The sequence below is a fragment of the Pinus tabuliformis genome, chromosome 6 (assembly GCF_031772625.1).
Source record: "Pinus tabuliformis cultivar Carrire ecotype Pingquan chromosome 6, CPIR1, whole genome shotgun sequence".
Classification (NCBI taxonomy): Eukaryota; Viridiplantae; Streptophyta; class Pinopsida; order Pinales; family Pinaceae; genus Pinus; species Pinus tabuliformis.
The window spans coordinates 1,832,693,610-1,832,837,788 of NC_142292.1; the positions used below are offsets into that span (position 1 = coordinate 1,832,693,610).

General features: G+C 37.5%; 1 protein-coding gene across 1 annotated transcript; it reads left to right on the forward strand.

Annotated features, from left to right (window-relative positions):
- The first annotated feature begins 19,902 nt into the window (after positions 1-19,902).
- Positions 19,903-100,543, forward strand: LOC149266318 (Phospholipid/glycerol acyltransferase family protein). Its single transcript, XM_089430292.1, has 7 exons — positions 19,903-20,637; positions 31,749-31,864; positions 32,413-32,478; positions 53,933-54,130; positions 65,395-65,513; positions 99,159-99,264; positions 99,438-100,543. Exons 1-7 carry the CDS (start codon positions 20,211-20,213, stop codon positions 100,026-100,028), a joined length of 1,623 nt encoding a protein of 540 aa, XP_089286418.1. The 5' UTR covers positions 19,903-20,210; the 3' UTR covers positions 100,029-100,543.
- The last annotated feature ends 43,636 nt before the right edge of the window (positions 100,544-144,179 follow it).

Below are 144,179 nucleotides of genomic sequence, written 5' to 3' on the forward strand. Positions count from 1 at the left end.
CCAAAACTGGCACTTGGAAGCCCAACTTGAGAGAATAAATCACCTCCTGGCACATTTTGTTTATGCATCTATTGGGCATGTACTTCACGCGGGTAATAAAGTTGCAAATTGGCTTGACAATCGTGGCTCAATGAACCCCCACAAAGAATTCACCACTGCATGATGAGAAGTGAAGAGTAAGGCAAACTTGGACATAGGAGAATTCCAAGAAATCCAAGACCTCTTGGCTACAAACTCCTCTGTCCCTGATGGGGGTGTACATCCAGATCACCACTTGGCAAGTGGGCCAAATACGGAGCCTATCCGACCTCCACACGCTCCATTAATCTTCCATGAAGAGTCGGGCCTGCTCTAATTGCTCGTAGGCAGACTCCTTGCTCGCACGTGTTGTGGATAAATACCCAAGGCACAGAGGGAAATTCTCCAGTTGTATGTTTCAGGTGATGAATTGGGAGGATGCAGAGGGTAGTGGTACTTAATATTTGAATGCCCTGCAGGTCAAGGCAATGGGTGCGCATAGTGACAATAGTATGGGATAGCACAGGGTGGCGCAACATCGAGGCCAGGGATTGTCCATGGGATCCTAGCACGAATGATAATGTTGAGTCTCTTTGTCTTCCTGCTTGGAACCTTTGCTCAAGGGATGGAGAGTTAGTGTCGGTGACAGAGGAGGCGCTTAGTCCTTGAGGTAAGCAAATTTTTACCCACTGTAATTTGTGTTTCAAGTGTTGGAGTGCCCAACTATGAAATTAGGCTCGTCTCACGCTACATGCTTGTTGGGGTGTTACTCCTTTCCGTACTCAAAGAGAAGAGGCAGTCCATAATTGCACTATGTCCCTCTGTAATCATAAAGGCGAGTCTAAGAGCATGGTGTCAGACCAGTGGTGGGAATTCTTTGTGTCTAGGGGTTGGGGTGTTTTTATCAACCAAATTTGGGTGTGGAGGAAATCCCCACGCTTAGGCGCGCCTTGGGACTACAATCTCGTGTCATCCACCAAGATTCTTGTGTTTGGTTGTATTGCATGGTGTTATATATCTCGGCGGTGGTTTTTCTGCAGGTTTGATTATTGGGTCATACACGGTTCTTGTGGTTCATGTTTTCCAGCCTCTCCCTTCATCTGGCAGCCTCGATTCGACATCATGGTGCATCAAAGGGGACACCCTCGCCAGGGGGGAGGCAATCACCTCCATGCTGAGTGGCCAAACCTGCGCATTCAGTCGCCCACGAACACATCTGACAACCGAGAAATGGAGGAGGCAACTGCTATCTCTTCAGTCTGTTTCCCGGGTCATGTGATTTCTCCAGCTACCCTCAAGTCCATTGCGGCCCAACTACGCAACGTCCATGTGAACATGGACAATTGAGGGAGCATAAATATGAGGATCATAACGAGGTGGTAGCCTACATCAACAACATCCTGTATAGTCAGAACGAAATTATGGAATAACTGGACAGTCTTCAACGCAACATTGACACACCAATGGCTACCTCCGCACCTGGAAGCGAGGGTGGAGCATATTGATTTTCACATGCATGAACACGTGGGCTACTTTGCTTCTCCTCTTGTCTTTTCTCCTAACCCATCTCCTTAATATGTTGCCTCCTATTATGGATTCTCTTATGTTTTGTCTATGTATGCTAAGGCTAATAGGCCTATCGGAAATAAAGAATGTCATCGTTTGTCTATGTTTTCCTCCAGGTCTCAATCTCAACAAGTCTGGTCGAAATGAGGGAAAGAGGCCTGTTGAGATGAATTTTGTACTCAACATCTTTTTGATAATCTAATGAAAGCATCTTGTTTGACAAAAGGAAAACAATAGTTTTATGCATAGGATCAATATAAAAGTTGATTTTCTTCTTATTCCATTTAACATAGCATGTGCAAAAGTAACTTTGCTACTCAACATAGTAATCTACCCAGAAAAGTGTGTTAAAAATCGTTATGAATATAGAATTTGTTTACATAGTAGTAGTGTTTTTTTAATCCTAGTTACAAGAAGTTTTACTATTACTTTTTGTATAAGAGATAGGTATTAAGAAACAACGCTACATATTACATTTGTTTGTGTGATATGCATATTTTTTTAAATAAAAAAAGTGTTTGTAATTTTATTGCGTCAATAGGCACTCTTTAGCCCAATGTGGTAGAGATGTTGTAATGTCCTGCTTAACATTTTGACTCGATCAAAATAAAATATAAATAAAAGAAAATAAAAGATACAAATTTAATCATTATAATTATAATTAATAATTAAATCAGCCTAGATCCAGCTTCACACCAAATCTACCAAGTATCGAGAGGCATCAAATTTCTTGAGATGCAAATCTCTTTTAGAATGAAAATAAATTTAATCCCTCTAGGCGCTTGATAGATCCAAATTAAGATGGATCTAGGCTGGTTAATAAAAACAAGATTATAATATAACAAATTAAATTGAATGGATTTATTATTTCTATTACTTTTTACTTTTTAAATTGTGTCGACATTTAAGTGTTCAAAATTTACAACTACAATAATACGAAGTTGTCTTTAAGTGCGACTTTTTAGAGTTTTCGGTGGATTTCTAGCCAGAATCCACCATAAAAATTTGTGGCCAAATCTTGATTTGTGTTGTTTAAATTAGTTTTTTGATTTGCATATATGGATTCAACACCCTTAAAACCTTTGGGGCACTTCAATTGTGAAGAGTTCACTTGTCAAACTTGTAATTTCAATGAATCCCTATCAGATTCTAGACAAATTAAATCGGAAAATAAACCGAAAAACTTTCCAAAAAGTCACACTTAAAAACTATTCACAATAACATCTCCCTCATATTACACTGTAGAGTAATTCTCAACCCAAATTAAATAACAAATAAATAAAATAAAATTTCATAAATAAAAAATATTCTAATACTGTCAATAATAAAATTCAGTCAAATAATAAATAAATAACAATACAAATTTATTTAGTTAAATAATAAATAATATTTAGTCAAATAATTAACTAATTATTAAATATTACTCCTTAAACTAAACAACAAAGTCCTTTTTCATCACATAACTTCAAAACTCCACCCATTTAAATACCAAGATAAGTCAAGTTCTTAAAATTTAAAGTACAATGACAAATAAATAATAATAAAATTTAATAAATAAAACAATATTGATGATGATGATGATGGTGGTTAACGTCCACTGAGACCAAAATTTGGTCTATCAGACCTAAAGAAATGAATTATTTAGTTTGATTTAAGATTTTATTCCTATGCTCAAAAAGCTTGGAGAGAAACCTCCCGAGCTCATTGTAATTTTGACATCGTAAATGGCTAGGAAGGTCAGTATTGCAACAAATATTTTGAAACTGAGATCTAATGTGGTTGTACGCAAGGCACTTTAAGAGGAAGTGATTTTCATCCTCGACGTTCGTATTCTCATAGAGATGGCAGAACCTTTCCATCCATGGTGTTTTAGGAACTTCCCAACAACCCGTTTCACTATGGAGCTCATGAGAGTTCATTCTAATCTTGGCTATATTAATTTTCTTCTTCGAGTTAGTTAAAACAGAGAGATACTTTTGATCTTCTAGGGTGGGGTTGATGACCTCCTTATAATATCTTAATTTTCTTTTAGCTGCTAAATCTTTCTCACACCACATTTTTTCTTTGAACTTAGAAGTAACAATATTTTTAATGTTATTAATGTTTTGCAATGCAACATTCTCATCGATCTCCCAATTGTTTAACTAGGCCCTGGTGTCTTTCTACCAACCTCGTTTGAGCCTTAGGCGGTTTTGGCTAGAATTTAAAGCTAGCTTAGGAAGTCCATGGTCTCCTATGTTGTTGAGTTTGTGCTTGTACAATAGAAGCCTAGTCATAGCTAGGCTCTCGATAGGGGAAAGATCCACTTCTATAAGGAGAATAGGATAGGGTGTGTTGCTTTTAATTTTGAGGTTATACCTTATAAAACGCTTCTGGATTTGCTCAATCTTTCTCCAGGATTCTCTAGAGATGCTACAACCCCAAACCTCACATCCATATAAGATAACCGAAGTGACTAAAATTTCAAAGAGGAACTTCTTCCTATCCCACATTATGAGGTTTGTCGTTTTACAATTATTTTCAAGACCAAAATAAGCTTTCCATCCTCCATTAATCCTTTTCTCAATGTTATAGTTCCAGTTGAGCTTGTGATGAATATCAATTCTTAGGTACTTGTAGGAAGACACTTCCTCCAAGTTACTATTGTCATACATAAAATTAGCGTAAGTGTCCTTCTTGGATTTGATAATCGTAAATTTTGTTTTGTCAGTGTTAATAATCATACCCATGGTAGAGCAGAAATCCTTACGAAGTCTAAGTTGCTTATCAAGATCAGATGGGCACCTTGCAAGAAAAACAATATTGTCAGTGTAGAGAAGAAGGATGATGACTATCCCAGCTAAGATCGTGCCAACACATCCTACTTCCTCTAAACAACCTTCTAGCTTGTTGATGTAAATGCCAAATAGGGTAGGGGAGAGGGGGCAACCTTGTTTAACTCCGATATTACACTTAATATCTTTCGACCACCCCTCATTGCTCTTTAACTTGGCAATTACATTCTCGTATAACCTTATAGCGGCAGCTCTCAACTCAAAAGGAACCTTTAGCTCTTCTAATATGTTCCAAAGGTTGTTTCTAGGAACCGTATCGAAAGCCTTTCTAAAGTCCACAAAGCAACAAAAGAGATTGGATTTATCATTGCAACATTCCTCCACAATGATCCTAAGCGTAACAAGGTAGTCTGTTGTTGAGCGCTTCTTTTTAAAACCTGCTTGGCCTTTAGCCCGCTTACCTTCACTTTCAAGCCATATGCTCAACTTCCTTTCCAAAATAATACCATATAACTTGGCTAGGAGAGGGCTGATCATAATTGTCCGATAATTAGAGGGGTTATTTGTATCCCCACTTTTAAAAATAGGGATAATGAGGCTTTGAGTCCATGGTTTAGGGAACCCTTGCTTGACCGCTTGATTGAAAAGATTGTGAATGTGGGGGATGAGGACAGGACCTCCAATTTTTAATATTTCCACCTGGTAACCTTCAATGTCCTTAGCTTTCCCATTAGCCAAGCGATTAACCCCAAAATCAATGTCTTCTAATGAGAAAACTTCTTTCATTGCGAGTAGGGTTTCAAAGTTATCCATGACATTTGAAGATTCATAAAGCTTTTTAAGATAGGAATTCCAGTCGTGTAAAGCAATTTTATTATTATCTTTAGTTTTCCTAGTTAGAATCTGCCTCCAAAATTTCTTAGGAGCTACCTTAGAGAGGTGTAAGAGATTCTCTTGTCTTTTACGAATATATTGCCTTTTTTTCTCTTTTAGTTAGGGCTTTGTATATTTTTATCTTTCCAATTTTAAGAGATTCATCAACAACTTCCTTAATTGTTCTCCTCGCACTTTTACAATCTTTGTCATACCATGGGTTGGTTTTGCTATTTCTTTTATTACTCGAAACTTCAATTGAGAACTTGTTAATAGAATATGAGAGGGTTGTAGTAAAATTATGATAGAGATCTTCTATGTTGTTTATACTAGATAAATGAAGCAAATTAGTTTTTAATTCATTTAGAAAGAGATTTTTTTTATTTCTATCAAAGATTAAATTCTTTTGGTTATAGGGATTATCTTCTATGGGATCTCTATGCATGACAAAATTAAGAGTTATAAGTAAAGGCCTATGATCAGAGTCATGATCGCGGTTGTTGAAGATGTCAAAATTTGTTATTTCGTTGTATAGAGGAAGATCGGAGATAACATAGTCTACCACGCTGCTACCAAGCCCATGGATGCAGGTCATCTGGCTAGACTTGGGCCACTTCTTTAGACCATTGCAAATTATGAGATCCCGAGCACTATAGAACTTGACTAGCTCCGACCCAAACAAATTCTCCCCGAGGTCTTCAGAGCTTATTTTGTACCGGCTAGTCAGAGGAAGGTCTTCGTCTAACCAAAGAGGATTAGGGTTGGAATGATTGCTTAGAAGAATAGCTTGGTTGCTTGAAGTTCGAGCATGAAATTCACCCATTAAAAGGATATTGCCTTCATTCCTTAGGCTAGAAATATCATTCTCTAAACCATTGTAAGGACTATTTTTATCTAGATTCTTTTTCTTCTAGAAGTTAGGATTGATGGGGGGGAAATAACAGATTGCTATGTAGTTTTTTTATCATAAATGTCAGTAATTTCTATCTAACTATATTGGTTGTAAGGGTCGTTTTTATAAATCCTAGCATGGGGAGAGATGTTCTTCTTAATGTAACAAGCTATACCCCCAATGCCTCTACGGGGGGATCACTTATTCCAGGTAGACCATAATGTAAAGCCATCTATGTTAGGGACCTTAGATTCTTTGTGCTCCCAAGTTTCAACAAGCAAAATGATATCAACATCATTCAAGATCCAACTTAGCTTGGGGCCTTTACTCCATGGAAAGCCCCAACAGTTTCAAGAAAGAATCTGGAGCATGTTGAATTGCTATTTATTATTATCTTTTTGGTTTCTATCTCGAATAACGACTTTTCTATTTCTAATTAATGCCCATTTTCCTTCCTTCCTAGCTTCCTTTACCTTTTGAACCTCCTTTCTCAATTCTGCTTGATATTCTGGAATGAGATCTTTATTTATAAATATTCTTGTTCCTTTCAGACTTGAGGTTTTACTAAGTATGCCATACTTATGGTCAGTAGAGCTCACCTTTATTCGGATCAGCCTTCCTTTATTCTCAGTTAGTTTGCCCAACCTTGTTGCTTCTGTGAAACACGTTGTTTCAATTTATAATCTGTTATGTAATTATGTCTGGGCTATGGCTAAAGTATCCTCGGCTACCTTCTCTTTTAAACCAAAGATTATAAGGTTCAAGGCCCTTTTGTTACGCTCATGGTCTAATTCTATCAATTTGTTCATTTCCTCTTTAATTGGTTTGATATCTAATTTACTTGCCACACTATTTAGGGTGAGGCGGCTATTAACTTTTTCTTCTAGCTCTTTAATCATGTCCTTCATTTTAAGACTCTCTAAAGTATCATCATCTACTTGCTGGGACGTTTGGTTCATATCTTGGTTTTGTTTTTCTATGACCTGCAACCTAGTCTCCATTGCCTCCATTTTATTCTCCAATAGTTATATTTTTTTTGGATCTTGTCTTCAAGAGATGTGAATTTATTTTCCAGCATGGCTGCTAACTTTGTTTGTAGCTTGACTTCTCTTTCTTCTCTACGTTTCTCTAAAGACTCTATATACTCATAGAGGCTTTGTAGAGTAACTATGTTAGGTCTACCTTTGGTAATTGTGGTGAATTATTCATACTTGAAAATATATGAGCATATATGTATTATAAAAATATAAGGAATGTGTGCACATGATATTAGCAAGTTGGATCACAGACGCACATGCCCTGGATTGTTTTTCTATTACCGCAAAGAGATCGTAAATTATGACTATAGAAATCGTAAATTATTACCGCAGAGAGATCATAAATTATAATACCATCAATAATAAAATTTAGTCAAATAATAAAAAAATAACAATATAAATTTATTTAGTTAAATAATAAATAAAATTTAGTCAAATAATAAATAATATTTAGTCAAATAATTAATTAATAAATAAATATGGTTCCTTAAACTAAATAACAAAGTCCTTTTCCATCACATAACTTCAAAACTAGTCAAATAATAAATAAATAATAATATAAATTTGTTTAGTGAAATAATAAATAATATTTAGTCAAATAATTAACTAATAAATAAACATTGCTCCTTAATCTAAACAACAAAGTCATTTTACATCACATAACTTCAAAAATCCAACAATATTGCTCCTTAAACTAAACAACAAAGTCCTTTTCCATCACATAACTTCAAAACTAGTCAAATAATGAATAAATAATACTAGCAATTGTCCCAAAAGGTACAAAGAGAGGCCGATAGGATTATTAAATTGGAATTATTGAATTTTTTTTAGAAGAGATATTGGTTCAATCAGCCTGGTCGCCTACACTACCACAACTCTTCCCGGTAAACCCTGATAGTGATTCTGCTTTTGTGAAAAATTAAAATTTGCACCAGTAAACGTCACACATATACCTATACAGCTGGGTTGTTGATTGATATCTTTGGACGTTGAATAATTTAAGGTAAATCCATTCGCTATTACGCATTTTTAGCCTCTTCAATGGAGATGTGATGATTGGTTTTTTCTGCATGCTCTACCAAAGCGGAGGAGCGAGACCTTCCATGCCTGATGTTGGCAGCATGTTCACAAATCCTTTGGTTAATGGATCGACCGGTCTCACCAATATAAGGAGCTCGACAAGAACAAGGAATGATATAAACACCCTTCTAATCCTTGGGGTTAATCGGGTCCTTAACAAAACGAAGAGAACTTCATATAGTGTTAAGAGGTCTAAAAGAAGAATGAATCTTATGCTTCCTCAAGATCCTAGCGATTTTATTCGTGGTCCCTTGAATAAAGGGAAGATGAACACCGGAAGACCAATCCTTGGGGTCAATCTTACTCTTAGGACACTTTTCAGCATTTTGAAAAGCCTTAAGACCTTGAGACCTACTATAACCATTCTTATTAAAAACTTCCAGGAGGTCAGTTTTCTCATCTAACTTGCAACGCTCGCCGAAGTAGCTAAGGTATTGAGAACGCCTATCTTTTGAGCAGGAAAATGATGGGAGCTAGCATGGACTTAAATTGAATTTAATTATTTTAGAGAGATGTTACAATGTTTAACATTTTGACTTAGTCAAATTAAAATTAAAATATAAAATATAAAATTTTCCAACCCATGGTTTTTCCTTATTATATTTTTAATCTATGGTTTTTTTCCCATGGTATTTTTCTTTAATGTGAGTTATTTAAAGGCTAATATTTAAACTAATCTAAATTCATTTTAACTCTACATCTACCAAATGCCAAAAAAAATCAAATCTCTTTTCACTCTTAAAAAATCAATACCTCAATAACAAATTACCAGCAACTAACTGGAAACGCGCGCGCGATAGGGAATGCGTTCTGCTAGGTTTACGACCAGCTGCCGCCGCCATGGCTGCTCCAGGGGGTGCGGAGCCCTCTCCCACCCCTCCGATTTCGCCTGCAGAAGCCTTCAAGAAGATCCTTACGCAGAGAGGGAAAAAACGAATGCAGCCTGAAGCTCCGAAGTTTATCAAAAAATTAGAAGAAATCCCAGAAATTGCTCTGCCAGAAGACCAAACAATCAAAATCGCCCTTGCCCTGGCTGACAGAGGTTTAGTAGGGCAGTTTATGGGACGATGGCCAACAACCAAATCGACTGATGAATGGGTGCAAAGAAACTGGAGACCCCTGCTCCCAAACAATGTAATCAGCTACCCGATTGGAAGGGGCTACTTCATCTTTGAATTCACTACCAAGGAAGACCGAGATTTGGTGTTCAGAAATGGCCCATATTTCATGGGAAACCAAGGTCTCTTTCTGAATAAATGGACACCCGACTTTGACCCCTCAGTCGATGTCCCAAAGGAGGTCCCTGTTTGGGTTCGGCTCCCCAATCTTCCAATACACTGTTGGAGCTACCAAGCACTGCAAAAGATAGGAAATGGACTGGGAAGATTCATCGACAAAGCTGATAACAAGGGCCAATACACCTGCGCCAGAATATGCGTGGAAGTGGATCTCGAAGCTGGGCTACCGGAAGCTATCAAGTTGACAGTGGGAGATTGGCACCACTACCAGAAGCTAGACTACGAGCAACTCCCATTTAAATGCAGGATCTGCCATGAACATGGCCATTTTCAACGAAACTGCCCTAAAGCACCATCAGGGGATAAAGAGGAAGAAGAAGGATGGAAGGAAATAAAAAAAGGAAAGGTAGTCTCAAAGCCAAACGAGAAGAAGCAGACAGAATCAAAGGGAAATCCCCAGCCCAACGACAAAACCAAACCAGTCTCAAATGAAGGCCCATCCACAGCTGAAAAGGGGGAGGCCTCAGAGAAACATGAAGAAACTGAAGGTCAGCCGAAGGAAAGGAAAGAATCCGAAGAAGAATAAAATCCCCAACTAACCAAGGCAGATCAAGGGGGAAAAGCAGGCGATGACGAGCACATTAGTCTTGCCTCCGAATCAGGAGAAGAATCAGAAGAAAGAGAATCTGAATCAGACAGTTCTCAAATCTCTCCTATCAAAACATCCAGGGGCCGAAAATCCAAGAAGAAACAAAGAGAGGAGAAAACCTACATGGATGTTCTCCAAGGTTCCCAGAAAACCCTCAAGGGAATGATGAATACCAGATCCGGGCGCAAGAATAACAAGGCTCCAAAAGGAGCCACTCCCCCCCTCTCCAGTAAATAATGAAATACGTCTCCTGGAATTGCAGAGGATTAGGTAGCAGGCTGAAAGAAGAGGCCCTGAAAGACATTGTAAGGTTGCATATGCCTGAAATCCTTCTCATCCAGGAGACAAAGATGGAGGACTCTCTTCTCCTCCAATCCAGCAAAACATTCTGGCGCAAAGGCCCTGGAAGAGCTGTCAGTGCTAGAGGTGCCTCTGGTGGGATCGCCTCCTTCTGGGACAGCTCCAAATACGACTTGATTCAAGAAGAAAGTGGCCAGCACTGGATTTTCACTCAACTCCTTCACAAAGATTCTGGTCAACAAGTAAGTTTATTTAACCTTTATGCTCCAGTCTTGCCATCGGAGAAAAAATTTGCTGGGACTCGCTCCAGTCCTTTCTTGTTTTGCACAATCCAGGAAATATCATTATTGCAGGGGATCTGAACGTTACTCTAGCTGCTGAAGAGAAAAAAGGTGGTTCACCTGTAAGGGACCCTGCCAGAGAATGGGTAGAAGACATCATGAACGATTGGGATTTGGAGGACATCAAACCTTCAGCCGGGAAATATACTTGGTCTAATAAAAGACTAGGTCCCAGCCATATAGCAGCTCGCTTGGACAGATTCCTTGTCCAAACCTCCTTCCTCACTAGTGGCCTAATGACCTCATCCAAAATTCTGCCCAACTGCACCTCTGACCACAAACCCATAAGTCTGGAGCTCTCCGTGGATAGATTTCTTGGACCCATTCCATTTAGATTTAGCCCATTATGGATTCAGCAAGAGGGGTTCAATGAGGTGGTTGCTGAAGTCTGGAACCGGAAAATTCAGGGTTCCCCTTTCTTCGTGTGGGAAGAAAAATTGCGGGCTCTTAAGAGAAAGCTCAAGGAATGGGCAAAAGCTTTGAAAACTCCTGCTGCCAATCGAAAAGAGTCTATAGAAAATCTTGCTGCCCTCCAATCCTCAATGGAGAATTCAGATATTACCCAAAGTCTGCTCCAAAAAGAAGTTGAGTTACAAAAAGCCTTTCATAAAGCCAGTAGGGACGAAGAGGAGTATTGGAGACAGAAATCTAGAAACTTATGGTTACAAGCCGACGACAAAAATACTAGTTTCTTCCACAAACATGCCGAAGCCCGAAAGCAATACAAAAATGTTTCAGAAATCCGATTCCAAGATACAGTGGTTAATGATTTTGAGGGCATAAAGAGAGCAGCATTCTCCTTTTTTAAAGATCTCTATTCAGCTCCTGATTACCAGCCTATAGATCCCCAAGCATATCCGTACAATCTGATCCCCTTCTGTGTGCAAGACCCCGTCAATAATATGCTGACTGCCCCGATCAGCATGGATGAGCTCAAGAAAGCTTTGGATTGCATGGACCCGGATAAAGCGCCAGGGCCTGATGGGTTCACTGCCAGGTTCTTTCAGTCTTGCTGGTCAATTATCAACAAAGACCTTCTGAGAATGGTAAGGAAATCCCAATTTTGTACTAAGATAGGAGGCAGCACCAATTCAGCCTTCCTGGCTTTGCTTCCGAAAGAAAAAGGAGCTTCTGAGTTCAGTAGATTCCGCCCCATTTCGTTGTGTAATACTAGCTATAAACTTATTACCAAAATAATATCCATGCGCCTCAAGAATATATTGCCGGACATCATACCGGAGAACCAAGGAGGTTTCATCAAAGGGAGAAAGATACTGGATAATATTGTACTGGTTCAAGAGGCAGTACATTCAAGTGTCCAGAGAAAAGAGAAAGGAATGGTAATAAAACTAGATCTGGCTAATGCCTTTGACAGGGTGAGGCATGACTTCCTGTTTGCAGTTATGACAAAAATGGGCTTTTCAACAAAATTCACAAATTGGGTGAAAGCCTGCATCGCCTCTCCTTGGATTGCTCCGCTGGTAAATGGAAGATCAACTGAATTTTTTACAGCTTTAAGGGGATTAAGGCAAGGCTGTCCGCTGTCCCCGCTTCTCTATGCCATTCAAGCCTCAGTGTTGAGTTTCCAGCTCGACTACTGTCAGCAAATCCAAATTCTGCCAGGTCTCAGAATGGTGCAAAATGTCAAAGAAATAAACCATGCTCAATTTGTCGACGATACTCTGCTACTAGGTGGAGCGAGTATTATTTCGGCCAATTCTTTCAAAAAGGAACTGGACATCTATAAGGAAGCATCCGGCAGCAAGATTAACTACTCAAAAAGTACAATCTATGGCTGGAATTGCTCAGCTAAAAACCTTGCTGATATAGCTAGGCTTCTTGAAATGAAAATCTGTCAAGACTGGGATTCTTTCAAATATCTTGGGATCCCAATTTTCAGATCCATCCCCAAAGTTTCCCATTGGATGCCCCTTTTGGACAAGCTCAAACTCAGAATTAATGCCTGGGGAGCCTCCTGGCTGAACACTGCTGGGAAAATTATCCTTATAAAATCTGTCTTAACAAGCATGCCTCTGTTTCAGCATTCCATTCTCCTCGCCCCCAAAACCTTTCTCAGTAAAATGGATGGTATGCTGAGAAGATTTCTGTGGGAAGGGGGAAAAAACAACGAAAGAAGGCTTCATTTAGTAAATTGGGATACCATTAAGAAACCTTTCATAGAAGGAGGTCTGCAAATTAGAGACTCGGCTGCCCAAAATCTCGCTCTTGGCTCAAAAATATTGTGGAATATTGTGGCAGGAAAAATAAGCTGGAGCAAGAAAGTGCTGTGGAAGAAATACTTTCAAGGTCAACGATTGAGATGTCTTGATCTTCCTCCAAAAAATTCCAAAGGCTCCCCAATATCCAAACTTTGTATCGCTGCTCTGGACAACTTCAGCCCCAACCTCTATTGGATCCCAGGTAATGGGAAAAAAATAAGAATTTGGAATGATCAGATTCTTGGAGACCAGCCTCTTCATCATATAAAAGGCCTGGCAAATATTAAGCTATGGTTGCATTCCAACAACAAGGAAACTCTATGGGACATAACCAACTGGACGGAGGATGCTGAAAGAAGATGGGACAGCTGGAATCTCGGGGAGGTACCACACCATTTGCAATCTGAAGCTTCTTTACTGTTAGACAATCTGCAAGGGAAATCACCATTATCAGCAACAGCCAAGGATAAAAGAGGGTGGGGCTCCCATACTGGCTCCTACTCGGTAGCTGAAGGATACAAAAGTTTAATTGCTGTCCCGAATGTCCCTCCAGACCCAACGCAATGGAAATTCATATGGAACTTTCCTTCTCTCCCTAAAATAGACTTTTTCTGCTGGACACTTGCTCATAATAGTATTCTCACAGGAGACAATCTGAGAAAACGGGGAATGGAAGGGCCCTCCAGATGTCCATTATGTATATCAGAGGAAGAAACAGCTGATCACCTGTTGCTGTTGTGCCCCTTTGCCAAGGCAGTCTGGAAAGGGGTCCTGAGTTCAAGGGCGGACAAGATTGAGCTACCAAGAAGTGTGCCATCCCTGTTCTACGAGTGGGCCAAGCTACCTCCAATCTGCACCAACAATAAAAACCTCCTTAGGACTGCTTGGATTTGGACCCCTAAATACATATGTTGGAAATTATGGCTGGAAAGGAACAACAGAATCTTCAGAGGAGAAATCTGCACTGTAAACAATGTTATATCCAAAATTAAAGCTTTATTGGGAGAGACTTTGGAAGCTAAGCCAACCCTAAGGAATGAAGTAAAGCTGGACAATGAGGAGGAGCTGTGGCTAAAAGAAATCGTTCCAAATAATCAACCCATCCCTACTATTCCAACCACTTGCCATGCTAAGTGGGAAATCCGTATGGAAGAACAGGAATTTCTAAAGTGGAGATCGGCACTAGATGACCATTGTCTTTTCTTCGACGGGGCCTCTAAAGGCAATCCAGGAGCTGCGGGTGGAGGTGGAGTGCTGCTGAAACCCGATGGGTCTACTTTACTCAAGTACCATTGGGGTCTGGGAATCGAATCAAATAATAGAGCTGAGGCTCTAGCTTTGTGGCAGGGGCTGACTCTGGCTCTAAAACGGAACATTCAAACATTGACGGTCTTCGGAGACTCTCGGCTCATCATTCAAGCAATGAATTCTCCTTCGAATCAGTGGCAGATCCATTTAGGCCGAATTCTAAAGAAAATAAGACCCATGCTGGCTAAGTTTCAGAAAATCTCCTTCTTCCACATTATGAGGCAGCTTAATACTCAAGCTGATTTTGAAGCCAACCTTGGAGCTGCCAGAAGCCAAAGAACCCTATCAGTCAATTTGGAAGATTCTCTCTGCATCATCCCATAATCGGATTAACCAGTAATTCTGTTTTAACACAGAAAACTCAGAAATTTGCTTGCTGGAAATGGTGTTTCAGCAACACAGTTATTTTATCAGTTGTTGAAACTGGTGTTTCAGCAACGCCGCTCGTGGTGTTTCAGCAACGCAAAATTTTGACGTCAGGCTCTGTACATTCAATCGGACAGCTGCCCATTTCGCACGGCTCTTTCTGCTCCAGGGGAAATTGCTTTGACAAAAATCAAGGCGTTGGAAGGTTAGAATGAAGACTAGAGATGGAAAACGATTTTCATACTCCCAAGTGGAATAGCTCATATCCGATTCGCTCCTCTGGCAACAGAGTTAGAGGAAGGCTCCAGAAAGGCATACTCAGGTTGTCAGAATCAGCTGGTAACATCAAGGTAAAGAACCATCCGGCAGAGATACAGCGTTGCTTCTCCAAAAGACGACCCTGAATCAAAGATTGATCATGGAATCGTGGACTTCATGAACTCAGAGAGAAATGAAATTGAGAAACTCAATCCAATGTAAATGCAAGCGGCAGCTGTTTTGCCGCCTTTTAAATAAAAATCTAACCGTTAAAGTCAAAAAAAAAAAAAAATCAATACCTCAAAAAAAAAATCCCCCTTAACACATAATAAACTTACAACTAAAAATAAATCTAAACTAATTTTTAAATTTAAAATTTAAAATTTATATTTCAATTAAATTATAAAAATAAATTAATAATACATTGCATTTAAAAAATAAAAATAAAAATAAAAATCCTCAAAAATCTTTGCTTTGAGCTTTTTTTTTTTATCTTTGATTTTTATGATCTTTTTCGTGCTTTCTTGATTTTTTTTGCATAGAATCTTTTTTGAGCTTTTGTGCTTTCTTGACTTTCCGTGCTTTCTTGATTTTCCATTGTTTTGTTTTCTGGTTCAGATCAACGGTTGAAAGTGTTTCATCTGATCTAACGGATCAGAGTAAAAGTGTTGACGAAAAGTTGATGCATAGGAAAGACCTATCGGCCTAAATATAATGAATAAATATTAATATAAATTTATTTAGTTAAATAATAAATAATATTTAGTCAAATAATTAACTAATAAATAAATATTGCTCCTTAAACGAAACTTTTACATCACATAACTTCAAAACTCCACCCATTTAAATGCCCAGATAAATCAAGTTATTAGATTTTTAAATTTAATTTTTTATTCAAAATTAAAATAGAATTTTAAATATTAAAATCAAGTTATTAAATTTTTAAATTTATTTATTTTATTCTAAATTAAAATAAAATTTAAAATTAACATTTAGTTTTTTTAAGATACACCAAATAAATAATAATAAAATTTAATAAATAAAACAATATTATAATACCATAATAATAAAATTTAGTCAAATAATAAATAAATAACCATACAAATTTATTTAGTTAAATAATAAATAATATTTAGTCAAATAATTAATTAATAAATAAATATTGCTCCTTAATCTAAACAACAAATTTCTACACAACTTCAAGACTCCACTTATTTAAATGTCAAGATAAATCAAGTTATTAAAATTTTAAATTTAATTTTTTATTCAAAATTATAATAGAATTTGTTGTTGTAAGTTTGGTAGGACTTCATCTTCATCATGTCCAACTTCTCATCCCAATCAAAGGGAGATAGCACAAGATTTGAACCCAAGACTTTCGATTCAATGAGACTTCATTTCCAAGGCCATTGCCAATTGAGCTATCCTAAGCAAACAAAATAGAATTTTAAATTTTAAATTAAAGTAAATATATATCTTTTTTTAAAGGTATAATGTTATATATTTTAGATGTAAAATATATAGTAAGCATGTCTTTTAGATTAATCACATAAGTGTTATTTGGTAAGTTTCAAAACAATTAATGTGGTTCATCCTAAAGACAAAGGTGAAAAAATCCATAGATCATAATGAATAAATAGCGAAGATACATTAGAGTCCAGAATTAACCGTCAGAAACTAGTTTCTTTAATTAATATATTTTTAATTTCAATTAAAAACTCGCTGTTATAAACTAACCATTAATTGTTTCTATAAATATTTAATTATTTATTAATAATATTAAAGTTATTATACATTTATTAATTATAATAAATAAGAAATTATTCAATAATAATATTAAATTATTATATATAACCCATTTTTATTTATAGTAAAATAAAAAAAAATATTAATAATCTTATTTCTATTTCGTAAATAAATAAATAAAAATAAAATTATTTATTATAATCACCATATAAAAAATTATTTATTAATAATATTAAATTATTTATTAATAATTATATATGAATTATGGATTCTAATAACTATTTTTATTTATAAATTGACGAAAATCAATTAATAAACAAATTAATTCTAAGTGGAGAGAATTCCATTTCAACTACTCAAAATAATTTTTTTTTAAACAAAAAGTTTAAATCAATATTTACATATATTTTTAAATATATTTTATTACCCTTATATCTTTATTATTATTTTATTATTATGTCTCTTAATACTATAATAATAAATATGGTATACACATTTAAGAATAGAGTTGTTTTTAGTACGATTTTTTGGACTTTCGGGTGCCGGAATTTGGCAGAAATATTTGAGGTGAAATCTTGATATGTGTTATTTAAACTGGTTTTTAACTACATATTTAGATTTAACACTCTGAAAAACCCTAAAACACTTTGATTGAAGGATTACCCATCAAACTTGTGATTTCAATAATTACTACTAAATTTCAGAAAAAAAAAATAAAAAAAAATTGATAATAAAAATTTTAAAAAAATCACACTAAAAACTAATTTACACTCTCAGATACATCTTTACAAAAGATGACTCAAGAATGTCCCAAGTCATGGGGAGCACTATGACCAAAACAATAAGCGACATAATTTGTGATAGTCCTCCTGACATTACGAGCACTATGACCAAAACAATAAGTGACATAATTTGTGATAGTCCTCCGGACATTACGGAGCCATGACATAGAAACAATTGGTTGTTTAGCTTATTGGAATATATTTTTGAAAGGCGATATTGTCCAACATGAAATATTACAATGCAACACACCTATTACAAGTTAATAAAAAATATATATATTATTCTGTTATTTTGTTAAGTTGGAGTACAAATTATAAAAAATATTATTTTATTAAATTTTTATTAAATTATTTTTTTGGTGTTATTAATGTTAGGTGTTTTTTATTGAGAGGTTTTATGAGGTAACATTATAAAGATTTGGAGGTTGACGTTGTAGAGATCTTCCATGTGGTGTTTTAAAAAGTTAACCTTCCGTTTAATGCAGTTACGTCCTCTTCCGTTTAATACTGTGGCGTTTCGTTTAACTCCATTTAACACGACCAATATTCTTTTGCACCGAAATGTCCAATTACTAGATGTATTAAATGATGAACTTGTTAAGTGAATCGAACATGAGCGTGTGGGAATTTATATCTCACTCGAAATAACACCCTCAACTAATGGAGCCTTGTTAAGAAATTGCTTAAAAAAGGGAGTAATTTCAATGAAATTCCATCCCATTGTATGAGTACTAAATTGTAGTGAATATTTAGGGTTTGGGATGATTTTGACTAGAGTTATATATATAAACTCAAACTTGGAAGTTGACTTGGATTAATTTATGATTTTGTTTTATTTTTTAACTACGGTGATTTGATATCTTGTTGGATTAACTTCACCAAGGCTTAGGATTCAATTTTTCAGTTGCTACTACAAAACCAAGAGTATATCCAACAACTCACAAGCTAGATATATTGATAATTTATGACTTAGCAAAAACTGAGATGCCATATGAGTGTGGGCACCTACTCTACAAGTCAAACACGTCCCTTCGAATTGAACTCGTGTAGATGAGAGAACAACCATGCTCCTAACCACTTGAATTACCAATCGAGAATCATGATTTATTATCAATAAAATTTTAAATTTATTTTAGATTTCATTTCCTAGACAATTTTGACACTTGGAGGCGATAATGAGTTCAACCAAAGATAAGGGTTAAACTTTTGATACTAAGAGGTCATGATTTCAATGTTATTACAAAGCCAAACATAACTTGATGTTCCCCTTAAAACATGCGTTTAGATGCTAAGTGTTTGGGACTAACCACATGGATTCAAGAGTCTCACACGCTTGGTTAAAGCTTAAATTTAATAGATTTTTATTCTTACAAACCATTTTAACTTCTAGAAGTATCTATAACATTAAAATATTGATTATATATATATATATATATATATATATATATACACACTTCATGTTTTTTTTAAGCATTTCGAATAAGGTTTCCAAAATTTTAATTTAATTATTAATAACTATTAAGTGGACTGTAAGAAAATATTCTAAATATTCTTAATAATATCCACGATCAAAAGTTAAGATTTATCTCAAATGTAATTGTGCCATTTCTATACTTTTAATAAGTCATGATATTGATCCATGGTATTATTTAGAGATTAAAAATTTCTATGACAAAGTAAAGATGAATCTATGATTAAATATATTGTTAAATGTAAATATACTTAACTCATATATTAATTCTTTTTATAAATAATAATAACAATAATTTAAAATAAAATTATAGTTTAATTAATTTTTATGATTTTTTAAAAAATTTTGCATTGCAAAATATATTGTAAATAAATGTTTTGATGCCTATTGATTATTTATTAACTATTTAACCTATATAATTATATTAATATAGTTATACAACTTTTAACTTTATTAAAACAAAAAAACATACATCACAATAAAAATGAATTATTATTATTATTACTATTTTAATTTAAAAATTCATATATATATAATATTATATATGATAAGTTTTGTAATAGTTTAAAATAAAATAAAATAATATAATTTAATATATTCTTGATTTATTTATTTATTTTTATTTTTTCAAATTAGGGTAATATAAGTAGAGGGTATCCTAAAATTGGATAAAAAAAATGATGTGCCTAGAGTGATGTGATATTACTTCAACTGAATAAGTGTAAAGCTTGGTCGCCCTTGATAGAATTTAATTCCCCAAACCTTACTTCTATCCTCAATTCCTCGCCATACTCCCCATAAAATTTAGAGAACCTCTTACAAACAAATTAATCTAAATTTCTAAAATTTCCATTATTAATTAAAATTAAAAAGGTTAAACTAAACCCTGGATAAGAACACATTGACCAAAGATACTTGGCACCCACGGAAGTGAATACACCGTTATAGCTGGAGAGCATCTTCATATTAATTTCAATTCACAACAATCCCATTATAAGGGACAAACAAATTTCACCAAGCGCCATCTGTTTCCTAAAACCTTACAGGTTCCTGGGAAGAATTTCTATCTATTTAAACCTTGACATAAACCGCCTTTGCGGAAAGTTCCCATGATAAGCTGGAGGAACCGAGTTGCTCACTGTCTCCTGATCAATAAATATTAAGAGAAATTCTCAGTGGTTTCAAGTTTTGAATATCAAGGTCTTGAACTTTGATTAAGCCCATTAATCCACTCTCTGCCATATTTCTAAATAATTTCAATTTAAGATTTGAATGCTGTGCGTTGAAGGCAAATGGGTCTGTGGCAGAAGCAACAGAGGTCCACTGAAGGGACAGCTTTTATTAGTAAATGGAAGACCAATCTGAGAACCATGAGAAACCGCATCAAGGATCGAGTCCGCGTAGCGGCCTTTTCGTCCTATGGTTCCCTTAGGCAGGGGGGTCACATCCCTTCGCTGAACAGCTCTACTGCCCTTAAAGCCACTGCCACTGGGCTGGTGGTCGCCCGTGTCTTTAAAGGCAATGTCGTCTTCTCCCGCCTCATACACAGCAAGGCCAAGCAGGAATGTGCAGACAAGATGGCTAAGTTCTCTAGTTATTTTCCCAACTTTCGGGCTCTGGTTTCTGCTGCGCCCGTTTCCGAGAATGGTGCCAGTACTGCTGCTTATGCCGAGCCAAATGTTACCTCCAGCTTAGCCTTGACTACAAAATCGAATCAAGGTGTGTTCTGGTCATATGTTTTATTAAAGGTTTCGTTGGCTTTGAACATCCAAAGTTAGTTGTTCGATCTCCTAATTGAGCATGCATGCTTTGATAATTACCCGAAACCATATTGTGTTTGGACAATAATGCAATGTATTTAATCATGTGTGTATGATCTGAGATCTGATCTTATGACATTTCCATTCGATTAGATGGACTTTTGTTCTCTCTCTTTTTCCTTCTTCTTTAGGGAAATTCTCCTCTCCTGTGAAAATCCAGTTATGTTTCTCGACATTGATGAACATCTGCAGTAGGGGAATGCCATCTCTAGTAAGCAGGTGTAAACTGCTCCTCACTCTAGGAATTCTAACTAGATGTCTTCTGGCACGTAAGTAGCCAAATGCCCAACAACATTGGGCAACTCTGAGATCTCCTGAAACTAATCAGTCTGTCGGCCTGGTGGTGTCTGTCCTAAGGAGAATGTGATGCCTCCTTTTTTAATGTAAACAAAGTGATTAAATTAAGGCAAAATTGACAAATTCAAGAAGCAGCCCACCTTTTATTCACATATGCTGTTTACTGAGCAAAGTTATGAGAACTGGAACTGGAACCAGAACCAGAATCAGACTGGTACGGAACTGGAACTGGCCTGTGAGCTGGTTTGTGAACCAGTCTACTGAAAAATACAAAATATGTAAAGTATAATACCAAAATATATATTCTTGTTCATCAATGCAAATTTAAACCCTTAGACACCAAATATATAAAGTTTGCACATTTTAGGTTTGGGAGGGATTGGAGATGTGTTTTCTAGTCTTTTTTTTTCCCTTATTTTTTACTCCCCCATCCCCTGGAACAACTGCTGCTCTTTCCATTGTGAACTGGTTGTGAACTGGCTGCTTAAGTGCAACAGTCTGGTTTTGGTTCAGCCACTGGTTCAGGTGCTGAAGGGTCTGGACTGGCTGGCCTGATAATATAGCAGAGGACTTAGTCTTGTAATTGTCAAATAGACTCTTATTGCCCGAGTGACCAAACCTGTACTAACCCTGACTTCCTACTTGGAAACAACACAATAGACTTGATGCCAAAAATGCTACAAAAAGAAAGTGGCTACAAAAAGAAAGTGGTCAATTACAATAGCATTTGCTTCATCCTTGATTTTGTTTGTTTGTGATTTTAGATTTGCTTTTCGGTGATGAAGAACTGCACAAGGAGTATTTATCATGGGAAGTTCTTTAACATCCTTCTGTCGCATAAACTCAACCAGGATGAACTATTCTCTTACTGGTTTTTTCTTTGCGACGATATTTCATGGCTGAGGATTCTTTGGAGGTTCTTCCTTTGATGGATTTGGTCTTTGATTGCCAGATTCTTGCCCCTGAGATAATTTTCAATCCACTGTGTCCTTTTCTTTTTCCTTTTAATCTTGTGGAAGTCATCCTGAATATCTTCTTGGATATTTGATGGAGCCTTTGAATCAGATTCTTGGCTTGAGCCTATTTTAGGGAGGCCTGCATTGCATGGTTCAGAGCCCAGACTCCAAATCCTGGTGGTGTACACATTTATGCTGTATTTTTATAGTCGAATTTCTGTATCAAATGGAGTAATTCTTGTCAGGAAACCCCTTACTCAATTCCAAGTCTGCACATATTATGCCACAGCTACGAGAATGTGACATCTATATACTGCTGCCTTTCTGTTATATAAACTGCTCATATTTTTTCTCCAATGGTTATCTGTGTAGTGTAGATCATTAGTTAAACCTACAAGAAAGATATTGCAAATTAGTTCTTAGGTTCCAGAGGTTCATCGTTCTTATGAAACTGAGAAAAAGTGATTAAGGTCTAGTCCCTGATGTTTTCATTATATTCCAACTGATAACACTGCGCTGAAGCTAGGACATAGGGTCATGGAGATGTTCCTATATAGCATTTAATTAAGTTCTCAGCACAGACATAAATCCCAGATCATGGTTTTGATTTGCAATATAAAAATGATAATCTTCTAAACCCTGTTCATCTTTTTCGTTTTTTGAAATATAATAGACTGTAATTTGAAATTTCGTTTTAGTTCATGAAACAGGGTGGTAGAAAGGCTTATCCTAGACCATGTGCAAAAGTTTTTAAGTTCCATGATGTGTTTTCTGTCGGAACAATTGGATCCTTTCCAGATCAGAAATCCTTTTTCCTAATTTTTTTTTTTTTTTTTTTTTCCACCAGGCAAGGGGATTATTTTTAACGCAAATGTGATGGCATACAAATATAAATGATAAAGCATTTTCCATTGCTTATTTAAGCTGAATACGGTTGTTTATTGTTTTTTTTTTCCATGGAAAAAGCGTAATTTTCATTAATAAGATAAGAAAATTACATGTTGTATAAAACTGCATGTATGAGATGCTATCTCTAAGGAGCAGATCAAAGTAGTATATATAAACTTTACAAAAAACCATCATGATGTAGCTGATAATAAACTTCAGAGAAGTCCAGATAACATCAGAAAAAGGATAATAACTGAGTTCTGTCCCAAAAAACAACAATGAAAAATATGTACATAGAGCCAAAAAAAAGAGAAAAAACTGGATGATCTAGAGATCATTCAGTAATGAGCCCATTCATGTCCATGAATGGTTGGTGGTAATAACTGTAGAAAGTGCCTTCCCTGAATTCCTGAATCTGCCATTGACCTCTGTTCAGCTGCGCTGCCGCTTTGGAAAGATTATCAGTGATCTCATTCCTTTCCCTCTATATATGTAAACATGCAAAGGAATCAAATTGAGACTTTAGAGTAATGATATCAGTCAGAATCAATGTTTTAAAACTCCGACTTTGACTTCAACTCCGACTCCGACTCCGACTTAGTATCGACTCGGTCGATTCGATTTCAATGATTCGGTCGTTGTAAAAAATACATTAAATATTTATTTTTTTATTAAAAAAACATAATTTTAAAGGTTTTCATTCATGTTTCCAAACACACAACATTAGAATATAGATAGAAGACAACATATGATCAAAGTAGGCTCATGAATATATCCATTATATCAAAATGGCACCCAGTGCACTGTCCAATACATACATGATGATGATATAGAGATCAAAACAAAAACACATAACCAAGGAGGCTAGAAATGGCGTTATCCTCCAAAATAGATTGTAAGTCATCAAGGAACTAATACAAGGGTCCAAGAGTGTTCCTCACTCCAAGAAAGTCCCACAGTGCATGTGTACATCTTCAAAAGGTGCATCCTCCACCATGATGTCATCTAGGAGAGACCCTGTGTCACCCTTTTCAAGCATGTGAATGACATGGCACCCCTAAGGGTAAACATTGGCATCAAAGAAGGATGTGCTAGCCCTCCTAAGTCATCTCAATGATAACCATCCTCATCTGTGCTTTGGAAGAAGGCACCATCCACCAAAATAGGGTCAAGGCCAGCAAGGGGGCATCTTCAGTCCATTTGGACATATCATCAAATAGTCCAATGTCCAAGCTTTTAAGTTTAGTGTTTTAGCATTTGGAGGCTCATCAAGGGGTGTAGCATCAAGTGGAATCAACTCGAGGCTTGATGCTCATCTTTGGAGGGCCAAGGTTGGGGCCACAAAGTTAGGTTTGCTTTAAGAAAGGGGCAGAGAACCTATTGGAAGGTTTTGAAGAAGAATGAAGCTATCCCTTAAGGAATCTCTACTACATATGCAATATCAACTAAACAAACCTCTCAAGATCAAGCGAGATAAACTTATTTAGGGACAAAAAACCATTAAGGTGTCATCGTGAAAACCTTGGAGTCTCCCAAAAGCAAAAAAATTAAAAAAAAATCATTGTTTTTTAATTCACGAGCTGCTGTCATCCAACCCGGCCGAGTAGGCCCGGACTCGGCCGAGCCGGCCGGGTTATTAGTAATAACTCGACCAGCCGAACTGGTTCATTGGCCAAGTCGACCGGGTGAGGCCTTGACTCGGACCAACTCGGCCGAATCGATTCCGAGCCAGCCGAATCTTAAAACACTGGTCAGAGTATCTCTGAGTGCGTGCAAGTGACAGTGAAATACTTCATTTGTCCAGTTTATAGAGAGCTGTGAGTCCCCGAAAATCTGAATCTTTTGGCAATTTAGTTCTCTTGCAAATAGGAGAAGATATTTAAGACTGTTCAATTTAGCATAATTGTTGGTGCCCCTGCCTAGGCCGACTTGGATTCTATAGGACACATCATTGTCAATATGGAAAATTCCCCGCCCCCCCACATAGCCTTCGGCCTGAGCCGAACCATCAAAATATCCCCAGGGGGAATTTGTATTAATAGTTTCCAGGGTAATGACTCGAGGGGGTTTGCTGACAGGGTCCTCCGGGATCAAATTAAAAATGGCCATCATCGAAGTACATGAGGATTCCCAATCTATCTTGGCGTCCATAAAAATAGATTTGTTCCTATTCAACCATATTCCCCAACAAATAAGCAATGGCAGGCTTCTAAATTTTTGAGATTGCGCTTCCGTCCACCATTTGAGCCAAGCCGCCTCAATGTTTTGCCCCGACTAGACAATGTGTAAATTTAGGGAGGTCATGATCCTTGACCAAAAGAAATTCGACACTGGACAGGTAAGGAATAAATGGTTTGAATCTTCCTCTTGCTGCTTACACAGACTACATCTGGAGGGGCCATTGAATGCACATCGCATTAGCATAAGTTTTGTGGGAGCTTTGTCCATTAGGATGCACCACATGAAAAGCCTGGTTTTAGGAGGGGCTTTTAATTTCCAAAGGTGGTGTCACCACCAAGAAATATCTCCTATATGTCTAATTGCCATTGAGGACGCATAACCTGCTTTGGGGGAGTATCTGCCAAGGGGGTCAAGGGCCTAAATAATGACATCTTGATTATCGTTGATCCGCACATTGGCCTCCTCGAGAGAACCGATGAACCTCTGCCAGTCCTCTTCCCAACATGTTGGAATGTTGAGCATTCTGTGATCCATCCAGTTCTGATTCTGCCAACGGTCCTAGTTTGCGTTTGCTATTTGCGCTAAGTGGGTGATGCCAGTGGCCTGCAGAAAATTGCAGAGTGGCCATGGAAGAATGTGAGCATTTCCGCAGCCACTCCAAGCATCCAGACCAATCCTCACTTGGTCCCCATTACCAATTTTCCAAGCCAGTCCACTCTTGATGAGGGGGAGGGACTGAATTATTGCTTTCCATATTATAGAGGAACCAGTTGTAGAATTTGAGGGGCTGCGGATCCAATCCAAGACTGAGAGCGAATAGATGTATTCGTAGAAGGTAACCTCCTGCCAAAGGCTTCTGGAATTTATGAGCTGCCATCCCAATTTTGCAGCAAGTGTTTCTGCAAACAACTGCAAGTTTTTGCCCTAGCCTCCCAGTTTTGGGTTTGTCAATGTGATCCTAGCGAACCCATGCAAATGTTCTGCCAGTGCTTTGGCCTCTCCAGAGGAAACGACAACAGATTTGTTGAATTCTTTTTAAGATGCCTTTGGGGATCCAGGCCAACGACATCCAATAAACTGGTATTGCTTCCAAAACCGATTTGAGCAGAGTGAGCCTACCTGCTCTAGAAAGCCATCGTTGTTGCCATATGTTGATTCTGCTTTCAATATTTGCAATGAGCCATGCCCAGTCCGCTATTCGATAACCATTTGGTTTCAATCTGAAACCCAAATATTTTAGGCTAACATCCAGGTCTTGCCGCACATAGTCAAATTGTTGGCAAGCAAATCTTGTTTCATTCGGCTAGTAGGTTACAGTGATAATTGTAGATTTCTCAAAATTTGGCTCCATACCTGTAGCTTTGCAAAAAAGGGATAGTATGGACTTGAAAGCATATGAGTCTTGAAAGGATCCATTTAAAAAAATCAGAACATCATCTACAAATAAAAGATGGGTTAGAGATGACATATCAGAGATCGAACACTAGCCAAAGAGCCATCCTCTCTTCCTTTTTTAATCAACCTGCTAAACCCCTCCATAATGAGAAGAAAGAGCAGCGGAGAAAGAGGGCAGCCTTGTCTAAGTCCTCGTTCCGCATGAAAGAACCCCGAGGTAGCACCATTGATGAGGATACTGTAGGTGACAGAAGTAAGACAACCCATGATCTAGTTGATGAAAGCATAGGGAAAGCCAATGTGGGTGAGGGTAATCCGGAGATAAGACCAACATGCACGATCAAAGGCTTTGGACAGATCAATTTTAAGGATGATAGATTTTTTATGGAGCTTTTTGATCGAGTGGATGGCTTCCTGGGCAGTTCCTATAACTTCATGGATCTAGCACTGGTTGAGAAAAGCAAATTGTTCCTTGGAGATCATTCGGGAGATGGGTTTGATACGAAGGGCGATTGTTTTGGAGATGATTTTGTATATACTATTGCAGAGGGAAATGGGCCGGTAATCATCAAATGAGGAAGGGTTGTCTGTTTTAGGAATAAGGGCCAGGAAGGTCGAATTGAAAACCTCCAACATTCTACCTGTTCTTCAACATTTCTCTATGGTCTGGAGGAGATTGTCTTCGATTAACTCAAAGAAAGAGTTGTAGAATTCAGTCGGCCAACCATCCGGCCCCGGGCTCTTATCCTTTTTAAAGCACTTCAACACCGCTTCTAATTCTTCTCTAGATACCTGGGAGTTTAAATCTTCTATTTCATCCGGATCGACAAATCTGGGCAAGGCTTCAGTTGTGCGGATGATGCTTGGCAGAGTTATCCCAATGGGGTCTTTGTAGATATCAGAGAAGTGTCTAATCCCCATGTCTGCCAACTGCTCGAAGGAGCCCGCTTTTCTTCCATCATGGTCTTGTAGTTCCCAGATTGTGTTGATTGATTTTCGGCCCCTTGCATATTGTTGAATTTTTTTTGAATTTTCATCTCTAGCTTGAAGCCAGATTGCTCTGCTCTTCAGCCTCCAAATTTCTTCTTTTGATCGAAGAAGTTTGATTCTTTCGTTTTCACACTGAACCAATTGAGCCTTTAGGTCAGCCGAGGATGTTTCTTTGGGAGCAGAGTCTTCGAAAGCTTTGAGAGCCAATTCAATCCTTTGAAGGTCTTCGTCATCTTTCCTTTGTTTCTCCCTGGCCCAAATTATTGTTTTGGCTTTTAAGGTTGCTAAGTTCTTCGCAAAAACCTTCCCTAGAGAGGAGAGCTCATCTTGAGATTAGTGGATCTAGGTGTCCGTTACCAATTTCCGAAAGCTCGTCTCCAATAGCCAAGAAGAGTTGAATTTGAAAGGTGATGGTGGTTTAAAGTAATTATCCTTGAGCTCCAAAAAGATGGGAGAATGATCAGAGATTCCTCCAGAACCCACCCATTGACGAAACAGATTCAAACTTGCCAGGAGAGGGGCTTTGATAAAAAAGCGGTCCAGCCTTCTAGCAAGAGCTTCTGCCCCCAATCTTCGGTTCCTCCAAGTCGGCTTGATCTTTGCAGGGTCAATATTCAGTAAGTCATGGGAATCCAACATATTTTCAAAAAAGGCCGTGAGATGATCGCTTTGAACCTGGGAACCCCATGATTCAGCTAAACCAAGAGAGAAATTTAGGTCTCCACCAATGATTATATTCTCTTGGTTCATGAACTCAGCCCCCATAATCCTATTCCAGTAAACTTCTCTGTTTTGGCAAGGCCCATAAATATTGATAATCCTAAGAGGCCTGTTGAGCTCCATCGAAATTATATCAGCCCCAAGAAAACCTTCTCCCCCCCAGACATTGAGGATTTTAGTGGAGCATTTATTAAATCCCAGGGCACAACCGCCTGAGCGACCCCTCACATCCAGAAAGTGAAAATCCCAATCTGGAAGAAAACTTGATAATAGCTTATTGACCTGTAATCCTTCGCCCAGTGTTTCTTGTAAAAGGATTGCATCCAGTTTTTCAGACAGGCAGAGTCTCTTAAGAGCCAACTTTTTGTCTGGGTTGGCTAGACCCCTATAATTAAAGGAGAGACAAATCATGGGGGGGCAATAAGAGGGTTGCCCTTTGCTCTAAGAACCCAGTCAATTGGGGATTGGACCCCAGAAGCCACTTCGGCACTAGCCCTTTTGATTGCCTTGGAGATATTTGATTGATGGCCGTGGGTTTTGGGGGAATGGTAGGGGGAGGGTTGATGTCCAGACCTAGGGCCGACGAGGGCGCAGCGGGGAGGGAACGAAGGAAGTAGCGGTGCAACCCACTTGATTGTGGACTGCCTCCTGGCGGGCGAATAGACCGATCAACAGAGGTATGGGGGATGGAGGCTGGTAGAGAAGGAGGGGCAGAGGGAACCGGACAAACTGGGGAGCACAACATACTAACCTCCGATAGTGATCCAACAAAACACATAGATGAAGTAAAATTAACAAAACCCATTACTGCTTAAGATAAATGAGGGAGAGAGGAAGGAGGAATACCCGCAAAGGCCGTGTCCCTGGATCGAGAGCTGATTGGAGAAGGATCTGAGGCCTTGGCGATCTAATGGGATGCAGGCTGCTGCGGCTCCTGATTAGAAGGCAGAGTAGTCTCGTGAATGACCACAGGAGGAGGGAACTCTGATTCCATTGTTTGTGTGGAAGATGAGACCAACGTTTTGGCCAGAGTCTGGCTCAGCCCCAACACTCTTGGACAGTCTTTATAAAGATGCCCCACTTCATGACATTTCCGACATCGAAAAGGAATGCCTTCATAGTCCAAGATTTGCCGACGTGTAATGTCACCCATTTGGAGCAAGTAACTCTCTACCAAGCCTTCTCTGGTATCTAGATGCACTAGAATACGAGCCATCGCCAGACATCCTGTGTCTTGATAGGTTCTATCATGATCCAAATAGACTCCTAAATCATCACCTATCACCTTGAAGATCTCCTCCGCCCAAAACTGAAGCGGGAGTGTAGGCAGATGAACCCATATTGGACCAACTCCATGATTTTCCTTTTTTGGGTCGAACATCGACGACCATCTTTTCAGCAGCACTGGGGTCATCTTGATGTGCCAATACCGAGTAAGAACCTAGTCTACTTGATCCGGGTGGGAAAAGATCAACGCAAACCAGCCACGGGAAAGAGAGAGAATACTAGGAAGTTGTAGGAGGAGGTTTCCCCAAATCTCCGTAGTCCACTTCCGTAGTCGCATCGGGGTGTAGTTTCTGCCTCTGACCCTTCCAACTAGCACTATGCTCTCAGTTAGAGTTGCTTGTGCCATAGTAATGCCTTCGCCAAAAACCAAACGCCTGTCCCTTTCTCTTATTTTCGAATTTTTGGATTTTTTAGTTTGCTTCGGCGGTGATTTGGCAACCTGTTCACCCTCCACATGTCCAATGTCTTTTGAATCAAAGAGTGGATGTCCTCCATTTCTTGCTCTTGCCCGGCTATGCCATTGAAGCAGCCTGAGGGAGGGGCAGTGCCAACCGGTTGGAAGGCCGAATAGAAAGGGGCAGACCCAAGGAGGCCTAACTGTTCTGGCGTTAGCCCTTGTGTAGGAGGCCGTAGTCCACTCGCCCCTTCTCCGGAAGAGCCCGCTCCTCCTTGAGTATTGGTACCTATCGGAAAGGCCTGAGACCAATTATTCAGTTTTGAAGGTGAAGGGATAGGAAGAAAGGGAGGCTTCGAGCCTTCTCCCGGGTTAAATATACCCTCCGTCACTGCCGATAACGGTTGCGATTCTAGGTTCTGTGTTGTAACCTCCATATCTTCCATTTGCATAGTAACAACATCAACCCTTGTGACTGGTAAACTGGCTGCCACCGCCTCAGTCATTGCAGGATCCGGACGGGAGAAGTTGACCCAGATGTCTTCAGTGGTCAGGGAGTCAGTAGAATAGTCTATTAGCTGCTCGTCCATCTGAATGCCAGCTGCCAGGGTTTTCGGAGCACCGTTCCAAGAAACCAGAGAAATGAGGACCACTGTTGACCAATGAAGAAAATCACCCGGTAAATCACAGAGATATTAACTCCGTTCCGTAACTTGACCTTCAGCAACCGTAACCCCCAACATCTTCTTTGTAATTGCAACGTAGACCCAAAACCTTCGGGGTCTTTGGTCGTTTCCCCTCCTTTGCAAACTACTATGAAACCCTTGAATGGCTGCGGGTTTAGAAAAAGAAAAAGGGTTATTTTTTAATTGGAATTGCTAGACCTAACCCACTGTCCCGTAACCTCCCGGCTTGATTCTCGTGACCACTGATGGTCTTCACCCTTTGCTTTTATCGTTAGAGCTTGGAGCCTGTCTTGAAAGGCGAGGTATCATAAACAAAGGGTTTGATGTTCTTGCACTCATCAAGCCTCGGCCACATCCACGGGAGTGCTTGAAAGGTAGTAATACACCCATTGAGGGCTTCCGAGGAAGGCAAAGCGCGGCCACCTGTAGTGTACACCGAACCCCAATTGCTAAACCTTACCGCTATGGTGTTCGAGACCCACCATCAAAACCTACGAACGTTTTGCTTGACTCTGTCGCCATCACTCCAACGACCTCGGGAGCAACCAACAACCTATCGTCGCTCTCACAGACTTTCCTGTCAGCGACCAGGGACCAAAATTCAACCACATTAGTTGGTTCCTACGGTTGTTTATTGTTAAACGGTTGTTGCATTTGAATTATATCCTGATATTTCACTCCTTTGTATCAAACTTTTTGTTTAACTTAAAACATTATCAATATGTGAGATTTGCTGATCAAAATACTCAAAGCATCATAGGAAGAAATTGATTGAAATTAACTAGCATTGATCTTCAATCTTTTTCTATTAAATGTAGAGAAGCCAGGTCAGTGGTATACTAGGTGCTAGATTGAGTTCTGCCCATGTTTTTGACGAGTGATATGTATAATGTAGTGGTTAACTTGCTTTGGTTATTTAATACTTCCTTTATTCATACGGATCAAACTTTTTGTCTAACTTTAAATATTATCAATATGTTTGAGATTTGGTGAATAAAATAGAAAAAAGTTGATTGAGATTAAATAGCATTGGTCTTCAATCATTTTCTATTGAATGTGGAGAAGCCGGGTCAGTGGGATACTAGGTGCTAGATTGAGTTCTACCCATGTTCTTGACGAGTGATATGTATAATGTAGTGGTTAACTTGCTTGGTTATTTAATACTTCCTTTATTATATTCTTCTAATCCCGGTCTCAAATTGAATTGTTGCATCAGATCAGGAGATAGTTGATGCTGGAGACTCTAGTATGGTCCGCATGCTCCAAGCAGTTGCTGTTCCTTTGATAGGAAATGTTTGCCATGCCTTTATGCATGGTCTTAACTATACTGAGGTATTGAGAATCTAGATATGTATCATTCCTGTGTATATTTAATTTTGATGGCCAAGAAGTTGGTTTTGTTTGTTGGTTAATCAGCCGTAACCACCTAAATGCCCACACTTCAAAGCACGCTTCGAAGTCCACTATAAATTATTTTTAATGTCATAGGTACATTTAGTGGACATCATTTTCAGAGGCATTATAAATATTCTGCAAAATCTGTTCTTGTTCTATTCAATTGGGTCATTGTGAAAGTCTTCTGATATTTGTGTCAATAGTGATTGAAGTGGAGAAATCTATCCGTTCCCCAGCTTACAAAGATGTAGCAATTAATAAAAATGGTTATTGATTGATATTTGTTATAACTTATTTCCTTATACAGAACACACGTTTTCGATTTAGAAATTATTGTTAAAAAATTATGATTGAATCATGAGGCTATATCTGAGGTGACACTTTTTCCTGAGGATAGTTAATAATTAAGAATTAAGATGGAATAGATATGTTGTTTACTCTTTATTGATAATGTGCATTGCTGACATAATTTCAGTGATGTTCAGGTTTATGGTGCTGAAAAGCTTCAAGAGGCAATTAAAAATAGACCTAAAGGGCAGCCACTTATTACGGTAAGCAATATAGAGACTATGTAATGGGAACTTGTTATTAGTTTGATTATTGTGTCTCTGTCAAACAGCCAAAACATCAGATAAGATGATATAAGTTATTTTTATTTGATGTACAACAGGTGACCACAAAGTTGGTCAATGGGGCTTGAAAGTACAATTAATGTGAATAAACAGAGGAGTGCAAAAGCAATTCCTATCACTACTCTACTAAAAGCAGAGAAAGAGCTAACTAACTAGTCAATAGAAACACAAGAAGCAGTGGCGCAGACACAAAACCAAGAACAAAACCATGTCAAGCATACAAAGCTACTGTCAAGGTGTGCTGTGACAAGAAGATTGGGAAGAGAGAGAGGACGTCTCCTTACCTGAGTCATTAGAGTGATTTGAGCACATACATTCTGGCCTTTGAAATAATTAATAAATTTTTCTGAGGAAATCTTTGTGGGGAAGCCTAATGAATGCTTTCCCACATTTGTGGATGGCATTCCTAGTAAACATGTCAGCATAGAAATCACCTCACCTAAGGAAATTCAAGCTTGGCACTTGTTGGCATGGAACTAGCTAGAGGCCCAACAACATTGGTGACAACTAGTTGAGTTAACCCTTTGGCTTAAATGTTTGGAAACATCTCATCCCACCATTGAGCACTTTAGTGATAGTGAGATTGTTGGTACCTTGATAGTCCTAGTTGGCCCACAAGGAACAAATATGTCACTAGAGGGACTTGAAGGTGGGTGGGGAGGATAATGACTTTTCCTCTTAACTACCCAAGTTAGATCTAATTGATATTTTTGACGTAATCAAAACACACACACATGTATATTCCAAGATAAACCTTGCGAGGAAACCAATGTTCCACCAAGACTCCAAGACGGAGGGGCGTAGGTGTGGGGAGACGCACAAGGGGGACGTGTGGGAGTACCCTCAAATTTTAAGGAAATTTAGGGGGATAGGGGGATATATATATATATATATATATCAAATTCATATTCAATAATGCAAGCATAAATACATTGATCCATACATAATTGAACTAAATAATTAAATTCATCATTCATTATTCTAGATTCCAAATTGATCTAAAATTTAAATTCATCATTCATCATTCATCATTCTAGAATCTAATTAGTACTAAGCAAAATAGACTATAGTACATATTGAAGTCTAAATACTGGAATAGTAAATTGAAATAACTCAAACTCAAAAATAGTAAAGAGTGACGATTCAAAGAATCAGTTTAAGGTCATTGATATCAAGAGTCAACATTTGAAAGTTAAAACTGAAAATTAAAAATGGACAATGAGCATTGGTGGAACATCGTGGGGTAGGAGAGGCAATAGTTAATTGGTAAGTTAGATAGCGCCACAGGGTAAGCCACGTAGAGGTAAGCTTTGTAAGTCAAATGAGTGAGTTAGGTATTTCAAATTAGTTTCGGTTTTGATATTTGTTATGTATTTTCTTTTTAGTTTATTTTTTATTTTTCAATTTCAAGGGTTATTAGACAAAATTGAGGGGGATGTGTACGCCCTCAAAAGGGGTGCTTCTGGGCTTGGTGCTCTTGATTAAATGCTAGTACCAGACCCTCATACCTAATAGAATCCAATGGAAACATTGCAATCTCCCCAATCCTGAAATCTTGAAAACTATTAAGTCTTATAGATTTTGAGTGGGATATAAAATTCTTTCTCCTTATGAAATCCAATGTTGTTAGAACCACTCTCAAACATTTTGAGTCAATTAATGGTAATGTTAAAAATTTAAGTGAAAGGATGAAAATGAAAGATAAAGGAGAATGTCACTTTTACTTTAAGAATTTAACATTACCATTAATTACATAGCATTAGTAGGGCCCTAGGGTTGAATATTAAGCTTCCCCACTAATAAATTATTGTTTTCAAGCAAAATTAAGGGGGGATTCCTAGCCCTTTCTGAGGGGGGATGCCCACAAGCACCCCTTTTGGCGAAACGCGCCCCCCACATCAGGAAAATGTTTCCCTTCCGTCTCCTTGCATCTCCCCAAAAGGGGGACGTGGGGAAACATTTCCTTAGGCATCTGTTGTCCCAGGTGTGTGGGAAATGTGAGGTGCATGCACCCCACCGTGGGGGACACGTCCTCGTGGAACGTTGGAGGAAACCCAAGGGTGTTGATTGTTGTAGCGATGGATAGGTACTTCTACATAGGTTAAGTGTCAAGCATGTAGTAGTCAAAAACCTTCCTAGGAGTTTGTTCATGTTGAGTGAGTGTCTATTATGATCCTTTTTGTAAGTCTAACTTAGGAAAATCACATTAATTAATTAATTGATTGTTATTAGGCTAAGGTTTTCTAAGAAAAAGTGAATTAGTTACTTTAGTGATCTAGACCTAATCTCAACCATTGATCCCAACTTTCAAGTGGGTTAGGATTTAGTCCTAGCCATCTATCACTTTGGATTTTAGAGTTTGAGATCTAGCTCAATGAAGAATTACAATGACAACCTAACAAAAGGAGAAGGACAGAACACAATTGCAAGCAATTTGTAGATTTGAGAGAGGGATTTTCTCAAGTGAGGAGTGAGAGACTCAAGGTTGAAGAGAATTAAAAGCTTGTAGCTTAAAAATTCTACAAAAGGGAATTTAGTGGAGACTAAGCATAAGATTTGTAGAGGGCCTACATCTAGCTCTAGGAGAGTCACATGAGTTGAGGAGTTGCGTAGGGAGGTCGCACGTGTGACAACTAAGCTAAATTCGGGCGACGCTTGTGGATAGTATAGCTTGCTGGCCGCACATGTGATGGCTAGGAGAGAGGAAGGCTGTGTGGGCGCCATTTGTTTTTTTAGCCTTTAGGGAGCCAAGTTTTGCAAGTTCCAATCACTGTAAAAATTACATATTTCTTTGTGGGCCATTTTCCCAGTAAGGATACTTTAGTTATTGTGAGAAATAAAAATGAAGGATAAATTGGAGGGTTTAATTTTTCTGTTGTGATTGATTTTACACTTGTGCTTTTGTTGTCAATTTTATTTTTAAATACTAGTGTATTTTTGTTCAACAAGTTTAGAAAATATTTACTAGGTTAATTAAATTCCTGGGTTATATAAAACTGCTTGGGATATAAATCAGATTTGGTATCACGTAATTCAGCATGGTATCAGAGCAATAATACTTTGAGAGAAGTGGGAGATCAAATTCTTTTCATACAAATTTACAATAGCTATATTTATGGTAGTAAAAGTTTTTTCTTTGGTTAAGTATTTGATTTGGGAGGATGGCTGCAACCGGGTTGAGGTTTGAAGACCAATTGGAGGGTGCATCCAACAATAGTCCCTACAAGTAGAGGGTAACATTGGTACCGATGAAAAACGACAATTGGGAGTTTGTTGAACAGACACTCGCCCCTCCTATCAATGTTGCCATCATCAAAAGGATATGAAATCCAAGAGGATTATTTTTGATGTAGTGAAGGATCATGTGATCCTCATTTATCCGAAAAGAAGATTGTTAGGGAGATGTGGAAGGCTTTGACAAAACATTACCTGAGTAATAACCAAAATAGGAAGATGGTGTTGAGGGAGAAACTCATGGGCATCAAGATGACCAAATTAGATATAGTAGCTTCTTATCTCTCTACGATCACATAGGTTCGTGATGAGTTGGCTGCAATTGGGGAGGCTATGACAGAACAAGAGTTGCTAAGGACAACCTTGAATGGCTTCACAAAGCCATATGCCCCCTTTGTCAAAGGCATTGTGGCACAAGAAAATCTTCCTAACTGAGAGAGACTCTGGGGTGATTTCTTCCGAGAGGAGATTCAAGAGGAATCTCCTTATGGAGGCCAACAAAAGGGCAATGATGAGTACTTTTCCCCTATTAGTCAAGTAAGAAAGGGTAAGGGGAAGGCTAAGAAGAATTCAGGAGGAGAGACTACTTCACAGGCTAGGAAGAAGAAAGACATGAGCAAGGTGAAATGCTTTGCTTGTCAAGAGATTGACCATTATGCAGGGCAATGTCCAAACAAGAAGAAGGACAAGGGAAAGGCACAACAAGTGCAACCTTAGCAAGCACACAAGTTAGTGAGTTTGCCACCAAGTTTGAGGAGTTCTTGATGGTGTCCTGTCTTTCTGGCACTGTAGTGAAGGGTGCATGGTTCGTGGGCAATGGTGCTTCTTATCATATGATGGGATCATGATATCTATTCGCTAGTATTTAAGGTGATAACAACTTTTGTAAGATACCCCCTTGGAATACCTTAGAATTTTTCTTGTAATTCAAAAATAGCACACACAGTAGCATATAAATGACCTGTAAGACTCCCAACAACAATATGAAAGTGATATTTAATTCAAAAATACACAACCCATTGATACATATATTTGTCACAGTAATATTTCTAAGGAACATGGTCATTTCTTCACTTAAAAGATTACAGTGTTTAGAAATAGGAGGAACCCTATATAGTTTAGCAACACAATAATAAATATGTATACAACCCCTTCTCCTTCTCAACATCGAGGAGGAGAAATTTGTAGCTTCAGAGGGAGATTTGAGCATAATTTTTTAGATTTGTGCAAGCCACCAGGAAGAGCGAATTTGCAGAGGCAGAGGGTTCGATTTCCAGATCCGGGCTAGAGGAAAATTCGATCAGCCTCAAAAGTAGAGATTTGCACGCAGTGTGGTTGCCAGAAAGCAGTCCCAAAGGGTATATCAGACAGTTCGCTGAGCAAATCAGGGCATAGTTGATTTTGCAGCAAATTTCTTAGTAGCAGATCAACACTATGTGGAAGAGAAAAGCACACTAAGGAGGAGACTTCTAGTTCTCTTAGAGGCTTTCTAGATCCAGTTTTCCAGGAGCAGTTCCTAGATTTCTAGCTGCAGTACGCTGTAGTAGTTTCGCTGGTCAACCAGTGTGAGCATCAGGAGCAGTAGATCATATGCCAGATTCTAGAGGATTTATAGAATGTTGAGCGAGTTGGCTAGCGGGAAGTAGCAGGCAGAGTGAGAGTAAGAGAAGGACTTCTAGAGGCAAATAGTAGCAGATCTGCGCATTCCAAAGGGAGTGCGAGTAGCAAAAGGAAGGTGAAGCAGGAAGGAGAAGGAAATTTCTAGTTTACAGTTATTTGAGTTTCGTAGATTTTTGCAACTTTCTAAAGATGGCCATGCAAGATTGCCAGAATAGGCTGTGCGAGTTATCCAGAACCTAGAAGTGGGCAACGAATCAACTTCTAGTTGCTAGAGACGGGTGCTGGAGGAAGTGCGAGCTTCAAAGAAAAACAATTTCCCAGTAAGGGACAAGGCTCAAAAAGAGATAGCGGGGCACCAGATCCAGGAGCAGGAGGAGCTTGATACTCTAGTGTGTCAAATGGGTAGGATTCATATGAGAAGCAACAATCTGATCTAGTTGTTGCATATTCTTCTGGTGGATCAATACCTTTGCTATAAGGGGCCCATAATATTTAGTTGCAGATGGATCATGATGTTCAGCAGGCACAGTTAGATCTTGAGGGACAGTTGCAGAACTAGTGCTGTCAGCTAAGTCACCTGACACAGGGATTCGGGATTCAGGATTCGTGGTGTCGGATTCAGACACGTTGACCCCCCGGAACAGGACACGTAGGATTCATTATATATTATTTTATTAAATATATATATATATATATATATATATATATATATTAAAAATCAGATATTTCTTACACAAATATTAATTAATGATACAAATTTATTGATTTCAAACATAGATATTCATCTATAACATGCATAGTACATACAAAATTCAAATACATGTCAGTGGTACTGGTCACATAATTCATAATTCATAACTAAAAGACAACTTACAACTACAAGATAGTAAGATAAACACACTGACAATTGTAGTTTTCTCATTAAGTCATCAAATCAAAATGTGTTACATAGGTAGTGCTGGTGCGATGCCAATGGCAAATAGAAATAGAAAATATAAAACAACTACAGGTATACAAGCCTCAAGGCATCAATCGTCATCATCAACATCAGAATTAGCATCAATGTCCTCATCATCATGGTCCCCACTGCTCTCCTTGGCATCCTCCTCCTCCCCTGTATCCATAGTCGCCTCTGCATTTGTGGGTGTGGAGGATGACCCCTCTAAGTCATCAAATCTAACAAGCTCTAGCACTGGGTCGTTGAGATCCATGTTGGCCAATGCCAACTCAACACTGGTGTCCAGACCCATATCATCAGGAAAGACATCCCACATCTTTGTCTTTCCCCTCAACCACTCTTCCCTCTGCTTGTAAATAAGACGAAGGTTGGTGTGCACATACACCATTGTCTCTGCTTGGACTGCTCAAGCCTGCTCTTCTTCACACTATACAAATTCCCATATGTGCTCCAATTCCTCTCGCAGCAAGAGGATGAAGTCACCCGAGAGAGGAGCCTCATGGCTAATTGCTGAAGAGGAGGGCTTGTTGCCCCATGATTTTCCCACCAAGAATAGGGCTTCTTAGCCCCCATGTTTTAATCACATCATAACCTCCAAATCGACCACTGCCAGTGGAAAACTCTACAAAGGCATCCTCCACCTCAGCAAGTAATGCACTATCCTGAAAAATCCGCCTGAATGCCTCTTTCCTCCCCTGTGAGATTTCACGATCCATGTGTGGAGGGAATCTGCGGGAAGGTCCACCATTCAGCCACTCATGGTTGTAGTATTTGGGGTTCAATGAGTTAGCCAAACAATGTAAAGGTGTACAATTCTTGTTCCATCTGCTGACAAGAATATTCTGTATAGTATCATAGAAGGCCTCTGGTGATGTCTCACACTCGGGGCACTCACTCTGTAGAATAATGCTCCTCACAGACTCAATCATGGAATCCCATCCCTCATAAACCTCTCCTAGGATGGGTTTGTCTGTATCTGCAAATCGAAGCAAAGAAATGATAGGGTCCATGATCCGAATAATTAGATCTACCCTCTCCCACCAAACATCATCTAGCATTGTGTCCTTCACTCTTTTAGAGGCTACTTGATCTGTCTTTCTCCAAAAAGACCAAAACTCAGAAATAACCATGGCCCTAAGAGCGGTCTTGACCTCCCTCAACCTCTTCAACATCATGAATGAAGAGGCAAACCGTGTATCAACACTCTTCAACAATGATAGATTGGTGTACTCCTTGTAGATAGTGAGGGCATTTGTATGATTTTGCACAAAGTTACGGATATGTCTTGCATCCTCAATAATGCTTCCAATCCAAAGCACATCAGAAACAATGGATTTCAGTGCTAAGTTCAATGAATGGACAATGCAAGGTGTTCAAATCACTTGTGGATATTTAGCTTCCACAATCATGCCAGCAGCCTTGCAAACAGGTGCATTATCTGTAATGATTTGCACACAAGAATCAACACTTACATCTTCAATAACTTCAATAAATAACTCACCAATAAATTGTGCATCCTTGTATTCGCCAAGTGTATCCACTGCTTTCATGAAAACTGGACCACTCAAGGAAGACACCATGAAGTTGATGATTGGGTGTCGTGTTGGATCTGTCCATCCATCAAAAACAATGCTAACCCCAGATGTTGGCCATGATGCTATAATAGGCTCAAGCATTTTTTGCACCTCATTTTTTGCCTTCGTCAACAATGTGGTTCTCAGCTTCTCTGACCCAGGGGGCACATACCCTGCTGGAGCCCCTTGAGTTAGAGCTCGACACATCTCAATAAATAGAGGTGAGCGTGCAACATTAAATGATATGAAGTTTTGATAGAAGAAGAAGGCAATGGTGAGATCAAGCTCTTCCCGTCTCTCTTTTTGGTAAATTTTGTCCATTGGACCAAGTGCTCTTCTTTTTGCTATTTGTCCCCCAGTAGAAGTAGAACTCTCAAATGGAAATTTGGTGGTGGCTTTCCTCAAAAATGGAAGGGGGTCTTCATTCTTGGGTTTTCTTGATTTTGAAGCTATTATCACTTAGGTTGTTCCCCATAGTTGTAAGAAAGGGAATACGGCCGAGGTAACCACAAACCAATCTTTTAGATACAAATTCTAGCCAATCTGCATCTAGAGAGGGCTCTCTCTTTATGATTTAGCTTTGTTTTGAAATGTGTTAGGCTATTTATGAAGTTCAAGCGTTTTGTTTTGGGTTTGGATGGTGGAATTCAATAGAACAGTGAGGCAAACTGAATAGTTCAGTCCATTGGGCATGATGGAGTCAAAGAAGGATGGCTTTCTGGATTCAGTTTCTTAACAGAGGATGGTATCACAGAGCAAGGTAGTCAAACATGGAACAAATACAAGCTGGAGTCAGATGGAATGGGCTTCAATGGATGAAGGGCAGTTAAGAATCCTTCAACATATTGAAAGGGAGAAGATGGATGATTACTGGTAAGGAGCAGTTAAGAATTCCTTAGCAAATAGTCAATATGCAAGAACCAGGAAGCAGGAGCAATTAAGAATTCACTGCTTATATTAATTCTGAAGAAAACACAGAGAATAATAAAGATTGAAGATAGAGTGCAGTTTAAGCAAATTCTGAATTAATCCTTTTCTTTACCATTCAGATTATGAAACACAGATGATATAGTAAACAAGAAAACTGTAAAACATGAGATATAGGGGACTTATTGATCCGGAGTTTAATTCAAGAATTCTGTGACAAGTCTTCTGCATCAATTCCTCATCTAGTAGGCCAGACAACAAATGGTTCCAACAACTTTTTACTCCAAAAAATTTCAGTATTACAGTAAAAAACTATGAATACCCACCAACCCCAAATACTTCGTTTGGGGGGGTATTTATACAAAATATCAAAATATCTGATGGAGATAATATCTAGTGATGAATAATTCCCTTTTTTACAAAAGATATAGACAAATAGTCTCGAAAACAGGGAAAAGATGAATCGATGCTGTACTGGCTGCTCCGTCTTCGTCGGATGTGTTGGAGGAAGGCTCTGCGAGTCGGTTTTCAGCTGTCTTCGACTGATACTCTGCGCTAGCTGCTCCATTAGTGCTGGGCATTCTTTGACTTTGATCAGATTTACTTTGACACGTTTGAGCCTCATTTATCTCTGTTTATCTATCACAGAAAAATAGCCCAAAATGTACGTCTTACCCAAGAGAAATTTACAAAATCCCCAACATGTCTTCCCACCATTGTTGCTCTGGAAATTTATTCCTCTGAAGTTTCCTCAGTGTTTCATCAGTTTCTGTATGTCTGAAAAAATTAGGCTAGAGCTGAAACAAATGTTTTAACTTTTACCTCATGCTCAATATAAAATAAGTTTTCTAAGTTATTATAGAGAGTTTGGCCTGTGGGGAGTGCTTTTACTCCTGAAGCACTTGTTGATGAATTAACTTGATTAACAGCATATGTGTTCAACTTATGTACATAATCTGCGTGTTTCATAAGTTGGTCGTTATTTCCTAAAAGACTAGGTAGCCCTTTATTCTGCAAAACTGTAAACCTTTCCAATAAAGAATTAATTTCTACTTGCATATCCTGGCATCTTTTTTCCAAATTCTGCATTAAGGTTCTCTTGGTTAGAACTCTTTTGATTTCCAAAATGGTGCCTGTCCTGTCTGGGATGCTGAGTTGTTCTAGCTGTTCCCTATTTCTGTTATTCAAAAAATGTATGAGCCGATTGGCTTGACCAGGCATTTGTCCTAGTAAAGCCCTTGATTCTTGAATTTCTCCATGTGCTACATTCACTAAGTCAATCTGTTCATAAATTGCTTGGATAGATGGCCAAACATTACTTAGGGATTGATTGATGTTGGTCCAGAGAATTCCTTTGATTTCTGCCAAAGGTTTATCCATAGTGAGATCCTTCTCTAATGTTCTCACTTTATTCTCTAATGCTTTAACCTCCCTTATTTTCTCTGCCATACTTATTTTGGATTTATCATAACTCTTTTCTACTTTTGCCAATTGCTCCTTCACTCGTTTCAATTCTGACACTTGGAGTCTCAATTCTTCCATGGCCTTTATTAATTCTTCTGTGCTCATATTAGTGCTGCTCCTGCTCATGATGTACCTTTGATTACCTCTGTTGCGACTGCTGGGACATTTGGGGCCAATGCTGATCCAATTGTTGAGGGGAATGCAGTTGTGACTGTAGGGATTACCTCAGGTGGCTGGGAGGTCGACTCTCCCTGCTTCTCTTTTAATGCTTTTTCGAGTGCCTGCTCTGTATCAGTTAATCTTTCATTAAGTTTCATGAGCAGGTCCATCATATCTTCTTCTGATTTCTGCTCTATAATTTCTGCAGTCTGAGGGTGCCTTGAAGGAGGTAGCTTCAGCTGTTTCCTCAGGGCAACAATGTCCTCTTCTTTCTTCTTGATTAGTGCCTTTATGCCTTTAGCATCTTTGGGGTCATGTCCCAGTTCCATGATGATCTCTTCTAAGGATTTGATTCTGTTATCTTTGGCCAGAGAAGAAGCTTTCTCCCAATGCAACTGAGCTGTTGTGTTGTCTAAGGAACTTTGTAACTGGTGGGCCAACATTGCTTTGTCAGTTAATGTGGAATAAACCATTTCCCCAGTCTGCTTGTGAAGTTCAATTTGGTCCAATGGATGAATGTCTTTGGCTAGGACCTCCAAGTTTGTTCTGATGTAATCTGCTGCAGACTGGGGTTGCTGTACCTTTGGCTTAAAATAACTCATTAACATTTTGCCTTCTTTAATTTCATAGGCAGACATTAACCTTTTCTGGTTTGAAGGGGCCATCTTCAAGTATTGATTGTACATCTGGATTCTGAATCCTCACAGGATCATTTTTAGCTTTAATTTCTATGAAAGTCAGTTTAATGTCTGAGGACTGTTTGCTTTGTGGCCTGGTGGACAATACCTCTACACTGTGCTGCCTTTCTAGCTTGTGCCTATGTGAGCTAGTTGATGTATCTACCACTGGGGAAGTCTGCTGGCTAACGACCCTCTCACCTCTTAGACTGTCTGTTGTTTCTTCAATGATTTCCTCTTCTGACAAGAGGATTCAGTCTTTGTCTCTTTGCTCCTGGTTGTTCAGCAGGTCCACTGATAGGTGTGGCCTCTTCTCTGTCTCTCTTCTTGCTTCTTTCCTCATTTAGAGGAGTTTGCAGTGCTGGAATTTCTGGTGCTTTAGATTGGGCTGGAGGAATTTGTACTTGTTCCTGTTCTTTGGATCCCCTGGCTGATTAGTCATTATTGGCTGCTCTATAATTTCTACCTCTTTGCCCTTTGAAGTCCCTGTGACTGATGTGCTGGTTTTCTGTGCAGGCTGCTGAGAAGTTCCAGCAGAGGATGTCCCAACTCCTGATTGTTGAGGCCACTTGAAAGATACCTATCCAAAAGAGTCCAGGTCAAGGGTTTTTTCAAGATCTTTCATAGCTTTTTCCATTTTTTCCTGTTCACTAATTTCCTCTATTAATGTCCCTTTTATCCATTCTTCCTGATTTGCATACTGTTCAATTTCTGGGATCCTATGATGTACATACACTGATAGCCTGTTTCTTACCCTTCTGTCACTTATGAAACTACATGGGTCATATGGCACCCACTGAAAACTTTTCTTGAATCTAAGGTGGTCTTCTAAGATCGTTTTAGCATCTTTGCACGCATCCCTAGAATTGATGACATAAGGGCCTACCTGGTTTTTGATTCTCAGCTGAGCCTTCTTCTTTACATTACAAAAGTGTGTTAAGTCTGCATAGATGATCTGCCTGAAATATTCTAATGCAAATAACCTCATGGGCACATATCTAGGCAACTTAAAAGGGCAAAATTCACCTCCATACATTTTGATTTCTGTGTGATTCTGGTAGAGGTACCAGTCACCTATCCTGTACTGTTTGGAAAGCTGCAAAATCTTCTTCATGTCAGTAATCCTAGGAGGAGGAGCTCCTATCAATAGAGTGGAGGCTGGGTGTACAAATAAGTCAATGAATTCACTATAGGTATAAGGGGAGTCACAATTATGGAAGATTGAGCTCCAAAAGATCACAGACCTCCGATTTCTTTTTGAGTCTAATTTCCTGATGGGAAATGGAAAGCTGTCTGGCTGATAATATAACAACAGATGGTATATATAAGAAGTGTATTTGAAAACTCTTTTTCTATCCAAATTCAGGAATTGGTCATGGATTTTGTTGGCAATAAAAGTGGCATAGTCATGCTTGACAACAGGGGGCTGTCTTGGAGTAAAGATAAATAAAAAAACCATGGTGATATCATCCACATATTCACTGGACTTAAATCCCAAGATCAAGGATATCATGTCAAGAATGAGTTTTCCAGTCTCAGTGAACCAGGTATGTAAATAGGGAGGTGGGTCTTGGGGTTGGCAATTTGGTTTCATGAACATCTGAGCAATACGGGTTATCTCTGAGTTAGGCAATTGAGAAGTTTTTTCAAGAAAAAATCCCATGGAAAGACGAGCAAGGGGCTCAGTGGAATGGAAATGTATCATCTCATTGATGGATTTAGTAGTTATGGAAAAAAGGACAGTTTGGGAAGGTGACATAACTGCTCTGTGGACAGGGTCATAGCTGGCACAGCATTGGTGAATGATGTCTGGGAAAACATGGATTGAGGGAAGAAAGTACATGGGAAGGTTTGATTCCCATAGTCCAAAAATGTCAGAGTTGCTTAGATGACTATCTCTAATTTGGCAGAAGGTCTGAAGATGATTCCTGTCACCAGATAAGTCTTTTATTTGGAAATCTCTGTCGGCCAAGGGTAGATAATTCAAGTCTTTATGAGGTGCGTTCATGGGTGCGACATTTAGGGCTATGGGGGCTTCCATGTTTGGTTCTTGTGTATTCAAACTGGAATTTGGGCTTTTTGTGGAGAATTGGACTAAACAACAGGTTTAGGAGTCTTTTATGGACTAAACAGATTGATTTCAACTCAAAGTTGGCTTTCTCAGGTAGAATTTTCAGTGGAAAAGTGAAATTGCAGGTTTGTAGGGCAAAAATGGATAAATACTTGGATTGCGGAGGTAAAACTACGAATTTGCAGGTCGAATGGCGGACTGTCGAGCACAACGCTGGAGTTTCTTGGCCAGGTGACGGGCTAACTGCTCGAACAGTTGACTGGACGTATTTTGCATGGAGCACAGTTTGCAGAAAATCGGGGTGAAAATGACATTTTATCGTTTATTTAACGAAAATTGATTTGGCGGGTATTTTTGGCATTTATTGAGCGGATGACGTCAGCATGATGGGACATCTTGTCGCATAGCGGAGGGTGGTAAGCGGTTTTACCCCGGACCGCTTATGGGCTAAAGTGGTTTCAGACGGGAGGGCCGCGAGCAACGCAGGAATGTGACACGCGTCCTGGTACGGGCGGCGATACCGCCAATTCCCCGGATGTTAATTTTCGGCGGATGGAGGGCTAGCAATATAGATTTCGGCTGTCCGATGGGAGAGCGCCGATCGGATGGTGGGCGCTCATTGGAGGTGGCGGAGGCTTTAAGTGGTGGGACTGCTATAATTAACCACGGCTTTAACGGTTTCGGGAGCAATTTTATTGGTGGTGGGTCGCTCAAATTAGGTTATTAATTAACCAAAGGTTAAGTAATCCCGAGGTTATGCGCGCGGAGGTTATTAATAATCTCCTGATGAGCTATTAATCCTTTTTAAAACAGCAAATATGGTTATATAACTGGGAGGACGGGAAATATAAATAATTGGGATTTTTATTATAAATATAATACGGGAACGGGCAATGGGGCGGGATTTAAATAATAAAATTAAAGTTAATATGAAAAAGTGAATCGGAAAGCGCCAAGTCATAATGTTTAAAAACTTAGGCAAAAAAGGAAACTACAGGGATTTATACAAGAAATGAGGCGATTTCCCTAAGTAAAATGGGGATTTACTTAGGCATCTGATAAAAAAGGAATGAGTGACCTTAAGGATATTTAAGCAGATCTTAATATCTCTGGGGGAATTAGTAAATGATTTCAGGGAAAAACATGAGGGGAGTTAGTCATGCTTTAGTTGAGCTGCATCCAAACATTTGCCATGGTACTTGTGATAAATAGTAAGTTGAACAACTTGAGAGACAAAACCTATGACAAGTATGCTTCTGCTACACCAGAAAAACTGCCTACCCAGCCTATCATTTTTTCTTCTTTCTCTTTGGGTGCACTTGGACTGGCAAACCCTCATCAATTCTCTTTTCTTTACATGATAAGCCTATCTAAGTCTGCCCTTATTTCTTCCAAGGGCTCAGATTAAACATTTGAGCTTTTTTGCTTTTCTACCTATCTATTTATCTGCCAAGTTTGAACAGTTTGGCCATTCATCAATTGTGGAAAAAAGTTCAACAAGTTGTACATAATGCTTTATTTACAGAAAAATGAAATAGTAGTGGCGTTTGGACTTGCACACTTTCTTGGTCCCTTCTATTTGGGGTTCATTTCTTTTCATTTTTTCTTTTGACCATTTATCTTTTTACCCTTTGATTTTTCTTTTAGGGTACACCCTCTTTACATTTTTTAAATTTTTTGATTTTTTCAAAATATGGAAAACCTTTGCAACAAGAAAATGTATGTACATATTACAGAGCTAATCAAGTCAATCATGAAATATGACACCTATTGGTATAGGAGCATAACAGAAGCCACATGTTCCATACCAACATTGGACTCCTTTTCCAATTCTTTTCTCTTTTGTAAAGAAACAGCTTTACAAGCTCCAATCCCACAACCCGGTAAAGCCAACAAATGTGCTTTCACACGGTAATATGTGCTTTTGAAAGAAATGTGACAAAAGCTGCATTTCCATTGCACATTGCCTCCTCCCTTTCCCTTGGAGTTTGTCCCATCCTCTCTTGTGACATATTTCCACAATGGATATTTATCATTGTCTTTAGGTCCTCCTCTTCCCTCAACATTACTTGCAGCAGACTCTGATGATATTGGGGGAGGAGGGGCATCTCCACCCATGACATTCTTGCCCTTCCTTTGCCCCCTAACTGCTGCCTTTGATTGAGCCATGAATACTGTAAAAGAAATGAACAAAACATGCACAAATTTGTAAACAAAAAATCATATACAAACTGTTGTAAGAAATGCAAAAAAATGGAGCTGAAATGCACTTACCTGGTGCTTGAATCTCCTTGCCGAATGCTCTACTCCCTTAACTCCTTGCTGCAAACCCTTCTCCACTTGCCAACAGCTCACAAAACGCTTGCCAAATGAAAATATGCGTGGCTGTAATGACCAAATGCGGCCTTTTCATACCCGCGCAGGTCACTTTTCCGCCTAACGAGTCCTGGAAAACAGGACACGATTTCCAAAATCGTGACACGCTGCTAAAAATCGTGACACGCTGGGGGATTCGACGTGTCAAAATAGGACACGACGTGTCATGTTTTTTGGACACGAATTTCGAGAGAATCGTGTCGGACACGACGGATTCGGATTCGTGGGCCCTATAGAACGAATCCGGTTACTTAAGCTGTCAGATACTAGAGTGGTGTAGAGACAGATGGGAGATAGTTGCAGAGCCAGTTGCAGGAACAATATATCAAGTTCTCAGTTGCAAAATTGCAGCAACAACAGTAACACGAGATTAGTTGCAGCGCAAGTAGAGTTGGCAGCAGTGCAGTGTCAGCAACAACGCAGATGCAAAATAGTTTAGCTATAGGGTTAGTATATGAATCAACGTATGTGCAATGGTTGATAGGCAATGAGAGCTAGTTGTATCACAGTTGTTAGACATCAGTTGCCATAGGTGGTCCAGACTACAAACTACAAATTATTCATCGGGATGGGGAGTATGGTAGTATGGAGAAAACAAGAGAAAACACCTTCCTCGCTAAGAGGGAGTGTTAGTATTTTCCTAAGTCTAACTTAGGAAAATTGATTAATTGACAGTAATTAATTGTGAAAGATCGAGAAAGTTCCAGAGACTCACACAGATCAAGTCTAAGATGATCTTAGCCGTGGATAACGATTTAGTCATGGCGATTGGTGATCCAACGAGAGAATATAAGAGTAGATCGATGGGTTGAGGAGAAGACACATCAAAGAGACAGGGAGAGTGAGTTCCTTGGCAGATCGAGCTATCCAGTTGCAAAGATTCAGTAAGAAGAGAGTTCAAGCCAGAGCATCAGTGATTGAGGGAGCAACAACAGAGAATTCCGAAGTAAGTGAGATTATTTGCAGAAGGGAGAAAATTTCTCAAAAATATTTTGGTCAGATTATTTTGTTGGATGATTGCCAGTAAGGCATCCAGATTATTGTATTCATATTTTACTGTTGCATAATAAAATAAACCCTCATTTGCTGCACCAGTTTCCCCTTCGAGGTTATTTCGGGGACGATAGTCCAAAAATATTGGTGTCATTTCTACTGTGTGTGTGCTTCTATTTTCTCAATTCTAGCATTTTTATTAAGCTTCCACAAAATTTATTTGTGAAGAATTGCAATGTGTGATTTATTTGATATTTATCAGAAAATCAATAAACTACAATTCACTTAGAAGAATAAATTCTGATTGTTGCAATTTAAGGAAATTTCACAGAGGGAGGTTTTGTTAGAGTTATGGGGAGAGGATTGTCAGGGAGGAGGATGAGATGGTTAGGGTCAACTAGAGGAGGCCCGTTGGGGAGGAAAGGGCCGACAGGAAGACATAGAAGATAGGGGGGAGTCGCGGATGATAGGGCCATTAAAGGTGTCACACTAGAGGCCAGGAAGGATGTTAGGGTAGGGAAATCAAGTTTATGTTCACATCTAAGAAGTGGCGGAGATAATATAATGTAAGATAAGACAAGATAATTTTATTAATTGCTGAAAAATGACCAGAAAAGTAGGTCAATGAGACTAGGAGGTACTGATTAATACTAAAAGGAGAGGAGAATGTTGGGGGCTAATACGGAGATGGTTGAGGAGGGAAGGGCAGAATCAGAGAGAGAGAGAGTAAAAGATAATTTTGTGCCTTTCTATTGCATGGATGATCTCTGTTTTGCATATATATTCCTTAAATCTAGAATTCTGTTTATTCTTTGAGATCTCCTTAGATTTGGAATTCTGTTTATTATTTGAGATTTGTTCATGAAATTGGTCATGCATGTTAATGGGAGAAGGAAATCAAACATGATGTTTAAAATCTCAACAGATTGGATTTGATGTCTGAGAGTTACTTGTTCATATGCATTTTGGGTGAAATGCTGGGCATGAAAGTGATGTGGCTGCTTGTATATCTGTGTTGCCGTAATTTAATTCTTTGTTGTTATAAAATCTGTTAATGGGCTGGCTTTTAATGATAGGCATGTGGGTATTTATCCATTTCAAACAATGTTGATTGGATTTATGTTGTTTATTTATGTTAAGCAATGCATATTCTGCTTCTACTTGCCTATGATTTATGTATCAAGCTGTTAGAACATATAAGACAAATAGCTTGCAGTTGGTAAATCCAACTGGCAAGTGAGAAAACAATTTGATTAGTGTCCCGATGGTCAAGGGAATTGGGTCTGGGAAATACACATGATGACAAGATGTTTGGTCCTAAGTTATTGGAAACGTCTGGAGAAATTGGCTGAAACGCCGTTCCCCGTTTCTCAAATGGAAATGAGAATGATTTGTGTATGATCTATTGTGAAACGCCGTTCTTCGTTTCTCAAATGGAAACGAGAACGATTTGTGTATGATCTATTGTGAAACGCCGTCAAAACGTATTTGAACCGTATCAGAATTTTGGAAATTCCGAATCCGGGTTTGGAAATGTTTTTGGAGGTTTTAATTTTTTTTGGATTCGTTTATGATCCGTTTCCGGAGGTAAATGCCAATGTTATGGTGGAGACATTGTTGGAGAGGGTATGTCAAAGGTGTGGAAGTATTTTAAAGAATTCCTAGAAGATAAAAATCACTGCATCTATGTGATCATTGACAACAATGCTGAATGGAACTATCAACTCAACAACCCAGACTTACCAAATCTAATATCAGAGTTGTGTTGGGTAACAACCATTAGTTTATCACATCACAAAAGGTCCATATCGTTCATCCCCCAAGCATAGGAAACCAACTAACATAGAAAATGGATCGATCATCTATTATTTCATCGCCTGATGAAGGCTTAATATAATTCATCGCCTACCACTCGATTTTGAAAGGACTTGAGAGTCGAGACACTGAAAAGCAGAGTGATAGAAACACTCATGGACCTCATAACCTCATAATCGGTAATGTCTACTTTTTTTAAATGAGACAAGTGCAAGTTTGACGTTTTGAAATATTTTTATAGGGTTTCATTAAATTATACAACAATTTGAAATATTCGCTAGTAGAGTTGGGGACCAACTTCCTTTGTGTGGAACCAAAATAGGATTGTGGAACACATAATTTTGAAGACATCACAAATATCTTTTATTGATCTGCAGATATTTTTAAAATCCTTTAGGTAAGTTAAAATATATTTTATAGACCTACGGTTCACGCCCTCACGCCACTCGCTTTTGTTTCAGACCTTTCAAGTACATGGATTTGACATTCAAACAATGCGCGCCGTGTAATCGCCTTAAACATTTAACTTGCAACATTTTCATCCTGTTTCTTTATTAAAAGGCTTGTCCCATTGTTATGGAATCATTGCATGTTAGGTTATTTGTAAACGTAACTAGTAAATGATAAAAATTGCTTAGGTGTTCTAACATGTAATATTCAGTAACATGATTTTGCTTTTAATTTTTTGGTGATATTGTGATATTTTATTTTTTCAATGTTTTTTAAATGCCAATGCTGAATTATGATGACAATGTTTATGCTGAATTGATGATTATGATTTGTTTATGTTGAATTCATGATGATGATTATGTATTTCTAAACATAGCATCTAGATTCGAAAGACTAAAATATAAAGACTAAAAGATGAATGATGATACAAAATTTTTATATTGTCATATATATATATATATATATATATATATATATAGATATATATGTCGTTTCCTTGCTGTATTGTATCCAGATTCTTTGAAAATTTGCCGTATATGTTTCAAACACCATTCCTGTATCTGTTTTAGTGCAACTTAGGTTTGGTATGGGCCCCATCTATGGAGAGTTACAATCTACTAGATAGGATATCTATGCCTCCTCGAACTATATTTGCCATGTAGCAGTGTTGCAGGAACCGTCCCCCCCACAAGGATTTGGAGGCAAAACTGCGTCTTGTACGGATCCGCCATCAATCCTTCGACGGAACTGCGGGTCTGTTGTTCCGCCACCGATCCTTCGACGGAACTGTGGATCTACTGTTCCGCTTTTTTTTGGTGATTCCTGGAAAGTTGGATCCGTGGGGGCCCGATTTGCGGATCTGGAAAGGATCAGGTGTGGATCTGTGGAGGTTCAGGCGTATATCCATCGCGGATCGCGAACAAATCCGAGAGAAGGTGGATGGTTCACACAGTTTCGTGGGGCTTTTTTTGTTTTTTTGGAAATTTCAAACTGTTATGTGAGGAACTACACTTTCCGAATACTCCCAAGGTGCCTCTTGATGCTCCCTAGACGCTTCCTAGATGCTCCCTAATGGTAATGTTAAATTCTTACTCAGGATGTTTGAGAGTCGTTACAACTTCATTAGAGTTCATATTGGAGAAAATAGAATTTCAGATCCCATTCAAAATTCAGCGGACTTAAAAGTTTTCAGGATCAATGGGATTGTGGCGTTTCTTTGGATTATATCATGTATGAAGGCATGTGATTGGCATTTAATCAAGAGCACCAAGCCCTATATGTACCCCAGTGTTGGTGTTGTTGATTGGTGAACTCCTTTGTCATGGCCTTAGCAATTATGTACCCTTCACTCAAGTCAAAATCACTGATTAGGCATGTTAAGCTTTCTCTACCATATTATAAAGCTTGGATTAAGCTGTTTGATCAAAATTAGGCAATGTTGACTGATATCCCTATAGAATTGAAGTAGAGGCAAAGGCTAGACAAGAGAAAAGGAATCTAGATTCTAGATGGTTGATGTTGGAATAATTAATCATTGAAGTACAATGGATGCCATATCTATCTTAATTTATGTAAAAATATGCATGTTTTCATGTCTTCTATAACTAATTTGGTATTTTGGATGTTTTTTAATATAAATGCAAAAAAAATTAATATATATATATATATAGTAGATGCTTCCGAGAAGCTTCGCTTCCTAGATTTTTGGGAAATGACGCTTCCACGTCCCCGCTTCCAAAAAACATCCCTGCTTCATCCCCGCTTCATGCAACGTTGCCATGCAGTGAATCTTATGTACATAAGCCAATAACTTGAGAGCTGTCTCTAAGAGAGTGTGTGCATTAAACTCAGACCAGAGAATATATACTAGGACACCGTATCCTTACTGTATATCGTTTGTGGAGCATAATTGTCTAAATACATTGCGCACATAGTCCATGTGGCAAAGAATGCAGCCAATTTACTGCAGGGTGATTTTAGCTTCCCCTTTGAATATTTTAATTTTTTTTTGACTTACTGGTAAAGTGGCATTATATTGAAAGGATATGTGGCAACAGGTCAACATTATTAAGAGTCTTATATTTAGTATTTAGTAACTAAACAGAAATTGAATAGTAAGAGAAGTCCATTGATGTACACTGTGTATAATTCTGTAGTTATTCCAAAATTGGTTTGGGTCAAATGTCTAGCCCCCACCAAAAAGCATAAGGTAACTGATGGTTGTGTAAGTTCTATTTCACATTGTTAGAATCTCTTTTTGAAATATTGCACTACAGCTCATGTTTACATTTCACATTGTTAGAATCTCTTTTTGAAATATTGCACTACAACTCATGTTTACATTTCTGTCATGTAGAACCTGTAAGCAAAATACATAGAATGCAGGCCCCTGGGATTCAGTTGTCGACATTGTCTAAGATGGCAACGTGTCTCAACCTGTTGATCATTGTTCTAGATTCATAGGTTTGAATCCCCTGCAATATGTCACTGTTGTTATATGATTTTATAGTATAAAATGTACCAATAGTTATTCTTTGGCTCTGAGAAGGCAGCATTTTTTCCAGGATTTGAAAATACAGATTTGTTTTTTCAAAGTGTTGGCCTATGGTCAGGAACATTTCCCTGCCATGCCTTTGTACAATTTCTGTATGGTTTCTACTTTTGAAGAATACAATTGGTTATATGTTTTATGATGCAGATAAGCAATTGTATGAGAATATTGAATGCTTTTGGCTTTCTGTTTGTTCAGTAGATAACATAAGATAAAATAAATGTATTATTGTCCAACCGATGACCACAAAAGTGGATTTTACCAGCATGTAATTGAGGATGCAGAACTATCTCATTTTGCAATTCTAAGTTTTTCAAAGAGGTTTTCCTGGCTCTATGAGGTTTTGTGATAGTGAAGAGTGAATCATTTACCTGGTTGCAGGTTTATCCTGCTTTTTTTCATTGTTGTCTCTGTTTGTGGAACTGCACTTTGAAAAGGAAAATGAATGTTATGGGGATAATTGGAAATATCAAAGCAAAGTTGAAACTTTTCTCTTTATTTCAGGTCAGCAATCATGTAGCATCTGTGGATGATCCCTTGGTTATATCTTCAGTTCTCCCACCGAGGTTGTTGTTAGATGCAAAAAGTATAAGGTGGACACTTTGTGCCACAGACAGGTGTTTCACCAATCCAGTGACATCTGCATTCTTCCATTGTGTGAAAGTTTTACCTGTTGCTCGTGGAGATGGGATTTTTCAAAAGGTAATTCCTTTCTATATGTCTGATTTTTCCTGGAACATAATATCTGATGGCTTTTGTGTGTGAAATCCCTAATGTGAAAGGGTACTATTTCTTTAGGTAAAATAAATAATGTCCTCAAGATTTTCATATGTTGGCCAAGCTATTTTTATGTTGTGCACCATGATTCTAGTATGTAATGCTTTTTTCTATATTCTTTTTTTGTATTTAGGATAAAAGTTGAGCAATTGATTGGTCTATTGCATCATGCTGTCCCAGACTAAACATCATAGTTTTGGCCACATTATAAGTTTAGCTTGGGCATTTTGCGGTTTCCTGCAGTTACCACATAAACTGCTTGTGACTTCCACATCAATGCTCTTCCAATTGCCTTATTTTAGAAATGACTGGAATATTCTAGCATGCTGCTCTGATACTATTCTTTCACATGTCTAATAATTATTCTTGATTAGGACATAACTGCACAAAGCTGTTGTTTCATATTCTCAAATTCATAAGTTTTTGGCTTTCAACTCTGGAAATAATGAACAAGTTGTATGGAATATCAAATTAAAATGACTAGACAAACAATTTTAGTTCAACCAATACAAAAATGTGTGTTAAAGAACATCTATTTACCTTGTTTTTGCCAGGACTGGTGTTTAGAAGGTCATGACTCACTTAAAGTGGTTTAGTGTTGTTTTTTGGTAATAAAGCCTAGGAAATCTGCAACACAACATAACTTGCACCATGGTGATGATATCATTCATTCGAATTTCACTATCGTATAAAAGACTGATGTAGACAAGCAATTATATTTGTTGTTATCAAACTCATGAAAAATATCTTTTTTACAAGAAAATGAATTGATAACATTCTCCTACATGACACAAAGGTCACGTCACAAGATGAAGCCCCATCTAATCAATTTTATTCTTTGATTCCATTCATTCAGCTCAAAGCATAAGAGCTTATTTGATGCAAAATGCGTCCCAAATATGAAATACCATAGAAGTTTGATACTATGTTCCTAGTAAGAACTAAACCTTGAAAGCTTCTCTAAAAAGTCATGGGAATTTTGAACCTCAAGGTTTTAATGCAAAATAGAAATTTCGCCTCTCTGGATCTTAACCCTGTGAATTTTCAGCAATAGGCCTGCTATGAAATATAAACAAAACAGTAATGTCAGCGGACAATAATTCAATTTTTAACAACCCCAAATTTCTAGGCAATTCAGGAGAAAAGATATCCAAGTGTTCTGAACTTCTGATACGTTTCAGCTCTATAGGGCAATCTTGTCATGCAGAAACCAGATCTGAAACTTTTACTTATGGCAGTAAAACAACATTTATCTTCTTCAATTACAATGTTAAGTCACTTAACATGATTACCCTTTACTCCCTTGTCCTTTTCATTTATAATATTAAATTACTTACTATAATTGCCCTTTACTTCTGTCAAATCAACAAGATATATATTGCTGGAAATTACAGACCATGAAGAACATAAATGGCTGAAAATCAAATCTCAATTTGCGCAAGTATTGGATGGCTGTAAACTTCATTAATATGTCTGAGGTGAAGTTCATGTACACACCATAGCCTTATCACAAAGCTAGTATAGTCCATTAGTTCTCCAAAACTTTAGTTACTAAAAACAAAAAAAAATCTATCTCAACCGAGGAGCCCTGACAAACACAAATCTCTCAAGCAAGTCCTCTGAGGCAAGATGTATCCTCTTCTTCTTCTTCAACAAATACAACCTAGGGTTTCATCTCAAACCCTAATCTCTAAATCTCCAAGAGATGACCTTAGACTTTAAAATGCTTTGAGATGGTCAAGAAACTCTAGCAACTTCACGAGAGAGAAAGAGAGAGAGTACAAATTGAGATATAAGAGAGAGTATTATTAGTGTGCTCCTCTTAGTCAAATCTCTATGCAAGAGTGAACAAAGATGAATGAATGAATAAGGGACTCTCCTTCTTCTATATATATGGGAGGTAAGGGAGGTCGACAACACATATGTGGACCAATCAGCCTACAATAAACACGTGGGCTAAAACAAGTGGAGGGCTACATTCCAAGGGTACACCTGTTCAGCTCCAAGTTGATGTTGCACAAAATAAGGGCTCCAAGATGATGTAGCTATAGAAGATGTGTCCACGCTTCTTTTTTTTTTTTTTGCTTAAGCAAGTATGGATTCTTCTATATCATTGAGTCAAAAAATATTGTACAGTATTTACCACCGTCCACTTGATGTCGAAGAGACAGAAAGGAAATAAAAGCAAAAGCCTCCAAGGGCTACCCCATACAGCATTACGTATAAAAAATTTAAGCCTAAGACATTACTGACAAGACCCCAGACCAACCTACGGAAAGCCCGCGTGCTATCGCGCGGCCTCCCTCCGGAAAACCCCTACCCAACAAACCGACCCATCAAAACAAGAAGATCGTCGGCCGAGAAAAAAACACATCTCAAAAGAGCCCGAAATTTACCAGCCCGGCCCCACTAAGTTGCACTTTGTCGGACCACCGTTGATTCGCAGCCCCCGAATCCAACGGATGAGAAGGATATCGCAACGGATAAAAAGGAGGAAAGTTAGTCCGCGATGGAGGGCGGTTTTCCGCCCCCACACCCTGCCACGTGTCGCAGTATGAATGGGATCGCTGCGGAAATGCGAAAACCATTCCCACTCTGAGGGCCGCGCGATCAGTCTGAAACCACCTGGAAGGTGGTTTTGCAAACTGGACCCCGTAGACTGAAACCCCCGGTTGCTGAAAGACCTGGTTCCTCTAGCAAATGCAGAACAACCTCGCCTTGGATTGGGAAAAAGCCAGGGTGAAAGTGTTCCATCGAGCCGAGACTTAAGAGAAACATCTGAGATCTGCACCACCCTTACACCTTGAGTCTGGTCTACCAGACAGGGTTCTATTTCTTCTGCAAACATTACCCAAAAAGAAGGTTCAACCACGGGAAAATCAAATCGAGCTATTCCCCATGGTATTGAGTCTAAACACCTCCCTATCATCTTCTGCCTGTTCACAGCATAGAGCTCTCAGTTTACTAGGCCTCAACTCCTGCCACTTCGTCAACCCATTTTTCCTTGTGCAGCTGACCCCCTGGTTGGCCAGAAGATCCGCCAGCTTGTTTGCCTGTCTGCGAACGTGGTGGAAACTGATAGTGCGCAGGCCCTGAAGATGGCTTTGAATTCTTTGGAAAACTCGAATTAGTTTCCAATGTTTAGAGACTTTATCCGGTGTAGTTCCATTGTGAATTTTTTGCATAGAGTTGATAATTAACTTTGAATCTGCCTCTATCATGACATTTTGACAGTTGCCCTGCTTCAACAAATCTAAGCATTGTTCCATAGCCATTAGCTCGGCCATGTTATTGGTGGCTGTACCTAGGTGGTAATGAAAGATGCTAACGATACTTCCCTCTGAATTTCTGAGTACACCTCCATACCTTGCTGTTCCCGGGTTCCCCTTTGAAGCCCCATCAATGTTGTATTTTAAATAGCCTTCCGGAGGAGGATGCCAAAATTCCTTTTCCGTATCCGACGAAATGATCCTCCTGTCAATGCCTAGGAGGGTGAGCCTCTGCAACCCCAGCTGCTTGAGAATTTTTAAATCTGCGTCTGAGGGGGGATTTTTGGGGAAGTTGCGAACAATGGTTCTCACAGTCTCCTTGAGCTGTTTCAGGATTAACTCCAGCAGGTGTTGAGGGGTTTTTTTTCTCCCTTAAAAATTCTTTTGTTCCTCTCCTTCCACACGTTCCATATGATGAAGCTTGGTATAAGAGCCCACGCTGAGTTAAGAATTTCATTATCCGAAAATTTTTTCCTCCAATTGATGAGGGTACTAATGATGCTCCTTCTGTCCCTATCAGATTGTTGAAAGATTGCAGCAAATAAATCCCATAACCAGGATGTGAAAATGCAATTGTTAAGTAAATGTTCCAAGGTTTCTTCTTGAGCTTCACATAGCAGGCATCTTGAAGGTCCCTGTACACCTCTCTTCCTTATGTTATCCCAAGTCAGATTTTTCTTGTGATAAACAACCCACATGAAGAGTTTGATTTTCATCCACCCTGGATGTTTCCAAAGGTTTTGCCAGATTTTATCTGGAACCAGGGGATCCAGCTCAAGGAGAATGTTTTTTGCTTCCTTAAGATTAAAGGTGCCCTCTTTGTTATCTGGTCTTGTCCCTTTGCCACTAAGGTATTCCTTTGTTCTATTATTTTCCTGAGCTCCTCTGCTTTAGTTTCCAGGAGATTGTTATTTCTGCAATCTATGTTTCTCCAGATTCTCCACTTTTCCGTAAGCTGAGAATGTATCCAGAAATCTTTAACCTTTATTAAACCTTGGGAATCCAACTCTTGTTTAAGATCTAGGAAATCTTCTTTTACCAGAATTGATTCTTGCTGCCATTTATCTTCCCAGAAAAGAGAAAGATCTCTGTCTCTGATTTCCCAGAAGCTATTCTCTTGTACTAGTCTTCTATTTTCCCAAGCTTTGTTCCAAATATAAGAACCTTTTATATTTCCTGACATTCTTATAAGATCACTGTTCTGCCAGGAATTAGCATATTTTTCTTTCTAGATCTTTGCCCATTGAGTATCTGGTTGTTGGACCCAGCGCCACCAAAGTTTGGCCCCTAGAGCCTTACTGAGAATCTCCTGATCATCCAATCCTAGCCCTCCATGGTTCTTGGGCTTACAAATTTTTTCCCAAGACACTAAGGGCCATTTCCTCTTAGTCTCCTCCCTACCCCAAAGGAAGTTTCTTTGAATATCTCTAAATTGCTGAAGGACCCCTTTTGGAGCTGGGAGGGCTGATAACATGAAGATGGGGATTGCTTGAAGCACTGCTTTTGTAAGAACTAGTCTGCCAGCAAGGTTTAAAGATCTGATGGTCCATTTACTGACTTTATCCTGTAACTTGTTGATCAAAGGTTCCCATATACTTTTGTGCATTGGTTTTGCCGTTAGAGGGACTCCTAAATATTTTGAAGGAAGGGAATCCCTTTGGAAGCCAAGAATTCTGGAGATGTTTTTCTGAATAGCAATATTGGTATTGAAGAAAAAGATTTTTGATTTGGAGAGATTTACTTCCATACCTGAAGCCGAGGAAAAAAGATTCAGAATTCTTTTGTAGTTTGAAGCTTCTTGGACTGTGGGGAGTCCCTGAAGCATGGTATCATCTACAAATTGTTGGTGAGTCAGAGCTTGCCCATTATCAGTAAGCTGTAGGCCTTTAATTTTTCCTGAAGATTGCGCCTGCTTAATAGCTCTCCCCAGCCCTTCCATCAAGATAATAAAAAGAAAGGGGGAGAGTGGGTCTCCCTGTCTGAGGCCTCTAGAGGGACTGAAAATCTCTGAGGGGGAGCCGTTGACCAAAATAGAAAAGCTGGAGGAGGTCACCAGTGCCATTACCCATCTAACCCAGATATGATCAAATCCAAATGCAATCAACATTTTCTTAAGGTAGACCCAGTTTACCTTGTCATAAGCCTTGGAAATATCTAATTGCATGATCATACTCGCCTTCTTGCTAGTTAAAGAATGCACCACTTCTTGTGCTTGAATGATATTATCCAGAATTTGTCTGCCTTCCACATAACCTGATGGCTCCCCAGAAACTAGGATTGGAAGCAAAGGTTTGAGTCTGTTAGCCACAACCTTGGATATAATCTTGTAGGTTACGCTACAAAGGGCTATGGGTCTGTAATTATCGGGTGTAAGAGCAATCTCCTGTTTAGGGATCAGGGCTATGAAGGAAGTATTGAGGGCTTTCAGAATGGTTTTATTTGACCTGGAATCCTCCACCACATTCAAAATGTCCTGCTTAACAGTATTCCAACAAGCTTTGAAAAAGTCCACATTAAAACTGTCTGGGCCCGGTGCTTTGCCATTCTGATGTCTTTGATTACATCTCTTAACTCCCTTCCGTTACTGGTCTATTAAGGTTGAAGTTGTCCTCCCTGGATACCAGTTTCGGTATGTTTCTAGTAATCTCCCTGATGGCTTGCTCTCTGTCTGAAATGTTTTCCTATGTTATACCTTGGAAGTGGTGGATTAACACAGCTTCTATAGCTTTATGGGATATCTGAAGTTCCCCTACTTCATTCTTGATTGAAGAGATATTATTGTGAACTCTATTGGCCATGGTGGTTCTATGAAAGAACTTAGTATTGCGCTCTCCTTCTTTTAACCATTGAACTCTGGATTTTTGTCTCCAAAATATTTCCTCTTGTTTACATAGATCCTCCCATTTTTGATAATGTTTATCCGCTTGTTCACTGATATTTTTATCAAAGCCTTCCTTGATTAGAGCTTGGTTGAGAAGCTACATTTTGTTTTCAACTACTCTTTTTTCTTCAAAAATATTCCCAAAATCCTTCCTATTCCATTCCTTAAGCCGGCATTTTATGTGCTTTAGTCTCTTGTGAAGAAGATACATTCTGGTTCCCTGAATCTGCAAGTCCTCTGACCACCATTTCTCAATGTTGCTTGTGAAGTCTGGGTGTGACAGCCAAATATTTTCAAATCTGAAGGGTTTATTTCTAGGAGTCCCTATACCCTTGATTTCCAATTGGATTGGCCAATGATCTGAGCCTCCAAAGGGAAGAACTCGTGCTGTTACCTCTTTCCCATCTAGCATAAGATTCTCAGAGATGAAGAATCTGTCTAGCTTTGAGGCGACTAGGGCATCTCCTCCTCTCCTGTTATTCCAAGTAAATAGGCCAGTATTCCAATTAGTATCAACAAGCTTTATGTTGTCAGAAAAAGTTTGGAAAGCCATGGAGTCTTTACTTAGAGATCTTGTTCCTCCTTTCTTCTCTGAAAGGGATTTAATCATGTTAAAATCCCCTCCCATGATCCAGGGTATATCTGCATGTCTGCTCCTGAGATCCACCAGGGTATCCAGAAACTTAAGTTTGTCATCTATTCTCTGAGGACCATAAACATTTGTGACCAGAAAGGTATCCCTTTCTCCTACTGGTTGAATGACAATCGACAAGTAATTTCTGGATGCCTCAGCATCTAGAATGCCAATTTTGTGGGGATTCCATAGAGTGAGTAAACCCCCTGCTGTATTCTCTGCTTTTACTTCAAGAAACTCATAGCTGCTGAGCCATTTACTGTGGATTTGTCTTACCTTTTGAATAGAACATTTCGTCTCTTGGATAAACATTATATTCGGCGTTTCTTGTTTCATTCTGTTGCTAAGCATTCTCTGCTTTCTCTTACTCCCTAGACCTCTAATATTCCAAGATGTCAACTTCATTATAAAAGATTTGTAAAGGAGTAGCTGGCTAGATCTTTCATCTTACCTGAATCAATCATCAGCTTTCCACACTCCATCAAGAGTTCATTCTGCTTTTTCTTGCCTGGGTTTCTATTAACTGGTCCCAGTGTAGTTTTCATTGTTTTCACTCCTCTGTTGTCCTGCTTGTCTATGTTGTTACATCGCTCTGGCTTCCCAGTTTGTGATCTCCATAGAAACAATTGTTGTATTCTGCTGAGTTCCTCTTGAGGTAGCGAATCCACTCCCCTCGTGGTACCCTGCCTCAAGAAGCCTTCTAGGTCTAGGTTTTCTTTGTCAAGAATTTCTAGTAGTTCATGGTCCTCTGGGTCCGTATCATTCTGGGTCATTTCTTGATCTATTTCCTGTTCAACATCGCTCATAGTGGCTTCTTTCTAGTACTCATCATTTTTTGTTTGTTATAGGTTTTTCCCTTCTTCCTTTTTTGTAGAACTCCCTTCCATTGCTTGATCTTCTTTAGTAATCTCTTCCTCTTCCTGAAGCACCTGAAAATTGTTCTGCCTAAACTATTGTCCTTCGTGCTGCTGATTTTTCAGTCCTCTTTTACTTCCTTTACTTCGGTTAACCACTTTCTGAAAGCCATCTGATTCTTTCACTGTATTGCTTCTGCTTTTGTTTATTTCTTTGTTGAGCGGACAGTCTCTGAAGAGATGTCCATGTTCATGGCATTTGCGACATCTGAATGGAATGTGCTCATAATCTACTGTTTGCACCCATTCTTCATCAAAAACTTCCAGGATTATCTCTTCTAGTAGAGCTCCTGATAGATCCATTTCCACACATATTCTAGCAAAGGAAGTGTATTTTCCTCTTCTAGTGGCTTCAGAGGCTTTAACATAGCGACCTAATTTATTGCCTATGGCCGCTAACGATTCATTTTGCCAGTAATCAAGAGGTAGAGAGTAGAGCCTTACCCAGACCAGAACTGAAGTAAAAGTCTCCTTTTCTGGGACGAAGTTCATTATCCATGGTCTCATGTAGAGCCCTGCAGCAGCATAGAAGTAGGGCCCTCCTTCAAATATTCTGTCCTTGTCTTCAATATTTGTGAACACCACCGTGAAGAAACCCTTGGACCCAAGATGAAGATCTATGCTTCCTTTAGGTTTCCAGTGGTATTTGATCCACGACTGTAGGGCTTTTTCAGTGGGCCATAGTCCCATGAACTTACAGATGATGGCATATGTCCCCATGTGTTCCCTGTATGCCTGCAGCTCTGGATTATTTAAAATCACTCTGGGAGTTATATCTGTTTTGGGTTTGCAGGGCCCCTTGTGTTTCTTGTCTTTAGTTTCCTGTTTTTTGTCTTCTACCTCCTTGTCTTTTGTGCCATGTTGATCCTTTTCTATGGGTTCTTCTATTCCCTCTTCCGTGATTTTTTTTCCTTCCACCTCTGTTTCACTAGCATTTTCTAAATGCTTCTTGCCCCTGTTGGCCATGGCCTCCTTGTAGGAGGGAGTGGAGCCCCCTCCTCTACCACCCTTCATAGGGATTTTTGACTGCCCCTGTGTGTGTTGAACTCTGTTTGCTCTTCCTTGTTCGCGCTATGCGCAGCCTCTCCTTGCTGAAGCATATCACTCAACCCTTCATTTTACTATCCATGTTTTTTCCACTGCTTATATACAAATATGAAAGAAAAAATCTACCAGCTGATGTGTCCACACTTCTTTGCCACAAGGCCATATGAACTCTATCTCACCCCTTGCGTTATGTACTCCACTGGGTTCATTCCTCTTACACTGTTGCAACCTAGACATCCCTTAGCCAACTTAAGCATTTATACGGGAATCCAAGCTACCCCATGTTATCTAGGGCTTGATGTCCTCCTACAATGTGCACAATGCTTCTACTCCTATGAAGCTCATTCTCCATGCAAGCAATCATCTCCATGTGGTCATCATGAAGGATGTCACCGAAGCTGTTAAGAAAACTTCAATGCCCTAGGGAAGATTGTAAGCAAGCACCCAATTGAGGGCAAGCAATAATTGAGTAAGCTATCTCCAATGTGTGAATCCATCATGGATCATTTAGGGGCTGATCATACACCATGTACCCCAAATCTCATGAGCAACCCCAAACATGGTGTAATCACTTTTGGAGTAACGTGAAAGCTAACAAAAAGTTACAATTTATATGCCATTTGAGCCACTTTCTGTAGTTGGAATTTTATGAGATAAATAAAATGATACCACAATGCAGAAATTGGCCATGGGTTGCAAGCCCTTGGGTTGATGTGATAGCATCCTCCCTTGCTTCAAGACATTGTTGTTGGTTGAGTGTTGTGCCTTGTGGGTCCTCTTTGGCTTGTGGTTGTTATCAATGTGATGCTCGTGTTTGTTGCAAACTTACAAGTCATACTACTATAGTGCTTTATCCTAATATTGGGATCTGATTTCACATTAAGACTCTCCTTCTAATTATGTGTGTGTATTATGATAACAATTTTGAGACAAAGTGGTTTATAAGGCATTACCTGTACCCAAGCATTTCCCAATCTGGAAGTTCTTGGTATGATGTGATGGCGTCCTCCTGCACTCTGTTATTAACATCATCAATGGTTTTAGTGTTGTGCCATTTTTCATTGTATTTTTCATGGAACGCCGTTGAATGTGGACATGCCTTAAATGGATAAATGAATGTGTGTCCTGGGTTTGAGTTGTTACAGTGGGTCTGCCCGCAGCCAATGAACATACTGCCGGGGTAAGCTCTCAGGCCACTTCCGTGCACTCACTCCTTAAGCGCTCATTAGGGTTTCTTCGGGGTACACCGGCTGGGCCAAGCTGTTGTGTGGGCTCCGTCTTGGGCCGATGAAAACCCTTTCCGCCGCTATGCTGTTGCTCCACGTTTGCCTTGAGCTTTGTTTGGCTGCTTCACTAACCGTTATGCTAAACTGCGCCAAACATAACACACACCAAGGGTCCTCCAACCATATTTAACTCTGCTAATTTGTCCTCGAGGGTGCTTCAACTTTGACTGGTTCTAACTCTCAATTCAGGGGATCATTTCTGGATTTCCACATACCATTGGAAAGCTCTTTCAAAGCTCTATCCATCTACTTGGGTCTCATCTGCTCCTGAGATGATTTGTTGCACTAGCAATGCCTTCAAAGGCATTGCACCATTTTCACTAATGCTTCTTCTTGTGCCTGACCTTGAACACTTGTGTCCTCCTTTGACATTTTTTTCGTCTGTTGCTTTGGCCATCAATGACAACACATTTCCAATAAGGTTTTGGTCAATTTGAAACCATATATAAAAGTAGAAGCTATGTAATATATGTTAAGTGAATATTTTTGTATTTGGAGCTCTGTCCGTGTTGGAGATTGCCCCCTCAAAGTGGTATGTGAACATTCCATCCCGTTCTGAGTATCAATAAAGGTTTGCTTATTGCTCTATTTTCCAATTCTGGTTCTGTCTAGTTTCTTCCTGCAGCTATATTTCCTTCTGTCTTGCTCTGTTTATATGCTTTCCACAACTATATTCCATTTATTTAACTATGAATATTCTGTTTCAGTTAACAAGGAACACCACAGTATGAGTATTGATGTTCTTTTTCAGATACAATTATTTCACTTGGCTGTATTAATGGAGAGCTATTCTTACATAATAAAACAATATCTTTCTTAATGTAAATAATATGTTTCTAGTATAAACAATGATATATGGAAAAATAATAATAACGCTTTTGTATATAATAATTATCGGTGTAAAAATAATGTCAGCTTAAAGAAGCCTAGAACATTAATTCTAGTGCAAATAGCGTTGACATAGTAAATAAATTTTTGTAAACTAACATACAAATATTGAGTTTATCGTAGAAATTATTGACCATATTTTCAATAGAGAAGGGTCTAGGTCATCTGGTTATAATTAACTTGCATCAGTTTTATGGATTTGGCTTGTTTATCAAAGGTGGTAGGATATATGGGTGGCTATTTTTCAGCAATGTATATTTTTTTGTACAGGGTATGGACATGGCCTTATCAAAGCTGAACCGAGGAGATTGGGTGCATATTTTTCCAGAAGGTGGTCGTTCTCGTGATGGAGGCAAGACGATCGGAACTGCTAAGAGAGGAATTGGAAGGTACATTTTGTTTGATTTTATTTGTTTTCTATTCAAGTTTATAGATGAGTGTTCAGGCAGTTACATAGCTTGTAACTATTACTTGCTACAGCCCTTTATGGAGCAGTGTGTTGGTTTAATTTGGTTCTTATTTCAAACATGTATGGATCAAATGACAAATTAGAATGCAACTCAAAAGTTGCGGCCCAAATTGATGATGAAGAAATGAGTTTCAAATATAAAACTTACACCAGTATGGACTCGGTTATTTCTTGCTACATTCCTTTCCGAAGCAGCGTGCTGGTAAAACTCACACCAGATTGGTTTGGTTCAAATTTCAAACATGTATGATACATGAGTGAAAATGTTTCTTGATTTGGTCTTCTTTAGGCTTATATATCCTTTTTTGACTTGGGTTCACATTCAACATCACATAGGTCCACTTGCCACTTGTATTGCCAATTCTTTAGAGTATGCATTCCTTCTCTGTTTAGGGGCTTGGACCATGTCAACCATGCTACATGTTGCTACCACATGCAAAGTATTCTCGTTCAAATATGTGGAACATGCATGCTACATAGAGTTATGCTACATAGAGCTATGTTGCAGGAAACATGCTGCCCCCCTCCCCTTGTACCAGTTGTGTTAACATGCTTGAAACATGTTTCAGTCCAGACAAAATGCGTTTCATATGGACTGAAACATGTTTCAGTGTTAATACAGATAGCATGTTTCCAACTAAAAATTGTCCAATTTTGTTCTAATTTGATTGTTGGGACCCATAATTTTGGTTTTGATGCCTAATTAGAGGTTAATTATGAATTAATGAGACTTTTAGAAGCCTCTAATACTGACTTTTTTTTTAAAAAGAGGGTTTCCTTCTCATTTTGCACCAAAAGAGGGTTTCACTCACTCTTTATTTTTACATAAATCCTTAACATTACTATTAATTGTTTTAGGAGAGTGGTTACAACTTCATTGGACTTCATATGGAGATGGTAGAATTTCATATCCTATTCAAAATTCAGCAGACAACAGTTTTCAGGATTGATGGGATTTCAACAGTTTTTATTGGATTCTTTCACGCATGAAATGGGATTTTCATTTAATCAAAAGCACCAAATGCTTTATGTACCTTGATTTGGCGGTATTGATTGTTGAACTCATATGTCATGGCCTTAGCAAAAATGTACTGTTCACTCAAACCAAAATCATTGATTAGGCATGTTATGCTTTTTCTACCATACTTGAAAGCTTTTTTGGGCAGTTTCATTAAAATTGGGTGGTGTTGAATCTTGATTGATGTCCCTATAGGATGAGGTAGAGACAAAGGGTGATACTAAAGACGAGAATCCCATTATAAGCGATGGTGGAACATTGCTTTCATAATGCTTTCTTTCAAAATTTCAATATAATGTGCTGTTTATAGAATATCGCATCATATTATGGGCAAATGGTTATGTGTTTTTTAAACGGGTACTCATTTCTGAAATAGAAATGTGCCAGAAACATGACTCTGGCGCTGCAGAGACTGTGTTCCAACCACCCGATGGCTCTGTCGCTGTAGAGACTGTGGCTCTGACGATTGCAAGGTCACCGTGTTAACCACTAGAAAGGTGTTGAGTCCCTCAAGTTTAATTGAGAAAGGGTGGCCTTAGGAGTCTATCAACCAAGCTTATGCTTGGAGGTAAATTATTAGTGCAACTAAACTTAGGATGCTTATGCAAGGTGGACGAGTGATTCTTGGGTTATCATACTTTTATCCAGAGATATCAGTCATGAAATTATTAAGAATTATGCCCAAGAAACAATGCCCAATTTACCAAATGACTAGTAAATTTTTACCATGAATTTCTTAATGTATTTAGGCAATTTGGATGTGATTTTTAGGGCACTTAAATATGAATTTTATCACTGTTATGAATGTATTCAGAGAGTTGTAACAAACAATGAGGAAAATGGAGGGTTTAGAGATCAAACCCTAGGCCCAAGGCCTTGAAGATTGCTTGCCCAAGTTGTCAAAAATTTTCCAATGGATTTGACACCTGAAAACACAAAATTTGAGCCAATTTCTCTAGCAAAACCCACCAATATTTAGTCCAGAAAATCAAGTGACCAACCAGAAATGGAAGAGAGGCAAACTAGGGCCAAGAAAGGCTAACGCTAGGCCTAATAGGGCTAGCGTTGGGGAGAGAAAGGCCTTAGAGGCTTAGTGGCTAGGGAAGAGGCCAAAAGAGGCTGACGCAAGGGCTAAAGAGGAGGGCCTAAGGGAGGAGGAGGCCCTAAAAAGGTTGTGGAGGGGCCTTAGAGGCCTTGAAGGCCCACGACAAGCCCAAAGGGCTGTCGTCTAGGGTCAGGGAGGGAGGCTGAAGCCTTTAAGGCTTGCCGCTAGGTCCTAAAGGGCCTTAAAAGCCCACGACAAGGGCTAGAGAGGAGGCCGAGGCCCTTAAGGGCTTACGACCAACCTCTAAGAGGTTGAAAAGGATGATGCAGGGGGAGAAAGGCTTATGCTGAGGTTGGAGGAGGACGTTGGGCCTCAAGGCCCTAAAAAAATTCAAAACCCTTTCCAGAAAATCAATTTGCTTCAGATCTTCAATTTTCCTACAAATTCTTCAGTGATTGGCCCTGCAAAAAATTGTAGAGGCCAGATCTTACCCTCAAGCGCCTAGATCTAGCTATAATACAACTATTTGCCTTTGATCTCACCCGTACAATTGAATTTACAATAGCCGAAAACCCCAATATATACAAAATTTCAAAAATATCAAAACCCCAGAAAACCCCCACTGCAAAACAAGGGTTAGAAAATAAAATTATTTACAAAATTCTATTTTACAAATATATTTACAAAATATACATGTGTACAATGCTTAAACGAAATTTTGAGAATAATTTTTTGTAAATTCTTTGATAAATGGCTAAATGTATTTCGAAAGATAAATGCGAAACCACAACCTTAGTGAAGTTAGAAAAACCATAAAAATATTTAGGATCCAAACACAGTCAGCCTGTGCCCACAGTTTGTGAACTTGGAGTCCAAGGGTTGGGGAACCTGCAAACACTATATTTTCTGAAAGATAAACCATTAGAACACACAGTGAATTGGATCACCTAAGATAAGCCCACAACTTACCAATAGAATGTTCCTATCACCTACAATGAAATAACGATTCAATAAAAATTATAAAGCACAATATAGGAATGCCCGTACCCAACACATACCACAAATCAATAGATCAGAGACACCATGAACTGCACCCCAAAGTCTTTATTATGATTATTCAAAATGTTCCCAGCGGGACAGTAACTTTACATTAGCTTTACAGAGTTACATTAGCCAAACATCAGATGGTTTGAGACACAAATGACCTCAAATTTATAAATAAATTCTCCAAGTGGAAAATAATCGCTAGTTGGTTTGATCCCCGTCAAAATAATTTCGGCCATTGATAAATCTTTGATGATCTTTTAATCTCTGCCATTGAAATAATAATTTTTGAGGAATTTTCGAATTTCTCATTAAACCATTTTTTATTAGCTCAAAAATAATTATCTTGAGCTAATTTCCTCAAAAAATTAACTTTGACTTGACCACCTAGGTCCAAGGTGTTGATAAATCTAGGGGGCAACAAGTGTAGGTGATTTCTCTTACTTTGATAACTGCTTGTGATGTATTTTTACTTTACTTGATTAACTTCTTCTTTCCTTTATTATTATTAGTGTTCTCTATCATCAAACAACTACCAAATCATAAAGAACAATGAGACAATAGGACACAAGATATAGGCGATTAGCTAGGGCCAAAAATCTCTCCAACTGATAGGAAAACCCACCATAAACCTTCTTTTTCTTATAGAACTTCAATTGATGAATTCCAAGACCTATGACCCTTGACCAAGACCCTCCAAGACCAAGTCATCCTTCCTTCTTGATGATCTTTCCTTACACCACTTCCAGCAACAAACTTTGACCTTCCAACAACTTATCTAGCAACTTAGACCCCAACAACAATTTTTGCAACTTCGACGTAGCAACTTCAACAACTTTGGCCTAGTAGCTTCACAGCTTCGATCTTGATGCAACTTCAACAGCTTTGACCTAACAACTTCGCAACTTCGATCTAGAGGCAGCTTCACAACTTCGACTTTGCAGCTTCACAACTTTGATGCAACTTAAGAATTTGCAGCTTTAGAATTTCGTCTAGCCCAAAAACTATAGAATTCCTAACAAAAGAGAGAGAGAGAGGCCCAAAAACTTCGATCTTGATCTTCTTCTTCGTCCTTTTCCAACTTCTATCTTGAGGATATTGAACTTTCTTGAGTGTCCAAATGAGGTCGAATTCCTTCTTATTTATAGGCTTGTGAGGGGAACGAATTGCTATCTTGAGGCCAACTTGTCCTTCATGTAGGCCGACTTGATCTTTGTGCCATGACGAGGTCTTAGAGGGTATTTTGATTCTATTTTGACTCAATAAATTTTACTTTACAATAATAACATGCCCAAATGGGTCTTCAATACATGACAATTACTCAATTGACTTTATGACAAACTTAAAAGCACTCAATGGGTGCTTGACCTAAAAATAAATTTCCCTTGAGCATGAAACCCATGCCTCAAGAACAAAAATAATAAATTTATTTTTCTCTTTTCACTAAATACATAAAATCACGATTACATATGCCATTATGAAGACCGAACCTAGTTACATATTTCAACACAAGGGTCCAATTTTTCTTGAAATTACCAATATTTCCTTGGTGGGGGACCTCAAAAAATGAATTTCTTCAAGACCCACAAATTTTTCCACTTGGAGAATTTAATTTCTCTAGCATTTTAATTTTGACTCTAATTAATTAATTTTCTAGCTTAGGATTAATTTTATATTTGCCAGAAAAATTAATTAATTGACAGTTGGGGGGATTAATTATTTTTCCACTCTAAAATATTTTAGCCATGGTGTCTAAATATGAGGGGCCATGCACTAATTTTTTTTTACATAAGATTCTACAAAATTCGACACCCTCAAAGGGGGAATACTTGTTCGTTATAGACCCTCAAAATACATACCCAATTTTGCGACACAATATGATCTAGTAGACCAAGTGACTTGTAATAAAATAATTTAGCCAATTAGCTTAAATTATTCCCAAATCACTTTTATAGAAGACTTGACTAAAACACTAAGACTCGCCTAAGAATTTGACAATAAATTCCACCCTAGCATTGGGGTGACGCTGGAGAGAAAAACTCTACCAATCATCCGTGTTTAGAAACACAAATGAATCAGTGAGACAAAAAACTCCTACGATGAAATTCGTTGTCAAAATAATAGGCTTACCTAGGTTGTTACATACATGCATGGTCTTACTAGCATCATTTATATTAACAATTTTGCAGAATGGGTTTACAATGACTCAAAATATTGATGGCTGATGATCTTTGATCCTTTGAAAAAATTGGTACATCTGCTTCCTTGGAACTTTGATAAAATATGTGCAACAGGGTCAACAAACTTCCTAGCATGGAAGAAGAGGATTGACTTGATGCTCATAGAAAATGAAGTCATGGAATATGTTCTTGGTGAAGTTGCTCAATCAGACAAAGGAAGACTCAAGAGTTAGCAAAGTACAAAAAAAAAGGAAAAGTGAGAGCACGAAGGATCATTATTGAATCCATAAAGGATCATCTTGTTCCCTTTGTTGCTAATTTGAAGACATCCAAAGCTATGTATGATAAGTTGGTAAAATTGTACTCTATAAGTACATCAGGTCAAAAGATATCTTTGAGGAATCAAAGACATAGAATAAGGAATTCAAATGATGAAGACATGGCCACTTATCTTATGAAGATCTCATAAATAAGGGACCAGTTGCAAGGGCTTGGAGAAGTTGTTTCCGTTTCAGAAGTGACTACTTTTTTATTGAATGCTTTGCCACCTGATTGGGGTAGTTTTGCAACTAGTGTATATTCAAGAAAGGATACTGCTCCTTTTAATGAGTTATGGGCTCATTGTATCTTGGAAGAAACTAGAATAAAGGCAAAGGATGACACCGAATCAAATGAGAAGTCTCAAGATTTTGTTGTTAAATCCAAGAAGAAGAAGAAAGGGAAGTTTGGAAAGTCCAAAGGAAAACCAGATATGTCCAAGATTCAATGCCTTGGATGCAATGAGTATGGACACTTCAAGAGGGATTGTCTAAACAAGAAGAACAACAAAAGGAAAGGAGTGAAGCTCACATAGCTGAGGAAAAGGGAGAACCTGAGAAGAAATCGAAAGGAGTCATTACTATTGAAGGAAGCTCTATTTCTATCAGGTTCTTTATACAATTTGTCTTTCTTTTATTAAGTAGAAAGTAGAGTAGCATGCATTGTTGCATTCTCTAGAAGAGTTTTGGTTTTGTAAAAGCACGACATCATAGAAATAAGCATATGATAGTAGAATTAGAGTCTACATATTCAAGTTGCTTTGAAAGGAATCATCTAGCTTTTAAGAATAAGAAGACTGGGACCATATTGCATATTATAGTTCATCCAAACATTTTCTAACATAATGTTAGAGGTAGTCATCTTGCAAAGAGGAATCATCAAGATCCTATAAGAATCATCATTTTGGAAGGTTCTTTGAAGGAGCATTATGACATGACTGGTATGTATTCCATCTTGTATGCAAACTATAGTCTTGAAGGATGAAAGCATGCAAAATGGTCGAATGAAAACTTGAAAGGCAAAATTGAAGTTTTTCTACTCTCAAGGAAGGAAATCTTATCTTCAATAAGGATGAAAGTAAGCTCATTCAAGGAAAAGATGGTTAGATGGTTGTATGGAGGCAAAGGTATGCATGTTTTTAACTCTTTTCTAGAAGGTAGAGTTCACATCTACAAGAATCTTACAAAAATAAGTTGGTTATAAAAATGTGCTCGATACGCTTCAGTATGCTTCGGAATGGCTAAAAGATCAAGACTCTCCCGCAAAATAGCATGACATAAATCAACATCAAGTATGGTTTCCAGAAGAAGGAAAGAGAGTTGAGAATGACAACTCCAAGGAAGATATTGTAGCTTGCTAATCAAGCTCGATCTGTGGACACCTCGATAAAAAGTGAATGCATGGAGAAGGATTCTTACACGTTGTGAAGATGGACCATGCGGAAGAATGTTGATCTCAAAGAATTCAAGTAAGAAAATACTTTGATGAAAGGGCTATCATGATAAGGTAAATCTGATTTTAATACTTTGATATTGGTTATTTGGTTGGTACATATAGTTTTGCTACCTGGAAGAACATCACAGAAATGCATAATGGTAGTTGAGGCAAGTTCCATTGTTGGTTTTGGATTCATTTCAAAGAACATATGGATTGACTGGATGGCTTTGGTAATTTTTGAGGGATTATATGGTCAAGATGTCTACTTCATCTTGGGATTGTAAGACAACAGTACAAGAAGATACCCTGATGTTCATGATGATTACTTTCATGTTTAGAGGGAACTTAGCTTCACTTTGGAAGGCTCAATATAATGTCTTATTAATGGTGAGTAATGAAAAGTGATATGAAAGGTTGATGGCTGAAATCCCATCACAAAATTAAAGAAAGAAGATGGCTCCATAAAGGAAGAAAGGTGCTTAATATGATGAGATACAAAGAAAGGAGAAGCCATGTAGCTACTTGAAGATCTCCATGAAGGACTAGTAGCTGATGTATTGATGAAGACACACTAGAAAGCTTCCCAATTGAAAGGAAGTAAAAGAATCTCCTCTATGCTTTAGAGGGAGTAAGAAGTCTCCTTAAAATGTTTGAAAAGGAGCAAGGATCTATTCCCCAATCGAGAGGGAATGAGGATCTCCTCTCTAGGTTGAGAGGGAGTGATGTTAAAGACATCATATCCCTTTTTCATGTGTCATGCACTAGGCCAGGACTGACAGTTGTGCGTCTAAGTGAAGGTCATGGAGAGAGAATGGTGGATCAAGGATTGGATAAACATTTGAGATTGATATTCCTTAAGGATATAAAATCTAAGATAGGAAGTAATCTTGTTGATTGAGACTCTTTGAGGATTGGATAGGTATCCAAGACAAGAGTGGTCGAAGAGGACCAATATTCTTTGAGGATTGGGAATCCAAGATAAGAATAAGTCCTAAAAGGACATACCTAGTGAACATCCGGATGGGGTATGTACCTTGAAGAGGTGGTGTGGTTTCTCACGTAAAGTCTCGACATTATGCTCTGATATAAAGAGAGATTGTCAAGTTAAGGCCTTACTATGTTGACAATGTTCGTTATGGTGTTGATGATTAAAGATGCTTACCAATCCGACTCTTCTTATGATAACTCTTTAGTTTGAGATAATCCTTATTCATTTATACAATTATGAATACCTCCCTAGTTAAAAGGGAGTGTTGGAAAATGTAACAAGTTTCGGTCTTCATAATTGTTATTGTACTCACGTCGTTATGTATATTTTATGTATCAAACAAAAAGAAGAAAGAAAAATATTATTTCAAGCATGGGTTTCATGCTTCTCTTGATTAGTCAACTAGGTTAAGCATGTTCTTCATGCTTCTATGGTTTGTCATGTCATAAGAATAATTATCATGAGTCAAGAGAGTCAGTATTAATTGTATAATACCCTATTGGGCAAGTTGTAACATGTAAAAGTGTTATTTTTGTCAAAAAGACCTCCAAGACCAAGTCGGCCCTACCATGGTGAAGTCGGCCTGGAAAATGCATATTTGACTCCTTCAGGAGACTAGAAATAAGGAATTCGACTCATTTGGATCACTCACTTCCACAAGTTCTATATACAAAATAAGATAAGAAGAAAGAAGAGCGAGAAAGCCTAGAAGAAGAAGAAGTCTAAGTGAAGAACAAAGTCTTGGAAAACATCTTTTCTGTACTCGTGCAAAGATGTCTAGGGGTTTTGTGCGAATTGTAGGGGCTGAAGTTGCAGGTCTATTGCAGGGGGCTAAAAGTTTGTTGTAGGAGGCTGAGATTTTGTTGCATGGGGGCCGAAATGTGATTTTGAAGTAGATTGGAAAGGCTTGACTTAAAATTGACTTTGACTCATTAAAGGAGGATTCTAAGAGGGTTGAATTGGTGCTTGGAAGTGGTCTTGGTCTAGAGGTTTGGCCCTTGGGTCTTGGTTTTCTCATTTGAAGCAGATTTTATAATAAGAGAAGAGATTCTTTCTGGGTTTTCCCCTTCGAGGGGTTTTGTCCTGGCTTGGAGACTATATTTATGTCCATTGTTCTTATTGTTGATAAATGTTTGATGAAGAGAACTTAACTAAGAATATAAAGAAGATAACATAAGATCACAAACTTTTATCAAGAATAAGGATAATTGTTTTTAATGGCTACCCTACTTGATTCTCCAACACCATATACAAGCCTCCTTCATACGTTGTCCTAAAGGAATGTTCCAACCACTTGTTAGGCCTTCCAACCCTCCAATACCGAGACTACGGGGTCTCAACTCTCCTAAGCACACAAAAAATCTCGGCCTGATACACAAAGATTTACACACACAAAAAACACAGAGATGCCCTCAAGCTTAGCCACAAATTGCCCTCAAACTTGGCTTGTACCAAATCACAGAAAGGCACAATAAAACTCAACTCCTTCTCACTTGATAAGGCTCCTAGAGGTTGTGATTGCTTCAAAAGTTCTTCTCCTATGATGCTTGCCTCAACTTGTGCTGGTCTTGATTGTGTTCACTACTCTGATACCATGTAGAAATTCCACGAAATTCCACAACTGCTAATATGAACAATCTGAAACTAATTTCTTTTCATATAGACACATAATTTCAGTGGAATAGGAACATAAATAGATAGTAGATACATAATCAAAGAATTCAACAACACATTTTTTCTAGGTGATCCAATTGGGAAAACCCTTTGCTTGATTGAGAATTTTATTGATAGAAGAATGAGCAATAGATCTCTTACAAAAACAATCTTGTTTCAATAGGAACCAATTTGGTTTTCTCTGCTTGTACTAAGCCGAAACACCTACAAGACTCTTATCCCTACTTCCCTATTTCATTGCGCAAATCCCAAGGAAATTATCTTATAAATTTGTGCACAAGCCTCTCATGGGATGTTGATCCTCTCACAAGCTCACACACACAAACACAAATTTGTGTTCTCTATTGCCTTGCCTCACCAACTCGTGCTCACAAGACGATGAATACAATTGTGCCTTTCGATCTCCTTATAAGCACTTCGAATTAGCTAATTTTGGCAAGTTCTATTTTTGGAACTCAAACTAGTGATTGATGAGTTAACTAACTCATGAAACTCGTCCTGCCTCAAATTAGAAGTTGAGACTCACTCACATGTATTTTCCCAAAAAAGACTTGCATTAGAAGACAACAAACTGAGCCTTCTATTTCCATGCATAAGTCAAACTACTTCATGAATTGTCCCAAGTTATAGGAACTCACTAATTTTTAGAAATTCGTCCTAAATTTTAGGAACTCATGCATGCTAAGGAAAACTACCTCTTGGTCTCCTTGACTAAGGCACAAGTCAAAGAAGGACCTTTCTCGCTACTATTTTCAACGTTAAGAATGATATATATATATATATATATATATATATATGCAAATTTCCATTTTTATGAATGATGTTGTTAATGGGTTGTTGAGTGTGAGTTTATCAATGAATTAAGCCTTCTATAATGATGCTTGGTTATTAGTTGTAATCTTCATAAGAATGAGTTTGTGATGCAAAAATAGTTCTTCGAATAATGTTTACTTATTATATTATGGATGTGTACTTCCCTATTATATAAGAAATCATGACAAAAAGGTCAGAGGATCTTAGTTGGTTTCAGACCAGAAGGGTAGGTTTGAACTAGCCTTGGGAAAGAATTTTAATATGTAAATAAGTACAAACTATCCAAGACAACTAAGAAAATTGTTGTGAAATTAATACCTTGTGTAAATTTCCATTCTTCATGCAAGAAAAAAAGCCTTAACTATTAGAGTGAACACTTGGAGCAAGGAGTCTTCATGGAACATCTGATGCAAAGAGTTAGAAAGCATACTAAAGGGCTTGAGAGCCTTGAGTTATTAGAACTGAGAGAGAGAGTGTGTGTTCACCTAGTTTGTTAAGTTTTGGGGAATTTAAGCTTCAAGATCCCCTTTTGATTTCTTGAAAAGAAGCTCCGTTGTGACTGAAGGATTCGAGGATTTTTGCAAGCCTTACATGCTGCTATGGACATTAGCACCACCCATACTAATTTGGGCAAGTACGAACCCTATTGGAGTTGGTTTCAATGCTTAGAATAGGTTTGAAAATGTCTACCGAAAGCCTGTGACTTCTAAAATTTGAGGATTGAAATTTGGGGATTGATTCTAGTGAAGAGTTAGCAAGACAGAAGCTAAAGGGATAGAGGTCTTACAGAAGCAAATGTTCTCGTTATCCAAAAATTTAGATAATCATACATTCGAATGTTCTTCATTAAGGCACTAGCGAATCCAAAAAAATTGTTAACGCTGTGTAGTAGTGGTTTTGGGATGTTTCGGATATTTGAGCATCCATGATTTTATATAAATGTTGCACAAAGGAAAGATCCATATGTTAGGGGATCCTGATGGGAAAAACCATGAAGTAAAGGAACCTTGCCTTTGGTAACCTTGGCGATTGAGTTATGGATGGTATTTGCAAATTTGGAAATACTCATAAGCCTGCAATGAGGCAAAAAAACAAATATTGGGATTTAAATGCTAGCAATGCATACCACGTGGGAAATTGGTGGAGCCACATGAGATGAATCCCAAGCCTTACAATTAACCTAGGTTATGATACACTTGATGTTGTGGCAAGTGACGTGGCACATGATGTGGTTGTTGACATATCACTATTAACATGGTAGGGTGGACAGGTTTGGGTGATGTGGCATGTTGTTGTGTCACACTGACATGGTGTGTTTATGTGGCATGGTAAAGTGAAAGAGTTGATGTGGTAATTGATGTTGCCTCTGTCATGGCACACGATGTGGAGATCGTAAGTTTGGAAATCCGAAATTTTGTTAAAATGCTCCTTTCAAGTTTTTTCAGATGTCGAATGTTTCCAATATCTAGATGAGTAGAAGATTGATCCGCGTTGACTGTGTTGAGGTGGCATGGTGATGACGTGGCTCAAAAGCATGATGATTCTAAGATGCAGGCTAGGTGTCATTTGCCATGGAGATGATGTGGAATAGCAAATGTTCGGATCCAAATATCTCGATGTTTGACCAAGCTCATTGAGCACCAGCACTCAGATCCAAAAATCTAATTAATTGAAAAAATTGCTAATGTATATAAACTTGAATCTTGGATCCGGATATGACTTGGAAGTTGGCAGGCAAAGGTGTCTAACTTGTGAATGGGGCTCAATGTGGTTGTTAGGCCCCTATACTATTAGTGTAACCCCTTATTGTTATTAGTATAACCCACTTATTATATTGATGTACCCATGTAGTGCCCATATTGGTACTATTGTGCCCCATAGAAGCCCACTATTGTTATTATTGTGCCCTTACGTTATTATTGTTATGTCGGCTCTGATTATGTTATAACCCCTTAGACTCCTATATATAGAAAGTAGGTCTTTTCATTTGTATCATCCAAGAATTGTTCATTTATGTAATGTAAAGGAGGTTGCTCCCTCGAAGAGGCTGAATTCTAAGGCATTGATCTATTTTTTCTATCTTTTCTTGAGCTGTTTTCATAACATTTGGTATCAGAGCTTTGGATTCTAGGGTTTCGCTGCTCCAAACAGGTCATCGTGGCATTTTCGCTATAACTTTTTTTCTGTGATGTTTCAGAAGTCGCAAAAAAAACCCATTTGAGAAGAAAGCGCGCTGAACCTTGGGTCCGAATTTCAGAGCGTTTCACGCGATATTTGTGGAGATATGATCTGAGGAATTTGGTCTTTTTGCAGACTCTTGAATTACATTCAAAACAGGTGACCTGGGGAAAATCGTCATAACTTTCTCTCTGAGCATAGGATTGAAATTTTGTAAGAAGGTACAGAAAGAGGACGGACTGTAGTTTTCTTGTATATATTTTTCAGAGTCAAAGGTCGAAAAATTGACACGTGGCACTTCATACAAGTTCGCTCTTCTGGAAAGGTCTATAATTAGGTCATCTTGGGATATTGTGCATAACTCTTTTTTGGAGAATCCAATTTGGATCAGACTGGTGGCATTGGAAAGAGGACACAGAGGGCTACGACAGGTAGCAATTTCAGAACTTAAATATCCGCAAGTACAGAGTTACATCGTTTCAAGTTTGAGGTCCTCAAATCAAGAAAAAGCAAGATGAGGAAGTTTGATGGCAAGGATCCGGTAAATTGGATACTTCAGATGGAGCAATATTTTGATCTACATGGTGTACCACTGTTACAAAAGGTATGTATTGCATCTTCATATTTAGAACCGGATCAATTTTTATGGTATAAAAGGGCTTTGTTCTCGTAAAAAACTTGTTACGTGGTCAATTCTCACAGAGGAAATGATAGCACATTATGAGGATACAAAGAGCAACACCTTATTTAGAGAAACACCACAACAATTGGAAAGAGTAAAAGGGCTTTGTGACATATTTGAAAGTAAAATTATGGCAACAAGGGAGTCTACCCCTCACAACTATAAAGATGGACGTGTTGTTCCTCCTAGCCTTCCACAACCTACGAGGGTTACACCACAACAATTGGAAGAAAAAGGAGAAAAAGGGCTTTGTTACAATTGTGATAGCAAATGCACTAAAGGTCATAGGTGTGCTGAGAAGAAATTATTTTACATAGAATATGAAGAGGAGGAAGAAAAGGATCAAGAAACACCAAAAGAAGAGAATATACGCCAGGACACCACCCCAGAGAAAGAAGAAATAAATCAGACCATATCTTGTAAAGCATTGGCAAGAATTACCACTCAAACTCTCAAGATAGAAGGACATATCAAGAAGAAAAAGGTGCAAGAAGTGAAAGATCACATCGAGAAAGAAGAAATGAATCCAACCATATCTTGTAATTCAATGGACGAAATTACCACTCAAACTATCAAGATAGAAGGACACATCAAGAAGAAAAATGTTCAAGAAGTGAAAGATCACATCGAGCATCAAGAAATGAATCCGACCATATCTTGTAAAGGACTGGAAGAAATTACCACTCCTCAAAAGATAGAAGGACATATCAAGAAGAAAAAGGTTCAAGCAGAGAAAGATCACATCGAGCATCAACAACAAGTTCTCCAACTTTTAAAGGATAACGCCACTTCGGTGCAAAATCAAACGAAACAACAGGTAGATCAACATCGTAGTGAAAAATGTTTTGATGTAGGTGATTGGGTATTTTTACTTCTACATCTCAAGCAAGCTATTTATGAGAAGGAAATGTTGGCAATACTACATGCACTTAAAAAATGGCGACCTTACCGAATGGGAAGACTCTTCAAGGATGAGGATGTGGAAGCATTGTTTTGTGCTATTTATATTATCCAACCATATTGGATAAACGAAGCAAGGGATGAATGGAAGAAGGACGAAGAAGTATGGCCACTTATTCAAAAGTTGCAAAAGATCCCAATTCAAGCAATATTGCCAGAAATTGAAGAGGAAGGAAAAATCATATTGGAACCTGGAGCAGTCACAAAAACAAGAACCCAACAGCTATGAAATCGATCAATTTCAGAGTATCTCATCAAGTGGAAGAACTTACCCGCTGGATATTCCACATGGGAGGACAAGAATTTTATATAGAAGCATCAAGAACTACTCAAGCGTTGAGGACAACGCTTTTTGAAGGAGAGGGGCATGTTAGGCCCCTATACTACTAGTGTAACCCCTTATTGTTATTAGTATAACCCACTTATTATATTGATGTACCCATGTAGTGCCCATATTGGTACTATTGTGCCCCATAGAAGCCCACTATTGTTATTATTGTGCCCTTACGTTATTATTGTTATGTCGGCTCTGATTATGTTATAACCCCTTAGACTCCTATATATAGAAAGTAGGTCTTTTCATTTGTATCATCCAAGAATTGTTCATTTATGTAATGTAAAGGAGGTTTCCCCCTCGAACAGGCTGAATTCTAAGGCGTTGATCTATCTTTTCTATCTTTTCTTGAGCTGGTTTCATAACAGTGGTATTGACACATGGACAATACAACTGTCTATGTGGCACCAAAGGGTAAATATTTTGAGGGCCATAAATTTGTATGCAGAGCTCAAATTTTGTAGAAATTTATATCATTGGAAATCTCTTGGTGAGAAAAAGACGATGATGGCCTTAGAAAAGAGGTTCCAGACAGTTAAAAGAAGAGAAAATTTGGATACCCAACCTTCATAAAGTAACCTTGGGGGTTGGGCATGTACACTTCATGACCTTAGAGAGGCTTAGAGGGGATTGAGTGTGTTATAGAGCCTTTGGCGGAGATGGGAAGTAAAGATGTCAGATGACCCTTGTCAAAGAAAAAGGTGGTTTGAGTTGGGCTAGGATGTAGGGGGTGTAGGGAGGGGGCTTGTTAGTCTAAAAGGAGAAAGATAGAAGGGCATGGTCTGCTGAGGTGATAAGAGGGTGTAGAGGAGTAAAGCCTAACTAGATAAAGATATAGTTGACTACACTTGCACCTCCATCGTGGAGTTTGCGACTCACCAAATAGTGGGTAACCCATACGAGAAATATTTTCTCCTCCTTGGACAACCAACCAACTAGCAACCCTATGCTAGGATCCTCCACTCCTTGCTTCACTCAAATTTCCCTTTTCCATCTGACTTTCCTTGTTGAAGGAAGGTGGGTCATCCATCGATAGGTATTTAACAATTTTGTAATCATGTGCTTTCACTTAATGTTTTGGGCATACTAATATGGATCAAGGGGTAAATTGGATGATTGACTGATCTTGATTGTATTCTTGTTCCCTCACTTCACTTGGGAGGTTAGTCTTTGACTCTAGTCTAGTGGGATAAAGATATAGTTGACTACACTTGCACCTCCATCGTGGAGTTTGTTACTCACCAAATAGTGGGTAACCCATATGAGAAATATTTTCTCCTCCTTGGACAACCAACCAACTAGCAACCCTATGCTTGGATCCTCCACTCCTTGCTTCCCTCAAATTTCCCTTTGCCATCTGACTTTCCTTGTTGAAGGAAGGTGGGTCATCCATCGACAGGTACTTTAACCATTTTGTAATCATGTGCTTTCACTTAATGTTTTGGGCATACTAATATGGATCAAGGGGTAAACTAGATGATTGACTGATCTTGATTGTATTCTTGTTCCCTCACTTCACCTGGGAGGTTAGTCTTTGACTCTAGTCTAGTGGGACCTCCTTTGAGGCCTTAGGGTTTTAGGAAGGACACTACTAGGGAGGCTTTGATTGAATTAGTGTGTCTAAGATATTCCATACTTGCCACTTTCCATCTTTCCTGTTATATCCATTAACATTCTTTGGGTTGGTGGTCATTGGTCATGGGGATTGACACCCCTTCATCCTCATTCCTTAATCTAGGTCGTAAAACTTTGCACTTAGGTTGATGCAGCTAAAAGAAAGTGAAGAACATAAGAAAGCCACAATGAAAGAAAATAATAAAATGCAAAAGATGGTCAGGACATTTGATAAGTGTGTGGGCAAAATCCTAGCTTGAGCTGTAACCCCCCATTAGCCATCACCTAGTTCTTGTTAAATTTCCAATACTGGCCTAGATTTATTTATACCTCAACAATTTTTATTCCTAGAAAATTATTATTTCAAATTTTAAATTGCTATGAAAATAAAATCACTGGTATTTAACTTCTGAAATAAAATATTTGCAGTGGAAAAATAAAATCAGAGAGATCAATCACATCACAACAGTAAGTATACACCCATAACAATTTTCCTTCATTAAAATTCTTGGGAAAATTTGGGCCTAGACCCATAGAGAAAAATACATAGAAAAATGCACTACTAGAACTTGTAACTCGATCCTCACTAGAAAAATTGAGCCAAGGAATTCGGGCAACTAGAAAAGAACCCTCCTGAAGAATCCAATGCCCACCACCAAAAAACACCCTCTCCTTTCTTCCTTGTACGACCCCTGCACACTCAAGAAAAATCGACCCACTAGATAAATCGAGCTCTCCACAATTCGACATCCTTTGTGCTTCTACTACTCGGCCTCTCGATTTCTTAAACACGACCTCTTGGAAATACTCCCGAAATTTCCCTACACTCTTCCTCCCTTCTCTTCAATCTAGCTGAGCCTCTCTAGAGAAAATCACTTCGTCCACTTGTGTGTCTTCACCTCTCCCTTAGTCTTATTTTATAACTTCATTAAGCCAAATTCCTAACCCTAATCTCCTAAGTGATTGACGATTGAGATTAGATCTCGCCTCACTTGAGATCACCCATTGAAATCATATCTAAGTCACTTAAATAATTTTAGTATTTATCCTTAGTACCTTGGCTTAATTGTCCACAATAATTACTTGACTTTAATTATTGCGCTTTTCCCAGGTTAAACTTAGGAAAGAAGTCATAAATCACTTACTCCACAAAGGAAACACCTAAAGAGGCAATCAACCATCTCCTACATGCTAGATGCCAAACTCATGTAGGAGACATTCCAAAGTTACCACGAACTTCAACAGTTCCTCGACGACATGATGCTCCATCTATAAAATGATGTCTTGTATTATCCCAACCTTGATGAGCGATAAACTAACTTATCATTAAGGATAATTAAATGCTAAATATCAAAAAGCAAGCTTGGACTCCTAAGCTATGCCCTAAAATCAAAGAAAATCATAAAGAACTAAAAGGCGCACCAAAGGGGTGGAAAAAGCAGGTCGAGGAAAGGGGTAACTGATGCCTCCATGATTGCTCCCTCCTTACTTCTATACACTCACGTTGTTGGACCTCCATTAGTTGGTCACTTGGCAATGATTTTAGTTCTGAAGTCATTCCCACTCTATTGCCACCATTTTCACACACACCTATGGATTGATGGGTGAACTCAAGACATGTCACTTCCCCTTGGGGGCTGGAAACACATAATAAGGTTATCCATTAACCATTCCTAATACAAGGTGTGACTTGTTTACGAGATTTAATCTAGTTAGACATTTGAAGGTGAGTTTTGTGTGAAGTATTATTGTGCACCCAACATTTGGTATGGTCCATTTTGATGCATCTATGGTTATTATACTTAATGATTATCGATTTTCACTTGATCTTAAGAGGGTTTTGTCACAACACCAAAGGCATCTTGAGATGATTACCCTCCTTTCTTGGCATCATTGCAGAGGTCGTTTTATCCATTCCAGAGGGAGGATATGACCTTGCTGATGCAAAATTGCTTATATAGAGTAGAGGATTGGCTACTTGATGACCCCACATGATGCTTGACACTTTGAGGTACCCCTAGATGCTGAAATGTTGAGCCCATGAAGGTATGCCTTGGAGATATTGATGATGCCTAGGATTCCCGTAGGCTAGCCTTGACACTCTTTGGTGGGCGTTGCTTGTTCTGGAGCCTGGATGAGGATGGTTATCCTTGAGATGACAAGGGAGGGCTTGCACATCACTTATTAGCCCCAATGCTCAAGTACGAGGGTGCCCTGTCAACCTTATTGCCCTTTAGAGGGTGACATTGGGCACCATGAAGATGACATCGCAGTATGGAGGCACTTTGGAGGCATGCCCATGATCTAGGAGCTACATCTTGGTGTATGAAACACTCATTTGCCCACGTGACACACACATGTGGCATTTAAGCTCATTTGGAGGATGACATCATAGTTGAGGTGGTCTTTCTCCTACATGTATGGGAATTTATGGCATCTTTTGTTATGTTTTTGAGCTATGAGGTTGGTTTGTAACCTCTATCTTATAGAACACTTAATGTAAACTTGTAATTAGGGATTTGCTTGTATTTTTTGTAAAAATGGAGTTACGTCTCATATAAATAGAGAGCCCTCTACTCATTTTCATTTCATCATCATACATTACATTCTTTTCCTCTCTATTAGAGTGCAAGCTAGTCTTTTTCGCTACTATGGGCAAGATGTGATCTTTTGGTGATGCAACTTTCTTGAGGATTTGATTTTTGCATGGAGATGTTATTCTGGGATTGAAAGAAGTGCCTTTTGTGGAGAATTTTGTAAGTTTAATGTCTTATCATTGATATTTTGCATGTTGAATTTAAAGTAAGGTTTCTCTCGTGCCATGACTAAATGCTTGTTATTTTTGGAATCTTTCTGCATTATTGCATGTAAAATTGTTCGCATAAAGGCCTATAGAGAAATTCTAAATGTACACAGCAGAATATTCAGAAGATCTGGAATATATAAATATATAGGAAGTATATTTATATAGAAATGTACAAAAAGTATGATATGATTTACAAATGAGGGCCCACTTATATACCTTGGCAAGTGTCCCTTTATGAATGACCATGTCTTTAAGGACATGCCTCTTCATTAACTAATCGATTATTATTTATTTATTTTTATTATTTTTATATAAATTATATTCTTAACATTGCCTTCCTCTTCAGAAAGCTTTGTCCTCAAAGCTTATTGTTGACAAGGTGTATCATTTGTTTCTTGTCTTGTAATCCTTTTGCAACTTTTACGAATTCTTGGAGTTGTCATCTTCGTTGCTACAAGATGAAAGTGATAAACAAAATTGTTGAATTGAGAAGGGATTTGACCATCCTAAATTAATCTTCTGTGGAATCTTGCAGTTACTAGATACTTTGTGTGAATTTTTATCACATGACTGAATTGTGCTGACTAGTAGTCCTTGGAACATAAGTTTGTTGTTTCTGTTCTGGGTGATACATGTTTGCAGACTGATCTCTTGTGATTCAGATGTTGAGTTCTTGTGGTTTGATTTTCCCTTATTATGCATGTGGCAATTTCTTGATTTACTTCAAATGTTGATGTTGTTGAGTCAGTTATGGAATCTTCATTTGGATTTTTCATTGTCTGATCTGCAACATCGAAATGTATTTTTACTTCAACTAACTTGTCTTCTTGAGTTGTGATATTCATTGGATCAATATTCGTTCCTTTTTCTTCAACTTGATTTTCTACATTTGAAGATTTTGAAACTTCTCAATAAGTTGTTGTACCTTGTTCTCCAATGATTTCTTGTCCTTCTTAAGCTTTATTTTGCGTCAGTAAATTTTCTTGATGGTCATAAGCCAAGAAACTTCTTCATTTTTGTCAGCGGTGATTTTGTTAACTTCCCTTTGTATATTTTGTATCACTTTTTTACTTTATTGAAAAATTACTTTTGAGATATCTTGTATGTCTTATGCGTGAGGCAATTTCTTGATTTACTTCAACTGTTGATGTTGTTGAGTCAGTTATGGAATCTTCATTTGGATTTTTCATTGTCTGATCTGCAACATCGAAATATATTTATACTTCAACTAACTTGTCTTCTTGAGTTGTGATATTCATTGGATCAATATTTGTTCCTTTTTCTTCAACTTGATTTTCTACATTTGAAGATTTCGACACTTCTCGATAAGTTGTTGTACCTTGTTCTCCAATGATTTCTTGTCCTTCTTAAGCTTCTTATTTTGCGTCAATAATTTTTCTCGATGGTCATTAAGCTGAGAAACTTCTTGATTTTGTTAACTTTCCTTTGTATATTTTGTATCACTTTTTTATTTTATTGAAAAATTACTTTTGAGATATCTTGCATGTCTTCTGGTGTTATTGAATCTGATTTCAGTGTAATGTCCTGTAATGCTATTTTTTTCTTCCTGTAGGAAAACGTTAAAAATATCTTTGTATTTAGGATGAAGGACCCTAGTAATTGCATCCAGGTTGAACCCAAAATTATATCACGATTGTCACAATATAAGGTTTTAAGGGTGAATTGCGAGCTAAAAGTATAATCTCCGATATTTAGTTGTAGATTGCTTATGTCATATTGTTTTCTATTCATCGAATCCATTGTTTTGATTATATTTGATTCAGGAATTACTAATTCGTTAATGCATTAAGTATTAACATAATTATTATCTTGAGTAGGATTGATAGAGATTATAATACCCCTTCATGCAAGTGATCCTTTGATTTTAAATAGTGCACTAACACATTTACTAAAGGTTTTAGGAAATCTTTCTTTACTTGTCACCATTTTTTTTTCTCTTTCCGGGATGCACTTAGGGTTTTAAAAGTGACCTCTTTATTAATACTTCAATCCCTTTTAAGTATAGCTCCTTTTAAAATCTTGAATTGAAACTCAACTTTAATTATCCAATTTTTTAAAAAAGAATCCTTGTATATATATTTTTGATTTTTCCCTATTATTTTAATGATATAAATAATTTTTTTTAAACTTACTTTACAGTAATATTTTTGAGTGTAATTGATGTGTTGATTAACTTAATCATTGTATCTTTCTCTTCATTTTTTTTTTCACTCTTAAAAGTACCTTTTTAATTTCCCTTAAATATCATTTTAATCTCCCACTTTATTCAAAAGTTAGGGTCACAACTCTCTCATCAAGGGTCACGACTAATATCAGGTGGCGGAGATAATACGTATGCGACGAATTGACGGTGTCTGTAATCCTAAACATGAAAAACTACCAGAAGCGATAAAAAAATTGTCGAATTGTATGGCCAGGCTACATTGGTCGTGAATTTGGTTTGTACGAGGCAGATTGTAATGTGATAAAGAAATTTTAAAAATATGATAGTGACTGCAAGGGCGGAAGGAGTGGCGATGGTACCAGATGGAGTGGGGATGTGGATGTCATGCAATAGAGTAAGATGGTAGATGTAGAGGAAACTGGCAGCGTGACGGTGGACTATATATGTATGGAATGCACACTACTTATTTATTTTGTATGGATATGTGTGGCTCATAATTTAGGATGACCATCTATAAATTTGTGTAGAGGAAAAATCTAGCATAGTGCATGGTTGATACTAGTGTTGAAAAGGTTGGCATCAACAAAAAAATGGTGAGGCTCTTGAAAACATTGTTTCGAAAAAACTGACGAAAAAAACTAGAAGACTACAACAAACATTAAAAAATGCAATATATATATATTTCAGAATTTTAAACATATAAAGCAAAAACATCAAATAAAAACATTGACACATAAATATGAAAAAAACACTGATATATGATGTAGTGGATGTCAAATAAAAATGATACATCAAAGGCAATACTAAATCCTGTTGATCCCTGATAATTGTCCGATCAAGGACTCAAATGTGGAGAACCAATACAAAATAGCATTACATATATAATGTATCTCATCATCATGAGTTATATGTACATTGGAAAAACACACAAAACTAGCTGCTAGCTATTTGAGATCAATGCCCTCTCCCTCCTTTACCGGAAAAGATGATGGGTTGTTTGCTAGGCTTGGCCCTAGCAGTAGAAGGCCCTGACCCTGCACCAAATGTCAGACAATGTCTGATGGGTTTGGAACTGTGCTCTCCTATATTTGTAGAAGGTGGTGTTGGTGCTGCCACATTCTCCTCCTCCTCCTCTTGCTGCCCCTGTTGTTGTACTACTATTGGTTCCTCTGTTAAATTATGGTTTGTTCTATGCTTAGAGCAGTTTACTTATTTTTCTTCTTATTAGCCACAGGCATATACATCAAGTAAAGTGCAGATAGAACATTAAATTATTAGCAGAAAACAAGCCAAGACAAGAGACACAAGATGTGGCGGCTAGCCAGGGACAAACCCCAATGCGGGGAAACCCTTTGATCAAATCTTCTTTTATCTTCAATAGTTCAGCAGAGAGAAATAGTACAAAATCTGAATTCTGTAATTTTATATCAGTAGCAGCAAACCCTAGATCAGCGAAGTCAAACTTGGTCAAACTAGCTGAAATTGACCTCTAAAATACTTGGTCAATTTCCGGTCAACTTGTCCTCGAACAGCCTGAAGAAACAGCCCTTGAACAACCCCAAAAGTTCAGTCAATTTGCAGATTTCTGAAGTCAACTTGCAACCCTAAACTAGGGTAGTCAACACCGGTCAAACCAGAGGTCAGATCACCTCGATTTTCATGCCAAAAATTGCGGCTTGCCTAGGAGAGGCAACCACACCCAATCTGCACTTCTGGAAGGTCAACGCTTGGTCAACGCTGGTCAAAGAGATGACCTACTGCCCTAGCGTCCTTCTTTCTGCGTCTTCCTTGCCCTAGGACGTCTCCCCTTTAGACACACGTGTGAGAGAGAGAGAGAGGCTCATTTTATGCGTAGGGGAGAGAGAGAAGATGAGTGAATTGAATTGTCCAAATGAGGAGAATGCTCCTTGTATTTATATGCAAACGTTGAGGTTGAATAGACATGACTGTTGGGCTTCTGAGCCTACATAAGTTTGTTGGCCGACCTTGACAATTTGTCCATAATCAAAATAAATTGATATCTCCATAAATACTTATTGGAATCGGTTGATCTTTAGATCAATCCTACACCTCTCAGTGATAGGAATCTAGGAAAAATATCAAAAGCCATAAATAAGGTGATCCACATGGAGTTTGGCCCTAGTTGCCAATTTTAATATCCTCTAACAATGCAGGTGACTCCTCCATGGTGGGCAGCTCAGATTCCACCCTCCACTTAAACAATACATCAATATTGTCTAAGTAAGGAAATGGCATCCACATTTGGTGTTTTCTCCATTTGCTTCACTCGTTGTCAAAGATTGTAATGGACATACACCAAGTCATTAAGGCGTGAGAACTCCAACCTATAAGAGTGTCATAGAAAATTCAATGAGTCTTGACTCTTGAAGGTCATAAATTACAATAAATGTAATTGCTCAATCGAAGTTCAAAGTTATAACCTGTTGTGCTTCTTAGAGTGTATTTTCGCAAATACACTCCATTTGCGCTCACACCCCGAAGCGCTATAGGTTTGCTTGAGGATTTTGATGGCAAATTTATGTAATTTTGGTGCCCTTGCACCATAGCTTCGCCACCAAACATCTACAACAAAATAAAGAAAAGTTAAAACACAATTAGACTTTCAAATATAAAATAATTGAATTTTAAAAATCTAGAATTCCAAATTAGTAAATTATAGTGAATCATGACTTATAACTTATGTGGCATGAAGATGGTTCTTTCATGAATAGCATCATCAAAGCCAAATAGTCCAACACTATCCCGATACATCTCTATCACACGATTGATTTTGCTATAAAGCTCGGGATAAGGTACCATCCTATGAAGACAAGTATGGAGCCCATCCATCGCCTCACCATCGAAATCAAAGTTGCATTTGTAGGAAAATGCGATGTTGAGGAAAAGTGTTGTTGCATGAATGGGTTGATGAAGCATCACTATCCATCGATTATCAATCACATCTCATAACATCATCTATTTATTAAACTTAGTGGAACTCTTGTCCGCATAATAAGCTCAAATAGTCTCTTTAGCCCATACAAATAATCCATTGCAGGCTTATTTCCATGTACCAATATTAGAACCTTTACTATTGGTTCAATAACTGAGCACACTTCTACTCCTTTCCTAAAGGAGTTAGCATACACCAATTTTGCAATGGTTGTCCCATCCTCTCTCCTGTTGTATCTACAATCATGCCACTCATCACAAATAAACATTTGCTTCAACTCAAATTAACATTGAAGCAAAGACTGAAGAGTAATGAAGTTGGTGGCCAAACATATGATTGCAAGATGCGGCAACTCCCTATTTCTGGTGCATCTCCTCATGAGGCTAAGAACAAAAGCATGGTTATATATGAACTTAGGGATGCTCCTAGCCATAGCAATCAACTCCTTGAAGAAGGAGAGTTTCCCCATATCCTCAAGCATCAAATCGATACAATGTGTAGCACATGGAGTCTAGAATAATGAGTGGTGCTTGTCCATAAGCATCCTACCAACAACCACATAATTAGCTACATTATTTGTTATGACTTGCACCACATTATGCAAACCAATCTCCTGGAAAAACCCATCTAACAACTCACATATCAATGTTGCGTCTTTTACATGTGCTATTGCATCCATTGATTTAATAAATGTGGTATCTCTAAGACAATGTACCAAGAAATTTAGAGGGGTCCTACCCTTCCTATTTGTCCAACCATCAGACATCATTGTGTTTCCATAGACTTCCCATGACTACTTGAATTCAGCCAATATAAAGTTGATGTTCTTCTTTTTTGCTTGAAGGATTGGCCCCCACAACTTATATGTAGCACTTTTGTACCTTGGGCCCACAAAAATAATAGTATCACACATTTCCTGCCAAAATGAATTGTTTTTGGTGATGTTAAGAGGTAAGTCACCCCATAAAAGACAATTCCCCATAACCTCATTTGCTTCTTGTTTCTCCCTTTTTTATCACCGACTTTATTGAAGGTTGTGCTCCAACTCCAGTTTGTGGAAAAAAAAATGTTGACCTCTCACTACCCTCTCTAGGTGAAGCTGTGGAACCCCTCCCACTACCCACAGGCTCAGTGTCAGAGGTAGATAGCCCTAAATATCTGCCTACATGTTTGACCTTGTTTGCAACTGCCTCTTCTTTCTTTTTGTCCTTTGCGTAAATTGCATCATGTGCAACTCTCATAAGTTTCAGGCTAGATTTAGTACAAAGACCAACATTATGTCCAAGGATTTTAGCCAGATGGTATTTCAATCGACAAATCCCTCCTATCATATGCACCCCACACTTTGCAATTCAGTATTTGCCGATTTGGTCCACCTTCAAGTTCCCCATACTGCCAAAATGGGTCCATGGGCTTTGACGTATTTTTAATCGAAATGTTTAATGTAAAGATTCAAAATTCAGTCCCATGGCACCAAAAAATCAAAAAAATGGCATCAAAGCCCCACCACACAAAAATAATGCCTGCTCATTTAAAAAACTATTTTTTCACAAATTTAAATTACATTATTTGCAATGAAAAATGGCAATAAGGGGGTGCATAAAAAAGTTAAAAACCAAAATCAAGCTCGTTGTCCAAATATGGAGAAAACCATTACATTGGTTCATGGTCATGCAAATCATAGCTAATGACAAAAAAAGAAGGAAAATGTTTGTAGGCAAAGAGGGTCTCAGTGATAATTAGATAATCAAATGTTCTAGAGAGTAGGATCATGGATATCATGCTTGGGGATGACTAGAAAGATTTGTTGTCATTCCAACAACCTATTGAAATACTTGAACCCTGTTGTGTACGCAAGAAGAATTTCATTTAGAGACCCCAGTCGAGTATCCAGGGGGAGGGGAATACCGGATCATTGTCCATTTCCTTTCATGTTGTGTTGCTACCGCCAACCCCTGGAGTGTTTTAGTTCTACAACTTGGGATCAAGTAAGATTCTCTTAGCGCCCAAATCTACTCTATAGACCTGATCATGAACTAGTATGCATGCTATTCCCTGTAGGATCCCTTGTCCTGATATTATTACACCACTAAAGATCCCATCCATAGATTGGCCATTCTAGTCAACTTTGTAATATCCTTAAAGAGATGCTAAGCATATCAACAATGATTAACTAGGTGAATAATTGTTTCTACATCCATCATACATAACATCCAAGTGTTGGGGCCCTGTCTATCTCTCTTTTGTGATCCCTCCCAAGTCATGATCTTATTCATAAGAGCTAGTCAAAGGGAAGATTTTCATCCTTTTAGGGACCTTTATCTTCCATGTTTTAGACTAGTGTTGCAGGAAACCCCCCCTCCATAGATCATAACTCAGAACCGCGTCTTGCTCGGAAGTTGGGTGGTTCCATCGAAAAACCATGCTTCTTGGACTTTCGAATCTGTGAGCCTTGCAAGCTTGAACCGCAGTTTTGACACGGTTGCTGAGTAATTCTTGAATTCGCCCGCATGGTGCTGTGGGTTTTTTTTTGGAATTTTGGAACTTCTATGTGAAGAACCATGCTTCCCTAACACTCCCAGGGTGTTCCCTTGATGCTCCCTATGCTTCCTAGATGTTCCCTGTTACCCACCATCCATGGGTGGTATCCATATAGAAATGTTTTCTCCTAGATGGTCCTTAGCTGGCAACTAGCAGCCCCTTGCAGCCCCTATTTTGCTCGATGTGCCATTATCTTCGCCACCTGAGCCAGCCATGTGGTCCCTCGCCCATCTGTTATGATCGTATATTTGATGGTGGGCCCTCCAACCATGAAGGTATGGTTTTTCATTATGTAGTTGGGTATTTTTGTTTACTTATCATGGACCTTTTTGGGCATGGATTAGTGGGGGGATTTGGCGAAAGGAGTGGGCTAAGTCTGTACTCTTGTCTCCTCTACCCAAGTTGATGGTTAACCTTGTATCTGAGTCCTGTGGGATCTCCTTTACTGGCTACTAGCTTTAGGGATGCCACTACATGGGAAAACCCGATTTTGGTTGCGCGGTCCCGCTTTCTAACATCATATTCATCATCTCCCCTCCACTTATTATAACCCCATTCATCACTTTACTATCCAGGTCCACATTTGTCCATTGGGTCCATAAGGAGTTAGCTTTCCCCTCCCCTTGTCCACACCTTGGGTCAGGCCTGGAACGATGCTCGGAGGTTGATGCAGCTAAAAAGAAAAGAAAAAACATATTTTGGTCACTCTCAACAAGAAATGTACCATAAAATGCAAAAGATGGTTGGGACATACATATTTAGCATGTGGGCAAAAGCCAAACATGAGATCTACCCCTATCATTATGGGCATCACCCTGGTTTCTAGGGTCCCTCATATTGACCCCTTTCATCATTAAGGAACTTGTGATTGTCCCAACCCCTGGTGGGCGATGAACTGCCCCACCTTAAGGGGGTAATCACTGCTATATTTTACACATCATGCTCTCATCCCTTACAACCCTGAGCAGTTACGAAGAAAATTCAATCAAAGGCAAAAGGCATATGAAAAAGGGTGGAAAAACAAAGGCCGGAGTAACTCATGTACCACAATTGCTCCCTCCTATAGTCATATAGCCAATTGTGGGTTTCCCCTATTATAGCTACCCTTGTACTATGGCATGTGGCTTGGAGCTTTCCCCCTGGTCGCCAAATCCATTCCATCATTGTATCATGCCACCTACCACTTGATGAATGTACATCCCATCCCCTTTAAAGGCTGAAACCACCTAATAGAGTCCTTGGTTAACCCTTTTAGTAAGCTTGGAGACACCTGTACAAGCCAAAGCCCACTATGGAAGGGCATGCCACTATGAAGTGTCCACTTGTTGTCCATGATTTGTAAGCTCTTTTACTCAATTACTCTAATGATTTGTGGTACTGGAAGGCGAGGAGACGCATTGGATCTTATACAAGATTGTAGGTGGGTCTCCATTTGGGGTTTGGTCTCCCTATACGGGGTCCAAGCCCTCTAGAGGGCTAAGTTGCACGAAACGAGGAAACGCGGAAGCGAAACGAAACGGGGAAGCGAAACGAAACGCGACCTCCCCAAATTTTGGAAACGGGAAACGCAAATATATATATATATATATATATATATATTAAAAGCATTTAAAAATTATTAATATATATATGTGCAATCATAAAGCATTAATGATACATTTACTTAAACATTTTAACTGTAACATTAAGATTAAATTTACATCACATTTACTCATGAGTCATCACATAATGAAAATAAAAATATAGGAACTGGAAAATCCAAAATCAGCCTTTATTTATATTAGTATATGAGGCTGCAAGTACAATAAAGACTATAAGGCTGCAAGAACTATAGAGACAAGTCACAAAAGCCTAATCCTCATCATAACAATCCTCATAAAAAATAGAAGCAGCAGAATGCTCAACAGTGGATGGTGGTGCTGAAGAAGATGATGCACCAATTCCACTTCCAGAATCGTCCTCAATATTCACGGCAACAATATTTTTTTGGTTTCTAGAAATGGTTTCTAGAACAGCTTAGAAAGTCAGAACCCAGCTTCTCAAAAATGAGAAGGAACTTGTGGAGGACGTTTTAGCTCCAATTCGTTCTTCCTGGAGTAGCTCTGGGGTTACCATAGTCTCAGTCTGAATATTGAGGACAGCAAGAGAGAGTTTCTAGAACAGCTTAGAAACCCTAAAAAAATTTACAAACTAATTAGAAAAAAAATAATTTAAAAAACAAGTGATTTTTTGGAGGAAACGGGGCCCGTACGGCCTGGAAACGCGTTTCCGGCCGTACGGGCACGTTTCCATTTCGGGAAACGTGCCCGTACGGCCGGAAACGCGTTTCCAGGCCGTACGGTACGCGGAAACGCGTTTCCGTTTCGTTTCCGTACGGAAACGGACCCTCCACCTGCGTTTCCTGCAACTTAGCTAGAGGGTCATATTGGCACTTGTGGGGTGAGTGTTGAGAGCCATGGGCCTTCACCATAGCGGAGAGCAGATTGCCCCTTCATGGATCCCTCAACACCATTCATTGATTGCTCGTGTTCCACCTTTTGGATGAGGATGATGCACCTGGACCACCATGCCCAACTGGCTTCACATTTGGACCACACACTTGTTAGATGTTCAAGGGCCTAGATGAGGATGTGTCTCACCATAGGAGACAGAGGGAGGGCTTATATCATCATTCTAGCGCTTACAGATGGTATATAGGCATTATCGATTCACTTGGAGGTCCATGAAGATGTCATTGTGCCCCCACAACCATTTGGGGACACCACATTGGATTTGCTTGATATTGAGGGGCCACCCCCTTGATCACTATATTTGGAGCCTATTCTCTCACATTGGCACAATTTGGACTCCATTAGGCCTCCTCAGTGGCCCAACAATTCATTGTATCTACTATTTTTCCCTCTTGAGAGACTTCATCTTTGTATTATTGAGCTATCTTGGTGGGCTTGTCACTAAGTCATGTTACTATTGTACATTATTTCATAATTAGGGGCTTAATTAGGCCATTGAAGATATTCAAAGTCTTTTATGGATTGTATAAAAAGATGAGAGGCTCATTTTTTCCTCTCATCATCACTTGGATTGGATTAGTATCTAAAGAGATTTTCGCACTTGCTTTTTTGGACGAAATTTTTGGAGTTTCTTGATTCACTATGATGTTTGGATTTTCACTATTTTCTTTGGAGCTTCTTACTATGCAAAGTTTTTGAATGGATATACTCTCTCTCTCTCTTGTAAGTGAAATTTAACGCTATTCTTGTTATCTTACTTGTCTAATGCATGATATTGCAAAATCTTCTTCAAGCCTTGAATAAATGTTATATTATATGTTACTTTTTGAGGGAAAGGGTGAATGTTCCTAGAGGCACCTAATAGGTTAACAAGCCTTGAAACTTCATCTCCTTTGCAATTTGAAATTTTGAAGTATGAAAGCCTAATGGCCTAGTTGTTGGACCTTGAAAGGCTGCTAGCAAAGGTCATTTAGGGCTTCTTAGCTCACGAAAATTCTCGATCTAGGTGTATCTTGAGTCTTGACTCCATCAGGCCCAAGAAGTAAGGCACTGATCCTCGCATCCCTTTGGTGGTCAAAATTACCTCTCTTTTCATCTCTTCCAATTCTAGGCCTTACCCTAGAAGGTCTCCTCGGGCATCAAGCGAAATCTTTTGTAGCCATCAAAAGCCCTTGAAAATTTGACCACAGCTGCATTAGGGTCTTCTCAAGGGGTCCTCTAAGTTTGAGCAAATTCAACAGTGGAATCCTGAGATGTTGCAAGCCCTAGCTCAAGGATCATTCCTTTCCCTAGGTTGCTTTGGGTTAGTGTCCTCATTTGGATCATTGCATTTGAATTTCAAAAGAAAATTGCTCCTTTGATCCTATTCTCCTCCCTAACCTGGTCAAGCCCCTCCATTGTTGATCAACTCCACACCCTTGACCTAGTTTGGGTCCACTTGGGTTCTTTGTGGTCCCACAACTTTGTGACACAAATTCTACAAGGATTACATAGAATCCTTTTCTCCTTGAAGATCCTTAGGTCTAGGATACTTGTTAAGGGATACTCTCCAAACCTAGGTCTAAGTGTCTTCTTAGCCCTTCTAAGAGACCATCTATCTTGCTCCAATAGCAAGCAAGCCCATTATCTAAGCCTCTCTTGTGAATAGGATTTAGGAATAACTCTGCATCTTGTCATTGATCCATCCATTCTAGTGATTTCTCTCATACCGGGTCTCCTCCCATTGGTGAAAGCCCTTAAAGAGCATGGAGCTTTAGCTGAGGTGACAGTGGACTATCGCTCCATTGTTGCTACTTGACCTAGTAGTTGCTCTATAGGATCCCCTCCTAGGACCCCTGCTAGTTTGAGCGGTAACACTCCCTAATGGTAATGTTAAATTCTTGAGGTTTAAGTGTTGCTCAAATTTTTAACATTACCATGAAATGACTGAGGATTTTTGAGAGTGGTTCCAACCTCAACGGAATTCATATGGATAAAAATAGAATTTTGTATCCGATTCAAAATTCAGCAGAATCAATAGTTTTCAGGATTTCAGGATCCATGGGATTGTGGCCTTTCATTAGATTATGTCATGTATGGGATATGTGATTGGCACTTAAGCAAGAGCACCGAGCCCTATATGTACCCCAGTGTTGGTGGTGTTGATTGTTGAATTCCTTTGTCATGGTCTTAGCAAAAATGTACCCTTCACTCGAGTGAAAATTATTAATCAGGCATGCTAAGCTTTTTCTACCATATTTTAAGGCTTGGATTAGGTAGTTTGGTCAAAATTGGGCAATGTTGACTAATCCCTAGAGAATCGAGGTAGAGGCAAAAGTTAGACAAGAGGAGAAGAATCTACATTCTATATGGTTGATGCTAGAATAATTAATCATTATTGTACTGTGGATGTCATTTCTATCATGATTTTTGTACAATATGCATGCTTTGATGTATTCTGCAACTAATTTGGCATTCATGTTTTTTTAATATAAATGCAATGATGCACACACACACTTCCGGGACGGTTCGCTTCCAAGGATTTTTGGAAAATGACACTTACAACGCTTCACTTTCAAAAAGTGCACCCACTTCATCCCCTTCTTCTTGACACACAAGATCCATTAAAGAACAATGACCATCTATCAGCTTGTAGGATCTTTTGTTTTACCTATAAATTAATCCATCTTTGTGTAGAAATAACTTTGACATGAAACATAGCCCAAAGGGTTAGCTCAGTTGGTCGAGTTCCCCTTGCTAAGTACTTTGCCAGTTGGGAGGTCACAAGGTCAAATCTCCTTGACTCCCTTGGGGTTAGGCACTACTTGTTTGGCTGGCAGGTAGATCCCGTTGGGTTGATCTGCCTGGATTTTTCCCGTGGATGTAGCGGCCACCCAGTGTCCGTGAACCACCCTTAAAAAAACTTTGACATTAAACATGGTAAAGTGATTTCCAATGATTGCTCCATCCCTCTCTGTAATCATAGACCTAAATAGTTATAAAGTCCATTTGCTATGTATTTAATTTGTCATGGAGGTCTCTTTCACATGTGGTAAGTCTTAGAATCTTAGAATCCTAGGTTACTATATGGAGAGGACTACCAAATTTACTCCACCTAAAGCATCCTTTGATCAAGCAAAAGTTACAAGCTAACACGTCTGCTGTCGTAGTCCTTTCATACACGGTTGAATTCTCTTGTGATGGTTTTTAAATATTTTTCTAACAGGGATATATGAACTCACAGAATGGATCATTTTCATATAGTCATTGAAATCAAGGTGCTCAAAATTTTTACCAATGCATCTTGGATTTGTCTTGAATGAATCCTGGATTTGTTCAGACTCCTAGGCGGGTTCAGAGCCATATAAGATGCATTAGTACCTCTTTTCAAGTACTGCTATCTTCTCCCAAGTTGGGTTCAAGTATGCTGTGATGCAGGTGTGCTAAACTGCTCTATTTGTCATTTTAATAGATATATAGAATTTTATATATTTTTTCTAAAGCCGCATAGGTAACAAAAACTATTATGTATGGTTTAGGGTGTACGCCATCAGAATGATATTATACATGACATAATATTACAATCTGTCTAACTCATCGAAATATAATTATCAGTGCTGTGAGAGGGGGCACATTTGCTTTACAATGGTTCTTTAGTAGGTTTTTTCGACTGCCCTTTTTGTTTTCCAATAGAATATGTTCTAATTAAAGGGTTTTACAGATAGTAGCGTTTGAACACATTGAAATTACTTCTTAGTTTATTCAATGTTAAAGTTGTAATATGGCTGTTTCATTACTGAGAAAGAGAAATGAAGCAAATAAGTTAGTAGCAGTGAAGTTTGACTTGCGAGTCTTCCCGAGTCTTAGCTCGGCGGGGTAATTGTCTCAAACAAGGCCATGAATTGCCACTCACCAAGATTCACCCTTACTGGCCAGGCTTTCCATGACATGCCTAATGCTCTGCCAGTAGTTTCTCTCACTTGCCAAGACTTGCCCTTACTATTTTGAGTTTTTTGGTATGATTTTTTCCTGAGTTTGATTAGTAGTACGTTATCACTTTAGTTTCAAACAAGGTTTCTGCAATAGTCAAAGGGTGAGATCAAAATAACTGCTTTTAAGTAAATTACAAGCAGTTTGAAATTCAGTATCTGTATGTATGTTCAAAATTCCAATAAATGGTGGCATGATACAAATATCCTTGAGTGAGGTGCTGCTGACATTATTTTCAATTAAATTCTGTATTACTTGATAGATGGGCCCTACTTAGTATATTTTTTTAATGGTACTTTTTCGGTTCTGTGACTAGGTTGGTGCTTGATGCTGAGAGGATGCCTTTGGTGGTTCCATTTGTGCATTCTGGCATGCAGGAAGTGATGCCTATAGGAAGTCAGTTTCCACATGTTAGCAAAAAGGTAAATAATCTTTGGAACAATGTTTATACAGGTGATACATATCTCTGCATGTTGAAGTTGAATCAGGTTGTACATTATTTTTAATGTTGATCATCACTGGTATATGTTCTGGGTAAATTTCAATTCATAAATTGTGACCATGTGATGACTACAAACTAAGATCCCTTTTGCAGGTTGTGGTGCTGGTGGGGGATCCAATCAAAGTTGATGATTTATTTATGGTGAGCAAGGAGCAAGGGTTTTCTGAAGGGAAGCTTTACGATGCTATATCATTGCGTGTTGGGGAAAGGCTAAAAGAACTTAAAATAGAATTAGATGATTTGGTTTATCAACAATCCCTGCAAAACAGAAATGCAAACAATCTACACACAATTGAAATGGTGAATGACAGTTCTCAGTTTGTTGATTGGGAAACAAACAATTTGCTAAGTCAAAAACCACTGGCAGAATATGGAGGTGGTGTTTCCAATTTGAAAGAGAAAATCATGTCGGAGTCTGTAAACCAGGCTTCAAAAAGTGATGGCATTCATCAGCAGTTAGGAGGGCTTGGAAATGACCCTGAAAAGGGCTATGCATGTGCAAATGACATTAGTCTCCATCATGGAAATGTTTCTAGACTTCAAGGTTTCATGGACCCAAGCTTACTGATGGGGTTTGCTGCCAGAGGTCTGCTTATGAATGGTAAGCGTGAACTAGATGAGCCAATAACTTTTCATAATTGGAGACACAGAATTCTAATGCAGGCCGGTCATTGCATTGGCTGAAATGGTTATATACAGCTGTTTAGTGAGTAAATAGAATTGGTTCTGCTAATCTCGAAATTGGCTTTGCCGATTTGCTCGAGTTGAAAGTTTGAGTTCAGTAACGGAGTTTTTGTACTCCAGTTATTGCCATTAGATAAGCTAACCACAAGCCTGTCCATATCGAGGAAGTAAACATTCTTAGCAATGATGAGAAGTCTTGAGAAAATTGACAGAGGTTTCAAAGGAATTGACATTTGTTATTGCCAATGGTTAGCATTAATGACTTGCTGTTGGGAAATTTCTTAATAATCTGTTTTGCACACATTGATTGCCAACAGAAAAGCATTCAATGTGGTTGAAGCTTGTATATGGAGGGGGGAGTTACGCGCTTGCAAGTAGGAATTTTTATTTTTATCTTTTGAGTCCACCAATCATCTTAAACGTTGTAATGACCTTGTAGCGAAGAGAACATTTTGACCTATATCTGCCAAGTTTAAGCTGCAGTACATGCATGAATCCTGCGGTTCTATGCCTGATTTTCTGAGTGCTTTTTGTTTTTTTGGTTTTAATTTATTTCAGTATGCATGTCCTCCATGCCGATGATCTTTTGACATAAAAGATTGTATGTTGTTTGTTGTGCTTGTAAATCTGTCTGCCTCGTTATCTTAGTTGCCTACTAAATTACAAAAGTCTGTGCTAGAAGATCCTTTCAATTGAATGCAAATTGTCATAAAGGGTTTTACTTTCGCTCCAAATGACTTACAATTTAGAAGGATTGTAGAACGAACATAACCTGTGCTCCCTTTTGAAGTATTGACAACATACAGGCCAATAGTCTTTCCTTACCAGTTTTATGTTATAAAGGGAAATGTGTTTTAAGTAGCACATAGATAAAACGATGGGCGTTCTCTGAGATTTTAACGTCTTTTTATCAAGAAGATTTGTTGCTTGAAAAGGATGGGAGTTCTCTGAGATTTTAATATATTTTTATTAAGAAGACTTGTTGCTTGAAAAGGGATTCCATGCTAAGAGATTTTATGACAAGGGAAATGTGAGGTATCATGTGAAAAAATTCTAATAACAAGTTTACCATGTGGATATTCTTTTAATCTTTTCTGAAAGTGATCAACCGGTGAGATTGAGGGGTTTATTTTTCTTAAATCAAACTTGAGTTTCCTTCGTCTAATGCATTTATCTATAAGCAATCTATCTATCTGTGGTAATGTATGGATCATTCATACAAGACTGGTGAACACATATGTTCTTCTGGAAAATATACATGTATAAGCAATCTATATGTGCGAACAAAGCTGCTTATCTGGAAAATAAGCAAACTCTGTGGTAGTGTATGGTCATTTATACAAGAAAGGTGAACAAAGGTCGTCAACTTGAAAATATACAGGATGAAGGTAAATGTTTTGTACTTATTCATCGTCTTAAACCTTCATTATAATTAAGTTTTAAAATATAACTTGATATCGAGGTTGTTCTTTTTGTTTATCAAATTTGCTTGCAAAGCTAAAATTGTCAACCTGCCTCTCAAAATTTAAATTCTAATTAGAATTTCATCATAAACATTTTGTATAATTAAGCTCTACTCAGTTTCAAAACAAAACTTGATAGCGAGGTCATTTTTTCTGTTTGTCAAATTTGCTTGCAACGCTAAGATTTCCAAACTTCTCTATAACTTACCCTTTTTCTTCCAAATTAACTCATCTACAACTTATCTTTTCTCTACCAAACTTAGCTCGTCTCGATGGGACAAGTGTCGTTGACTATGTGATGTTTTCACAAAGCTTAATAGAAAAGGTAGACGAAGTTAGTATTGGAGAGCATATTTGGGACTTAAAATCAGACCATAACCCAATTTTTATAAGGTTATCATGGTTAGAAGAAAGGCATCATAGGAGGAAAACCTAATGCTTTCAACAATCACTATCAAGGGCAAAATTCTTCTAACACAAGAAAATGGTATTATCTTCAAGACAATGTTAGAGAGATTAATTCAGAAGGATAAAACTGGTTTCAAACAACAGCCATTAGTTAACAAATATAATCCAAAGTGCACTTGAGAAGTGCAAAAGAGCAAAAAATAGGAAATCAGAATCAAAGTGCTTTCCTGTAAATGCTTGGTTTGATGAGGAATGCAAAATGGCAAGGAGAACCTTGGAAAAGGTAGGAAAAGAGAAGATGAATGTAAAGCTATATAAGCAGATACTAAAAAGGAAAAAAGATGAGTTCATGCAAACAAGGAGAGAAGAGTTAATTTATTTAAGCAAGAATAATCCAAAGCTTTTCTGGTAGGAACTGCAACCAAGGAAGAAGCAAATTGAAAATAATATTACAACCAATCAATGGTTTGAATATGCAAGACAATTCAATGAGAAAGAATCTGAGGCGGAGTTCCCCCTTTAGGATCAACACAAATTCAAAGCTTTTCACATTACAGGAGGTGGAGAATGAATTAAGAAGCTGAAAACATGAAAGGCAAAGGACTTGGTTGAACTTCAAGCAGAGTATCTAAAATGGGGAATGAATGCTCTTGCACCACACATCATGAAAATATTCAACACCATCATTTAGCAAGGATTCCCAAGAGACTGGACAACTAGCCTAGCAATACCCATTTTTAAAAGTGGAGACATTAATAATCCATCCAACTATAGAACAATTATGATCAATCTTTTGTTTGCAAAGCTTTTCGGTAGCATGGTAGAAGACAAAATTAACAAGTGGGCAGAGGTAAAGGAAAAGAGGGCAAGAGGACAAGGGGGTTTTAGGCCGAAACATTCTACAGTGGATCATGGCATCACGTTGAGACACATTGTTGAAAAGGTTTGGGAGGACAAAGAAGAAGTATTTTTTCTGCTTTGTTGACTTCAAAAAAGTATTTGACACAGTCCCTAGGGATAAGTTATGTTGTAGAATGGAAGAATTTGAAATTCCTGTGCATTATAGAGCCCCTGTCTATCGACTTTATGAAGAAGTGAAAGTCAAAATTAGAACCTCAGCAGGTATTTCAGAAAGTTTTAGAAGTGACATTGGAGTCAAGCAAGGTTGCCCTCTATCCCCCACTCTTTTTGGTCTATATATTGATAAATTGGAAGATTGGCTAACGCTGCAAGGTGGAGATGGTGTTTATTTGGGGGAGTTTGTGATAAAGCTTCTTTTATATGCTAATGATATTGTATTGATTTCTAAATCGGCCCATGGATTGCAAATGCACTTATATGCCCTTGAGCATTTTTGTAAAGCAGTGGGGATGCAAGTCAATACTAGCAAGACCAAAATAATGATTTTTTCTAATAAAAGGAAGTGGAGCTAGGATACTTTCTTCTTTGAAGACAACATTCTTGAAGAAGTAAAGAAGTACAAGTACCTCGGAATTGATTTCAACAACAAACTCAATTGGGAGGACTGCAGAAAGAAGAGAATTTTAGGAGGGTAGAAAGCATTATATACTCTTCAAAACAGATGTAGAGAGGCAGAGTTATGGGATTGGAAAATGATTAAAGTGCTTTTTGCACCTAGTTTGTCTAGTGATGCTATATGGGTGTGAATTGTGGGCTAGCAACACTCCCGTCTCAAAATGGGAACAAATTGAGAAAGTCCAAAAACACATGATCATGAGCAAGTTCAAAATAAAAAGTTTGGCACCTTATGAGATAATGTTGAGTGAAACAGGAGCAACTTTCGTTGAAGCAATTGCTATGGTGTGGCTCATAAGATACCTAAAAAGAATTAAACAAATGAGAGTAGGTAGATGGCCTAATGTTATCTTCAATGTAGGCATCAGTGAAATAAAGAAAACATGGATGAAACAAAACTACACATGGATGCAAAAATGGAATATCTACCTCAATGCATGTCCCACAAATAGCAAGGAGTTAAAGGATTTTGTTATAGAGAAGTTTCGTAAAAAGGTATGGGGAAAAGAGTTGGGTAGAAAAAAGAAATATTACATTGAGGAATTCAACCCTACGCGTGATTTACAACAAAAAGCGTTCATTGGAGCTAGCATTTCATGGAGGGCAAAGGTTCTTATTGCTCAATTAAGGACCAACTCACATCAACTTCGGTGTGAAACATGATGGTGGAAGAGGCCTAAAGAAGCTTGGGAAGAAAGGGTGTGTACATTTTATACGTCTGGCGTTGTGGAATCAGAAAAACATTTCATTTTGGAATATGATGCATTCAAAGACATCAGAGAAAATTATGAAAACATGTTAACATCAGTTTTTTGGCATTGTCTTTTTAGCAAGGGGATTGTTGGAAGGTTGGGTTAGCTCATCATCAATTTGAATTGGAAAATGATTGAATTGCAAAGAGCGAAAAACAAGGAACTAATGGTCTCGTAGACTATTTTTAGTCTCGTGGACCTTAAAATATCATTTCATTTCATTTTAAAATAATAAATCCTTACGATTTTCCAAAATTAATTAATAAAGGCGGCAAGTGCCTATGAATATAAGGCTAACAATGTAGCTGAGATTAATATTGATTGAAATTTTTCATTTTTATAAATGCTAGTGTCAAGAGTGTTATTTCAACTGTTTTTCGTGATGAAACACCTTAAAATGCAATTGTGTTCATTCAATCAATTTTCCATCCAATATTTCCATGAGTCACTAATCATTAATGTGGCCTTTATTTAACATTTTTTTGAATCTTAAATTTGCAACTAGAATTTTAGTAAATCATCCATCCAATATTTCCATGTGTCACTAATCATTAATGTGGCCTTTATTTAACATTTTTCTGAATCTTAAATTTGCAACTAGAATTTTAGTAAATCATCCTTTGAAGTGATTAGATGAAGGCTCATTAAATAAAGGTATATGTTTTCTATGATATGATTGATTCTTATTCTTTATTGTCTTTATATGTTAGTCTATTGAGGTGTTTTTTTTGTTCTTTTGTATTTTTTGAAATTGAATTTTAGATTCATCCTAACAATATATTTTTTGTTGCTCACGGAATTTTAAATGGATAGTAAATCGGTTCCATAAAGGTCACGAGTTCAAATTTCCTTGTGGGTTAATCAACAAAAAAAACAATATATTTTTTGCTAGCCTTCATTATTATTTTTTTTCATTTTCTGGAAACTTAAATACAACATTATATTTTTTCTTTTAAAATTTTAAATTTCCCATTGTATTTATGCGTTTTGTTGAATTATCACTGCTTCAAACATGATCACTACTTGGAAATAAGGCCTCGTAATGATTCCTTTCGGTGACTAATTTTCTAGCTATTAAATTCACACCTATACTGAGTGAGGCCCCGGGGGGGAGGATGTGGATATCAATATAAGACAATTGTTACTTATTTAAACTTCTATGACCAAACAATCTCACATATGGAGCACAAGATACAAATGAAATGTTTTTTTATAAAAGATCTTTGTAGGCACCAACCTACTGTTATAGGCTTTATAGGCAACGACCTACAAGAGACACCAATCCCTCCCTCCGCAAGATTTGTAGGGACCAACCTATAGAAGACACCTCGCCCCCCCCGCGGTAAGATTTGTATGCACCAATTTACAAGAGATACTAGTCCCCTCTATTGTAAGATTTGTAGGCACCAATCTATAAGAAACATCAATCCCCTCAGTTGCATGATTCATAGGTGATATACCAAAGTAGGCAATGGAATAACTTACATACATCTATGAGGAAAGGGTCACTAGGAGAATACTCCAATTGCCCTTTAGGGGGAATTATATTAATTAAATCATTCTCGTGTAATATTATTATCATACAAATGGTCCCTTTGCATAGCTATAGGTGACCATAATGACTATATCACAACTTAGCTAATTTGTTCAACCATATGCTAAACTACACAATATCTCCAAAATCCTTCCTAAATATTTCCATAGATTTCTCAAGAGATCTTCAATTCTAACTCCCACAAAGGAGCATCCACATTTAGGCATGGATTTTGCGGTGCAACACTGTTAGGTGTGTAGCCGTACCCTCATCCTTTTAAGAAATATTCGCATCTATTGAAACTAAATTATTCGTCTCCTTCTGGGATGAGAATCTCGTCATGATGATGCCTTGCCATCATTTTGCATCACGCCGAAGAATTGCATTCCTTAGTCCTTTATTAGCTTTGTTAGTGGTCCTTTGGGTGGAAGCAGGGGGGTTTGCTCTTGTTTGAAGCTGTGGTCCTTTGCTCAATTTATGGTTGCATTGAGTGGATTATTAGGGTCACTTCTAGAGGCCTGTGTGTGAGGAGGGGGGGGGGGGGGGTGATCTTGGTGTTAGTCCTGGAATCATGGCGACTATTTACCGTGATTGTTGTTACCGTCCCCTGATTCCTGTTACTCGTTATGGGACCATTCTTCGTTTCTTAATGGCCCTAGGTGTCTGTCTAAGGGGGGTGTTTCTCCCCTTTGGGTTCCTGTGCCATGCCGATATTTGTTGTCGGAGGAATGGTGTTATCTGTGTGTTGAATGGGAAGGGAAGGTGGATGCTCTTTATCTCTCATTCCTACATAGACCTTCTAGAATTTGTCTGCACTATTATAATTATTGTTAATATTACAAGTAGGAATGATTCTTCATGTGTTCATATTAGTCCATCTTTAGTTTTCATCTTCAATACCCCTTTGTCTTTGGTCTTCTTCATTCTTAATCTTCTCCACTTCCATATTGTATATGAAAACACAAACATAAGCTAAAATCCGTATAAAAATTAACCATCCATTGGAATACATGGCTAACCAACCACTGTATCTACCAGTTCTTTAGAAAACTCCTCATACATGGTTCATCGACTATAATCTCATCGCAAGTCTTCATAATTGTATTTGTTACTCCCCTTGCATCATCATCATCATTCTCATCCTGCGTTTCTGGCTTACTTGTAATAATGCACGCGATGCTCCTGCATTAGTAAGAACGAACCTACAGAGGATACCAATGCCCTCTACTACAAGATTTGTAGGCACCAATCCCCTTTGCTGCGAGATTTGCAGTACCAACCTACAAGAGACACTAATCCCTCTCGCTACAAATATTCGTAAGCATCAACCTATTGGAGACACCAATCGCCATCGATGCAAATATTGCTAGGCACCAATCTAGTTCATTAACTCAACTTGCTACTTTTGTCTTCCCTAGGTCAGTTAATTACTTCTACCTTCATTAGTTCTACTTGTTGCCTCTGTCTTCACCAAGTCTATGTGTTTCTTCTACCTTCATCGGGTCTACTTGTTGCTTTTGTTGTCACTAAGTCTATTTGTTGCTTTTGCCTTCATCAAGATTATTTCTCCCAAAACTTGTTGCTTTTAGCCTCTTCCTAAGAACAAACTTGCACAACATGCCAAATTTAATTTTGCAAATCTGATTATGAAATTTTTGCTTGAGGCACTTTTATATATCACCTTGGATCTCTAAATTTTCGCAGTTTGAGAAGTCTCGGAAAATAAGTTATTGCAAAAACACTAAACTAACATATTTGAAGCTAATTTCAGAACTATTTTGTAACCTAACTCCCACATGGCATATCCTCAAAATTATGGTGAACCAAGTTTGAAATTCCTACCAAAGATACCTAGAGATCTCTTCTTTGTCTTTTCCATATTTCACAGTTTGAAACATCTCAAAAGCAAAAAAAACGTATAGTGAAAATGTCAAGCTAACATGTTTGGAGTTGATTTTAGGACTAGTCAGGAATCCTAAATTCTTCAGAGCATATCTCCAAAATTATAGTGAATAAGTTCTAAAATTTGTATCACAAGTACCTAGATATCTCTTCTCTATCTCCATATTTCACTGTTTCAAACATCTCAAAAAGAAACTTATACCTAAAATGTCAAGCTAACATGTTTGAACCATAATTCAAGCATATTCATGAACCCTAACTTCCTTAGAGCATATATATGAAATCATAATGAATCAAGGTTTAAAATTTCTACCATGGATACCTAGAGATCTCTCCTTCGCTTCCTCCAAGTTTCACGATCTGAAACATCACAGAGGGAAAATTATAGTGAAAAATGTCAAATTGACCTATTTGAAGCAGATTTTAGGAGCATTACAGGAGCTTATCTTCTTTAGAGCATATATTTGAAATTGTAGCAAACAAAGAGTTTGGAATTTCTACGACAGATACACAAATATCTCACCTTCATCTCCTCTAAGTTACACAGTCTAAAACATCCCAAAAGAAAAGTTATCGCAAAAATTCCAAGATGACTCATTCACTCAAGAAATCACATTTTTTCTACGTCTTTATGACCCAAAGAGTATTGCCCAAACTTTTGTGGTGCACCTTGTCGCATAGAATGTCTAGGCACCGCGACAACGACTCAGATTAGGGGTTGTCACCCTAATCCCCAATCTCCCTATTTAAGTTGTCTCCTTACAACAGGCTAAGGGGGTAGACCCTATGGAAATGGAATGAAAGAGAACTAGTTGGGAACCAACTAGTTCAGGAGACACAGTGAAGCAACCAAGTACTTGATTAAGATTTAGCAAGAATTATAGGATTTGATTAGATTTAAACGATTGATATCAATGCCTTATGGAGTCAACAACCTTGCTAGGAAATTTAGAACCAAGTAATTGATTAGCAACTGCTGTTTGGATGAATAACTATCTTATATGAAATGCAGATCCTAAAACTAATGTGAGATGCAAAAATATTGGTAAATTTTAGTTAAATGTCTATCTAAGTTTCAACCCTTTGATCATTTCTATATTGAGCGTAATTTTGTAGTAATTGGCATAGAAAAGATAAGGTGAAGCACACTAAGGTGTGATTAACGATACTTCTGACGACTGCAAGATCAACATTTTAAGTACTATTAAAAGTAGACTTTTCAAGCAAAGATAGATGGGTCCCTATCTCCCTATCGACAAAGCTTATGCTTTGAAGTAAATTTTAGTTATGCAACACTAACTTAGTATGCGAATACGCAAGATGATTAGAAGATGAGACGAAGTTAGATTCAAGGACTAGAAGTGCTTATGCTACGATCTATCAAAGCTCTTAATCACCAAAACGAAATGTTCACTTCACTAAACAAAGATTGAAAGATAAACTTTTTAGCAGTGTCACAATTAAACCACAAGCTTACTTCAAATCTTTTTAATACAATAACAACTCAAAGAGAACAAAATCTTCTTCACTATTTAATATCAAATGCTAAGAAAATACTCAATTTAGGAAACAAAAGATATGCAATTTATCACAATTCCATGACTGAGTACCTAGATAATTACTCGAAATATTCACAAAATATTTAACATGCAATAAACACCAAATAATGCAAGTAATTGAACCACGCTTCAAATTAATTTAACGATGAACAATTTTGATAGATGTCAAGCATAAAACCTTAGCATGCAAAATACTTTAGCAAATTAAATTTCGAAAATTTAAATACCATGAAGAACCATGAAATTCAAATGCTAAGCAATTCAAATAATTCCAGAATAAAAATGATTTTTCTTAAATGATCCAAATCCAGAAAAAATTATTGTTGTCCTATAGTCAAACTTTAAAGATGATTTAAAAAATATTTAAATGTGTTTTGACTATAGAGAAATTTAAAAATTTTAACTCCACAAAAATTTTCCCTTTAAAATTTTAAAGTTCTAAACCCCTAACGCAAAAACCCTAGGAAGGAACTTTAGATAAAAATTTATATTATTCCCTTGGCAATTTTAATGTGCTAAAGCTCATGAATCGATGATTTTAATATGATGAATGATTAATTAAGTTTTTTTTTTAATGTGACAAAAATAAAAAATCAAAAAGCTTAATAAAATTTTTAATGGGCCAACTACCACATAAAAATTTAGTTTTTTAATTTGAAAGCACAAAGTTTTCTTTTGATTTTATATTTTTAGAAGCATCCAAGCCATATTAAAAAAATGGAAATCGTTTTTTTTTAATCAGAATGTCATTAAAAAAAGGAAAAGCAAGCAAAATAAAAATAAAATAAAAATTTCGATCCCTAAAAGAAATCTATGTCACAAAAAATTAAAAATCAAAAGATTTTTTAAGTTTTCAAAAATTAAAAATTAAAAAAGTGAAACATGCGAATTTAAAAAAGATATCGAATTATTTGTGTAATGAAAAATTTAACCCTAAACAAAATTTAAAACAAAAGCTAAAAGGAAAAGAAATCAAAGATGAAATCGTGAGGGCTTTTTGTAGGTTGACGGCAACGGAGGATGGAGTTGAGGAGATGGCAACGATGGCAATGAGGGTTAAGTATGCAAGTTGATGGGTGATCAACAAGGAGGAGGAGTTGACGTCATGGACATGAGCTGCAATAGGTTTGAGGGAATAAGGGAGACGAGGGAGAGCAAGGGGAATGAAGGCGACGAAATAGATATGTAGGCTGGGAAAATGTGAGGCTCACATAGGCAAGGGAAAGGAAATAAAGGACACGGGCAATAGGGATAATGGAAATGTGATGAGGAGGAAGGGTGAGGTTGGGCAGATGGTAGCCAACTGGGAAATAAAAAATGATATCAGGGAAGAGAAGGGTTTGTAGGTCGACGAGCAGCAAGGAGAAAAAATGCACAGTAAAAAGGAAGTTCAATGTAGAGGAAAATACGCAGAGGAAAGAACTCTGGTGTTGCAGAGAATGCGAACTTAAATTTTGCGGAGAGAAGGGAGTGAAAAACGCAGCAGAAGAAGGAGGAAAAAGAAAAGGAAATTGAATTTTTCTAGAGGGGAAAACGCAGCAAAAAATGGTAGCCCAAGAATCCCAAAAAAAATTGCCCATAATTTTAAATTTTAAACCAACATATTTCTGCTTTAAAGTTTGCTCTCAGAAAAATTTTAGATCTGAATTCGAAACACTCAAACATAAAATAACCTTGAATAGCGTCCCTGCAAAATGGTATTGAGGCCAGATCTTGCCCTCTAGGGTCTAGATCTAGCTTCAAACTAAACTTCTCTTTCAGATTTGCACCTGCAAAAACGAAAACAAAAATACCCATAATCCAGATATACAAAAAGAAATAAATCCCCGGAAACTTAAATAGGAAAAAAATTCCAAATCTATATAAATTTTTTTACAGATCTATGTACAAATATTGAAGATCTATCAGATTTGAGGAGTATGAGTTCAACTCCGCTCACAAATCCGATAACTTAAGGTTCTCAAAAGCCAGATTTATTAATTTTTTCGCAAATATTTATAAAAAAATTGAAATTTTTAGAGAGCAACTAGCCCAAACATACTTTGCAGAAAAAAATTTATTGTTAGATAAATCCTGGAGCTTATATGGGGTAGGCTCTTCAGGAAATATACGCTAAGAGTTGGCTGGTCCAACCAAGGACTATCCCCAAACTTTCAACAAAAACCAGAGAGATCTACTACAAACACTAGATCAACCATTAGACCAAATAGAGAAATAGAGCAACAATGAAATTATGAAGAAATAGAGAAACCTACTACTTCGATTAAAATTAAAAATGTTGCCCTAGATCCAACAAACTAAATAAGATACATATATTTAGATTATTCTAAGAGAGCTATTGATTGATAGTTTTCATATAATATTAAACAGGAATTAAAACAATGTTACTATAAATTCATGAAGAAGAACACTACCGTATGTTGAAACCCCAAAGATTTTTCAATTAAGTTCAAAAAAAATATACAAAAGAGCTTGAGAGCTTAATACACGATTCAAAGAGCGAATAAAAAGACAGATTGACATTGACTTCTAATTTATAGGTAAAATCTCCAACAACTAGTTGACTTGATCTCTGTCAAATTAATTTGGACTGTTCATAAAGATTTAATTAATCTTTAACATCACCATCGAAATTATTTAATTTTTGAGGAAAAATCGAATTTGTCATTTAATTGATTTTTAATTAACTCAAATTAATTATTTTGAGTTAATTTCCTAAGAAATTTGACTTTAACTTAACCACCAAGGCCCAAGGGTCCAAAATTTCTCGATTTCTTCAATATTCTCTTGGCCGGGGACCTCCAATTTTATTTTTATTTTTTATTTTTTTTTTAAACCCACAAATTTCACCATTGGAGAATTTAATTTTACCTAGGACACAATTTATATTTATGGCTTGGATTTTAATTTAATTTTGACAGAAAATTTAATTAATTGACTTATGAGGGGATTAATAATTTTTCCAACCATCTAATACTTAGCCATGGTGTCTAATTATGAGGGACCATGCACTAAATATTTTTTACATGAAGGGGGAAACCCATTCGTTATAGACGCTCAACATTTACCCATTTCTATGACACAAAATAAGATCCAGTAGACCAAATAATCTGTAATAAAATAATCTAGCCAATTAGCTAGGATTATTTCCAAAATACTTTTACAAAGACTCGATAAAAAACACTAGGACTCACTTAATATCTTGACGACAAAATCCACCCTAGTTTTGGGGTGAGGTTGGAAGGAAAATCTTTTTCGATCATTTGTGTCTAGAGACACAGAGGAATCAACAAGCCAAAAATCCTCCGAAGGTAGAAATTGTCATCAAAATACCATGCTTAGCTAGGTTGTTACATACATAACGGTTTTACTAAGATCATTTACATTATAATCATGCAGGATGGGTTTACATCTTTATCAAAATTGTTGGTGATGATGAAATCTAAAAGGCGCAAACACCCAAACACGATCGATCCCTTTTGCGAAAAAGGGGTGTACAGTTACGGGGTCATTGACACAAGTAGTTAACATATGGCTCTACTTGGGGACACTTTGCTTCATCGAAGGAATGTGAGAATCCAAAATCTGAATCCAAGCAACACAGAGAATTACATAAGTGGCGTCCATCCAAATATCATCATATAACATTAAGCACATGACATAAAAGCCCATCAACAATTTTTATTAACATGAAAAGTAAATCTAATCCTAAAACATAAATGAAATACTGAAATGACAAGGTATAGGGTTTGAAATACAATACAAAAAATGCCCCATGGCATCATATGTCATCTTTGAAGAATAGCTTGAGAATTTGGCCATTTGCAGTTAAGTCAAGTGGTTCACCATCCAATCTACTTAAGTGGAATGAATTTGCCCCAACAATGTCCCGGATAATGTACGGTCCCAGTCACAAACTGTCAAATTTCTTATGTTCTCCTAGTTTTTCATTCTTGCGATCCCAAAGAAGTACCATATCTCTAATCTGCAAAGATCTAGATCAAGATGATTTATCAAAGCTTTTCGTAATGTTAGATTGACTTTTACACATATTATCAAAAGATTTCCTACGAGTTTCATCCAATTCCACAATTTGATCAATTCTATTTTGAACAACATCTTTATTAGTAGAAAAATGTTGAAAGAGTTGGTAAGATAGCAATTTAAGGTGCACAGGTAAAGTTACATCCAAGCCATAAACTAATTCAAAAGGACTTTTACCAGTAGCTTCCTTTTTAGTAATCCTATTTGTGCATAAAGCATACTTGATTTCATTGTCCCAAGATCGCTTGTTATCTCCTACTATCTTCTTGATAATAGTTATAAGATTTTTATTACTTGATTCAACAAGACCATTAACCTGAGGATAGCAATTAGATGAATGGGATAAAACAATTTCATACTTGAAGAAAAAAGATGAAAATTCTGAAGAACTAAAAGCCTTGGTATTATCAGTAGTGATCTTGGCAGGGACACCAAATCTAGTAATGATGTTATTTTCAATGAATTCCATACTAACCTTTTTAGTGACATTCTTAGCAAGGATGACTTCTACCCATTTAGTGAAATAATCAGTGGTAGTTAAAATCCATGAGTAACCATTGCTAGAATTTTCATGAAACTTTCCAATGAAGTCCAGACCCCAATGTTGAAAATGTGCCTCCACAAACACATGTTGTAAGGGTAAGGCAACAAGCTTATGTTTCTCAATGAATAGTTGGTAGGCTAGACAACTTCTAACAAACTTATGCACATCAGAAAAAATCGAAGGCCAATAATAACCAGTTCTCATAATATTGTGGGCAGTAGTTCTAGCCGCCTAATGACCACCACAAAATCCCGAATGAGACTTAGAAATTAACCTCTTGGACTCAATTTCATCAACACACATAAGCGTTATGCCCTCTGGATTTCTCCATCCAAGGTAATCCTTCATGAGACAATACTTAAAGGTTTTTAATCTAAGAGCGCTTGTCTTATGAGCAACTAAATGGTTGAAAATGTAAGATTTAACAAGTAATAAATAATATCCTTGTACCGCTCATGCTCTCTTAATTTTTTCAGCTTAGGCAAAGATGAATCGTTAAGACAAATCAAATCAAGAGCTTTCTCATTACCTTCGGTCATCATTTCAGCCAAGCCTTAACCTTTGACTAACTTGGTGGGTCTAATCTCGAAGTCATATTTTTATATTTTAGTAACCCACCTAGCACGAGTCCCTAAGCAATCAGTTTGAGTTAGTATATCTTTAACCGCAAAATGTGGGACAAAAGCAATGATTTTGGAATAACCCACATAAGTTATGAAATGCTTAAGATATTTAACTAAGGCATAGGCTTGTTTTTCCATGGTAGTGTAATTTAATTCAAAATTGTGAAGCGCTCTGATCATGAAAGCAATAGGTTGCTCATGACCATCCTTATTTTTCTGTAATAAGAAACCAACGATGGTATCTTCAGAAGCAAAATAGAAAATCACGAAATCTTTCGAATAATCAAGACTAACTAAAACATGAGCTTTGGAAATATCACCTTTGATTTCCTAAAAACCCCTTTTTCCATCTTCTTTGCATAAAAAATTTAAATCCTTCTTCAGAAGACTTTGAATAGGCTTAGCTATTTCTGCGTAATTTGGAATAAATCTTCTAAGAAAATTCGTTTTTCCAAGAAAAGTCTAAAGGGATTTAACATTATGAGGGAGATGAATCTTTTGGATTTCCTCAACTCTTTTAGGATCAATTTTGATTCCATCTTTAGAAATGGTGACCAAGTAATTTCCCTTCAGTTACTCCAAAAACAGACTTAGCCAGATTTAAAGAAATCCCATAACTCTCTACATTTATCAAAGACTTGCCTACAATGACCTATATGACTAATACCATCCTTAGAAAAAACAATAATATCATCCTAATAAATTTCGATAATTTTCCCAATTAAACCCTTAAAGACATAATCCATAGCCCTTTGAAAAGTAGCCCCAACATTGGTTAATCCAAACGACATTCTAATATATTCAAAAGTACCTCATGGTGTGGTGAATGTAGTTTTGTGACGATCCTCCTTCTTAACCCATACCTGATTATATCCAGAAAAACCATCTAGCAATGACATTATTCCAGAACGAGTTACTCTTTGCAACATTGTCTCCATGTTTGGCAAAGGGTAATTATCTTTTTTACATGCTAGATTAAGGTTTCGAAAGTCGACACAAAGCCTAATTGTGCCATTATTTTTCCTAACAATCATCAGGTTGGAACACCGTGTTGAATGCCTAGTTTGAGCAATAATTCCTATTGCAAGCATCTTTGAAAACTCTTTTTGAACTAAAGGGGCTAAATTAGGATTTATTTGCCTAAGCTTTTGATGAAAGGGTTTAGCATTTTCATCTTTCAAAGGGATAGTGTGATCCATGAAATCTTCCCTATAACCTTTTAATTCATCATGAGAAAATGCTAAAACATCTTGATATTCACAAAGTAAATTAGTTAAATTTTTCCTTTTTCATCATTATTACCCTTACCAATTTTGACAATCTTGGGATCACTAGAGGTACCAATGTTTACTTCAATGAATTCACCTAGATCCATTTTATTTTCCTCTTTCATCTTTGTGGCATCATGCCGATCAAAGTGTTGCTCTAAAGCAACAACATTCCTAGGAGTAGGATTTATAATATCTTCGTGATCATAAGATCCATCCTTCTTAGAATCTATCTGAAAATTTCCAAACTCATCCAAATTATCAAGAAAATGAATCACTTGTTTCTCATCATCAAAAACCCGCCAATGCTCTGGATTATCTAAAACAGAAGGTCTAAAAATAGTGTCCATGGTAATCTTATCCTTGATCAACCCATTAGATAACTGAAAAGTAGAAGCAGCTACGACAAGTTCATTCGCCAAACTATTCTGCTCTCTTGGGATAGCTTCAAGGTCAAGGGAATCGAAGTATTCGATAGTATCCCATACAACATTTCGATAATTCCTTAACCTTTGATTTTTACATGTAAATTTATTTTTAGTTTGCATGATAACTAAATCAGAATATCCCTTGATACTAAGCAACTTAACTCTTAAAGCCTTTGCCAATTCAAGACCCAATAACAAAGCTGTCAGTTTTAACCCCATACAAAAATTACCAGCATACGAATTCTAAAACACAAAAAATAAACAATGCGAGAGCATAACACATAAAACACATATACACATAAATTTTCCCCTAGATCCCAAAACCGGGACTACTAATTTGATTTTTCATTATGTTCCTTTCAATGTTATAATACATATTTATACATGCCGAAGCATCCAATACCATGGACCGAAACCATCGCGTCCAAAAACATGTGCGAAAATCATGCACAAAACCATAGGTGGGTCCACCCATCGTAACATAGGGTCCAAAACCAAAATTTTTTGAGGCACTGTCCTGAACCCCATAAAGAGGGGTTACGGGTATGCCTCAAACCCCCTGTGACGCCCCCCACCCCCCCCCCCCCCCCCCCCCCCCCCCCCCCCCCCCCTGCGCCCGCTATACAATCGGCGCAATGAAGGAGGGCTCCGCCCCCCGTCTAACCCCCCGGTTAACTACGTGGGCTAGTCATGGAAAGAATATAACACAACCCAACATTCTCCCACTTGTTGTTTTCTTTCCACAGGGGGCCACAAGAGAGCTTAGTCATTTTTCCAGCGCTGAAACGCCCATTGTCTCCCTACACCAAGAGAACTTCTCAGAGCTCAGATTTTGTTAATGCATCTGCAGTATTCTTCAAAGTGTCCACCTTTACCAGCGACACCTTTGTGTCTTCTATCATATCCCTCACAAAGTGATACTGAAAATTAAAGTGCTTTGTCTTTGAATGATAAGCAGGGTTATTTGCCAAGAAAATTGTACTTTGGCTATCACAGTCTATCCTTATAGCTCCCCGTACTAACCCCATACTTGAACACAATCTCTGCAACCAAACTGCTCCCTTGCTTGCATGAGTGGCTACCATGTATTCTGCCTCTCTAGTTGATAGTGCCACTACAGATTGTTTCTTATTCATCCAACTGATTGCACCTCCAAATAGATTAAACACATACCCACTTGTAGATCTTCTTTGATCCAAATCTCCAGCCTAGTCTGCATCAACAAAACCACGAATATCCAACACTCTGTCTAATCCTGGTCTTCCTTGGTAGCACAAAACATAATCACTAGTGCCATGCAAATACCTGAAAACCTGCTTCACTACTGTCCAGCGCTCCTTCCCTATTTTTGACATAAACCTGCTCAATACTCCCATTGCATGTGCAATGTTTGGTCTAGTACAGACCATTGCATACATCAGGCTACTGACTGCACTTTCATATGGAACACGGGACATGTCCTCTTCCTCTTCTTGTGTCTCGAGACATTGTTCAACATATAACCTCACACCTACAGGAATAGGAACCTTCACCGGTTTACTATCTTGCATATTAAACCTCTGCAGTATTGTCTCGACATACTTCATCTGGTTTAACCAAAGCTTCCTCTTTGCCCGATCTCTTTTAATTTCCATGCCCAAAATATAGTTTGTAGCACCAAGATCTTTCATGTCGAATTTGGAGGACAATTGGGTCTTCAAATCCTGGATAATTTCTGTGTCATTTCCAACCAGCAACATATCATCCACATACAATATTAGATAAATAACACGGTCACCAATTAATTTAAAATACACACAATGATTTTCTTTGCTTCTGGTGAAGCCAAGTCCCTGTATCAATGTATCAAATTTCTGATACCACATCCTTGGTGACTGTTTTAACCCATATAGAGACTTTTTTAACTTGCATACTGGTTCTTTCTTACCTTGCACCGCAAAGCCTTTGGGTTGCTTCATGTAGATTTCCTCTTCTAGATCCCCGTGAAGAAATGTTGTCTTCACATCTATTTGTTCTACCTCAAAATCAAAAGCAGCAGCAACAGATAAAAGTAACCTAATAGAAGTTACCTTGGCAATAGGAGAAAAAATATCACCAAAAGCAATTCTCGGCACCTGGGAATAACCTTTTGCTATCAATCGAGCTTTGTATTTCTCCACCTTTCCTTCTGCATTTGTCTTCTTTTTGAACACCCATTTGTTGCCAATGGGTTTCCTTCCAACCGGCAACTCCACCAGATCCCAAGCCTCATTCTTGTGCAAAGATGCCATTTCATCAACCATGGCCTCTTTCCAGAGTTTGCCATCCTATGAATCTACTGCTTCCTTCACAGTTCTAGGATCATCGTCAGTAATAGATAAAGAAAAATTTGAACAGAAAGCAGATGGAATATACCTTTATGGTTGCCTTCTTTCTCGAACCTATATTCTCAGAACCGGAGTTTGTGGCTTTTCATCTTCTGATTCCTCCTCTGCTGTAGAGTCTGATTCTTCCTCCTTTAGCTCAAACTCTATCTTCTCAGATTCCTTTGGTTGGATTTCATGTTTAATAACATCTTTCACCTCTCTGAACACCACATCTCGGCTGTACACAACCTTCCTTGTTGTTGGGTTCCAAAGCTTATAACCCTTTAAACCATTCTTATACCCAATAAAGATGCACTTTTCAGATTTACTATCCAACTTGGTTCGTTTCTCCTTTGAAACATGTACATATGCATCACATTCGAATACCCTCAGATGTGAAAGAGAGGGTTTCTTACCAGTCCATACCTCTTGTGGAGTCTTATCTTCCAACGCTGATGAAGGTGATCTATTAACCAGGTAACATGCTGTCTCCACCGCCTCTACCAAGAATTCTTGTCCTAACTCGGCACCACTGAGTATGCTTCTTGCCCTTTCCATCAATGTTTTGTTAATTCTTTCTGCAACTCCATTTTTTTGAGGTATATGTGGAGTAGTCTGTTGGGTCCCTATAATACTAGTGATTACCCCATTACTATTGTAGTTATACCCCTTATTTATATTGTTGTGCCCCTATTACCCCCATATTGTTATTTCTGTGCCCCATAGAATCCCTCTATTGTTATTTTTGTGGCTTTATATTATTATTGTTAGGTCGGCTGGATTATATTGTGACTCCTTAGACTCCTATATATAGAAAGGAGGTTTTGTCATTTGTATCATCCAAGAATTGTTCATTTATGTAATGTAAAGGAGGTTTCCCCCTCGAAGAGGCTGAATTCTAAGGCGTGGATCTATCTTTTCTATCTTTTCTTGAGCTGGTTTCATAACATTTGGTATCAGAGCTTTGGATTCTAGGGTTTCGCTGCTCCAAACAGGTCATCGTGGAATTTTCGCTATAACTTTTTTTCTGTGACGTTTCAGAAGTCGCAAAAAAAACCCATTTGAGAAGAATTGGCGCTGAACCTTGGGTCCGAATTTCAGAGCTTTTTGCGCGATATTTTCGGAGATATGATCTGAGGAAGTTGGTCTTTTTGCAGACTCCTGAATTACATTCAAAACAGGTGACCTGGGGAAAATCGTCATAACTTTCTCTCTGAGGATCGGATTGAAATTTCGTAAAAAGGTACAGAAAGAGGACGGACTGTAGTTTCTTGTATGTGTGTTTCAGATTCAAAGGTTGAAACAGTGACTCGTGGCACGTCGTACAAGTTCGCTCTACTGAACCAGTCTAAAAGCAAGTCACTGTGGGAGATTTCACATAACTCTTCCTTGGAGAATCCAATTTGGCTCAGACTTGTGGCATTGGAAAGAGGACGCAGAAGGCTACTACAGGTAGCAATTTCAGAACTGGATGATTCGAAATTACAGAGATACATCAGATTCAATATCAGGCTTCTATAAAGTGAAAAAAGGTGTGTAGTTTTTTTTTTTATTTTTGTGTAAGCTTGGTTTAACGGAATTCAAAGGGCATAGTAAAGCATTATTATCGGTAACTGATGCCCCGAGGAAAGAAAATGCAAACACCTAGTAAGGAACCTGAAAGCTCTAGCATGACTCATGAAGAAGAGGAAGAAATGCTACATGATATATCAAAATTACAAGAACAAGTGCAACAAATGTCACGCTCACAAAAGCTAAGATAAGTGGCGTGGAATCTAAGATAAAGGGCATGGAAGCTAAGATGGATGATTCAAAGACAGATTTGAAGAGAGACATGGCAGATTTGAAGATAGATATGGAAGAATTGAAGAAGTTGCTACAAGAAAGGGTCACTAATGGTGAAAAGGTAGTAAAGGAAACTCATGATGAGAACAAAAGAAATGTTAATCATGATTCCATAGACTCTAATGTTGGATCGAAGACTCACCATATTCCAAAAATCGATATGAGGAAGTTTGATGGCAAGGATCCCGCCACATGGATATTACAGATGGAGCAATTCTTCGATCTCAATAATGTGCAAAACACACAAAAGGTACGTATGGCAACTTTATATTTGGAACCAAATCAGTTTGTATGGTATCAATGGCTTTGTTCTCGTAAACAATTTATCACTTGGGCAATTTTTACGGAAGAATTGATAGCACATTATGAGGATACAAAAAGCAACACTTTTTTTAGCCAATTGATAAGTCTCAAACAAAAGGGTTCAATAATGGAGCACATTGAGGAGTTCCAAAAATTGAACATAAGGGTAAAAGATATTCCAGAGGAGCATAGGATTGATGTGTTCATAGGGTCTTTAAAGGATAATATCCAACATGATGTGCGCCTTTGGGAACCTGATTCATTAGAGAAGGCATTCAGGTTAGCAAGAAAAATGGAAAGCAAAATTATGGCAACTAGGAAGCATACCATTCACAACTATAAAGACGGAAGTGTTGTTGCCCATAGTCTTCCACAACCTACAAGGTTGACACCACAACAATTGGAAGAAAAAAGAGCAAAAGGGCTTTGTTACAATTGTGATAGCAAATACACAAAAGGTCATAAGTGTGCTGAGAAGAAATTATTCTACATAGATTGTGAAGAGGAAGAAGAAAAGGAGCAAGAAAGGTCAAAAGAAGAGGATATATTCCAGGAACAAAGCCTAGATGAAGAACAAATAAATCCGACCATATCTTGTAATGCATTGGCGGGAATTACCACTCCTCAAACCATCAAGATAGAAGGACAAATCAAGAAGAAAAAGGTAATAGTGTTGATTGATTCAGGAAGCACCCACAATTTTATTCATTGTAGGGTAGCAAAAGAATTGAATTGCTTCCTATATCCAGCACCAGAGTGTCAAGTGATGATTGCAAATGGAGGAACAATAAATTGCTCTGGAAAGTGCCATAATATCAAGCTATCCATGGGAGAATATGTATTGACTAGCCCAATGCTTTCCATTCCAATGGGAGGTGCTGATGTTGTACTAGGAGTCCAATGGCTACAATCCTTGGGTACAATAGCTTTTAATTTTCAAGAACTTTTCATGAAATTTTCTGTGGAAGGAAAGGAAGTTGAATTAAGGGGTATTGCAGGGAAACCAGGAAAGATAATCAGCTCTAATGGCATGACAAAGCTTCTAAAAAAGGAGCAAAGAGGTGTAATTGCACAATTATGTTCGCTAGATGTTTCCACATTGGAATCATCTATTTCTCCAGATCTCCAAAAAGTCCTGGACAATCATTCCAAGGTATTTGAGACTCCCAAAGGTCTCCCACCTATGCGTGATCATGATCATGCTATTCATCTGATTCCAGGAAGTGTTCCTCCAAACATCAGGCCGTACAGATATCCCTATGTCCAAAAAAGTGAAATTGAACGTATGGTTGCAGAAATGCTAGAGGCTGGTATAATTCAACCGAGTCAAAGTTCTTTCTCAGCTCCAGTAGTATTGGTGCACAAGAAGGATGGATCATGGCGCATGTGTCCAGATTATAGGGAGCTCAACAAGCTCACTATTAAAGATAAGTTCCCCATTCCTGTCATTGATGAATTACTGGATGAATTGCATGGATCAATTTACTTCACCAAGTTGGATCTTCGTTCGGGATATCATCAAATCAGAATGAAGATTGAAGACATTCCGAAAACGGCATTTAGAACTCATGAGGGTCATTATGAATTTTTGGTCATGCCTTTTGGCCTTACCAATGCACCTTCAACATTTCAAGGTTTGATGAATTCAATTTTCAAACCATTCCTTAGAAAATTTGTGTTAGTATTTTTTGATGATATACTAATCTACAGCAAGTCTTGGAAGGATCATGTTGAACATGTTGACAGGGTGCTACAACTATTGGAGGAGAAACAATTATATGCAAAAAGATCCAAATGTTTCTTTGGAGTCCAGGAGGTGGAATATTTGGGTCATATTGTATCTCATGAAGGAGTTAAGGTAGACCCTAGCAAAATTAAAGCCATTAAGGAATGGAAAATCCCCACATCCATAAAGCATCTGCGAGGATTTCTTGGGTTGACAGGGTATTATCGCAAGTTTGTTAAGAATTATGGGAGAATAGCAGCACCTCTAACAACATTATTGAAGAAAGATTCATTTTCATGGACTCCGGAAGCAACAAAGGCCTTTGAACATCTTAAAGAGGCAATGTGCCAAGCACCGGTCTTAGCTACACCGGACTTCACAAAAACCTTTATTGTGGAATGTGATGCTTCAGGAAATGGAATTGGTGCTGTTCTAATGCAAGATGAAAGACCCATTGCTTTTGAAAGTCGTCCAATCAAGGGAAAGTTTTTAAGCAAAGCTATTTATGAGAAGGAAATGTTGGCAATACTCCATGCACTTAAGAAATGGCGACCCTACCTAATGGGAAGACACTTCAAGGTAAAAACGGATCATGATAGCCTTAAATACTTTTTAGAACAAAGATTATCCTCTGAAGAGCAACAAAAGTGGGTCACAAAGATGTTGGGTTATGACTTTGAAATCATCTACAAAAAAGGGAAGCAAAATGTGGTGGCAGATGCACTCTCAAGAAAGGATGAGGATGTGGAAGCATTGTTGTGTGCCATTTCTATTATCCAACCAGATTGGATAAACGAAGCAAGGGAGGAATGGAAGAATGACGAAGAAGTGTGGGCACTTATTCGAAAGCTACAACAAGATTCCAGTACTTCTGATACATTTAGCTGGCAAAATGATTCGTTATGGTACAAAGATCGCTTATACCTCTGTAAGAATTCCCAGCTAAAACAAAAGATTCTTATGGAATTGCACACTTCTCCCTTAGGAGGGCACTCAGGATTTTTAAAAACTTACCACAGGGTTAAGAAGGAATTTTTTTGGGATGGCCTTAAATCAGATATTCAAAAGTTTGTGGCGGAATGTTTGGTTTGCCAACAAAATAAAGTTGAAACAATTAAGACACCGGGTCTATTACAACCTTTATCCATTCCAAGCCAACGTTGGGAGGAGGTTTCAATGGATTTTATCACAGGTTTACCCAAGTCTGAGGGAAAGAGTGTCATCATGGTGGTAGTTGACAGACTTACCAAGTATGCACACTTTTGTGCATTATCACATCCATTTAAAGCCAGTACAGTTTCTACTGCATTTATGGAAACAGTTCAAAAGCTACATGGAAACCCAAAGATTATTGTAAGTGACAGAGATCCCATTTTCACTGGAAATTTTTGGACAAAATTATTTTCTTGTCTTGGTACTCAGTTAGCTCATAGCTCATCTTATCATCCTCAATCTGATGGGCAAACTGAGATAGTAAACAAATGTTTGGAAGGATATCTTCGTTGCTTTGTATCTGATAAACAGACACAATGGGTCAAATGGTTGCCTCTGGCTGAATGGTGGTATAACACTTCCTTCCATACAGCAACAAAAATGACCCCATTTATGGCACTTTATGGGTATCAACCACCATCCATCACATCATATTTAAGAGAAAATTCTAAGGTTCAGGCAGTGGAACATCACATCGAACATCAACAACAAGTCCTCCAACTCTTAAAGGATAACCTCGTGTTGGCACAAAATAGAATGAAACAACAGGCAGATCAACATCGCAGTGAAAGAAGTTTTGATGTAGGTGATTGGGTATTCCTACGGCTACAACCATATAAGCAAATGTCCCTAAAGCAAGCTAAGAAGGATAATAAATTATCACCAAAGTATTATGGTCCGTACAAGGTGTTGGAAAAGATTGGTACTATGGCATACAAATTGGAGCTTCCTGCAGCTTCTCGATTGCACCCAGTTTTCCATGTTTCATGTTTGAAGAAGGTTATAGGCGACAAGCTCCCAGTTCAAACAATATTGCCAGAACTTGACGAGGAAGGAAAAATTATATTGGCCGTGCTATACCACACTTCTTACAGAATTCTTCAAATTCCTTATTGCAAAACTCTCCACCATTATCTGTCCTCGACACCTTTATCTTCTTCTCTGTTTGGTTTTCCACTAGAGCCTTAAATTCTTTAAACCTGTCAAAGACTTTAGATTTCTTCTTAAGGAAATATATCCATGTATTCCTTGAGAAGTCATATATAAATGATACATAGTACATAGACTTACCTAGTGATGGAATCTTCATAGGTCCAAACACATCACTGTGCACAAGCTCTAATATCTGTTTCGCCCTCTTACCACCGGAGGGGAAACTTACCTGATTCTGCTTCCCATATACACAATTTCCACAGAAATCAAAATCCAGAGAGCTATTACTCATACCTCTACCATACCTTTACCATGAAGTATTCAAAGATCCTTCTCTCCAATATGTCCAAGCCTTTGATGCAATAGCATGGTCTTCTCTCCAGAGACCATTAGATTTTCTGCTCCACTTTTAGGAACCATAGAACTATTGCACCCATCAACAACAGTGCTACCTTGCAGCTTGTACAGAGTTCCAGTCCAAACTTCCCACATCAATACCAGTGCTCCCCGAACCATTTTGCAGGTATCCTTCTCGAACACTGTTTTTACACTTGCACCATCCAACTTGCTTACAGAAATCAAATTTCTGGCCAATGCAGGAATATGCAGAACACCTGGAAGTGTTCTAACCCTTCCACCTTGCAACTTCAACTTTAGTTTTTCATGACCAATAATTCTAGCCTTCCTATCATCCCCTAAGAAGGCATCACCACCGTCGTATTTCTCATACTCGCAGAACCACTCTCTATGGGGAGTGAAGTGAAAGGATGCACCTGAGTCAATCAACCATGCCTCATGATCTACATGTGTACTTGAAGAAGTCAAGTACACATCCTCACCTTCATATGAGGTGGTTTTCGCCTCTGCAGAAGGAGCATCATCAGATCCCTTTCCTTTATCAGGAGCTTTAGATTTACAGTCCCTTTTGTAGTGCCATTCCTTTCCGCATTTCCAGCACACCGCCTTTACAGGTTTTCCTAGAGACTTAGATCTCCCTCTAGATTTAGTTCTCCCACTCGATGACTTATTTTTGTTTCTGTTCTGGGACCGACCTCGTATAGACAAGGCATCACCATTCTGGCTCTCCATATTTTTCTGTCTCACCTCCTCCGTCAGTAAGGATGAGACTATTTCATCAAAAAGCAAGGCAGTTGTATTACTACCTATTGCAATAACCTGACTATCCCACGAATCTGGTAGAGAACACAACAAACTGATGCACTTATCTTCATCTGAAATTTTAATATCAACAGATGCTAACTGACTTACCATAGTATTAAATGCGTTCAGATGCTCGGTCATCGAGTCTCCATCTTTCATCCTCAGGTTATACATCTTTTTTCGCAGGAACAGTTTATTCACCAGAGACTTAGATTGGTACAAATTCCCTAACTTGTCCCACAAAGCCTTCACCGTAGCTTCCCCTGATACATTCAAAAACATTGAATATGAGACACATAACTGTATTGTGCTCTTTGCCTTTTGATCCAACTTCTTCCATTCTTCATCAGACACTCCCATTGGTTTAGTACTCGGATCTACCGCGATCCACTGATTTTTATCCACCAACAGATCCTCCATCTTGAGTTTCCACAACTCAAAGCTCTGACCATTAAATTTCTCAATCTCTATCTTTCCACTGCTCGCCATCTTCTTTTACCACTAGAATTGATCTCGCAGATCTCTCACTAAACAGGGTCTACCATAGGCCCGAGTGAAACCCCTCAGCAACAAAGGCGTCCCCTTGAAGCCAAAACAAATCTGATACCAAATGTAGGTTTTAACCCCGTACAGAGATTACCGGCATACGAATTCTAAAACACAGAAAATAAACAATGCGAGAGCATAACACATAAAACACATATACATAAAGATTTTCCCTTAGATCCCAAAACCAAGACTACTAGCTTGATTTTTCATTATGTTCCTTTCAATGTTATAATACATATTTATACATGCCGAAGCATCCAATACCATGGACCGAAAACCATCGTGTCCAATAACGTGTGCGAAAATCATGCACAAAACCATAGGTGGGTCCGCCCATCCTAACATAGGGTCCAAAACCAAAATTTTCCGGGGCGCTGTCCCAGACCCCATAAAGTGGGGTTACGGGTACGCCTCAAACCCCCTGTGACCCCCCCTGCTACACAATTGGCACAACGAAGGGGGCTCCGCCCCCCGTCTAACCCCCCGATTAACTATGTGGGCTAATCATGGAAAGAATATAACACAACCCAACAAAAGCTTCATATTCAGAAACCTTGTTAGTCGCTTCAAATTCCAATCTATAGGAAAATTTGAAAACATAAACAATGGGATATTTTAATACTATTCCAGCACCTTTACCATGCCTAGATGATGCACCGTCAAAATACATGTACCATACTTATCATTGAGATCCCCAATCTTTTCATCAACTTTATCATCGAGAAGAACTATGGAATTAGACATAATAACATAATTCCCAATGTCAGATTGTTCTTTAATTATCTCATTATGGGGTCTCTTAGTATCTTCAACATGGAATGTTCTTTCAGGCTCTCTGTTAATTCTTACAAACTCGTAACCTCTAGGAGGGGGAATCGTAGCATATGACCAACTCATCTAAATACTTCCTCCTAGATCAGAGGCCCATTTTCTAGATAATAGCATACCCCAAGCATCAGGAGCATCAACAACAATAATGTCCATAACAATCATAATGCCCGGGCAAATTGATAAATGAACTTGTAATTTCTTAATTAACCCATGAACTTCAATCTTCTTAGAATCCATGGCACATATATTGTAGTAAGGCCTAGAAACTCTTAAATAAGTTGTTCCATGACCCTCTTGTTCATGACATGGGCTGATGCACTAGAATCCAACATACAATTATTCAATTTATATCCATTAACAATCAAAGTAATGAAGAATGGTTGATGATCCTTGTTATCTGAATCCAAACTTTGCAAATATATAGGGGCATCTTGATAGACAGTCTCAAGCGCCTTCTGTTGAGAAACATTCACTTGAGGAGCTTCAATAACTTTTAGTAACTTAGCTCTTTGGCAAGGAATCTTCATAATTGCAGTGACATGAACCCAAATTTTTGCATTATTAAACCAACTTCCTAAATCAACATCTAATCCAGAGTTGGAACAAGGGTTAAAACTTCGAGGGGGAATTTGATTTCCACTTTGATCCTTATCCTTTCTTTGATAAGTTAAACCCTTATCTTTAGCAATTTCCATGACTTGCTCTGGAGAAGGCTTTTCACCAAATAATTTAACCATCACATCCTTTTCATGATCAAAATTATTTATACTAAAGGATGATGTGGAAGGCCTAACATCTTGACTGTTTTCCTTAACCTCCATCCAATCTTCCATAGACAAAGAAAACTCTTTACCAACAACATTTATTTGATTACTTGCCCCAAACATTCCACTATCCATAATCCTTTTAACTGTGGGGCAAGTAGCCTCCTCATGAAGAGCATCACAAGCCCTACAATAAGGCAGAGCTTCATCGACCAAATTAGTAGATTCAAGCGGATTAGGTGGTCTTTGCGCACTATATTTCCCTTTCCTCTGCCAAGCATTATTATTTCTAGGTTGGGAACTTTGAGCTTGTGACCTTTCCATTTGGACCAACCTAGATTGCAGAGTACTTATCTCTTTAGCATGGTTAGAGATTAATTTTTCTTGGTTAAGCTCCATGCTTTCCAGATTTTGAAGTAACTTTTGCATAGGATCATCTTCAGATTCCTTAACTTATTTACCCTTAGGCTCTTTTAGCTTTGTGGAAGCTCTATCAAAACCTGGAATCTCAGATTTTCCAGATGCCTTCTTATCCTTCTCAAGCTCTTAGGCTAAAGTTTGATACTCCTTATAATCAACAAGTTTAACATGTCTTAATTCATAAGAGGTATCAGAGTTAAAAGCATCAATGTAGAAATCCCAGAGAAATCCTAGAGAGATTTATCAGGAGGTTTATAATCTTGGATGAATGGAAGGTAAACTTTCCCATGATTTTCTTTCTTGTCTTCAGGAGGACGCTTAGAGAGGACCTTATCCTGAGCTCTTCTTATAGCTTTCCTGATACTCCACTCCTTGTATCCAATACTAGGGAAAGAAACCTCCTGCACCTCATTGCTAAATGAGACCTTCTTTTCCTTTTCTAAGGCACTATATGATTGAAGTTTTTCTTTATCACCTGACATATGTTTCGAGCATCCACTGTCGATGTACCACTGATTTTCCTGTCCTTCCGCATATAAGGCTATCCCACATCTTTCTAGTTGCGATTCTTTCTTTCTCCATGTTTTATAATTCAATGAAACTTGCTCCTTCTGAGTTGTTTGTTGAAACCTACTCCTGCATTCAGAATCTTCATGACCGAAGTTGTTGCAAATAGAACATTCTACTTCATTCTCAAGAGTATAAAAGTTATTGTAGGTCCTTTTCATGATCCCAGTCATACTCCTTTGTTTTTGAGCTTCTCTAGTCATGATGGTCTTGTAGGCAACACATTGAGCAGCTTTGTGACCAAAGTTATGACACGAGAAACATTGGCCATTGAAGAAATTTTTGCGATTATCAAACCTACCAACCAAATGATTGTTGTTTTTATTGACATCCATTCTTGAGGCAAATTGAGAATGATTTACCTGTGGTTGGTTGAAGCTTATGTTCATCCTTGAAGTAGATTTCCCCTGATTTACTTAGTAATCTTTATTCATTCTTGAAGCAAATTGTCCCTGATTATTATGATTTTGTTGTCGATTGTCAACCTGTTCACTTTTTCTTGCTGCATCAAGATAACTTTTGGAGGTGGATGGCTTTTGTGCTTGCTTCTGTGCTTGAGACGCTTCTTCAGTATATCCAAGACCTGTCTTGATTAGAGGAGAACGTTGCACTTTGATAATCTCATCTAAAGTTTCAGATCCCTTAGCAAATCTAAGATTAAGAGCTTTTGATTTCTCAATATCTTTTCTAAGTCCCACAATTTCACATTCTAACTTTTCATTGTGTTTTTCTCTTTCAGCAAGTTGGAATGTCAGAGTATCTATAATCATATTCTTTTCTTCTAAACAAATTTTGAGCTTAGAAATTTCTTCATAGAGACCTTCTTCATCTATAGCATCCAAGAAATCATCATCTTCAAAAGCCATCAAAAGTCTATAATCATTACGTTGTTCATCTTCATCACTATTTGAATATCCATCACTGTTTTCATGTGTATAATAGCTCTTCTTACTTACATTTTGTTTCCTATTCCATCTAATTGGTTCCTTACCTTTGTCAAATTTATCTTTATGAGGACACTTGGCAGCATAATGACCAACTCTTCCACAAGCAAAGCATTTGAAAGGCAGCTTACCTCTGAATCTTCCAGTTCCCCGTTGAAGGTTCTTGACAAAATTTGATTCTTCCTCTTCTTCTGACATATGTCCTGACTCATTGTAATCTCCTTTTCCTGAGGCTTTGAATGCAGCTTCTCTCCTGTCTGATGGTCCCCCTTTTCTCATTTCATAAGCAGTTAGAATTCTGTGCAGCTGTGACATGGTAATGCTCTGTAGATTCTGTTTTTCTTCTATAGCAGAAACTTTTGAATCAAAATTAGGAGACAAAGATCTTAGAACCTTTTCAACCAAAACAACTTCTTTTATTTCTTCACCCAAGTTTTTCATACAATTAACAATCTCATCTATATGTAGGAAATAGTTAGCCACGCTTTCATCATTGTGCATTCTGAGATTTTCATATTGAATTCTGAGAGTTTGTAGTTTTGCTCGTTTTACCTGTTCATCTCCTTCATAGCTCAGAACGATCTTGTCCCATATTTCTTTTGTGGTTTTGAGCTGCATAACCTTGACGAATTCTGATTGAGATAGGCTCCCTAATAGAGTATTGACAACCTTTGCATTTGTTTCATACTGCTTCTTACCAGTCGTATCTGTAGGAGTTGTTGATGGAAAAGTGTATCATGTTTCCACAATATCCCAAACTTCTGTACCAAGAGATTGAAGATACGCAGTGATTCTTACCTTCCAATAGACGAAGTTGCTCCCATAAAAAATTGGTGGCCTGATTGATGCTTCTTTTTCGTAGTTGCTCATGATGAAAGATCTTCCTTCAAGCGATCAAGCTTCTTCTGAAGGACCTGCTCTGATACCAATTGTTGGAAATAATACTGAGAGTGGGGGTGAATCAATATTATCAGGTCAATTATTTTTCATTTCACAATCAGATTTGTATACGCTACTTCAGTTAGTAAATACCACGTATGTACGCAACTTCAGTTAAGGAAAAAAGTGTATATGAGCATACTTGCAATTTAAATTATTCTTCAGATGTTGATCATTAATCTGTGCCTCAAACCATATGAACAGTAACCAGGAACAGTAAAACAGAACAGGCAATCACACATAAGAACACAAGATATAAAGTGGAAACCCAATGTGGGTGAAAACCACCTGCAACAATTCATCTCTACCTTCTTTCAATTAGAAACTTCTTTTTACAATGTTTTTGTACTGGTGCAGTCTTATACCAGTACGCAGGCTACTACCTACAGAAGGCTACAACCTTCTCTCGTTTTCTAGCTTCTCCTGGAAGGGAGCTACAACCCCCTTAGCTCTTGTACTAACTGAGGTGCTAGTACGTAGGTGCTGACCTATAGAAGGCTACAACCTTCTTTATTCTTCCAGGGACCACATTTCATAAATTTTCAGACTGGATCCATGAATATCAATCAAACATTAACCAAAATCCTTTGTACAAACAAACACTGAATCACCCAATAACTTCTCAGAATGCTGTAACCAGAAAACAGTACCATTAACCAAACACCAATCCTGAACCCAGAATACTGCTGCAATAAACAGAAGCAGCTAAAACATATTTCATGAGATATATGTTACTTCAATATATGGAACCTGCGTGCATACGCCTCTGTATCAAGGCCATCCAGCGTATACGTTGTTTTACGTTAGAGAACCAGCGTGTATACGTGCCTCTGCTATGCTGAACTTGTGTACAGATCTATAAAGATAATTTATCTTTTTACTTATTCAGACATTAGTTATACCCTGATTATCATATTTATAGATCATGTCATGCGTCAAATATAATAGATCAAATCTTTCACAAAGATACTTCTCTTCAAACTGCCTTAAGATCTTGACCCATCGATAGAACTTGTCCTTCTCCTTGCACTCAGGTTCCTCCTTGATTCAGATCTAGTTATGCACCATAACCCAAAGACAGTATTCTCGATCTTACTCTTCATAAGATATTCAATACTTCAGTACCTGCGCTTACCAAATGATCTGCTTCCCTTTTATAGACTTAGGCCTTACTCAAACCATGGTCCAAAACCATTGAGAACCAATACTAGGGACCCAATACCTGGGTTCAACACTTTTGGATGCAATACCAAGGACAAAACCATAGGTTCAAATATGTCGGACTAAATACCATGGACCAACCATAAGATTTCCCACATGTACGCGCTTTTCTGAGCATGAAAGTGCGTGCATATGCATACGCGACTTTTGATCAGCAATAATGCGTGTATACGCGCCTTCGTATATAGTTAACCTGCGTATACCTCATTTTCTTTCATTTTGAGAGCCTGAACTGTGATCTACCCTTTGAGTGAGTTTCCATCAAGGACAACACCTGTGCCATAGTGCCAAAAAAATCAAAACAAAACGAAAGGAAATTCAAGCAATATAAAAATAAAATAAAAAATTCGATCCCTAAAAAAAATCAGTGTCACAAAAAATAAAAAATCAAAAGATTTTTTAAGTGTTCAAAAATAAAAAATTGAAAAAGTGAAACAAGAAAACTCAAAAAAAAATATTGAATTATTTGTGTAATGAAAAATCTAACCCTAAATGGAATTTAAAACAAAAGCTAAAAGGAAAAAAAATCAAAGACTTTTGCAGGTCAACGACGACGAAGGATGGAGCTAAGGAGATGGCAGCGAGGGTTAAGTCTGCAGGTCGATGGGAGAGTCATGAGTAAAGGGAAAGGATACGCAGGGACATGAGAAGGAGGAGTTCAAGACAAGGAGAGGCACTGCAATAGGTTCGAGGGAATAAGGGAGAAGAGGGAGAGTGAGGGGAATGAAGGTAGCAGAAGAGAGATGCAGGTTGGGGAAATGTGAGGCTCATGCAAGCAAGGGAAAGGAAATAAGGGACGCAGGGAGAATGGAAATGCAATGAGGAGGAAGGGTGAGCTTGGGTAGATGGCAGCCAATAGGAAAATAGAAAAATGATATCAGGGAAGAGAAGGGTTTGCAAGTTGACAAGCAACAAGGAGAAAAATCACGTAGTAAAAAGGGAGCTTGATGTAGAGGAAAATACACAGAGGAAAGAACTACAGTGTGGCAGAGAAAGGAAACTTAAATTTTGCAGAGAAAAGGGAGTGAAAAACGCAGCAACAGAAGGAGGAAAAAAATCAATTTTTTCTAAAGGGAAATAACACAGCAAAAAATGGTAGCCAAAAAAGAAAATTGCCTAGAATTTTAAATTTTAAACCAACATATTTATGCTTTAAAGTTTGCTCTCAGAAAAACTTCAAATCTGAATTTGAAACCTTAAGACTAAAAATAATCTTGAATAACGTTCCTGTAAAATGGTATTGAGGCTAGATATTTCCCTCCAGGGTAGATATGGCTTCAAACTAAACTTTTCTTTTAGATCTGCACCTGGAAAAACGAAAACAAAAATACCTAGAAACCAGATATACAAAAATAAATAAAACCCTAGCAACACAAGGTAGAAAGAAGTTTCCAAATCTATATAATTTTTTTTTATTGATCTATGCATAAATATTGTAGATCTATCAGATCTAAGGAGTATGAGTCCAACTTCACTACCAGATCCGATAATCTAAAGCTCTCAATAGCCAGATCTATCAATTTTTCCACAAATATTTAAAAAGATTTTGAAATTTTTAGAGAGGTATTAGCTAGAAAACACCATAAAAAAAATATATCAGTAGATAAATCCTGGAGCTTATATGCGGTAGGATCTTCAGAAAATATATGTTGAGAGTTGGCTGGTCCAACCGAGAACTATCCCCAAACGTTTAACAAAAACAAGAGAGATCTCCTACAAACACTAAATCAACCATCAGACCAAGTAGAGAAATAGAACAACAATGAAATTTTGAAGAAATAGAGATACCTACTACTTCGATCATAATTAAAAATGTTAACCTAAATCCAACAAACTGAATAAGATACTTGTATTCTAATTATTCTAAGAGAGTTATTGATTAATAGTTTTCACATAATATTAAGCAGAAATTAATAGTTTTCACATAACAGATTTTTTCCACAAATATTTTTGAAATTCAACCAACCTGTATGGAATCATTAACACAATTAAAACAATGTTACCATAAATTCATAAAGATGAATACCACTGCACGTTGAATCCCCAAAGAATTTTGCATTAAGTTAAAAAATATATATACAAGAAAACTTGAGAGCTTAGTACATGATTCAAAGATTGGATGAAAAAACAAAAACAAACTGACACTAACCTCTAATTTATAGGTAAAATCTCCAACGACTAGTTGGCTTGATCCCTGTCAAATTAATCTCGATCGTTCATAAAGATTTAATTAATCTTTAATCATCACCGTCAAAATTATTTAATTTTTGAGGAATAATAGAATTTATCATTTAATTAATTTTTAATTAACTCAAAATTAATTATTTTGAGTTAATTTCCTCAAAATTTTAACTTTGGCTTAATCGTTAAGGCCCAAGGGTCCAATATTTCTTGATTTCTTTAATATTCCCTTAGTCGAAGACTTCCAAAAATTAACTTCTTTAAAACCCATGAATTTCACTATTGGAGAATTTAATTTTACCTAAGACACAAAATTAATTAAATTTCTGGCTTAGGATTTTTATTTAATTTTGCCAAAAAATTTAATTAATTGACTTATGAAGGGATTAATTATCTTTCCAACCTTCTAATACTTAGCCATGGTGCCTAATTATGAGGGACCATGCACTAAATATTTTTTACATGGATATTTTACAATTTAATACATGAAGGGAGAAAACCCATTCGTTATAGACCTTTAACATTTACCCATTTCTGCGACACAAAATATGATCTAGTAAACCAAATAATCTATAATAAAATAGTCTAGCCAATTAGCTAGGATTATTCTTAAATTAATTTTACACGGATTCGATAAAAAACACTAGGACTCACTTAATATATTGACGACAAAATCCACCCTAACTTTGGAGTGAAGTTGGAGGGAAAAACTTTGTCGACCATTTGTGTCTAAAGACACAGATGAATCAGTGAGACAAAAAACCTCCTAAGGTAGAAATCTCATCAAATTATCATGCTTAGCTAGGTTGTTACATACATGACGGTCATACTAAGATCATTTCCATTATAACCATGCAGAATGGGTTTACATCTTTAACAAAATTGTCGATTGATGATGAAATCTGAAAGGCGCAAACACTTGAACATGATAGATCCATTTTGAAAAAAAAAGGGTGTATTACTATGGGGTCGTTGACACAGAGTGGTCAACACACCTGAAATATCTTCTTAATTGGATTGTCTTCAAATGCACTCATTTATCATTTATTTATAGTGTTTCTATGTTCACTTATGGGGATGATTTGTAAAATTGGTTGGGTTGACCTATACTTTCTAGCTAAGCCGACCTGACAGAATATTTCATATATCCTCATTCCCATGGAGTTAGAGGGAGTGTCGTTATTTATTATGCTTACATTTGAACTAGGTATTTAGAGTAAAAATGCCTTCAAATATAGGATATCTAAATTGAGCATCAAGAAAAAACTTGGTATCCAAACAATATTTCCAACAATCCTCATCTTGCAATCTTTATCTCTGACATATGTAGTCTCCCTTTGTTTTTGAAATCAATAAGAACAATATTTCCAACAATCTCTCTCTTTGACATTGATGACAACCCTTAGTGAATTTTGCAACAACACTGTAGTACTCTCTAACCTTTATTTAGGAGTCCATTTTGGTCTCCCCCTATCTTTTACATCAATGACAAAATAATATTAAAAAATATCCCTCTTTTTCATTGATGACAACTCCAAACATTTGAGCATTGTTGTTGAAGAACTCCCTTGGTCTCTGATTTCTTCCCTTTGACATCAATGGTAAATGGCTACTCCCCTTACCAGCAACTCCCCGCTTTGTTTGAAACTTCTCTCATTTTTACATTAGTGGAAAAGGGGTACTCCACCTAAGCTTACTCTTTCCTTTACAAATGACTTGATAGCGATATCACATCAATTTTCTCCTTTAACTTCATTGGGGACAAATACATTAATTGAGGTTCTGGTTGCTTTTGTGACCCATTTTCTTGAACCTAATTTCCTTATTTCACATTCTTTAAAATGAAATATGAGATAATATCCTTGGCTACACATTTGACTTAAACTTAGAATGTTGTTTCTTAGACCTTCAACATATAAGACATTATGAGTTTTAGATTTTCCATGATCAAAACTAATTATGCCCTTGCTCACTATTCTTGCTGATGCATTATCTCCAAGATAGCATTGGCTCATTTTTCTTCTTATAGAGTGAGAAATTTACTATGTTCTCTTGTTGTGTTTTTAACATCTACTATCAATAAACCATTTGCTTGTGTTGCTTTGAACATATAGAGTAAGTATGCATTCCTTTTGTTTTCTTGCTTCATTTTCTATGCCTTTGTGCATTGTTCTCTATGCATAGTAATATCTTCTTCCTTGCTTTGCTTAGAAAAACTTTTTGTGTTGCTTGCACAGTCACATGTTCATAGTTATTACACTTGTAACATTCAATAATCATCCAATGGGAGAGAAAATGAGTTATATGTTCTAACACCACTTTCATTAAGATTTCTAGTTTTGAGCTCTCAAAACCATTCTTTGAGGTTTTATAAGATCCTTTGTTTCTATTTCTCATATAGTCATTTCTTACATAAACTCTACAATTTAATGGTTTATGACCAACAATATTACAAGCAAAGACAAAGAAGAGATTTTGATACCAATATGTGAAAGGTATTTTTGACGGAGTAGCTATTTTGAATCCATTCTTGTTGATCTTGTGAGAAAAATAAGGCCTTTGTTGGTCTTCATCTCCTTTCCTAGTATTTTTTTCATTGATGAAGGAGCTCTTGAGAACATTAACATAGCTTTTGGGATTTTTTTCATTTCTATTTTCTAATGGCTTTGTGCTTGATTCTCCCTTGGAGGTCTTATGATTTTCGTTGTAGCCAAGACCTATTTTGATGAAAGGTGACCTCTGACAACTGAGAATATCATGTAAGATTTCAGTACTCTTCACAAAATTCAAGCTTTGATTTGATTGAGAATTTGCTTTCTCTAGTTTCTTTCTCAAGAAGATACTTCTTCATTTTCATTCAACTGTGTTCTCACCACTTCTATAATATTTATTTCTTCTATTTGTGTCTTGAGGATGAAATTGTTGTTTCATCAAGATCATGATCATTTTTCTTCTCGTATTTCTGCAGTAGCTCTTGCTGTTTTTTTTATCTTACCGATGAGTCTATCTAATTCCTTTATGGCACTAACAAGTTTTGCTTCAAGGTTTACTTCCCTACTAATATCATCATCCTTTGAATATGTTTTCTCTTATGGATTGTCTTCGTCTTTTTTATCGATAGTCTTTGCATAAATGACTCAAAAAAAAAAAACAACAACAACAACAACTTTTTTCCAATATTACATGCATATTCATCATTCTGGCTACTATCTTCTCTGGAATCAAAACATTTCTTCTTGGAATGCTTTCCTCTTTTTTTTTTTCTATAAGACTTGCTTCTATTTTCATCCTCTTCTTCATCATCACTATCCTCACAATTTGCCTATGGACATTCAGCAACAAAATACATTACTCTCCCAGAATTAAAACATTTCAATGATAGCTTACCTTTGTATTTGTTAGTTTCTCTTTTCATATTTCTCACAAATTGTGCTTCTTCTACATCTGATTTTTTGTTTGAATAATAATTGGTTTAAATTTCTTTTGTCTTCTTTGAAACTTGGATAGATGTTTCCTTCAAAGTTGACTTTCTTTTTTATTTCCATGGTTCATATGTAGTGAGAATCCCATGTAGCTCATCCATCTTCATATTTTCTAGATCCTTCATTTCTTCAATAGTTGAGACCTTTGCATCAAATCTTAAGGGGAGAGATCTCAACACCTTTTATAAAACCATTGATTCCTTAACTTTTTCACCAAGTCCTTTGATAGTATTGACAATTCATCCACATGAAAGAAGTAGGTGGCAATATGTTCTTCATCATTTATATTCCAACTCACAAATTGTCTTCTATGGGTGTGAAGCTTTTATTTCTTCACCTTGTCATCTCCTTCATAGTTATTTTGAAATTGTCCCAAATGTCTTTTGCAAATTCATAATGCATTACTTTGAAAAACTCTGATTCTGATAGGCCACAAAAGATGGCATTCATGACTTTTGCATTATTCACACAAGTCTTCTTCCCATCTTGATAAGAGGAGGAGTTGTTGGAGCGTTATAACCATCCATTACAAATTGTAGAGTGTTAAAACCAATAAATAATAGACAAGTCCTCATCCTTACCCTACAGAAGGCATAATTGTTCTATCGAATAATGGAGCTCTGCTTGTGAATAACCTTCATGACTGAGCACAGTCCCTCGGAGATCTTCCTTCCCGTGCTTGGACTACTTCTGAAGGAACTTGTTTTGATACCAATAGTTGGATTCACACTTATATTGAGAGGGAGGGATCTCAAAGCAAGGTTGGCTCATTAAATCGCATCATCATTAATATTGTCGAAATGCAGAGTTCAACCGAAGCAATGGTGAAGTACGTCTGATTTTATGAGAGGATGTGGGAATTTGTTATGGCTTTAGTGTGTTAAGTGGAGAAAAGTGTCCTCTGCATTCTTTATTGAGGTTGCGCACTGCAAGAGAATCGTTGTCTACTGCAAATTTGCTCTAATCAGCTTGCTTTTCAATTGGCCCTCACCGTGGAAATTTTAATAGAGCATCGCCAGCAAATGCAGAGACTGGAGCATGAATTGGGCAGTGTCAAAAGTGAACTGGATATTCGAACTCATATGGTGAAGTTGATTAGTTCCTCTGCCTTCTCCTTTTTCGGCCATGAATTTGGAAGTGCTCCAAGGATGGTCAGCCCAAGGACATTTCCACTGTTTAATTTTGCATTGAAATCAAGTTTTGCTTAATTCTATGGATTTCTATGAAGTATTTAGATTCTATTTAATTATGTTTAAAATGGTTTATGCCTTTTGTTAGAATTGTTGAATGCTTTTTGGTTTATTTTCGGGTATAATTTGTTTAGAATCAGGTAAAGATTTTTTGGAAACACAAGTTTGAAGTGTGAATTCGACACAATCCAAGTGCCCGAAAAGATTTTAGGATGTTGAATGGTAAATCCATATATGTAGTAAAAAAAACCAGTGTAAACAACACAAATCAAGATTTAACAAAAAAAAAATCTTCATTTTAACCAAAAACTCCAAAAAGTTTAATAGTTAGATAACCCCATTAAAATTAACACAGAAAACCAAGTTAGAAACCAATGTGATGTCTTAAAGAACTTTTGGATCATAAAGTGACTTTGTTGTGCACTTTGAGAACAAATTTGTCCTAATAAAATATTCTCTAGTTGTTAAAAACATCACCATAGTTTTATGCTTTAAAAAGTTAAGAAAAACAATTTTATTTCAAATATTTTGAAATTAAAATCTAGCATATTAATATTGTTATTTTCCACACACAAATAACAATTGGAATTATAATAAACATATACCTATAATATTTTTATATACATAATTATGAAAAATAACATTTTAATCAGGAGAGGGCAACAACCTTGGATTTTGGTTCGTGGGACGTAAGAGAGTTCTACACAAACTTTGTCTTTGGCCTTTATATTACTCTTCTCTTGTAGGCTAGTTTGGATTGTTTGTTAAAGCTTGGTTGGGTTTACTTTGACATAAAAAGTTTTGTTGGATCATTTTGTTCTTTTCTCTAATATTTGACTGAACTGAACTAAGTTGATTGGAACTAAGTATATATAGATTTTGATTCTTTGATTCCATTTTATTGAATAGCAAGTATATGATTTTTTTATGAAAAAAAAACAACAAACAAACAATATTTATATGATTAATCTTTGTTTGGTCTTTCATTTTTTTAAGGAAATTTTGGAAAATATGGCTAGAAAACAGTGGTAGAGAAGAAGTGGCTAAACTTGCGGGAAGTAACCACCATAAATTAGGAAGCGGCAGAAAGCCAGAAGTCAGTGATATTGGGACTTGTAGAAGCTGTGAAAGAAGGAAGCACATGCTAGATTTTGAAAGAATCAAAGATGATAAGGACGAGCACCATAATTTTTCAAAATGGACCCGATTGAGATAGGGATCAAGGAATCCGCATGATGGTTAGATTGGACCAGATCAAGCGAGCGTGATATATAAAAGAGTCAAAGAAGAACGAATTGGGGGTTTTGTTATTGGAGGTTGAAAGGTTGAAGAACTGAAGGCATAAAGGCTAGAGAGTTGTTAAGTTCGAAACAGAGAATTTTCTTGATTTATTGTTGAGTAGCTAGCGGAATGAAATCTAAGATTATTTTCTAAATCTTTTATGTTTTTGTGTTGTAATGTGGTCCAAAGTTGAAGAGATCTCATAAGCATGCGCGAGCCTCTGATGTAATGCTTATGGCTAATAAAAGAAGATAGTGTTGCAGGGAATATTTTGTATTGTGATGGTTAAATAATGATTATGTGCATCCCCTTTAAATTTTAATTTTCATTGCATAGACCTTCTAATGTTTTCAGTTATGATTATTCGATATGCATGTTGGTTTCGTTCCGCTGATTAATAAGTTGTTTGAAGCATAATTATCAGAATCAGACTAGTCATTGAATCGGTAGACCCCTCAGACTGGGAACTGATCATTGAACCGATAAACCCCCGGACCGGGAACCGGTCAGAAGCATACGAAAAATGGTAAAAAAATTGGTCAACCAAAAACATATAAAATATTCAAATTTTAAAGAAAAACATATATATTCATGTGCATCCATATGAATCCAAACCATTTAACACAAATAAGAAAAAGTTCTCATTTATATAGCATGTGAGGGTGCACATAACCAAAATAGAACCGAGTACAATCAATCTCTTAATTGAATATACATCAGCAAACAAGCTCCACATGGTCTCTAGCATCCAAAAAAAATTATGCTACACCAAATACATACATATCAACAAAATCATTGCCTATATTGGGATCTTCATCATCAATATCACTCTCTAAGCATTAAAATAAGATAGACAAATCATAGCACGTCAAGTCAAGATTTTGTTTGAGTGATTGGTATTTTTTTTATTTGGCTCATGATAGAGGAGTTCAACCACCAATGCCACTAACATCAAGGTACATAGAGGGCTTGGTGCTTTTGATTAAATACTAGTTCCATACCCTCATACATGAGACAATCCAATGTAGCATTGCAATCCCCCTAATCCTGAAATCGCGGAAAATTGTTAAGTCTGTTGGATTTTGAGTGAGATCTAAACTCTACTTTCTCCATATGAAATCCAATGAGGTCAAAACCACTCTCAAACATCCTGAGCCATTTCATGGTAATGTTAAAAATTTAATTTAACATTGCCATGAAATGCATAACAATAGTAGGGCCATATTCGTGAATATTAGGCACCTATTGTGGCCTAGTGCTCAGCTAAGACAAATAATAAAAGAAAAAGAAAAAAAATAAAATATACCCCACTTGTTGCGTTATATGTGGCTTTACTATACCGAACCAGACAAAAATAGTTCAAGTCACCGGTTCGAACCAGTTTTTGCCTTAAAACGGTTGGACCGCTCTGAACCAATGGGTCTGGTTCAGTGCTTATAACACTAGATTGAAGTGAATGTATTACATAAAGATTAAAATTTCTTCGCCACTTATACTAGATATCTTATATCCCCCTCTGTCTCAACACGCCTTGGGTAAGATGCCCCTTTTCTCAAAAGAGTGAAAATGTCAGCGTTACGCTTCACTATGATGGTCTCTTTATTAGTAACCTAAAATTAAACCCGGACATTTTGATGTTTAAATTTTATGTCAACCATCTTAGTTACACCATTTATTTTATAGGGCATTAAACTCTATCGATTCACATAAATGATGGTATAGAGAAGTTTTTCTAAAACTCAATAAGAGGAAAATCTCTATAATATAATACACATAAAAATAATTAGAACCATTATATTACAAAGACCATACTTTTTCAAAATGAATTCAAATAGTGTGGAACATAGAGAAACCACCCATTTCTTGACAATCAATTACTTTAAATAGATAAAATTATTTTAAATAGATAAATAGATTGATTTAATGTAATAATATTAGATAAATAGATTGATTTGATATAATAATATTTTATATAAAGTGGATTTGAAATTTTTATTAATGGCACACCATGATTGAATTCAAATAGTGTGGAACATAGAGAAACCATATATATATAAAGTAATTGAGAAATTGGTGAGTAATTGAGAAATTGGTGGTTTCTCTATGTTCCACACTATTTGAATTCAATTTGAAAAAGTGCGGTCTTTGTAATATAATGGTTCTAATTCTTTGATTTTTGTGGCATCCTGGGAAGAATTTTAAGGAACCCCTTTAAACTCAAACCCATCTAGATCCTATATCGAGACATGTCTTCTTTGAGGTTAGTGCCCTGTCAAAAATTTAGTATTGGTTCAATTCTAAAGAAGTTTTCGAAGGACTTCGACCAATCCTGCCTCAATTCGATATTAATTTAAGGTGCACCTCTCCTAAGGCCTACATTTAATGTTGTATATTTATGGTGCAAGGATCTTATTCAATTATTAATTTTCCAAAGTTTTGAAAAAGGTGATTTTGTTTTAGTCTAGTCCTAGCAAAATTGCCTAGTGCAAGGACTTTGTTCTACTTTAGTTTTGACTATAGTTTAGTCTAGTTAGTTATCTTGTTAGTTATTGTGTATGTAATTATATAAGATAGAGAAATTTTGGAACTCAAAACGACTATAAGGAGGCATGAAGAGTCCATTCAATCTAAGAGAGCTTGCATGTTTTCAATCACTACCAAGGTATATGAAAACAAGTATCTTTGCATCTCTCAACATGCATCCATAATGAATTTGCTAGTCTAATAAAAGCAAAGGATGGATATTTTGGAAGTTAAATGTGAGTTTGTTTGCACTTAATCTCCATATTCAAAACCTTGAACAACAAGGCTTCACTCAATTCTACTCGAGCTAAAGTTAAGAAAGAAGAAATCTTGCATCAACTCGAGAACTAATGAATATCCAAAAGCAACACTCCCCTTGCTTAGATGTTGATTAGGATAATGCAAACAACCTTCATGCTTTTTATTAAATGAATGTTTTTAAGAATCATCAGGCATCTAGGAGTTTTTGTGAAACAAGTTACATCTAGGAAAAGTTGGAATGTCCTTCCATATTCTCTTGCAAATTATGCTATATAATACTAGAGAGTTGTTTAGGTATAAACTCCAAAACTTAAAATTGTGCTATTTCACTGTTTCAAATATATCTATATATATATATATATTAGAGAAAGAGCACGCTGTTCTAATAATAGATACTTTCTAATCGTAGTGTGAGGGAAATGTACAATTTCTTGAGTGCTTAATATGGAATTGACACATAAATATTTAAAAATATTTAATAACAAAAAAATATTACAATATTAACCATAAATAAATAATTCAATATCTACTTAAGATCAAATATTTCAATAACTATATATAAATGTAAAACAATTAAAAGCCAAAAAAAGTTATACTCAAAAATATTTCAAAAATGTATGAGAAAGATGTATAATTTCTTTTGTATTGAAGATGAAATTTCTATTATTAGTGTTAAACGAAAAAAGAATTATAACTAGCATCACTCATTTTATTTTTTATTATAAAAATTATTAAATTTAACAGATTTTATTTTAACAAATAATGATTATTAAATTTAATGAATTTTACTTTAACATATATATTATTAAATTAAATTTATTTAAAAAATAATTTTGATGTAAAGATTGGCAAACATATTCATTTAAATAATGAAATCCCAATCTAATAAATTTATTAACAATTTTATCATTATTATTTTATTTTAAAATTTAAATATTTTTTATAGACATACTATTATAACAAAAACATTTATATATAAATATAATATTTTCATGTTGTCATTTTTTTTTTCTTTGGGACAAACAATCGCTAACGCTATAGTTATAATGAGATAGGTATACAATATTTTAAATTATGTACAGCCAAGAATGACGGTAATAAAAGTCCGTCCGTCCTTGATGGCAACGACCAATCTCAGTGAGCAAGCAACTCACCAGCTTCCACTTGCCCAATCTCAGGGGGTTCACAACAGTGTTCAAGGTGGGGACATCCAGATTCCTTCTGGTTTTAGTAAAAGAAAAGCAGGAACTAAATATCCAAGGCATTCCTCCAATTTTCATTTCACAACAGGACCAAGGGTGGAAGGCATCATCAAGTGAATTTAGTGAAAGCATATTGGGGTCTGCAAAAAAAAATTGAACTCATTGCACAGCCGACACTGGTCCACAGCTTTTTCTTATCAATATACAATA

Coding starts and splice junctions, on each gene's coding strand:
- LOC149266318 (XM_089430292.1), top strand. CDS start 20,211: ATGGGTCTGTGGCAGAAGCAACAGAGGTCCACTGAAGGGACAGCTTTT. Junction 54,131..65,394: donor GAGATGGGATTTTTCAAAAG/GTAATTCCTTTC, acceptor TTTTTTGTACAG/GGTATGGACATGGCCTTATC. Junction 65,514..99,158: donor GCTAAGAGAGGAATTGGAAG/GTACATTTTGTT, acceptor TTCTGTGACTAG/GTTGGTGCTTGATGCTGAGA.